The sequence below is a fragment of the Megalobrama amblycephala genome, linkage group LG7 (genome assembly GCF_018812025.1).
Source record: "Megalobrama amblycephala isolate DHTTF-2021 linkage group LG7, ASM1881202v1, whole genome shotgun sequence".
Classification (NCBI taxonomy): Eukaryota; Metazoa; Chordata; class Actinopteri; order Cypriniformes; family Xenocyprididae; genus Megalobrama; species Megalobrama amblycephala.
The window spans coordinates 25,490,383-25,634,561 of record NC_063050.1 but is presented as its reverse complement, the minus strand read 5'-3'; the positions used below and the strand labels follow the sequence as shown (position 1 = coordinate 25,634,561).

At 37.9% G+C, this 144,179-nt stretch overlaps 1 protein-coding gene across 2 annotated transcripts; it reads left to right on the top strand.

Moving 5' to 3' along the window:
- The first annotated feature begins 96,004 nt into the window (after nt 1-96,004).
- Nucleotides 96,005-138,988, top strand: vegfc (vascular endothelial growth factor c). 2 transcript variants are annotated; one of them, XM_048196720.1, is made up of 7 exons: nt 96,005-96,555; nt 108,625-108,782; nt 109,216-109,285; nt 114,077-114,216; nt 128,568-128,671; nt 135,901-136,219; nt 138,467-138,988. In XM_048196720.1, exons 1-7 carry the CDS (start codon nt 96,445-96,447, stop codon nt 138,579-138,581), a joined length of 1,017 nt encoding a protein of 338 aa, XP_048052677.1. In that variant the 5' UTR covers nt 96,005-96,444; the 3' UTR covers nt 138,582-138,988. The 2 variants fall into 2 exon arrangements, with proteins under 2 accessions (XP_048052677.1, XP_048052676.1); XM_048196719.1 differs by having other exon boundaries at nt 96,006-96,555; nt 108,625-108,835; nt 109,095-109,285.
- The last annotated feature ends 5,191 nt before the right edge of the window (nt 138,989-144,179 follow it).

The window sequence follows — 144,179 nt, the reverse complement described above, 5'->3', positions numbered from 1 at the left end:
TAAAAACTCTTTTTCTGAACAGTGTGGGCTGAGAGGAAAAGAAAATGAGCTGAGGAAGTTGTTTACAGTGTATGGGTTGAGTTCAAACTGCTGCAAGTCTGATTTATGCTCGATTACTAAGCATCAGAGGAGAAGCTGAGCATAACGTGTGATGACAAACACCAGAGCAGTGTTTCCCACTCTAGCTGTGTGAGGTGCAAACCACGAAACACATTTAGATTTGTCAAACCCAGTCCATCTGTGTAATCATTAAACCTGTGTAAAGCCATTATGGGTAGCAGGAATAGATATGAACATAACAATGCAAAATGTATGGAACTCCTTAAAGAAACCTGGTCTGACATTTAAAATGATCAAAACATGTGTCAACAAACATTCATGCAAAAAATTATTCGTTATTTACCCTCATGTTGAAAGGAGCAATTCTAAAGACATTTTTCTATGCAATAACAATGAAAGGAACTGAATGTTTCAAGATTCAATAAAGGACTCAAAAGCAGCAAAAAAGTAAAAATGGCCATATGGTAGCTTTGTGTGAGGAATAGACTGAAATGTAGATTATTCACTAATAGGTCAGATGATTGAATAGTCAGAGTTAAACAGAACCTGGGCTGCGTTTCTCAAAAGCATCATAAGCCTAAGTTGATCATAGAGACCATTGGTGCCAATTGTTCTACGATCGACTTAAGCCTGGAACACAACAAGCTGACGCTGACGCTGACGAACTAGTTCATAAAATGAGTAAAAATCTAACCTTTCATTGAAGGAAAAGAATTGAAAGTGGGGGGAAAATCACATTATGAAATAAATGTTTTTTTCTCCAAAACATGTTGGCCATAATTACTGGCACCCCTAGAATGTTTTATGAGTAAAATATCTCTGAAGTATATTCCCAGTCATATTTACATTTTTTTTAGCACACCAGGGTGATCATAAACATGAAATTGTCTAGCCATGACTTCCTGTTCCACAGGAGTATAAACATGAGGAAACACAAAGGCCAAATTCCCTTAATCATTCATCACAATGAGTAAAACCAAAGAATATAGTTCTGATGTGCAGCAAAAGATTGTTGAGCTTCACAAAATAGAAAGTAGCTGTAAAAAAATAGCTAAAGCATTGAAAATCCCCATTTCCACTATCAGGGCAATAATTAAGAATTAACTAATGATGTTACAAATCTGCCTGGAAGATGACATGTGTCTAAATCATCCTAATGCGTGGTGTGGAGGAGAGTTTGAGTGGCCAAAGACTCTCCAAGGATCACAGCTGGAGAATTGCAGAGATTAGTTGAGTCTTGAATCTCAGAAAGCTAAAAAAAAAAAAAAAAAAAAAAAAAAAAAAATTATATATATATATATATATATATATATATATATATATATATATATATATATATATATATATATATATATATATATATATATATCAAACAGCACCTACATCCCCACAAGTTGTTCAGGAGGTTTTCAAGAAAAATCCTCTGCTCTCATCCAGAAACAATCTCCAGTATATTAAGTTGTAAGACATGGCTGGAACTTCAAATGAGACTGGTTTCTATGGTCAGATGAAACTAAAAAAAAAGAGCTTTTTGGCAGCAAACCCACCAGATGGGTTTGGTGCACACGTGGATAAAAAGTACCCCATGCCCACGGTTAAATATACTGCTGGATCTTTAATGTTGTGGGCCTATTTTTCTGCTCGAAGTCCTGGACATCTTGTTCAGATATATGGTATCATGGATTCTACCAAATATCAACAGATAAAAAATCAAAACCTGACCGCTTCTGCTAGAAATCCTATAATGAGCCATGGTTGGATCTTCCATCAGGACAATGATTCAAAACAAACATCAAAACCAACACAAAAATGTGTCACTGAGCACAAAATGAAGCTTCTGCCATGGTCTTCTCAGTTCCCTGACCTGAACCCTATAGAAAATGAGTGGAGTGAACTGAAGAGAAGAAGCACCAACATGGAGCTGGAATCTGAAGGATCTGGAGAGATTCTGCATGAAGGAATGGTCTCTGATCTCTTGTCAGGTATTCTCCAAACTCATCAGGCATTATAGGAGACGACTCAGAACTGTTTTCTTGGCAAAAGGAGGTTGCAAAAACTATTGAATAAAAGTGTGCCAATAATTGTGGCCAACATGTTTTGGATATAAACATTTATTTCATAATGTGACTTTCCCCCCACTTTCAATTCTTTTTCTTCAATGAAAGGTTAGATTTTTGCTAAGTTTATGAATTAAAGATCAAAAGGATAAACAATGCAGATTTATTTTTACAGCCATCTTTGATCATATTTACCAAGGGTGCCAATAATTCTGACCACCACTGTAAGTCTGATGTAGTGGGTTTAGGTATAGTGGTGCAGAGCCAGTGGTTGTTCTGTAGGCAAACATTAGAGCCTTGAATTGGATGCGAGCAGCTATTGGCAGCCAATGCAAACTGATGAAGAGAGGTGTGACATGCACTCTCTTCGGTTCATTAAAAAAAAGGCTTGCTACAGCATTCTGGATCAGTTGTAGAGGCTTGACAGTGCATGCTGGAAGGCCTGCCAAAAGAGCATTACAATAGTCCAGTCTGGATAGAACAAGAGCTTGGAAAATAATTTGTGTGGGATGCTCCGATAGGAAGGGTCTAATCTTCCTAATGTTGTATAAGGCAAATCTGCAGGATTGTAGCGATATGATCTGTGAAGCTTAAACAATTATCCATCACTACTCCAAGGTTCCTGGCTGTCCTGGAAGGAGTTATGGTTGATCACCAAAGTTGAATGGAAAGGTTGTGAAGAAGTGTTGGCACAGACAACAAGGCAGAAATGGCTGTCAGGCAGGCTGCGATGCGACCAGCAACCATCGGATCATTTGGTTGGAATGAGAGGTAGAGTTGTATATCATCAGCATAACAGTGATAGGAAAAACCATGTTCCTGAATGGCAGATTCTAGTGATGACATGTAGATGGAGAAGAGAAGTGGGCCTGAGGTACCCCAGTAGCAAGATGATGCGACTTGGACACCTCACCTCTCCAAGATACCCTGAAAGACCTTCCTGAGAGGTAAGACTTGAATCACTGGAGTGCGGTTCCTGAGATGCCCATCGACATGAGGGTTGACAGGAGGATCTAATGGTTAACTGTGTCAAAAACAAAAAAGCAAAAAAAAAAAAAAAAAAAGATGAGTACTGATGATTTTGAAGTTGCTTGTGCCAGTCTCAGGGCTTCAGTAACTGAGAGCAGGGCAGTCTCAGTTGAGTGGCCACTCTTGAAGCCAGACTGGAGGTTGCTCTGTGTGAGATAAGTAGACAGTTGGTTCAACACAACTCTCTGTTGCAATGAATGGAAAAAAGGTTACCGGTCTATAGTTTTCTAAAAGTGCTGGATTCAAAGTGGGTTTTTTAAGCAAAGGGGGTAATCCTAGCCTGCTTAAAAGCTGTGGGAAATGTACCAGTGTGAAGAGAAGAATTGATAATGTGAGTGAGTGCAGGTACAATTGAGGAGGAGATGGCCTGAAGAAGATGAGTGGGGATAGGGTCAAGCGGACATGGATGAGTTTGGAAACATCTGCCTCAGAGAGCATAGAGAAGGAGAGGAGAATGTGTGTGTTTTCCGTTAAGATGTTATTGTCAGTATGTGGTGTGGAGAATTGGCTGCTGATGGTTGTTATTTTTTGTGTAAAGAATGTGGCAAAGTCATCAGCTGTATGTGGGAGGGAGGGAGGGGAGAAGGGCAAAGAAGAGAAGAGAAGGTTTTGAAAAGTGTGCGGAAATCAGTACAATTGTTAATTTTATTGTGATACTATGTGGTTTTAGTATTGGAGACATTTGTAGAGAAAGAAGAAAGAAGTGACTGATAGAAGCTTAGATCAGTAGGATTTTTAGATTTGCGCCACTTCCTCTCTGCAGCCCTGAGTCTAGACCGATGCTCACAGAGAACATCGGATAGCCAGGGGGCAGAGGGGGTGGCGCGGGCTGGTCTGGATGAAAGGGGGCAGAAGTCATCTAAGCAAGATGTTAGAATAGTGTAAAGAGTGTCAGTAGCATTGTTAGTGTCCAGTGATGAGAACTTATTAGGCGGAGGAAGTGTGGATGAGACCAAAGAGGATAGGTGGGAGGGTGAGAGCGAGCGTAGGTTTCGCCGAAAAGTAACATGTGGTGGAGTGTGTGTTGAGTTAGGGGTCAGGTTCAGATTAAAAGTGATGAGGAAATGGTCCGAGGTGTGTAGTGGAGTAATCAGTGTATTATCGGTGGATCAGCAGCGTGTGTAGATGAGGTCCAATTGGTTACCTGATTTGTGGGTAGCTGTAGTAGACACTCGCTTGAGATCAGATGAGGCAAGCAGAGTGTAGAAGTCGGCAGCCTGAGGTTTGTTTAGATGGATGGTAAAATCTCCAAGTACTAGCAGAGGAGTACCATTCTCAGGGAAGGATGAGACTAACACATCTAACTCCTCCAAGAAGTTACCTAGCTGACCTGGGGGATGATAAAGCACTACAACATGGATTTTAGCAGGGTAGGTGATGGTAATTACATGTGATTCAAAAAAGCTATTGTCACAGAGAGATGGTAAAGGATTGAACTTCCATTCATTGGACATAAGCAGACCAGTACCACCACCACTCCCAATCTGGTATGGGGTGTGAGAAAGTTAAATTAGAGGAGAGGGCTGCCGGTGTGGCAGTGTCCTCTGGTTTGATCCATGTCTCAGTCAGAGCCATGAGAAAGAGACCTGAATGAGTAGCAATAGATGTAATGAAGTCTGCTTTGTTTACAGCAGATTGACAATTCCAGAGACCCACAGAAATAGAAAGTAATGTACTGGATGACATGGGTAAAATACGCAGGTTGTTATGATTGAACTACCTCCAACGTGTCGATTTACGAGTGTTAGTAATAGTGGGAATTTGGAAGCTACACCTCTAACGAATTCTTATGAACAAAGATTTTCTTTTAAATAACAAATTTCAAACTGTTTCTCACATAATGCTGTCTCATGACTTTAAACAACCTAGAGAATATAGTGACTACAGTAGGTGCCTTTGCTTCCTTTTTTGAAATTTCAAAGATTCAGTATCTGATTATTGTAATTGCAAGCAAAAAAAGAGAATAGAATCCAATTACATATTCTCCTGTTGCATAAAAAAATGGAAAGCATACAGGTTTGTAATTGCATGCATTATGTTGTGTAAATGATGACAGAATTTCCAAGACAATGTAATTGAACAAAGTCTTTTTTGTAAGTTTGCATGTGGCTAAAAGGGCAGTTGGTGGCCTTTCAAGTTCAGCCTCCCTTCGATGTTTTTTTTTTCTTCTTTTTTTTCCTGCCCCCATAACAGGCACACATCATGCTATTGGCCCATCTCCCCAGCTCTGATCTGCTCTCTCTTATTAGTCATGGCTCTGACAGTGACCACACGCATGCACACACACACACTAGGGTCCAGAGCAATTAGCAAGGTCAGGCTTCTAACAGAGGGCACGGCCAGAGTAACCAAGCGTGGTGAACAGGAAACGAAAGAGTGGGGGACATCAGGGGGATGCTGGCAAAATGTTGGTATAACACAGCAAAACAGCAGACTGATGGTGACAGGGTGAGAGAAGGAAAAAAGACAGTTACACTAGCCCCTGGGTGGAAGGATACGGCACACCATGCCTCTATAGAGGCACACAGGCAGATGGCCTTTAATTGGAGGGAAATCCCAATTTATTGGCCCAAAGATACCACTGGAAACTGAGCATAAAAACAAAAAGCAGGCAAGGGGCCGTCAAAGGCTCAGACGTGTATGACCGCATGCAAAGGGTCGATGAGAGGCCGTGTGCTGTGCATGCAAACATCTAAATAAAAGTGTAGATGCACATGTAATATTTCCAGAACATCCCTGCATTGTTCCAAATGAAAAAGAGTCCCATTTAGAGCTTCCATATCCTCTCTCGCTCCCGCTCACTTTCACTAAGAGGAATGGGTGACACGAGTAAAATGGAATTCTCCCTTTTCCCCCTATGGCACTAAAGCACAGAGGGTAGGAGGCAGAATGATGGTTTCATAAAATGAACTGTCTGCCCAAATGGAGAGGAAGGATGGCACAAAGTCAAGCTGACACTGACAGTAACTCAATCCACCCCTCACACACACGCAAAAAAGAAAGGGAAAAAAAATACTCTACACTGCTGCTCATTTAGCCCTATTGGGCCCAATCCCCTCAGCATCTATTTTCATTAACGGTGCAGGACCTCGTTTGTGATCGTTGAACGGAACACTCTTAACACTGTTACCCTGCCTGTCTATTTCATGTCTGTTCTCTGTACATGAAAGTGCAGATTGTGATTTAGCAATGTCGCCCGAACAATGCCGGTAACAGACCAGAGAGCCTCAATGCGCATTGGTTACATTGTAAATTTACAGAGCCTGATTTATACTAAAGCTTCCCTCTTACATAATGTATGTAAACGTCAAACATAAAAAACTGACCTAGTATCTATTCTAATAATAGTTCTGCAAACAGACTTCAATGAAAAAAGCCATGCCATATATATATATATATATATATATATATATAAGAGATGCAAAAGAGCCTAAATATAATAGTATGAATATAAATATATGACTGCAATGCACTTGCTTTGACCATTTGGGTTGTTTTTGCATTGTCTGAGGAAAATCTATAAGCAAATCAAAAAGCTGAAACAAGTTGATGGGGGAAAAAAATGTTGCAAATAGGGATGCACAAATTTTAAAATTGTACTCAGTACTGATAAGCCAATAATTATTTCCATGTTATGGCTGATAACCAAATATATACAGTTTATAGCTATACAGTCAAACCAAAAATTATTCAGACGTTTTTGATATTTTTGGTATATTTTTTTTAGTGGGTGCAGGACACTATAGTTCATTTATGTAAGTGAGGATAGCAAAATAAAGTAAACTGTGACATATTATACCCAAAAATTCTTCATACAGTGGACTACCAGTAAAATTGATAAAAATTTGGAACCAAAAATTATTCAGACACTTTGACCTGACCATGTTTTGCTTAAGTGTTATCTGACATAATTAAGATTATTTGTTTCTGACACAGTTTAACTCTTAAAGAGAGTCAGAGTCAGAGATCTTGTCATATTTTATTACCATTTTTTTAAACTAGTGAATAAACTGTATTAATGAATGAAATGTTCAAGTTGTCTGAATAAATTTTGGTTTGACTGTATATATATATATATATATATATATATATATATATATATATATATATATATATATATATATATATATATATATATATATATATATATATATATGAAAATTCGATTTAACATTGTTATTCAAAATCAACTTTAAGAGGCCATTATATAACAGCAAATGTAATAAAAAATGTATTTTTTCAGTATGGCACAGATACATTACACATCCCTCGTTGTGAGACACTTAGATGCAATTTAAAAAAAAAAAAAAACATTTGAACAAAGAAACTGTGTGAGTCAGTCCAAACAAAATTCTCTCCAATATGTCGCTTTTGTCATTAAGCCCAGGATAAAAAACAAGCTTTGCTAGACTAACTAAATAATGCAAAATCAAAGTAAAAACAAAAACTGTATCTCTGTAATCGTATTCTCACACTGATGTATTATAAAAAGGATACAACACTTCACACTCATTTATTCATCTCTTTTTAAGTGAACTTCAGTCTTGCACACTCCACAACTTTTGTGTCACCTCTCTGGTTGAAAAACACAAATCAAACCCTGTACATAATGATTGGGGAGAAAGGGAGCGTGGCAAAACGATTTGCATCCTCACATAATTAGTCATGGGGCATGAGATGGCATCTCTTCCCACCATCCCTCTCGATGGTGGGTCCCGCACCCTGGTAATGGACTGGTGTTCAGTAACACTGTGCTTTTAGTGTGCGGGGGGGGGCGGGGGAGAAAGGAGAGCCGGGGGTCACGTGACCTCACGCGGTGGGAAGCGTGAGCAGTTCAGCGCTGGTGCGCGTTCTCAGCGGGGAAATTTGTCCTAATAAAACGTCAGGCCCCAAGCAGAATGAACTGTAATGACTTTCTGAGTTCACTAATGGTCAATAAATCTTAGATTAGAGAGGCCCGGCACAAAACCCGCGCAAGAATAAGCCAAGCGCTTTCATGGACACACACACAGCCATGTGGCATTGGACGGAATTTGATGGGTTTATTGTCTCAGTTTTCATGCGTTTCTGTTTGATTTGCATAGTACAGACTAAGTCTTTCAAAAGTTGAAGGGTTCAAAACATTAATGTTTTAGAAAAACATTAAAGAAAGACAGCCGCAATTTCATCTTCGGCTTCTGATTAATTTCAGTGGGGTTTCAATAAAGACAGGCCCGCAGAGAATATATGTTTTTCAGATCAAATTTGTAAGATGTCTATAGGCTATCCAAGGGCAAAGCAAAAAAATAGTGCACAAAATCTCACAAAAAGTAGTACAGATGTACCAAAAAAAAGAGAATGAGGCCTCTTTCATTTTTTAACTAAGAAATAAGCAGAATAAAGCTGATAAATGAGTTGGAAGACGACTTGACCCTGCTAACCGAACTCTGTGCAAAGATTGCCTTCCTTACTCTAATGGCTTCACTTATCATTTGGCAGTGGGGAAGATGGGGGGGTCATACTGAACGAATTGCACTGTGGACTGAAGGGGAAATTGGTGTAGACGATGCGAATCAATCATATTATCCATGTACATACAGCGGTCGCTCCTCCCTCCTCCCACAAGCAACAAAGAAATGAGCTAGAGATCACCTCCGATTTGACATTACTGAATGGGGTGTGTTTGGAGAGCGCATTACGAGCGTTTTAAGTTGAAATATTAATATGGATGTTTCCTCTCATCCTGCTTAACTTGATTGTTTTGCTCTCAAAAAATCCAACACACAAAAACGGAAAATCAAATTTGAGACATCAATCAGAAGAATCAATCATTCAGATGTACAAGCTCACATTATTGTAACCTTTGCCTACTTAAGGGACATTTAGGGAGCGGACAGCAACTACTCAATCAAGACACAATAGGACCAAGTTCCCGCCAGGATGAAATACGCTTGGCTCTTGGCTCCCCGAAGAGCAATTCTTCTCACTTTAAACTGTCTGGCTGTGATTTTTGGCACTTCGGCGTCCAAATACGGACAGGGAAGCAGAGAGCCGTCTGATTAATGTCCAATGTACCGTAGTCTACTTGAGGACATTCAGTGCTGCAATATGTTGCCTCCATCCAGGCGTGCCAACTGGCAGCGCAGCACTGAGAGAGACTGGGCATTTGATGGGGATTGGCATACTTATGGGTCACTTGCTAAGAGTGCAACTGGCGCACACGCATGGCCAGAGGGAGAGGGATTCAGTGGCCCTCACAGCCCAGAGACATCTAATATTCAAAATAAATAAATAAATAAATCCCCATGCGCCGCACTGAACAAGTAATACCTGTTTTGAGACAGAGATTAAGGATGCCGGATTTATTTTCAAGCAGGGTAAGTAGGGTAAGACGAGTGTGTATTAACCACTAATATTTAAACGAGTTTAGCATGTATAGTTCTTATAACTGAAAATCAAGTATCTTGTCCTACAGTCATTTTGATAGTTTAGTTTGAATAACTGAAGAATGACAGGTAAATAAAATAACAGAATCCCAGTATAAACTGAAGATATTTTCAATAGACATATACATTCAGATTGAATGATTCTGCTCAGCTTACCTAATATTTAGCTAATTTTTTTATTGGCTTTTTGCAAGTTTAAATTTTGCCTTGTTTGTATTTAAAGGAAACTATGTACACCTGTAACCTTCTAGCCCCGATGAAGGCCTGTTTGCCGAAACACGTTAAATAAAATTGCTGTGTTTGAAATCGCCCCCCATACCCTCATTCACTATTCCCTACATTAGTTCACTAACATAGTCCACTTGAAGGAGTGAATAAAAACGAGTGAGTGAATTCAGACATTGAGGGCTGCTGCTTTTGCATGGTTTGTGCTTACTGTTTAATAATCATTTGATACTTAACAAGCTGACAGCTCCAGTAGTAAGATGAACATATTTATCTTGAACTCTGTCATGTATAAACCTTAAATAAACAATTTAATAATCACTTAAAATGAATTTATACTTGTATGTTATTACGCTGTAGCCACATTGGACCAGCTCGGTTTGAAAAATGGATGGATAAATGATTCAGCTGGGGGCGCCATCTTCTGGCGAGATGAGGGAATTAATTCGGCACGCAACTCTCACAGCGCATTATGGATATTCTATAGCTATTGAGTGTACATCAGTGCATTGTGGGATTGAACGAGTGGACTTGATTTTGTCCACTATGACACCCCTACAAATGGCTGTCCCCTCAAATAGTGCCCTATTTAAGGGTATAGGGTGCGATTTCGGACACAGACAATATCACTCTTTCAGCTTTTGTTTGTTCTGACCCATTGATGTCACAAGTGTTGTTGGAAATGTCCAAAAATAACTTTTGTTTTTTCTTTCCATGCACCTTGTTGATCATGTGAGGTTGCACCAGAGCAATTTCACAACAACAGCTGTCCTATAGGTCATGACAAATTATGTTTAAAATCTAATGGAATCACTGAATAATAACTTAATCAAATAATAAAAAACTCCAGTAACATCACGCCACTTGCGGCCTTCTGTCTCAATTCAAGTCAATTGTTCACTTCAAAATAAAAACATTTTTATAACATATAGACATTAAACATCACAGATCACCATTATCCAGTGCCAAAAAAGACAGATATTTTAGCCTGAAAACTGCTACAATAAAGCTCACAAATGTTGATGTTCAGATAAAAAGCTAAGATTAATAAGAGAAAACACTTCAATAAATGTGTTCAGATGGCGTTCAGGGGTCCACAGTAAAATTCAAGGTGGGAGGTGGGGCATCTCACCCTACATCTGGGACACCCTTCATGGACAACTGCTTCTTTTTGACCCAAAGGTCACTATTCCATTGTTTTGGGGCAAATTAAAAATTTAATTGGATCCAGAGCTGAACGGGTGTAGTGGGCGCAACCCGGCGATTCAAATGTGTTCAGCTAGGCGTCATAATGGTCTCAAGTGCATCTTGAACTTAATTGTGTGTAATTGCACACCAAGTTGTTTGATGCACAGCAAGAGAATGAGCTTTTGGATGAAAATGGCATGGTGCAGTATGCAGCCAAGTGCTGGCAGGGAGTCTCAGGCAGCAGGGACAAAATCTGTGCTTGAATGTGCGGGCATGTGTGTTTTTCGTAAGACTGATCACACACCTCATCTTTAGAGTGGTCCAAAGAATGTGTTGTTTAGCGTGAACAAGCCTTTTCAGTGTCAATTTTAAAAGAATAAATGGATTTCTTGGAACCTGGTCACAACGCCACATTGCAAAGATACCTGGATCAAAGCATGAGGGGACACAAATTAAAGGTCTATTCAATACAAATCCAAGCTGGTTAATGGGATAAACATGGCCGTTCTTTTATCTCTGGCACCAGAACATCTTGCAATGTACAACTAAATCGTGTCAGATAAGGTTGCTGTCGCTTTCTCCTCTGGCCATTCAGGGCACTGGACCGTGCGCTTATCAACATCATAATGTGACAGACACAATAAAAATCAAACAGTATTTATAAAAGTCCATCCACACTGCTCATGCCAGCAGAGGGCAAAACGGCATTACCGCAGACGAGAGAGAGAGAGAGTGAACAAGATATATACAGCATATATATAGAATGTGTAAGTGTGTGTGTGTGTGTGTGTGCACATTCAGGTAATGCTCACTAATGACCCATCGGGGGGCTGTCAGCTTGGACCGGCGGGCACACTGACTGAGTCCACTTGCTCCCCAGGGGGACAGTGCTGAAGCCCTGCACTGCCCTGTGAAGTAGTTGATCATAAATATTTCAGCCCTCTCTCACACTCACTTTCTCTCTCCCTCTCTCTCTGTATCCATCTAATGCACAGAGGAATTTGGCGGCCGTCATGCCCCCCTTGCCGCACCTGTCACACACCCTCTAATTTGGGCTCTCTAGAGAGGCTGCTCCCTTGTGGACAGCTGTCCCCAGGGGAACATCCAGCAGTAGACCCCCAGGAGCTGTAATCACCCACAGCACCTTTAACAGAGGAGGGAGAGGAGGGGATCACTGTGGAAGAACCAACTCTGAGACTATACAGAGTTCAATTTCTAAAGAGTTGCTACAGTCTTGTCAGCATACAGGCAGATCAAATATCTCAATTTCTAAGCCCCTTAATTTCAGTGCAAACAAATCTTAAATAAACAAATCATTACTGAATGCATATGTTGCTTTGCCATTATGGATGTTGTTTTGAACTTATAGTGGAATGCAAAATGTTTCAGCTCCCGATGCCACTGTAGAATTCGGCTGATGTAGATGCTACACACCATGACTACACACACTGTGGGCAAAAGTAATAACAGTAGTGATATTTTTCTCTATAATATTTGGGACATATCTTTCCCACAAGGCTATTGGCGCTGACAGGTTATTGTCTTTTTGTATACTAATAGACACACACATATACATATGTATAACATTTGTTCAAAGACTTCAAAACATTTTTTGAGTTTTTTTTTTTTTGTTTTGTTTTTTTGCAAATATTAGCTTATATTAATCAAATTACTCTATGACCATTCTACAACAGATGGTATGGCACACACAGATATCTGATCTCAGAATCATTGACTCAGTTTGGGATTACATGAAGAGACAAAAGCAACTTCTCCCAAGATGCAGACCTGTGGCAACTTCTCCCCAAAATGCTTGGAACAACCATAGTGCAAAATTACTATGAGTAAGTGTGCCAATGATAAAGGCAAAGGGTGAATAAATATCACACCCAATATCCATTTGAATAACTTAACTGATGAATTAAAAAAATATGACATTATTTTTCGAAACATCCCTAGCTTACTGCATTTTTTTCACAAGTGCCTAAAACTTTCGACAGTGCTGATAATGAAATTATTTACCGAGCCTGGTTTGGAAGAACTAGACTGGCCTGCACCAAACCCAAAACTGATCACCTCTAAACACCTTTGGAATGAAGAGGAACACTGTCTGCGAGCCAGATCCCATTTTGCCAACATCGGTGCCTGACCTCACTGATTCCTGTGTCTGAATGGGAGCAAATCCCCACAGTGATGTTCCAACATCTAGTGGAAAGTTTTTACAGAAGAATGGAAGCTGTCATGCACCTTTTTTTCTGAACAACCAGTGAATGTCGGTGTTATGACTGACTATTTTCGTTTTACTGTTTTCCATGTCTGGTCTCAATAAAACTCACTGTAGAAGCTACATGTATGCATCACAAGCAATAAATACTTGCAGTGCAATAAAAAGTGCTCAGTTTCAATATTTTTTGTTGTTGATTGACAAAAAATTAGTTTTTGAAAGAATTTAAAACAAACAAATGACAATAATATCCATTCTTGCAGCTTAAAAAAAAAAAAAAAAAAAACCTTGAAAGAGATTGTTTCTTTGTCATTTTGTGTTGACATCAAAGCAACAGAACTTAACCGTTTTAATCAATCACTTACACTTAAAATGGCATACTATGGGATGAAATAACGACCAGGACAGTAGCTTTTGTCTAAAGTAAAACATCAACTCATTTTAAAATACACATATAACTTACATATCTGGATAATAACCTGTGGTAACACAAAATTGTTACTTTCTCTTCACTGCTGCTCTTGTGCCCACTGTATTTCTGAAAACATATAACTCAGGAATCAGGAGAGTGATGACAATAAATTTAAATAATTTTCTAGTAGTGTTCAATAAGTGACTTTTCAGTTATGCTTCTATGTAAACTTTTACAAACACAGCCCTTTCAATATACAAACCTGATTCCAAAAAGTTGGGACACTGTACAAATTGTGAATAAAAAAGGAATGCAATAATTTACAAATATATATATATATATATATATATATATATATATTTTATTCACAATAGAATATAGATAACATATCAAATGTTGAAAGTGAGACATTTTGAAATGTCATTCCAAATATTGGCTCATTTTGGATTTCATGAGGGCTACACATTCCAAAAAAGTTGGGACAGGTAGCAATAAGAGGCCGGAAAAGTTAAATGTACATATAAGGAACAGCTGGTGGACCAATTTGCAACTTATTAGGTCAATTGGCAACATGATTGGGTATAAAAAGAGCCTCTCAGAGTGGCAGTGTCTCTCAGAAGCCATACTGGATGCCCATGATCTTCAGGCCCTTAGACGGCACTGCATCACATACAGGAATGCTACTGTAATGGAAATCACAACATGGACTCAGGAATACTTCCAGAAAACATTGTTGGTGAACACAATAAACCGTGCCATTCGCCGTTGCTGGCTAAAACTCTATAGGTCAAAAAAGAAGCCATATCTAAACATGATCCAGAAGCGCAGATGTTTTTTTGTTTTTTTTTGGGCCAAGGTTCATTTAAAATGGACTGTGGCAAAGTGGAAAACTGTTCTGTGGTCAGATGAATCAAAATTTGAAGTTCTTTTTAGAAAACTGGGACGCCATGTCATCCGGATTAAAGAGGACAAGGACAACCCCAGTTGTTATCAGCGCTCAGTTCAGAAGCCTGCATCTCTGATGGTATGGGGTTGCATGAGTGCGTGTGGCATGGGCAGCTTACACATCTGGAAAGGCACCATCAATGCTGAAAGGTATATCCAAGTTCTAGAACAACATATGCTCCCATCCAGACGGCGTCTCTTTCAGGGAAGACCTTGCATTTTCCAACATGACAATGCCAGACCACATACTGCATCAATTACAACATCATGGCTGCGTAGAAGAAGGATCCGGGTACTGAAATGGCCAGCCTGCAGTCCAGATCTTCCACCCATAGAAAACATTTGGCGCATCATAAAGAGGAAGATGCAACAAAGAAGACCTAAGACAGTTGAGCAACTAGAAGCCTGTATTAGACAAGAATGGGACAACATTCCTATTCCTAAACTTGAGCAACTTGTCTCCTCAGTCCCCAGACGTTTGCAGACTGTTATAAAAAGAGGGGATGCCACACAGTGGTAAACATGGCCTTGTCCCAACTTTTTTGCGATGTGTTGATGCCATGAAATTTAAAATCAACTTATTTTTCCCTTAAAATGATACATTTTCTCAGTTTAAACATTTGATATGTCATCTATGTTGTATTCTGAATAAAATATTGAAATTTGAAACTTCCACATAATTGCATTCTGTTTTTATTCACAATTTGTACAGTGAGCCAACTTTTTTGGAATTGGGTTTATATGTTTAAATGGACTTTTAAATCAGAAATGTCATTGATATCCTTCATCAACATTACAACACTGACATAATGCCAATACACACAGGTACACACATACTTAGATATTTAAAAGGGGACATTCCATAAATTATTGTTTTATACTGACTGAGCTAGCTTAAAGGTGCCCTTGAGTGATTTGAAAAAACATTTTAAATTGTTCCCTGATATCTACATAGAGGGTATGTGGCTTTTTTATGGCCGAAAATTGTCCAGATATGGTTTTACAGCTCCATTTATAACCCCACAAATAGCCCCTAGAATGAAAAGGTCTGTTTTTGCCTTATTTGGAAGGCTCATGAATAGTAATATGGTGCTCCGCTCTGATTGGCTGTTTCACTGTTCGGCTCCTTCCAGTAGCTCACACTGATAGCGAACAAATCTTTACTGTACGGCGTGAACGATGGAGAGTTTTGGTATTCAACCTTATATGTTTGAGCCTGTTTCTGACGAAGATGCAGATGTAGAGGAACAACCAATTTTGTTGCGATTGGCCATAGACGTTTCTGAGTGGTAAGTTAGTCTTTATTTTCAGTATGCACCTGCAAAACGTAACTGTTACGTCAATGGAACTAGCATATAGCGTTAACTTTACACTATAACTCATAACGTCAGTATTTGCAACTTTGTTTTTAGCATTGTAAAAAAAAATAATTGTAATAATGTGTCGCTGTATGGTTTTACAATGATAGCTTCTTCACTTTGCAATAACAACTCTAAACAACGAACGAAAATTTGTTTCTAATATATTGACATTACCGATATGATTTTAAATTTGATTTATTTAGCCAACCAAAGTAAAGCATAGAAGACATTCCAAAAAAGCAGTGTCATGTTTACTACTCAGCTGCCGTAGTGTGATTACGATTTAGCTATTAGTAACAAAAACTTACATCGTCTATAAATATCTTTTTCCACAGGTGTACGCATACAAGTCATACAAGTTCTCAAAAATAAAAATATTTGAAAAAAAGTGACTAAATGTCTTGTCAAATGACTATCGTTTCAGTTTGAACGGTGTAGAAAGTTAGCTAGAAGGATCGAGTATCTGTAGCTATCTGTAAGCAAATAAACTAACATAGTTAGCTTCGGTGTAATGTGTTGTTGGTTTAATATAGGTCAAATTATAATTATATCCGACAAAAGAGAATTGGCATATGTATCTACGGTTATGTTATAGATTTATATAACAAAGACAGTAATAAATTTTAACCTCACCGTTAATAGTAGTTACGTAAACTTTGCTATTTGTTACTGTACTAGCATCTTGCATTAGATCTAGACAACACTGGGTACATGGTCGTTAATGTTGTTAGCTCACTAAGAAACTTTACATTTAATCAGAAATAGTTTCTACAGCCAAGATGTGGATAAAAGCACTACTTACTGCTTGCGGGAATATAGTTGGAATTACCCCTTTCTTCAGTGTCAAACGCTGAGCGAAGCCTGCTTGATATTGTCCCAGGTTAGAAAAGCTGTCCGTGGTGAAATGGGCAGAGCAAACTAACAACTTTGAGTTAAATTGTTCCGGTATCCGGTTATAGATAAACATCAGCCATGCCTTTTGACAGTTTTTTTCTGGAGGAAGACTATGAAAAGTTTTCACATCCCCTTCACAGCCTGGAACATAACATTTATTTCCATGATCTGCCATTTTCGCTGTTATCCTCGCTTGGCTTGTTTCTTCACTCTGCTTGCAGAACTTCCGATGATTCCGCTGGGCGGTTCCGCCTGGCCTGGATCATGAGCATATGCAAATATTGGGGGCGGAGTCCCCGACTGTTACGTAACAGTAACAGTGTTATGTTGAGATTCGCCTGTTCTCCGGATGTATTTTAAACAAATGAGGTTTATATAAGAAGGAGGAAACAATGGGGTTTGAAACTCAGTGCATGTCTTTTCCATGTACTGAACTCTTGTTATTCAACTATGCTAAGGAAAATTCAATTTTTGATTCGAGGGCACCTTTAACAAACACATTGTAACCCTAACTCTCAGAGAAAAATTTAACAAAACATGTTTTACTATACTTTGTTTTTGTACCATTTTTACAAATGAGGACGTCCTCAAAAGTCCCTAAAAGGAGGTTCTGTCAGGTTTAGCAAATTTTTGGCCAAAAAAAGTAATCATCTACCATATATGGTTAAACAAAAATCTAAAATGTTATGGTTCGCCCAAAAATTTAAATTATGTCATCTTTATCTCATAACGATCATATCTCTTCACAAGACTTTATGACCTTTTTGGATCTTCTAAGTTTTGGACTTTCAATGGAGGGACAGAAACTATTATCTCAACTTGTGTTTTGAAGATTAATAAAAGTCTTATGGGTTTGCAATGACATTAGGGTGACTAAATGATGACAGTATTTTGATTTTGGGGTGAACTATCCATTTAAGTAGGTATACACCCACACACATACTTATATTCAAAAGGGACAACCACTTGGGAAACTGTCAGACACTCTCTCTCTCTCTCTCTCTCTCTCTCTCTCACACACACACGATTCTTAATTGCAATTTGCCGCTTTAAACTTCAGTGTCCTCAGTGACCTTAATCAGTGTGCAAATGTCATCAAGAACATCCTGTTGGAACATTATTTTTCTGGAAACTTGAGGAGAAGGGAAAAAATATTCCTCTTTAAAGCACACCTGAGACAAAAACAAAGAGTTACAAAAAAGTAACATCTCTGCGGTCTTTAAGGAACAGATGGCATCAGAACCAAAACATGTTGAATTTACTTGGAATTGCTTGGGAAAAGGCACAACAATTCATTTAAGTGAAGGGGGTATATTTATCACAGCATAAAAGCACAGAGGGGTGTTCCCCGAGTATTCTTGGGATGAACTTGAAGATCGCTTAATGGTGAGCAACCTGACAAGAAGGTTTAAAAATACACAGAGAAAGTTTTTACCGAAATACCAAGGGCACTATAAGAACATCTGGGAAGTCACAAGGGCTGACGGCATCTTCTAATTTTATGTTAGAGATGTTTTTTTGACACCTGAAATTGTAGGACAAATGTCTGTAAATGTCAGTGAGATAGTTACTTCAAAAAGCTGGGTGTCTTTCAAAGAAAAAACAAAAAAAGAAACATAAAAAAAAAATTCTTATGCACAAATAATAATTCACCACCAACATAAACCAGTTATACCACCCTAGAGAATATTACCTACATCTTTAAGCATTCTGTCCATGACATATGGCTGAAACTCATATCTACAGGACAGAAGCAAAATGACATTACTTTGAAGGTCATGTTCTTTACTCTCGGGAATTTGACAGGCCAAACATAAGGGTCAAAGGATCAATAGCTTCATTATAGGAATAGTTCAATCAAAACTGAAAATTCAGTCAACATTTCCACACTCATATGATTTTCTTCCTTCCATTAACCACGAAAAAGGACATGCTTTTTTTTTTTTTTTAGAACTGAAAGTTGCTCTTTTCATGTGATGTTTTACATTACTCACATCAAATCTGTCCCAACGTGTTTCAGGTGCCATGTTTAAATAAGATTTGATGTCTACGTTGGAAGGAATGATTTTAAGCAAATAACCACATAAATTCAGTCTGGCTTCAAAAGACTTCTTGTGCTTTTATAGTGCTTTTTGATCTTTCTGCAATTTTTTGGCACCATGACATGAGGCGTGGAACCGATGACAGAATTTCTATTTTTAATTTACAGTGTCAGGGTTTTTTTTTAATCAAAGCAACTATAAACAATATTTCTCAACAAATATTTTGCTTTATTAAAGGTGCTAAAGAGGATGTTTTGTTTTATACATTTTTGCAATATTACTTGAAACTGTCTTTACTAACTGATAAAAGACTATTTATTAGGTGCACTGAAAGTAATAATATTAATATACATCATCTGTGCACGAGGTAGGGCCTTAACGATCGCGTAAACGATTGGCCCTCTGGCTTGTCGATCACTGCCGTGACGTTCCTTGTGAGAGATGAGCGCGGCTGCGCTCTCCAGTAACTTTCCACACTCCACAGGCGCTGCATGCAATGTTTTTGTCAGGAGACAGGAGTAACAACTGCAGATTATGAGTTACCTGCGGTGAGTCCGACATAATGAATCCAAAAAACACGACACAGCGAATGCCGGTGGTAAACACTCGTGTTCCAATACGCGTTTTGGGAGGCGTTCCTTTGAAGTGAGCTGTGAAGGAGGGGGGTTGTTCTTACGCATGCGCTCATTTCAAAAACTCAGTAACAGTCTTTGGATTCTCAGTCGACGAAAAAATCCTCTCTATCACCTTTAAGCCACTGAATGAAAATTAAAATTCCCGGGTAGCTTTTCTATCTCATCAAACTCTGCTTTTCTAACTAAAATGTACAGTTAAAGAAACTTCTTGAAATTTCAATTCTTTTTCATTCTACTTCCTTCCATGAAAAGTAAAATTCTGAACCCTGTTTGCTACCTCAATTCAAATTTTCCAACTGAACTGGAATTTAAAAATAAATTTTCAATTCAATGGTGACTTATGAATGGTGCACAAGCCTAGTTAGCAAAAAAATGTTTGGGGAGGCCACAATAACATCAAAATTGCTTCATTTTCATTGTTCTATATGAGGGCCTCTGTCTCAAAGTTGATATTCAAATACGCATTTTCCAGAGAATCCTCCAAAGAGGCCACTCTGTTTTGAAGACAGTTGTTAGAGAAGTTCTCTCATACTCTGCAGTAAGTCTAGCTTCATCCTTTGAAAGCGTGATTCAATGGCACACCTTAAACAGAGGAAGCTGCTCTTTTACCTGTGCCAGACTCTTTGTTGTGTCCTTGAGGGAGATCATTGTGTTTGTCTACGCTAACCACCTATTAACTTTGAATGAGTCATAATGGGAATATTCATGAGTATAAATAAAGACAATATCCAATTAAAGTTTAGATGGACAGAATAATATGGCATGTTCGTAACTGCTGATGAAACATTTTTTAAAGCTGCTGTCCATAAGTTTTGCCTCTTTGTCGCCATCTCTGTTTGAAACCTGCAATTGCAGTTGCAATTCTTTGTTCTCAAATTGTTAATGTTAACAACATCAGCATTACATGACTATGTGTATTTAGTGTGTATAAATGATACCTGTAGATTTCAATTTCTGTAGCCACTCAGCAGTCTAAAATATTTTGCTTTTGACCTTTCTGGATTACAATCCGCCATCAAAAGAAGTTTAACTATTGCAGCTGCTGTGAGAAAAGGCTATAAATGATCCTCCACATGCCATATAGCCTACTAGCTGGGACTCCTTCTTAATGTATACAGACGTGACATAATGACGCAAAGACGAACGGCTGCATGCTCGAATTTCCCACGGAAAATCACCAGTGCCATTTGAATTAAAAAATATTTTTACAAGCTTACCGTTGTGAATCGGGCTGAGGTAAGAAGGTGGTTTTGAACACTGGCTGTTTATGTACTTGCTCAAAAATTCATTTTGAATCAATTTTATCCCAAAAAAAAAAAAAAAAAAGTTACGGACTGCAGCTTTAAAAGTATTAAAATAAATTCTATAACTAACATTTGTCTACACCACAGTTTAGAAATCAGAAACAGATGTGTATGGTTTCTTAGAAACCATCAGTTTTATTCTTTCTCACCAAGTCTCTCCTGTAATATCCAGCGCTTTCCAAAGCTGCCATTGTAAGAGCTGGCAGGTGTAATCACTCATAATAGACATTGTACCACATTCATACACCTTCATTCAATCAGGCCATATTGTACAGTCATAAATGCATGTACTGCTCACATGGGGAAAGCATGGGCAGATACAACAGGCTGAATGAACTCCCCAGATGGCAGCCCACATTCATGCCCAAAAAGAAATTGTAAGGGAAAAGGAAATAATGTTAATTACCGTAAACAAAATCTGTGTCAGACACACTGATATATTTCAGCCCAAGTCGGCAGGCTTCATGGTTTTGCACGCTAATCTTTTATTCTCGACCCCCTTCCTTCTCTCTGTGATCACTTTACGAGCTCAGCAGAACTGCAGTCACAGCTGCCATCGGTGGCCCTGTTATCTCTTTGTGTTTTGCAAAAAGGAAGATTAGGCATTAAATATCTCCTCCCATCATGCCACTAATTGTTCTTTAACTCGCTTCCTGCTTGGTAAAAGCGCCGAGCCTCATACAGATGATAATGTCACACTGCATGAATTGGGTGTTGATTTGATACACAAATGTAATTGTTGTGTTTAATGAGGGCAGGCGACGCTACGGGGTGAAGACGGTTTATTTAAGTCTTTAAAAATTCTTCCATCTGCAAAAGAAACTGCAAAGTTTAAAAATTGGCTGTAAATTATCATCAAGTCTGGAACATTTTTTTATTTTCCCCACATCGTGTAAGCATGACTCAATCCTTTGTTATCAACATCAATTTTATAGTATTTAAATTACTGATTAGATTAATATGCACTGATTTTAAATGGCTCTCTATCACCATTGTAGCTGTTTTTCTTAAACAATAAGAGCTTGAAAATCATACTGTAACTAATGAAATGGGTGACCAATTGGTTCTATGGTTTCAAACTAATTATGAGTTTATGTCAGCAGGGCTATTCAGGACTAATTATGCCAGACAACTGAGACTTTGCCACAGTTCATTTGCAAAGTTTATGTGAATTATTTTAAAAAGAAAAACAAAGGAGAGGAAATGTGCTATTATCAAATATCCAGACTTACGAATGCACTCTCAATGAGTCCCTCAAGGTAGGGGGCTGCAGTCGAGATAACAGACATACTCCACAAACACTTTCTGAATTATAGTTCATTCAGGGACGAAGCGGGAGCAGTGTGGTGAGACATGGCCAATTATTTCATTACCTCCTGAGAAAGTGCTGGAGATCAATTCTCATGCAAAGACAATAATTATTTCACAATTTTTATAGCTAAATAGGACTTAAAAAGTTTGGTGTGTATTTGTTTATGCTGTGTATTATAATTAACCTTGTAGTTTATGAACTATAACTAAAAATACTGTCATTATGTCCTCACCCTTTGTGTAGTTTGCTGTTATTTTTTTCACAAATGGAGAATTTTAAAGAGTCATTAAACTGTTCTTTCAAAACACTTCATAGAGTCTGTCAGACACCAAAAATGAAAAATGTATAAACCAGATAAAATACTGAAGAACCAGTTCAAAAGTGATGATTCATTCACAAATCAGACTGATCTGGTTCTAGAATTAACAGACTCAATGCCACAGCTGTTCTTGAGTCAACAGCTGGAGAATGATTTAACAATTTAATTTAATTTTGGTATGTTCATAAGGCTTTAGATTTAGCAGATTATACTACAAAGACGGTGCACTCATATTAATATAAATGGGAGAAAATGCAATGCGCAATATTACAGAATAAGTCTTCTAAATAAATGAGCCAATATCCAATTGGTAAAGTCATTGCGTCACTGCAGCAGCCTTTAGAAGCTATGGTTGCTGTAGAAACAGTCATCAGTGTTTTGAGATGCACACTTATGACTGCAAATGCTCTTTGGCTGGTCCAGTTTGAAAAATCCTTTTATTTTATTATTATTATTATTATTTTTTGTCATAATTCGAGTGTTTTGAAACAAAATGTATGAGACAATTGTTGTCAGATTTCATTGGTAATTTCAAATATGAAATTTAACTTTAAAGTTAGCAAATGGCTTTTCAGAATTTGATGCTTTCCCATTCAAAGAGATACTTGCATTACTGAAATAGCTACCCAAGAGGCATTTCAAAGTTGGCTGCCAAATGAAATGACTTGCCATAAAGGGACTTCGCTATACTATTTGCATTAGTTATCCACCTTATTTAGCAGCACAGAAGTAAGCTATTTTCTGTGATTACGTGAGATTTATGCTTCATTAGCCACTGTTGATGAAAAACAAAGTGCAGTAAAGGGTAAAAATATTTGTGCACAAAGTGTTTCTAATTAAGTATGTTATGTACGAAATACCAGTTTGCAATATCAACCAGCATAAAGAACTGTTTTGTGCAGCTAAAAATTACTACAAGTGGATGATACCAGAAGCCAGACATATAAATTTACAAATTGCTGTGCCCGCTTTTACATTAAATATAAGGTGGGTATGGACTGCTCTGATGTGTTTATAGTGTATTTCTGTCATTTTATAGACCATATGGGTTTGAAAATTCATAAGGGTGAATCAATAAAATAATTTTCAGTATATAATAACAGAATTCTGTCCCTCTTTATTTTAGGTGGCCTTGACTACTATGTACTTACATTTAAATTAATCACACAATGCACTTATTGTGTACATGCCTTTTGTTTGAATATGTTATCAAACAGCTAATAATGTGTTGCCTTCTAACAATCAGCATCCTTACAAACACTTTAATGGGTTAGTTCACCCAAAAATGAAAATTCTGTCATTAATTACTCACCCTCGTGTCGTTTTACACCCGTAAGACCTTCGTTGATCTTCAGAACACAAATTAAGATATTTTTGTTGAAATCCGATGACTCAGTGAGGCCTCCATAGCCAGCAATGAAATTTCCTCTCTCAAGATCCATTAATATACTAAAAACATATTTAAATCAGTTCATGTGAGTACAGTGGTTCAATATTAATATTATAAAGCGACGAGAATATTTTTGGAGCGCCAAAAAAAAAAAAAAACACTGCTTCAGGAAGATTCGGAGCATAATGAATCAGCGGTCTGGAACGGCATGAGCGTGAGTAATAAATGACAGAATTTTCATTTTTGGGTGAACTAACCCTTTAACAACTCAGAATGTCAGTGGAGAAAGGCATATAGTTCATCATAACATTGTAATATACATCATACACCCGCCATATTGCTAAATCTACATGATTTTTCATATCAACAGAAAAATATACCGGGATAACCTGGCTTCTCTCGAGACTCCACTGCTAGTTCGCTGTTAATGGTATGCTAAAGCCCACCGGCATGTTGATGTGACTGGTTACAAGGTAGTTTGTGACGTCGCAGACACCAGCAATTTCAAACAGCGGGTTTGAGACTGTCTTTTTTCACTGCAGAAAATACTCAATACTGGTGTTGACATATGAATTTGCACATGGTTTGTCTTAAAGCATACTAACAACACCACATAAACAACATTAAAAACTTGATTTTCACTACAGGGGGTCTTTAAGGCCACCTAATATAAAGTGGAACCCAGAAGTCTTTTAATCACTCTTAATGGAAAATATAAATGAATAACTACTCAGTGAAGAGGATGAGGATAATGATGTTGAAGCATGTGTGGGTGAGACTGAGCTCATATCCAGAAGGGTATGACTTGAGCTTTAGCTATCATTTCTCCTCAGTGGGTGGAGAAAATGGAGGATCAGTCTCCTGACCACACTGCAGTGACCGCTATTAACTCCAGAACGGGGTGAAACCACAACCCGTAGGGATGGAGTGTCTTCAGACTCTTCTCTCTCATGCACACACACACACCTTTCTCACTCTGCACCTGTAATCAAAACCACGTGGCTACTCTTTCAAGAAGGAATCAATACAAAAAGCCCTGTCTCTGGCATTCTTACATAGTCCTCTGCCAATAGCATTATTTATTTACAAAGCAAACATACAGCACGAGGGGAGAATTCACTCAATTTCAGTCGCAAAAACACTGCATGATATTCACTAACTACTCATAATTCAGTTTAACCGGGCAATGGATGCTAAATCACTGAAAAAAAACAACAACAAAAAACGAATATTATGATTCTGGTCAGTAACAGCCTATAAAAAATGTATACTATTTAGTTTAAATAAATTAAAATACTGAAATCAACTGTTTCAAATGCTAATTGTACAATTGTAATTGTATTATTACAATAATAATAATATGATATTAAAATTATAAATGTGTTAAAATATGATAGTTTCCCTACATCTGCTATATGTCGTTAGTCTCGAGTATGTATATTAATTAATAAATAGGATGATCCGCCTGTGTTAATCGAATGTTCTGATAGACTAGTGGCAGTACCCATTTAGGGTGCAAGAGGTTCTCGGTCCTAATCCAACCATATATGATTTTTTTTTTCTCATTAAACTAAAGATGTTCATCAGTGATTGTATATGAAGAGCAGGGACACGTTTATGTGTATTTTCTTTTGTGATTTCAATGTAACGAATAGAGAGTCTCCGCAACTGCGATAGATTGAAGCGCTCATCCGTGTGAACACTGCGCAGTGTGCACGAGCGCCGAGAACTCTGTTGCACGCGCCTCTGATAACAGCGGCAACGAGCACTAAACATGATTTAAAAAACACATTGCAGCGCCAAAATCGCCTATTATTAACACAAATTGATAATCAACTAGATGTGTTTATTTTGTATTAGATATCCGGGAGATGTTTCAAAAAGTGCGCGTCTCTTCGGAGGCGCGCGTCTGACTGTTTCTATAGAAACCGGTGTTACGAGATTTTCGGTTTCTGAAGGCGGAGCTTACATGAATATTAATGAGTTTCGCAGACATGCGCGATTGCACGTGCAACTGAGAATTTTAGTTCACATTGTATCTAAAATTCAGAGGAAATATTTTCAGAGGAAAATTCTGAAAATATTGCTAAAAATATATTGTCTTTTCATGGTTTCCGTTTATATATATTAAAGAAAGATACACTGACAACACAAGGTTTAATTTTTCATTTACTCAATAAAACCAAGCATCCTGAATGAGTTGAAGTAGATTATACTGATTTCATATAACAAATAAATGGGAAAATAAATAAATAACATATTGTTAAAAAATATGCAGCTGCCATTTCAATGATGTATTGCTATGTTCTTCTGTTACCTAACCGTTATGAAGATTTAAAATTAGGTCATCCCTCTGGAAATGAAATAAATAATGTCCAAAATCAGTGGCTAAATAAAGATTTTTGCAACCTTTTGTTATTCTCTGCCATGCCTTGTTTTGACCATGTGTGACTTGTCTACCTGGATATACAATGATGATCAGTGATATAAATTGACAATTTATTTTGATACACAAACATTCATTATTTGACATATATTAAGGTTGATCGGGAAACTTTTTCCCAGTCATCTCAATGGACAAAAGTGTCCCAGTCAACCTGAATTCACTGGTCATTAATGTTCATAAACATGCATGTTCTTCATGGGGTTTTAATTAGGGGCACATTAAATTTTGAAATTGAAATTTTGAAAGAAAAAAAAAAAAATTAAACTATGTCAAAACATATATCACAAATCCTGGAATAAAGATGGCAATATGGCCTTGATTTGCTTTTGATTAATAGATGCTTTGTATAATGTGTGATGGAGTGAACATATGATATTATGTGAGACATTTAATGACATTTTGTTTTTGTACAAAAAGATGGGCATGGACTTGCCAACAACAAACTTTAGCTACTGTAGCAGTCCCTTAATATATGAAAATATGACACATAAGAAAGCTATTCTCAGATCAAAAAATTACATTTTTAGTCAAAGATTGACATTTTTACCTCTCTTTGAATTTTAATGACTTTATTTACTTAAAACTATTTTTATAACAACAAAACGTTATCTTTTTACAGACAGTGGCCCCCAAATAATTTACACAAATGCATTTGCATTAAATTACTATTTGAATGTCTGGAATCACTGTAGTTTTTTGTTTGTTTGTTTGTTTGTTTTGTTTTAAAAAAATGAATTTCACAAAGATGAAGTTTATTCAACAAGGATTAATTAAATAGATTTTTTTTTTTTTTAAAGGGGAAAAAAGACATTTCTAATGTTACAAAATATTTCAATACTGTTCTTCAAACTTTCTGTTCTGTGAATCAACAGGCACTGTATCATGGTTTCCTTGTTTTCAGCACTGATAATAGTAGCATGTTTCTTGAGCAGCAAAACGGCAAATTAGAATGATTTCTGAAGGATCATGTGACACTGAAGACTGGAGGAACAGGAATAAACAGCCATTTAAAATATATTAAAATAGAACACAAATTGCAATATTACTGTTTTGCCTATTTTTGATCAAATAAATGCAACCTTGGTGAGCCTAAACATAAACAATTTTAATCCTTTTGAAGAGCAATAGGCCTACATCATATCAAAATGAACAAGAATTTAAGAACAATACCAGAATAGATATAGCTAAGTCCTCAAAAACATTTATAGGCTACAGGTTTATTTCAGTTGTTACAGGCAGTGATGTACTTAATAATAACAACCAATAAAATACCGAGTTTTAAAACATCGCAAAGGAAGAGCACGAGGAGCAGAACTCATTGTAGACGATAGCTGAAGGTGTTCTGCTGTTACACGAAGTATCTGTCATTGTTACAGACGACTGCACAAATCGTGCATACTAATGAGCACATTATAAACTGTTACGTGTTGAAAACAACTGTAGTTTAGGCATAAGTCAGCCGCGACGCTGAGAATATAATTACCTTTATGGAATAATCCACTAATGTCTTGAGATACAATGTGAACTAAAATTCTCAGTTGCACGTGCAATCGCGCATGTCTGCGAAACTCATTAATATTCATGTAAGCTCCGCCTTCTGAAACCGAAAATCTCAGAAACCGAAAATCTCGTAACACCGGCGGCCGCTGAAGTGACGCGATGACTTTACCAGTCGGCGATTGACTCTTATTTAGAAGGCCCCTTTTCAGCGCTGCGCTCGTTGTCTTTTGACTTCCGGCTTGTATTTCCACAGCTATCTTATGTATTTATGAATGATCTGCTCATTTTAAAATCTTCCCGGTCTACTGACATTTGTTAAGACATCTGCTTTAAACATAACAATGCTCATGATAACTTTCATTAACTCTACAACACGTAAATCCACTTCACCAGCTAATTATTCTTCAACAGCGATGCCATAGAAATATAGGGCTACTGCAAAAACGGAAGTTCAAAGACAATATTCTAAAGATGGCGGCGCGCATGTTTCTCTGGAAAATAAGGTCTATTGCGCGTTACACTTTCTCCCATTCAAAACAATTCGAGTGACACGTCTTGTGTTATTCTATAGTCTTTGGTGCCACTGATGTTGCTGCGTCTGTCTTAGCAAGCAGTCTTTGCAACGTAAACATATGTTGGTTCTCTATTGATTTTGTTCACTGAAGCTTACTGCATTATGCAGAAGAGTACTGAGAGAGATATCAAGTGACCGAGTGTATTACCTGCGTTTAAATTTAGCATTTTCCTTCAGTTTAGTCCTCTGTTCATAGTAAAAATCCACTTGAATGTCCGCTGCGATCTTGTCCTTTTAACATTTAATGGGTTTTCCCGTGTCCTGCTGACACTGACAGCACTAATCAAAGCATTTGTCATTTGCGTCTTGTTCCGTGTTCACAACAAGTTTCAATATAAAAGTCTTTGCGACTGACTGACTCCCTCATAAAGACAATCTTTGCTGCCATCTAATGGCGTAATAAATGTAACTTATGTTGCTGTTCACTGTCAGGGACTATTTTTCCAGTGGAAGGAAGCCTTTTAATGATTTTACTTTATGGAAGTTACATTGATAGTTGCATTGACACATATTTTTTAGCTTTAATATTTGTATTGTGTGGTAACTTTTATAAAAGCAGTATGTCCCGTGAAGCTGTGGTTTACAGTAAATTTATAACAGCACCCCTTAGCTGTTATAAATTCACTGTAAACCACGGCTTCTTAGGGATTATTGCTTTAATTCATCATGAGCTGATGGAAACCATAAAGCTCATATTTGGCACACCAAAATGCTGCATTTTGCCAGTATATCTGACTTGGTTTGTGCCTTAGACAAGTTTGACTGAAAGACTGAAAAGACATCTTTCATGAACATACTGTACTTCCTCAATTCATTCTGTGTATTTGTACAAGATATTCTTCACCACCCTGTGATGCAAAGGTCCATGTCTGGTATCTATGATTGTTTTTCATTTGCTTTTAATGACTATTTGCTCAACGTAACAAGGCTCTAAGCCGTTTCTCACCAACCTTGGGGCTTCACAACGACACGGGCAGATAAAGAGAGAAAAGTCCCACTCTGTTGATATAACGCCAACCTCTGCGTGAGAATGCATATATGAGACACACCTGAGCAGATAGCTGTTTCACAGACTGACAACATGACTCGACCCTGCCGCTGAACCACAGTATCCTGCTGTGAGACAGAGAGTGACTCCAAAATGGATATAGTGATAAAAGAAATCTAAAATGCACAGCATCATTTATCTCACTCGTCTACGTAAGGCATAAAAGGCTTTTAGTGACTCTAATTGGGCTTCTTGTAACCATGACGCTGCCTCATAGAAGGCTGTGATATATTCAGTGCGAGCTTCAGTGAAATTTCTTAAGCTGATCAAAACAGATGTTGCGAATAGATTTAGAGGGTCATATTGCTGCCTCGAGGGAAAAATAAGTGCTGCTGACGTGTGGCAGAACAGCACAGGCACCTATTCAGCACCTCATTCATACCCTGTAATGACCCTGATATGAGTAGCTCAGTCAGACAGAGTTTACAAGGCATTTACTCAGTTTATATTGCTCTTATTGTGTAATGTCTGAGCCAGATCTACTTTGGAGTATTAAGATGTATTCTTCAGCACAAGTCCACCCAAGACTTTTGACATCTGTAACAAATGGTTTAACAAGATCAATTATCCGCACCATGTCTCTTATTGTGTTGTTTTATAACCTGCGTGTCAGAAATCCTATCTGCTTGTTAAGTAATCCAATAGCTGGGCAAAGACATCAGGGCTGCATTATCATGTCTGAGCATCAGGACAAACAGAATTATTCACAGGCTTTGTATGTGATCATGGGCTGTCAGATGCACTTCAGCGAGAGGACAGCTCCTCACAATTTACTGCGCATCTTCGCTGTTGTTCCGATAAGAGGAAATATAAGCAGAGAGAGAATGAAAGAATGAAAGGGGGAAAAAGTAATGTGGAACAGTTGTGTTTGACGAAGCCTGTTGGAAAATCCAGCTAAAATAAATCATCTGATACATGTTTTTGTATCAGATACATGTTATTGTATAAGACCAGCTTATAACCTTCTAAGACTAAATAGAAAACATCTACCACATTCCAAGGCCATAAACAAGTCTTGAAGACTGATCAAACCAATTTTTTTTTAGAGAGGTAGTAATGTAGTAACAGTCCTTTTCATTTAAAGGATTTAAATATTTAAAGGATTTAAAGGGATTTAAGGAAATAAAGAAAAAATATCTAAAAGAACTAGAATTTATTGTAAAGTAATCAATATGTCATATGCTGAAAACCATTCTGTTCATTTTCTTGTCTTATCACATTTAATTATTAATGAATTACATAAATGATAGCTTATATCTTCAATTCAAAATTAAATTGAACAAAAAAGTCAAGTTGTTTGCATCACTGGATATTACTGTCGGTAGTTTAATGTTTCTATTGTAAAACAGTTGTCCAATATTAAATGCTTATCTGCTCACATTTTACCTCTCACTCTTTCATCTTTAAAAGTGATGCAGTGCACTCTAATTCAAGGCTTCTGTATACAGTAAAGATTATTTTATTTGATTTTAATTATTTTGACATTGACATGCGCTGTTAGACTGCTGAGGCAGACCAACCTAAAAAATCTTACTTTTAAAACTTTTTGCTATGTTAGCAATAAGGTACAAGAGGCTGTGCTGTATCGTGAATAACTCTGCTTCGCGTCGTGCCTAACAACACCCTTCAGCCGTGACTTATTCATTATATAGCACTAGCCTCGAGTACCTTATTGCTTTTATAAAACGGTTACCACACAATACCAATATTAAAGCCAAAAATATGTAACAATGCAACTTTCATGAAGTAAACTTTTTCTAAAAGCCTTCCTTCCACTGGAAAAAATAGTCCCTGACTGTGAACAGCAACAGAAGTTACATTATTACGCCATTAGATGGCGGCAAAGACTGTCTTTATGAGTATGTCAGTCAGTAGAGAAGACTTTTACATTGAAAAGACTGAACTGTTGTGAACACGGAACAAGACGCAACAGACAAATGCTTTGACCAGCGCTGTCAGTCGCAGGAAAACCCTTTAACTGTTAAAAGGACAAGATGATACATCGGACATTTAAACAGATTTTTTATTATGAACATAGGAGTGACCTGAAGGAAAATGCTAAATCTGAATGCAGGTAATAAACTCGCTCACTCTATCGTTTTCTCACAACACTCTTCTACATAATACAGTAAGCTTCAATGAACAATATCAATTGAGAACATACAGTTTACGTTGCTAAGAGTGGTTGCTAAGGGTGTTGTGGGTGAAGCGGTCATAGCCGTGTTTTATCGTGAATAAAACACAGCTATTGACCAATCAGAATCAAGGACAGGAACTATCTGTTTTATAACCTGACAACAAACTGAGACATATATATTGGTGTGCAGCATCAAGAAAGGGGAATTTGTCCCCCTCAATGTCTATGGTGGTTACAGCCCTGCCACATTGCAAATGACATTTAGGGAGAACAGAAGTTAAGAACGGAACAAAAAAAAAAATATTTAGAAAAGGAGGAGTGAGAAGTTATGATAAAAAAGAGATAAATAGGAAATAGAGAGACTGGAAATGTGGAAGGACAAGTCAACACAGAGGAGCAGGTGTGCAGAGCCATTGGAGCAATCCTAGAGTTTCTCCTCTCCAAAACAGAAAAAGCTGCACACAGCTGCCAGCACACATGTCTCATTTATACGCATTTTACATGCTCACGTCTCTGCATGTGTGTGTATGGAAGGCAGCAGCACTCCTTGCGTCAAGAGAAAATGTCACCAGCCTGGCAAAGTGGGCTGGAAAGGCAAGGCAATGGTGAATATGATCATTTAGGGATGGCTTGATATTTTTAACCTGCTGGTGGGAAAATGTGCTCATTAAAAAACAAAGACAGAAGGAGAAGGCAAATTGGTCCCATTTATGGCCCCCATTCCCTTCTCTCTTCTTCATTGTCTTGCTTGTGTGTTTTGCTGCATGTGGCGCGGTGAAAATGCAACTGATTGCGCTGAATGTGCTGAGAGGGAAAGTTGCTCCGTGCCCAGCAGGGGCATGTGGATGGCATATGGAAAACAATACTTGCTCGGAGGAAAGAGAAAAGACAGAGAGGTGGAAACAGAATGAGAAAGGGGAAATGATATTGGAGACAAATACATGGTTAAACTTGCCTCTAGGCTGAATACTAGATGGTCACTGTGTCCATGGTAAAGAAAACATCCTGGATGCCACACTTCAAACTACAGTACAGAATGATATGTATGTCAGCAGATGTCATATATGGCATAAATGGCACCTCTACAGCCCAAGATGATGAGATAGGCTCCGGCATCCCTGACCCTACATAGGACAAGCAGACAAGTTTATAAAATTGTTTGATGGATGTCACATCTCATTTCTACTCATCATACTTGTAGTATGACACTACGTATAACACACCCATATATATTTAACTTAATCATGTATTTTATCAAATGTCTCAAATGATTAAACCACTTTTCAATAAACTAAATAGAGGGTGCATTTGATTTTGCTTATTTAATAATTTTACTTCAATAACTTGACTAGAGATGCACAGGTCGACCGTCCATAAATCAGAACCGTTTTTAGTTGCATTATACTATCTATTCCGGACTTGCACACAAACTACATTGGAATAATTTCCCAAAAAGTAATTTGTGTGGAAAAATTACAAAGTCTGTATAAACAGGACATTATCACAGGCCAGTGATGGGACATGCCGAAGACGGACGCAAAGAAGAGAACAGAGACGCACCAGCAGATAAATACTATACCAGGCACAACAAGCTCACTATTCACGACGTACAAAATATAGGAAGAAAAATATAAATACTGAATTGGTGTTGGGGTTTATATAAATGTATCTCTAAAGGCAACTGGCTGTGTTCAAGAAAAGTTTCAATGGCATTTTCTTTTCCTCTTACATAGGCATAATTTGCGGGTGGGACATGTCCCCACCACTTTTTGCCAGGGTCGATATTGTCCCCACCACTCATCTCGCAGCCTGGATGTATCTAATACAAAAGAAACATCTCTAGCTGATTAGAAATTCATTCGTTTGTGTTAAATAATAGGCGATCTGGCACTGGGACGTGTTGTTTTTGAAATCATGTTGAGTGCTCGTTGCTGCTGTTATCAGTGGCGCAACAGTTTTCTCTTGGCTGCTTAGTCTTCACATGGACAGGCGCTTCACTCTTTCACTTAACACTGTTGCGGAGACTCTCTATTCGTTCTGGTGAAATCACAAAACAAAATGCACATAAATGTGTCCCTGCTCTTGATATACAATCACTGATAAACATCTTTGGTTTTGATGATAAGAAAAATAAAACAAATCAAAGGTGCGGATTAGAACCTAGAACCTCTTGCATGCTAAACAAAAATCCTACCACTAGTCCATCAGTACACTCAAATATTAAATGCAGATCTACAGTACACAGCATAAATGAGTACACCCCCTCTGAACAAGTACAAAAGATATATTTTCTTTATGGTCACTAATACAGTTCATGGAAAGATGGCAAGAATAAAATGTATTAAACATATATAATGAAAACTGAGAAATATATGTCATTAATAGCCATTAAATAAGTCAATTAGCCAGTTTTGTTTAAATTAAGGATTGCAGAAATGAGTACACCCTAGACTTAATTCAACAAATGTATAATATTCTAGTACTTAGTATGCCCTCCATAATTTTGAATATATTGCTCTGACCCTTCTCGGCACGGAGTGTACAAGTTCATGACAAACTGTCACATCTGTCCTGTTTAACTCCTGGATGATGAGCTCCTTAAATGCCCTGATCTTTAATGGGGAGTGTTGCTCAACTCATCTCTACAGAATCCCCCACAGGTGCTCAAGAGTGTTAAGACTGAGTGCAATACATGTCCACAGAAGGTTTTTCATCCTCACTGTCATGTTGAAAAAATGCCCAACAATGCAGGGAATGAGGAAAGGGTAACATCTTCTGTTTCAAGTTTGTGTATTAGTGCTATTAGTATTAATTTTACTTAAAGAGAAAAAAAAATTGGCAACCGGTATCAGAATCAGCCAATTTGCTTGTAAAAAAAAATGGAATCGGACTTGAAAATTCATGATCGGTGCATCCCTAAACTTGACCTTTTACCAAAATTACTAGCCACGCAAGTCCAACTACTACTACAACCAACTACTTCTATGTTTGCTGAAATAATGTTTCAAATTATATGCATGCATGAATACAAAGTTCTGTCTTGAAACTCTAGATGATGCGGGCTGATAGGTCCTTAAATCAATTTGGTAGCAATCACATAGTAACATTTTATGTCAGCGTGAAATGTACAGAAAATGCAGACTAAGGATGCTCAGGTCAAAGACCAGTCATATGTTTAGCTTAGATCATTACAAACCAATCACCAGAACAAATCACAGTGATGAAGACATTGATTTTTACTCAACTGTAAGACTTAAATGTGCATGTATCTTTCTATTCATAGAGACTCACTCTGTTGTTGTGACGAGTGACCACCCGGCCGTAAATAAAACTTAATTTCTGCAAAGAGCAACTTGGAAGTCGTGTCAGGTATAATGCTGCGCAGCTAAGGAACAGAAGTACTAAAGATTCTACTCTCAAAAGACCACAGCAGAGACAGTGATTGTGTTGGAAGACTATAGAGTCGCCCTCGGGGTGAGGCTGTAATACTCAGAGTTAGTATTAATGATCCTGTGTTGGACCAGCGTACACCTGAGAAGGATGGTGAGAGTATATAGATGCTAAAGACCTGTGTGCTCATGTGTGATTGAGATAGTGATAGTAGCTTCTTGACGGGACGCCGTCACCTTACTTCGGGAAGGGAATTACCTCGAAGTATTGGAAATGTATTAGAAGTATTCGAGGAGGGAATTACCTCAAGATACTGTAGTATTATATTGCATTATATTCGGGATGGTAATTACCTCGAAGGTACTGTAGTACTGTAGTATTGTATTGTATTATATTCGGGATGGGAATTACCTCGAAGGTACTGTAGTACTGTATTGGTACTGAGTATTATATATATTATATTGACAACTGGAGGTTGTTTGAATTGTCAGTGGTGAAGTCGGATTAGTATTGGGAATTTCCACGACAATAGTTATCTACATAGCACAACTGATTGGCCGCTGATGCTGATGAACCATAATCAATGAGCTGTGGCTCAACATTCAAATACTGGTAGTGATTGCCGTTAGCAGTCTGCAGAGCGATTTCAGGAACCCTCCACCTTCCCCAGCTGCATCTGTATAGATCTGCTACAGGGGTTATTTCATGTATGCTATATGTGCATCAGCAGCATGTCTGTGAATGTGCTGGCAATAGAAAGTCTCGGTACTTGCTCTGCAGCAGCAGCAGCATAGCAGATCTATTCCGCAAAGACCAAATACATCAACATTGCCATATATATTACCACACCAATCTCTCAGAGAGTTTTCATTCATGAATGAATGAACAAACGAATAAAGGACTTCAGACTGGTTGAGCTAATGCTCATTCTTGTTCTGTGAAGGAACCGGTGGTATGCATGTAAGGATACATCTCAAGTTAGCAATGTTTCTCTCATGCACACACACATTTTGTTCCTGAGTGCCATGCACAGCATTTGAAGCTTAATTTGATGAGCAGTGGTATAACTGAGGTGGTATTTTGATGTACCTTTTATCTGACTGGACGCTTTATTACTTCCCTCATTGGACAGTGGGGTGTAATTCTTGGGGGAGATTAAGGAACAAGGGTCAAATGACACATCTTTAATGAGCTTTTCAGCTTAGACATCAAACTAGCCTATCTGTTTCAACACCTCTTCGATTAAGCACTTAATTAGGGGCTGGCATTTCCTACTTAGCCTTTCCATAACATCTGGGTTAAATTTGTCTGATTTGGAGGCTTTCATGCCAGTAATTATTTCAACCTTTCTTAAATGTCACCAAGGCTGAGTTCTGAGATGCCACACTGGGGCCTCTCCTCTAGAACAAGTCCAGTCATTAAATCAGCAGCCACATGGACGTTCCAGAAACATCTGCACTGCTTGACAAGGTCTGGGAATAGTGTTTACTCAACCAGTGTGATGTTCCACGCTCATTATGTTGTCATATAAGATCTCTTATCTCACACAGAGGGGAGTGATTATGGTATCATTGGACGGTTGTTCTGAAAACCTGCAAACACTGATTTCTGAAAGGATTACGCATGTTCTCCAGTGTTCTTTTCTGATCTCAAACACCAAGGTTTACAGAAAAAAAGCATGCCATGCATGCTGAAGAGAAAAACAAATACCTATTAACTAAGTTATGAGCATTCGAAATAAATTTATGGTCAGAAATTAGGAACTGGAGAAGGAGCATGCCTGATATGCTCAATGCTATGTCAACATCCCTGCAAACTCCTCGCTATCGTCAAATCTTAGAAGGTCTAGCATCACAAACTCCAGCCCTATCCAATAACCACACTTCTGTTTAGGTAATTTTGGTGATTTTATGAATTATTGATGGATTTTTCCTTGTAGGAGAAGGAAAGTTGCCCTGGGGTGCACATTATGATACTGTGTATGCCTCCGGGTGGCACAGTTTGATTTGAATATTGGTATAAACGAAAACACTAACCCACTGTTTATGAACAACATCTCTGCAATGATATTAAATCTCATACCAGACAAAAGGAGTTACAAAAGAGTGCCCGACGGTCACCACTACACAAACCACAGTTTATGTCCTTTCAACTTCTGGTAAACAACACACATGAATAAAAAAAACTCTTCTTCTCCAAAGTCTGTCTTTTCATTAATGACATTGCCACAGGCGTGAAGTCGGGAAGGAAAAGTCACACACAATGACCAAGTCAGGCAAAGTCACAGGCGAAGGTGGGGGGTCATTTTAATAAGCTGTCTGCCTGCAGGCAGGGTATGAGACAAACCAAATGCACAAAAAGTTTCCACTCAAGAAGTTTCATTAACATTTATGATTTTTTTTTTTTTTTTTATCCTTTCTGAGAGTATTTCTTATTCGGAAGTGAAGGAGGCAGAAATGGAGTGGCATGTCAGATTTCTAGACTTTGGCTAAAAGGACTTGCACTGACACAAATTTACAAACTGGATATTGCTTTGATTTCAGTGCAGGCAGCTGCATTATTCATGCAACACTCTCTTCAATATGTTTACTGTTCTTTTTTTTTCTTTCCTTTTTTTTCAGCTTGTGGATTTATGTCTTAACCTCCAGCACTTACTTGTGATACATTACATTCATTACAATTACTAATGGAGCCTGGGAGAAGAGCATGGGACACATTTGTAGTCATGGCATATAATGCTGTTGTCATAGTGTGCCGTGGATTGCAGATTTGGATGGAAGCAGTTAGTGGTGGATCTGGTAGGCTAATTGCATTTCTCTTCTAGCAAATCATTGAGAAGGAGCCCTTTCACGCCCTCCTTTTCTGACAGCATGGCATTACCGTGCCGTTAAGCTGAGGATAAACATTAGCACAGGCTCTATGGAAAAAAAGAAAAAGAATGAATATAGATAAAATGCAGTCAGAGCCTCTTTCTGCCTTAAGCTCAGTAATGCACAGGTTAAAAAAAATCATTCTCAACAGCTAGTAGTATGTGCTATCTGGACAAGAATATAGAACAATAATTCATTGAGCAGCACAGAGAGAGAATTATGGTATTTTTCACCTATATTTATATCAGGTCAATATGTGGAAGACCTTGTAACTGCTAAATATTTTTAGCACAGTACTGTATGCCATTGATTTGGTTTTTTATATTAAAAGATTAAAACAGCATTTACTGTATGACAGGTTCTTTAGATTGTAATAAATCTGTAGTAGTTACAGTCATCAATTGTTCTATGCATGAACTGATTATCATTTATATTATTTACAACTATTCAGTGCTGGGTACTTTGCAATAAATAGCTGTTTATGCAACGTCCCCACGGCTTCGGCACAAATTCAGCCAAATAATTATATCACTGCTTGAGTTTGAAGACTTGTTCTCAAAACAATTGTTTCGCTCACTTGCTTTCCAAATATTAATCAATAATACATTTTATACATGTTCTCCAGATCCCAGTAGACTGAACCAACTAAACGATCATTGCAGGGAGCCCCTATTAAGCACTGAGCATTGAACTGTAATCTGGTCTATAGTAAGTGAATACATGCAGTACTACAATAATATATTGACACACTTGATGCTTACATTGCTAAGTGATTAATCAATATTTATGTACAGAGTCATATACATTTTTATTATACTTTATACATTTTAACATGGGAGGTCAAATGAAACATTTAACTAAATTTTAGTTCCATAACTTTAGTTTTGGTTAAAATTGTCTTAATATTTTGATATTTTTCAATTTATCACAAAAATTAGTATGAGATTAAACAATAATTGGTGGACCCCATGCAGCACTGTCACAGACCAACTGTTGAAGACCCCTTAAAATAACTCACAGCATGATTATCTCAACTGATCAGCATTTGTACAGTCTGTCCTCATTTGTACATTCGCAAGCAACCAACAACATTCTGATAATTTGATGTGACAATATGGTGTAATATGCAATTGTAATATGGTATGCATTTAGTCATCCAAGTGAAATGACTAAATGCATATGATAGATATATCAAGCACAGGCCTACAACATCTCACGTTTTTGGTCATTTACGTTAAAAAAAAAATAACTTGAATTAAATATGCATTTTTTAAAAAAAAGCAAAATCATTGTGGCTGGAAGAAACTCTTTCCATATGCAGGGCAATGAAACGGCTAGTCCTTATCAAAGGCAGATACACACACATCCAATCAGCCACATCTCTCCTGCCAGATCTACCAGTAATCATTCAGAATGAAAGAAAGAGCAAGAGAAAGACTCATTCTCGTTTAAACCCAGCCTCATCTCCAAGTCCGTACACTTATTAACACCGTTGGCTGCAGCTTGTCATACATCTCTCTCTCACGTACAGACATGGCAAGCCTGACTGCTCTAACTCCTACTGTGTGAATGACACCTGAATCGCCAAAAAGGTCAAGACTGCCACAACCTCCCTGATCCTGCAGTTAGCAATTCAGTTAGTGATTGGCTTCAAAGTCTCCTCAAGAGCAGGAACAGAATGAGAATTTGTGCACATTTTTAGGACCATATGATTTGCGCACTATGAAAAACATAGACTGAACTGCCCAGTCCAGTCATAAGTTCACTTCATGAGCATTTCACCATTTCATTTGATAAAACTATCGTCAGATACACACAAAAACACTCCAAGGTCTTCACTACAACACGCTAAAATAAAAGTCTGGAAATGATGGCAGAATATTGTACAGTACTCAAAGTAGTAATAATAATAATACAATTTACTTTAAGGAATATCACACATCATAATTTTTTATCCATGTTTTGAAAAAGTGAAAATCTATGTTGTGTTGCACTTTGTTTGCCAAAATTGAAAGAAATTGTTCACATTTTTTTTTTTTATTGCATATTATGCATTCACTTGACTACCACCGTTTTATAAATATATATATATATATATATATATATATATATATATATATATATATATATATATATATATATGTATATATATATATATTAGTATTTGTATTAAAACATAGATTGAAAGTAATTCAAGACATTATTCAATATATATATACATAAATATAATTTTTCACTCTTTGTTGTATTGCAGCCATTTGCTAAAATCATTTAAGTTCATTTTTTTCCCCTCGTTAATGTACACACAGCACCCCATATTGAGAAAAACACAGAATTGTTGACATTTTTGCAGATTTATTAAAAAAGAAAAACTGAAATATCACATGGTCCTAAGTATTCAGACCCTTTGCTCAGTATTTAGTAGAAGCACCCTTTTGATCTAATACAGCCATGAGTCTTTTTGGGAAAGATGCAACAAGTTTTCCACACCTGGATTTGGGGATCCTCTGCCATTCCTCCTTGCAGATCCTCTCCAGTTCTGTCAGGTTGGATGATAAACGTTGGTGGACAGCCATTTTTAGGTCTCTCTAGAGATGCTCAATTGGGTTTAAGTCAGGGCTCTGGCTGGGCCATTCAAGAACAGTCACGGTCAGTTGTTGTGAAGCCACTCCTTCGTTATTTTAGCTGTGTGCTTAGGGTCATTGTCTTGTTGGAAGGTAAACCTTCAGCCCAGTCTGAGGTCCTGAGCACTCTGGAGAAGGTTTTCGTCCAGGATATCCCTGTACTTGGCCGCATTCATCTTTCCCTCAATTGCAACCAGTCATCCTGTCCCTGCAGCTGAAAAACACCCCCACAGCATGATGCTGCCACCACCATGCTTCACTGTTGGGACTGTATTGGACAGGTGATGAGCAGTGCCTGGTTTTCTCCACACATACCGCTTAGAATTAAGGCCAAAATGTTCTATCTTGGTCTCATCAGACCAGAGAATCTTATTTCTCACCATCTTGGAGTCCTTCAGGTGTTTTTTAGCAAACTCCATGCAGGCTTTCATGTGTCTTGCACTGAGGAGAGGCTTCCCTCGGGCCACTCTGCCATAAAGCCCTGACTGGTGGAGGGCTGCAGTGATGGTTGACTTTCTACAACTTTCTCCCATCTCCCGACTGCATCTCTGGAGCTCAGCCACAGTGATCTTTGGGTTCTTCTTTACTTCTCTCACCAAGGCTCTTCTCCCCCAATAGCTCAGTTAGCTCTAGGAAGGGTTCTGGTCATCCCAAACGTCTTCCATTTAAGGATTACGGAGGCCACTGTGCTCTTAGGAACCTTAAGTGCAGCAGAAATTTTTTGTAACCTTGGCCAGATCTGTGCCTTGCCACAATTCTGTCTCTGAGCTCTTCAGGCAGTTCCTTTGACCTCATGATTCTCATTTGCTCTGACATGCACTGTGAGCTGTAAGGTCTTATATAGACAGGTGTGTGGCTTTCCTAATCAAGTCCAATCAGTATAATCAAACACAGCTGGACTCAAATGAAGGTATAGAACCATCTCAAGGATGATCAGAAGAAATGGACAGCACCTGAGTTAAATATATGAGTGTCACAGCAAAGGGTCTGAATACTTAGAACCATGTGATATTTCAGTTTTTCTTTTTTAATAAATCTGCAAAAATGTCAACAATTCTGTGTTTTTCTGTCAATATGGGGTGCTGTGTGTACATTAATGAGGAAAAAAAAAAGAACTTAAATGATTTTAGAAAATGGCTGCAATATAACAAAGAGTGAAAAATTTAAGGGGGTCTGAATACTTTCCATACCCACTGTATATATATATATATATATACATACTGATAGCCAATTATTCAGAATGACAGAATTGGCAAAAATCTCTCCAAACTAATGCTGTAAACTATACAGGGAACCATTTCATTTGGTACATTAATATAGAGGTTAAAATGAACAACAGAGCCTAAACTATTATATTCATCTGCAATTTATTTTCAGATATAATAATTACAAATAAAATAAATTGTATACAAGTGAAGAAATAAAACACATTTCTTAGGATCCTATATTTTTGCTGTCAGTGAAATCAAATTGAGTGAGTCCAGTCAAGTGTGACAGCCAAACTTGAGTTTGGCTACTGTTAAAAAGTATATATATATTACGATTACATAACAATATAGAAACTATGATGATTTAAACAGTGAAATAAATATGAAATATTTAAAAATTTGTTATGTGACAATGATTTATACTTTTTTTTTTTTTTTTTTAATTACTGCTCTCCCACAGTTATGGCATCATTTCTACTAAAAGTTAGTGTACTTGGTTACTATATACAACCATGTCAGTGAAGAGCAGGCTTGAGTGCAAATGAGACAATATGAGTAGAAAGGGCAATAGAACATCTCTGAAAATGGTTTGCTTTTCAAAAAAAAAATCAAAAAAACAAAAACAAAACAAAACAATGGCATTGAGTCTTGAGGCTACATTTAGTCCCTTTATTCAGGTTTACAAGATGCTAACCTTGCCTGGAGCATGCTCTGAGGTATCAAACACAAGGATATCTAAAGTACCCACTTTCTTGTGGAAAAAAAGCAAGATCTGAGATTTTCACCCTGTTAAGATAAAGGGCAGGGGTAACAAGTCAGTAATCGGAAAGTCAAAGGACACCTAGATACAGAGGCCTATACAATTAAACTTTGCCTTTAAACACTATAGCAGAGTCCTGCAGGTACCCGACTGGTGACCCGCCAAATTTTATGTAACGGGTGGAATAGTATTTACATGTCGTGTGCAGTACGGGTGCGGGTCGGACGCGCGGTAGGCACGGGTAGACTGAGGGTCCAATAGCCACTTTCAAAACAGCTGCTTTCAAATGGTCCCGTGCTTATTTTTGTTCATGCGCTGTCTGAAGACCGTTAAAGGCTTCTACAGCAGGATTTGCAGCGCTGAGCATTGTAGCCAATCACGCAGCATCTGAATGAAAGCTATAGTGATTATTAAAGAGAGAGCGCTTTGCTCACTTTATGTATTTAATATTTACAATTTGGGACCCACTTTATATTAAGTGGCCTTAACTACTATGTACTTACATTTAAATTAATCATTTAATACAATGCTCTTATTGTGTACATACATGGTTTTACATTGTACTTATATTTTAAAAACACCTGCATGTAATTACATCTGTAATTAATTTCTGTAATTACATTTATAATTACACTGTTGACCCATCCCTTAACCCTTACCCCTACCCTTAAACCTAACCATACCACCAAAGCTTTCCCTAACCTTACCCGTACCCCACCTCAATAGCTGCAAATGTGTTTTGCAATTCAATATGAACCCAATAAGTACATTGTACTTATTTTTTGATGTAAGTACATAGTAGTTAAGGCCACTTAATATAAAGTGGGACCACAATTTGAATAAAAGTTTTAGAATATTTTTCACACAGCTACAAGAGGACCAGCGGCCAGGTAAACACTGCTTAGTTTTAGGAGAGACAACCGCATTTAAATGCCGAGTGAATCTGATAAAATATTTACTAGCTTTAAGCTTACAGTTAAATAGCCCTACTAAAACATTCTTTGTTCTATTATTTTACTTGTGTTGTTTAATGCAATGATTAATTAGATGCAGCTACATATAATGCCTAACGTTGGTTTTATTGCTTGTGTTGGGCTACATGAGAAAAATATTTTTGTCTACCTGATAAAGGAGATTTAATGTGGGTGCGGGTCGGGTCGGGTGCGGGCTAAAATTAGTGTTTCTGTTGGATATCGGGTCGGGTGTGCTGTTAATAACTGCGGGTACGGGGTGGGTGTGGGTTTATCAAACAGGACCCGTGCAGGACTCTGCGCTATAGTTCATTTTCGAAGGCTGAATGTAACTACTAAACTGGCATTATGCTACAAACAACAAGGTCAATGTATCTAGCAACTACAGTTCCCAAAAGAGAGAAATCATGTTCCCTAGACCTTGATGATGCTATTTTTTAACTTATCAAAGACATTTTCCTTAAATGTAAAGAAAGATTCATTCTTAAAGGTGCCCAAGAACGTTCTTTCACAAGATGTAATATAAGTCTAAGGTGTCTCCTGGATGTGTCTGTGAAGTTTCAGCTCAAAATACCCCATAGATTTTTTTTTATTAATTTTTTTAAAATTAATTTTGGGGCATCATTAACAATGCACTGATTTACACTCGGCGTCGCCCCCTTAAATCGCGTGCTCCCTGCCACACCAGCTGTCAACTATATTACAGCGCCTTTACAAAGTTCACACAGCTAATATAACCCTCAAATGGATCTTTACAAGATGTTCGTCATGCATGCTGTATGCATGCTTCGTATTATGTGAGTAAAGTATTTATTTGGATGTTAAAGTTTTATTCTGTGTGAATTTGAGGCTGTCCTCCGTGGCTAATGGCTAATGCTACACTGTTGGAGAGATTTATAAAGAATGAAGTTGTGTTTATGAATTATACAGACTGCAAGTGTTTAAAAAATGAAAATAGCGACGGCTTGTCTCCGTGAATACAGTAAGAAACGATGGTAACTTTAACCTCATTTAACAGTACATTAGCAACATGTTAACGAAACTTTTAGAAAGACAATTTACAAATATCAGTAAAAATATCATGTTATCATGGATCATGTCAGTTATTATTGCTCCATCTGCCATTTTTCTCTGTTGTTCTTGCTTACCTAGTCTGATGATTCGGCTGTGTGCAGCTCCAGACGTTAATACTGGCTGCCCTTGTGTAATGCCTTTTATAATGTTGGGAACATCATAGGCTGGCATTATGCAAATATTGGGGCGTACACCCCGACTGTTACGTAACAGTCGGTGTTATGTTGAGATTCGCCTGTTCTTCGGAGGTCGTTTAAACAAATGAGATTTATATAAGAAGGAGGAAACAATGGGGTTTGAGACTCACTGTATGTCTTTTCCATGTACTGAACTCTTGTTATTCAACTATGCCAAGGTAAATTCAATTTTTGAATCAAGGGCACCTTTAAAAAAAAAAAAAAAAAAGTCACCTTTCTATGCCTAACCTCACCAGAAAATCCATCTTAAGCTTCTAGCTGTGTCTTGGACCAGGACCACTCCAAGCTACTAGCTGATCTTACCAGCTTAAGGTGCTTGGGCAAGCTGGATTTTGGAACATGCTCAATGAAATGCTTGCACCAGTTAAAAATATAACTAATTACCAGCTTAGAAACCAGCTGCTACCCTTAATGTGTTAGTTCACCCAAAAATGAAAATTCTGTCGTTTTTTACTCACCCTCATGTTGTTCCACACCCGTAAGACCTTCGTTCATCTTCAGAACACTTTTGATAAAATCCGATGGCTCATTGAGGCCTGCATTGCCAGCAAGACAATTAACACTTTCAATGCCCAGAAAGCTACTAAAGGATGATTTCAAAACACTGCTTCATGAAGCTTTATCTTTTGATTCGAATCAGTGGTTCGGTGTCACGGTTCATGAATCCGCTGTCTCATTCTGGTGTCTGTGTGATGGTGTGGGTGTGTCACCTGATTGTTTTGTGTGGGCGTTGCCGCTGATTGTTGATCAGCGGCAGCTGTGAGCAATTACCATCTGCCTATATAACGCCTTGTCTTTCGTCTCTTGTTTGTCAGATCGTTGTGCGGTGTCCGCGTGTTGTTTCCTGTGTTGCTTGTTGTGTGTTTCCCTGGACTGGACTTTGATTCATTGCTTCCTGGTTTTCGTGTTCTCATTGGATTACTCTCTGGACTTCACTCACGGATTACTTCACGGACACTGCTCTTCGGTCACCACTCATCACGGATCTTCACCGCCCATCGACGTCCCTGTGTTACCACTCTCCTGCTGACTGTTATATGTTCTTTGTGTATGTTGAATCTGACTACCTTCGGTGTGAAGCTCTATTAAAGAGATTTAACTTGCATCTGCATCCTCCCTTCATTCCGTGACAGAACGATCTGACCAACATGGATGCAGCGAGTTCAGCAGCTTTAACGGAGTCCATCAACCACAGCATCTCCCGCATGGACCAGCAGCAGGAGAGCATCACTTCCACCGGACGTGCTGTCCAAGCGCTGGTAACACAGGTGTCCGAGCTCTTCCGGGAACTTCAACAAATTCGCGCTCCCACTGCGCCACCCACACCGCCTGTTCCCCCCGTGTCGCTGGAGCGACGCGATCTACCGGAGCCCCGCCTGCCTGTGCCCCAGAGTAACGCCGGTGAGCCAGAGTTTTGCAGAGCTTTTCTGAATAAGTGTTCCTTGCATTTTCTCTGCAGCCTCGTACGTTCGAGCATGAGGAATCCAAGGTGGCGTTCGTATGGGGAACGGCGGTGTGGGAGAATAAAGACCCATGCTGTTCCTCGTTCCAGGCACTCGTCAATGACGTGTTGAGAGACATGGTTGATCAGTTCATTTATGTCTACCTGGATGACATATTGATATTTTCGTCGTCTCTCCAGGAACATGTTCAACACGTCAGACGAGTGCTCCAGCGTCTGCTAGAGAATGGGCTTTTTGTCAAGGCGGAGAAATGCGAATTTCATGCACAGTCTGTTTCCTTTCTAGGGTACATCGTCTCGTCCGAGGGAATTCGCATGGATCCTGACAAGGTTAAGGCTGTGGTGGATTGGCCAAGTCCAGATTCCCGTAAGGCCCTACAACGGTTTCTGGGGTTTGCCAATTTTTACCGGCGTTTTATTCGCAATTTCAGCCAGCTAGCCGCGCCTCTGACCGCCTTGACCTCACCACGAACGACCTTCAGGTGGTCAGATGCAGCTCAGGTTGCATTTGCCAAACTGAAGAGTCGCTTCGTTTCGGCTCCCATTCTTATCGCCCCTGATCCTTCGCGTCAGTTCGTGGTGGAGGTCGATGCGTCAGAGGTGGGGGTAGGAGCAGTTCTTTCCCAGCGGGCGCCCTCGGACGGTAAGATGCATCCCTGCGCGTATTTTTCTCATTGTTTGTCTCCCGCTGAACGCAATTATGACATTGGTAACAGAGAGTTGTTGGCAGTCAAATTAGCGTTGGAAGAATGGCGTCATTGGTTGGAGGGGTCGGGGGTACCCTTCATCGTTTGGACTGATCACAAGAACCTAGAATATATTCGATCGGCTAAAAGACTCAACTCCAGGCAGGCTCGGTGGGCACTTTTTTTCGGACGTTTTGATTTTGCTCTATCGTACCGCCCGGGCTCCAAGAACATCAAGCCCGATTCTTTATCTCGTATTTTTGATCCATCCGAGCGCCCGTCTACTCCCGAGTGTATTCTTCCTGAGACATTAGTAGTCTCCATTCTTACATGGGAGGTCGAATCGAAGGTCCTGGCGGCCTTAGAAGGGGTAATGCCTCCGCCCGGGTGCCCACCGAACCGTTTGTTTTTGTGCCGGAGGAGTTAAGGTCCTGCGTCATCAAGTGGGGGCATTGTTCCAACGTGGCTTGTCATCCAGGGGTTAATCGAACCAGATTTTTGGTTAAGCAACGATTCTGGTGGCCTGCTATGGCTCGGGACATCCGCAGTTTTGTTTTGGCTTGCTCGGTTTGTGCCACTCCAGATGGGTTACTCCAACCGCTGTCTGTCCCTTTGAGACCCTGGTCCCACATCGCTCTAGATTTTGTCACCGCCCTCCCACCCTCCCAGGGGTACACGGTCGTTTTGACCGTAGTGGACCGGTTCTCGAAGGCGACTCATTTCATTCCCTTGACCAAATTGCCCTCTGCCAAGGAGACAGCGGTTACTGTCGTAGACCACATCTTTCGGTTACATGGCCTCCCGGTAGATGTGGTGTCCGACAGGGGTCCCCAGTTTGTGTCCAAATTTTGGCAGGAGTTTTGTAGACTGCTGGGCGCGACGGCTAGTCTTTCCTCTGGATTCCATCCCCAGACCAATGGACAGACCGAGAGAGCCAACCAAGATTTAGAGCGTATGTTGCGATGTTTGGCGTCCAAGAATCCTTCCTCCTGGAGCCAACAACTCTCTATGATTGAGTACGCGCACAATTCGTTACCAGTGTCTTCTACGGGCCTCTCTCCGTTCGAATGCAGTTTAGGTTACCAGCCACCTGTGTTTCCCAGCCTGGAATCCGAAGTCGCGGTCCCCTCTGCTCACGCCTTTGTCCAGAGGTGCCACCGCACTTGGAACAGAGCCCGCGAGACTCTGTTGCAAGTGAGGGCGCGCACCAAGGCTAAGACTGATCGCCACCGGTCAAAGCCTCCCGTATACGTCGTGGGTCAAAAAGTGTGGCTTTCTACCAAGAACTTTCCGCTCCGTTCCGTTGCCAATAAGTTAGCTCCCAAATTCATTGGCCCGTTTCCTGTCACTAAAATTATTAGCCCAGTGGCAGTCCGACTCAAATTGCCTCCGGCGTACAGGAGGATTCATCCCGCCTTCCATGTTTCCTAAATTAAGCCTGTTTTTCACTCACATCTTAATCCGCCTACTCCGGTTCCCCCACCGCCGCGGCTCGTAGACGGGGAACCAACCTATTCGGTTAATCGCATTCTGGACTCGAGGCGGAGGGGACGCGGATTCCAGTACTTGGTGGACTGGGAAGGTTACGGTCCGGAGGAGAGAAGTTGGGTTCCTGCTAGAGACATTCTGGATCACTCCCTTATCGATGATTACAATCGACAGGTAAGGAGTTCTGGGAACGCCGTGAGGCGTTCCTAGGAGAGGGGGTCTGTCACGGTTCATGAATCCGCTGTCTCATTCTGGTGTCTGTGTGATGGTGTGGGTGTGTCACCTGATTGTTTTGTGTGGGCGTTGCCGCTGATTGTTGATCAGCGGCAGCTGTGAGCAATTACCATCTGCCTATATAACGCCTTGTCTTTCGTCTCTTGTTTGTCAGATCGTTGTGCGGTGTCCGCGTGTTGTTTCCTGTGTTGCTTGTTGTGTGTTTCCCTGGACTGGACTTTGATTCATTGCTTCCTGGTTTTCGTGTTCTCATTGGATTACTCTCTGGACTTCACTCACGGATTACTTCACGGACACTGCTCTTCGGTCACCACTCATCACGGATCTTCACTGCCCATCGACGTCCCTGTGTTACCACTCTCCTGCTGACTGTTATATGTTCTTTGTGTATGTTGAATCTGACTACCTTCGGTGTGAAGCTCTATTAAAGAGATTTAACTTGCATCTGCATCCTCCCTTCATTCCGTGACATTCGGAGCTTCTCCCAAAGTCATGTGATTTCAGTAAACGAAGCTTCGTTTCGAAATTTCAGTTGTTCAGATATTGTTGAATAAAGTTGTTATTTGTTTTTTTTTGTGCACAAAAAGTATTCTCGTCGCTTCGTGACATTAAGGTTGAACCACTGTAGTCACATAAACTGTTTTAAATACGTCTTTAGTAGCTTTCTGGGCAATGAAACTGTTAATTGTCTTGCTAGCAATGCACGCCTCACTGAGCTATCTGATTTTATGAAAAATATCTTAATTTGTGTTCTGAAGAAAGGTCTTACGGTGTGGAATGACATGAGGGTGAGTAATTAATGATAATAATAATTAATTTTCAACTTTACAACAAGGAACTTTTTCTCAAAATAATAAAATCATTGCCCCTTTTGATAACTCTTGTACCCACCTAAATAAAAATGTTCTCCAAGAACGGAAGTTGAATCAGGGTTTGATTAAATTCATAACTAGTCTTAACTTCCCTTTACAGGAGCAGGTTCCTAGCCAGAGACTGGCAAAGGCCCACTGTCACACCTAGAGACACAGTAAGAAAAAAAAGAGAGAGAGAGTGAGAAAGGGATAGGGAGGTAGGAAAGTCTTTTATTGTCTCCCCTGTAGCTCATTAGGCTTCTAGCTGTCCTGGAGGAGCAGCCACCGTTGACAGCGAAAATAAAGAGCGGTTTACAGGGCGCACGGAGGGAAAGGGGAAAAAACAGGCCAACCTTGCCGCTCATTATCTGCAATTCACCTTCAGCCTCAACATTTTTTCTTAATTAAAGACGAATTGAAGTGCAGGGGGAAAACAGTCGACAATAAGCTGCAAAGAATCCAAATTACTTTACAGTTGTGAATAGTTGGGTGAATAAAAGGTAAAGAGAAGGGGATAAATAATCCTTCTCACTTACTTGAGATAAGGAGTCACACTCTACTCACTCTATTAGATATCAAATCTAATAAACATTCATGTCACTACAGCAAAAATACAGTATTGATTTTTTTTTAAGAAAGAAAGAAAGGAAAAATTCAGAAACACAAAGCAAAGCAACTTCGCCGCTGCTACCACAAGCAATAAGCTGCAAAAATGTTATTCCATACTACTGAGCACAGCAGAGCCACCGCCCCAGTGTTTGAGACTCAGCCGGTGTTGTCAGGTAAGCGGGCGAGTGCCCAGCAGTTCTAATGCTCTGTAAACGGTGCGCAAGAACCGCATACTCCCCCCTCATCAGACCGACAGGCCGCAAGAGCTTTGAGCCGTGACCTGCAATTGTCCACACAGGAAACCTTCACAAAGCGCACGGCTCTTTCCACGCTTAGGTGGCTGTTAATGCCATGGTGTGGAGTGTCAAAGTGGACGGATGATGACTTCTCCATACCGGCCGTCATGCAGAAGCGTGCCGCTATCAAAGTCTGCAAAAGTACTCCTGCTATTGTTACAAGTCGCAACAAGTTTGGAAACTTTGAAAAGGGGACTCAACTTTCCAATTAATTTGGCAGTTTGGGGTAGAAAAATGTGAAAATAAATAAATAAAAAATAATGTGACAGGATGATGGGTGTAATTGGTCACACTTAAGTGAGCATCCAATAGCTGTGCCAATCAGAACAATTCAGGAACATTCCATTATTATGGAAGCAATCACAACTCATTGGCATGGAGTTCCTTTCATTCCAATAAATGGCTATTCAGGTAGCCTCCGTGCTTCGCCAGTGGGAGCTGATGGCATATATTTTTGCCATTAATGCCTTGGACGTTCACAGCCGCCCTGGCTACAATCAAGAATTTCTGGAGAGAGGTGATGACACGCTGTAATTTAGTGCTCTTTGTTTCAAACAAGAGGCCCCTCGGCCCTTTATAGACAGACAAAATGAGAGCTCCGTCAAAGCTGCCAGCTCGTGTTTCCTTGTCTCCAGTGAAATGAGTTTCAGAGAGGCTTTCATAGAAGTCAGAATGACGAATGTAATTAGGACGGCAGAGAGCGGCAGAAGTTGCGTGTCTCCCGGTGTTATTAAACATTCCCGGATGTGAATGTACAGCCACCTGTGTGTGTATGTGTGTGAGAGAGAGAGAGAAAGAGACATGTGCTCACCTAATTCAAAGTTATACGTGCAATAAATTTATTGCTCCAAATAAGTTAACATATTAGTCCGCCTCGACCCCAGAGGTCCTTTTCTTTGCAGCAGCGGTTCACAAATCTCACAGGACTAGTGAGAAACAAAATTGTCTTTAGCATTTTCACAGCCTGAAGACAGTCTTATAACAAACGCAGGATGTGTCAAGTATATTGCTAATGGTGAGGAGGGGCATTACAAAAAAGAGATAGGGGTGGGGGGCAAATGATGATAAAATAGACACTTTCAAAAGAAGAGAGACGCACAAAGAACAAAGGAAAGAGAAACACTGTGAATGTCTTATAAAGGGCATTTATGATGGATGAGACTATATTTTAAAAGGGCACGCTCATTTCATTGATAATCTTTCATTCTGATCAATATTGCAAAAAAGACAAAATAGGCAAAAAATAGACCAAAGACGTTTTCCATAAACACGCATTTGCCCTTGTGAGCGTTCTTCAAAAACTTCACTGCAATTAACTTTTACGGTGTCGTTTTTAAGCGCAGAGGAACTTGTGAATAAAATATGATGTAAAATTGTATTTGTGAGATGAATAATGAAACAGGAGAACTAACATCAGCCCTGATTTACGGAGGTATCCACGGTGTAACAGCTTCTCTTTGTAATCATATATTTCCATACATCTTGTTGATCTAATGTTTGCCTCACTTTGACCATCTGAACCGGACAGGAAATGAGGGAAGAGACAATGACGTTCTTGTTCTCTGATACTGCTGATTACAAGCAATACCCTTTTACGGAACATTCAATAAACCACAAAATGTTTTTTGGCCTGGTTTTCACCAACTCTGCCTCCCAAACAAGAAGATCTTATTTAGAGAAATGCACTGACAGGTAAAAAATAGAAATATTATTCTTTTTTTTCTGTTATGATTCAGTGGCTGACAAGATGCAAGAGCTATCTCTGCTCTGCTGACATTAGCTTCTGCGTTGGGAAAGGATGTGTCGCCCATCATATATCTCTTTCTGTATTGATGGACACTGTCACTGATATTTGTTGTTTGACATATGGTAAAAAAAAAAAAAAACTTTGACAGAGTACATAATAGAATTTTACAAAGTATGATTTCAAAGTACCCGTTTCCAAAAAACAGCCAACACAGTAAGTCAAAGAGATCTTATTGCATCTTTATGCAACTTCTATTCCAATGTTTAAAAAACAAAATTTAATATTATATATATATATATATATATATATATATATATATATATATATATATATATATATATATAGAAAAAAATTGTCTTGTTTAAGAAATTATATCTAAACATCCTTTAAAAAATATAAATAATCTTAATTCAGAATTATTTTTCATACCCCATTTGCAATTTTTTCTAGGTTTAAAGAAATGTAATAAAATTGTGAGAGTAGTGCTTAAAAAATAAAACAATTCTTAATATCTTATGCAATTTTACTCCAAGTAAATTGATCTTTTTAAGGATGTTAAGAGTTCAAGGATGTTTATCTTAATTGAAAAACAAAGATTAAACAAATGCTAGTGGTTTTTTTTTGTTTTTTTTCAAGTTATAAAATAAATGGGTAAAGCAACACCACACAAATGCAAAACCATTAAAACTACTTTTAAAAGCCAAACAAAGGGTGTGCATGAATTGTAATGCGAGGCACATTTTTTTTATTCCTTGAGTCCACTGATGCTTATCAAACTTTTGAATGTCCTCTCGTGCCCTCTCCTGGAGCCTGGAGGAACAGACTCTCATCTAATCAGCAAACCATATTCCAAACCTGCTCTTATTGCAGAAAAGGTCGTGGGTATTACGACAGGTAAAGAGTGTGTGAGTAAGTCTCTGTGGACGGGTAAAGTTTGCTCTTGTCACCATGATGACAAGAGAGAGGCCTCTCAGCACTTATTAGGAGACTCAGACACATGACCGGATAGAGAAAGGTTACATACACCTCAGCATGTAAACTGCAGGGGGGAGAGGGGGATTGTGGAATTAACACATGGAGGAAAGAGTGTGTACTGTGCACCCACATACAATCAAATGCAAACACTTACGCTCACTAATCCTAACTGTATCACTAGGCCATATGAATGGAACAGCTTACTGCAGGCATGGTTCAAACACTGCAACTTGATTTAAATAATAATTTTTAAAAATTATTTAGGAGTACAATTCCAAAAAGATGGAGCCAGGTTCAAAAGAATCATTTACTTTTAATTTAAAATAAACTAATTTTAGAATTTAAGAAAAATGTAAAAGAAAATAAACATTATGACAAAGTGAAAAATATATATTTAAGACCATCAAAAGACCCCCCCCCCCCCCCACACACACACACACATACCCAAAATTGCTTTTACCGAAGTACAGGATGCTCTTTGGAACATTCTCAAATCATGCTGAAAACATGATCATGTTTTATACAAATTTGTGGAGTTGCTATGTATTATTGATACATTTTTCCAATTTAAAGGGTTAGTTCACCCCCAAAATGACATTTCTGTTATTAATTACTCACAAGATCTTTGATGAAATCCGTTTTTTTTTTATTTTTTTTTTTATCCTCTATAGAAAGCAATGAAATTACCACATTCAAGGTCCTGAAAAGTTGTTAAAATAGTCAACATGACTACAGTGGTTCAACGTTATGAAGCGATGGGAATACTTTTTGTGAGCAAAAACAAAACAAAAATAACAACTTTATTCGACAAATTCATCTCTCCCCTGTCATTCTCCTTTGCTATTTACATTGCAGCACTTCCAGGTTCTACATCAGAACGCCGGCTCAGTATTGAGCCAGCATTCTGACGTCGAACCTGGAAGCGCTGCAGCACAAATAGTGAAGGTCTTATGGGTTTGGAATGACATGAGGGTGAGTACTACTTAATGACAGAAATTTAATTTTTGGATGAATTAACCCTTTAATTTACAGAAATCTATTTGTTAAACATATAAGTTGTGAAAAAAAAAATAGAACAGAAGCATTTTAACACACTGTAAAAAATTATATGATCAATAAGTTATGACAACTTACAGTATGTTTTTTATAAGTTATAGATTCAACTCATTTTTTAAAGTCAGTTTAATGTAATTTAAGTTGAAATGACTTAAACATCCAAATTGATTGTACTTAAAAAATTTAAGTCAGCAACTTTTTTTTTTTTACAGTGCACGTGTAACTCTTTACCAAATTTCATTAAGCTAAAAATCCCATTAGTTTGTACTGGCATATCGCTGCGCCGCTTAGTCGGAATAAGAAAACACGATTTAAAAGACAGCAGCTGCCTGTGTACACCTAGAGAACTAAAAAGAATTTATTCACCATAAAGCAACCTAATCTGTTTTTTACAGGCATAACAATGCCCGCTTTAGTTATTTGATAAACGGGCAACTCAATAAAACGAGATGACCTGCATGCAAATGGCTGTCAATGACACATCACGGTCTCACAATCAGAGTCGCTTTCGTCTCGGCCTGTTGACCCGCAACACAATCAGCAGCTCGCACACATGAGAGATGCTGTGCTTGTTTACCTCCCTGGTGACAAGTCACTTATTTCCGACATGAAGAGCGAGACGCTCCTGTCTGACACCTTATGGGACTGAAGCTGCCCAGGGCCCTCTTGATAAAAAAGGACAAGCAAGTCATTTATAGAAACATCGTTTCATCTCTTCTCCAGTTTCTCACGCCTTTTTTCTTCAAATGAGCTGTCACATAAACCGCCGCTGCATTTGCTCTAACTTTCCCATGCAGCAAAACATCCACAACAAAGAAGAAAAAAAACCATAATAAAACAAAAATAAAACAATGCACCCGAGAATCATTTCAACTTCATCGGTGTCATTCGTGGTCGACGGTGATTTCCAACATACCCAATTAGTCTTACTAAATATAGCCGACAGGCTGTGCGTGTGCGAGCGTGTGTGTGTAGGAGTACTTGAGAGAGTGTGCCATGATGATGGTTACCATTGGGGGAGGTAGTTAGGGAGCGTGTTTGGGAATACACATCTCCTGGACTGCCAACATACTAGAGATTTAGAGCTGGGATAACAAGACAGAGAAGACATGGTCCACGGGCTACAGTCTTCAGCCACTTATTACCACCTACTACAGGCGTCAAAAGGAAGAGTCAAGCAAAAAATGTCTCTTCGTTATCATAATTATCTGCACTTAAATGTAAATTCACAAAGCTATTATTTTAGCAAATAGAGTGAAAGGTATGAAAAAGAAAGGTAAAAGCTAGCATAAAAATAAAGCAACAGCAGGATGTAAATGTCACTGATTCAATATTCTGAAATGCTTTAATAATATTGTGATATCCAAGTACATGCTGTTAGCGTGAACATTTAATCTGCATATTTCATCACCTTCACCTGCCCACACATTTTATTTTACTACACTCAAATCTGTCTGTACAATAAACATACAGTAAAGCACAGGACCACCACTCCCCTCAGAACACAATGAGCTGTCTTTAGAGGCGCCACTCATGCATAATGCATATTACGCCAGACCTTTCCCTCGTAGACGGGAGCATGTGGTGGATTTTATGAGAAGTCTGTAAAAACTAGTAAACTATAGTCTATGGTCAGTTTTTGTCAACAGCCTCATTCTGTTTATTTGGCTTGTTTCACACCCGGTGCCCTTTGCTGTAATGGGATGATGTTTAATGTTTGCGCCAGCAAAGTTCTTATACAGTGACTTGATGCTTTTAGGTTCACCTGCACGAGCCCTATGGGCTTGAACTGTGGGTCACATCATTTTCTGAGGATTCCGGCACAGCTTTTGCAGACACTCTACTGCAGTAACTGGCCTGTTTCACACAACAAGCCTATAGGGTGTTTTGTCCAAGAAGGCAGTGGTACCTCAAAATTCAAAGGAGAAAATCTACAGCACAATAAAACATGATTTGTTTTTGTATCGTAATACTGTTTAACTGTGACATCAGATGACGAAGTTTCAGAGTGAGGCAGCATCTCTTCACTTCCTTGAGCTTGTTCTTATCGGGCTCTTTTTACTAATATATATATATATAAATGTATATATTAACACGCATTTTCTAAGCAATTAAGTTGCTTAAATTAAATGCATACTGAAATTCATCTTAAGATACTAATTATTAAAACCAACTAACATCAAAAATTCTGTTCAAAAAACTATATAAACATTAAATGTACATTCAAAAAAATGCTGTTCACTTTATTTAAACAATTCATTTTGATTTAACACCATTTTATCAGGTTTCTGATTCAAATGTGATTGCTTCATGTTAAATTAATTTGAAACAGTTAATGTTTGACTTAACTTGATGTTTTCATTTTGAAATAACATTTTACTGTTTCACTTTCACTTCCCATCATCAAATGTTGAAATAAAGTGTTTTTTTGTATGCATTTTTAAACAAGGTGAGAAAATGGAGAGACTTTTTATTTAAAAGATTCTGTTATGTTTGTGGTTTTAAGGGTTACCATGAAGTATGGGGCTTGTGATTGGACTTGCTAACAAAAATTCTAATTGCTAATAAAGCAACCATAATGGTAGAGCTCTGGATGAAACCAGTATCACTTCTGAACTGCCAACACCAAACATCACATGTGTAAAGAAAAGTTCATTATAGTTTGTTACGTCACAGGATGCATTAAATGTATGATTATTTGAATGTCAATTTAAATGAAAACCATTTATTTAAGTTAAACTACAACCATTCAATCAAGTTAAATGAACACATCTGATTCTAGTTGTACATGGTTGATTCTATTTGGTTTTACTTGTTTCAATCACATGGAACCACTGTCAAAGAGCTTTGAGTGTAAATGGAGCATACATTTATATAAGTGCATTATTTTATTCCTAATTTAGTTCCTTTACCCTAAAAAAAAAAAAAAATGCAAACATTAAATGTTAATGGGGCATACATTTATATGAGAGTATTTTTTAAATTCCTAATTTAGTTCCTTTACACTAAAAAAAACAAAAAAACATGTAAACATTCAATGTAAAGTATGAAACATTCAATGTGGAGTATTAATTTATATTAGAATATGTTTAAATGAAATGGTTATTTGAAGTGTGCTTTTGTAAAAAGTGAGAGTCAAACTGTCAAGAAATATAACATGGTAATTTAATCTTCATCAAAAGGAATCTGGATTCATCACCCCAGACATATTATTTGAGCGTCTGCTAAATGGATAAATATATATGTAGTTCATTTCAGCATTTATGACTTCATAGAAGTCTATATTGTAACAGGCTGTGTTGATAAATAGGTTTGTAGTGAATTGTAATGTGTTTTCTGCGCTACACATAGGGGGAAAAAAATAGGCTCAGGACTGACATTCTACTATGCCTCTGTAAGCAGTACCTCTAAACTCTTAAAATGTGCACAAAAATAAATTAAACCTGTCTGAATACATTCAAGCAGTGAGCTGTTTTTACGTCTTTTCGAATTTTCAAACAGACTTCTTCCAAAACTTAAAGCAAGTGCCTCTCCAGAGGTGAAACTAGGAGAGCGCTTTCAAAAGCAGAGCTATGATGCAAGTCTCTGGAGCCTGTTTGTTAAATGCCTGAACAGTGGAGAAAAGATGGCTCTCTCCAGCATCGGTCCATCCTGACGGGCGCTGTGGGAGCAGAGAATGGTGCTGCGGTGCGGATCCGCCAGCACTGCCATAAGACTTGTAAAACAGGTCTGATCAGGCCCCACTCTCCATCTCAACTCTCACGGCTTGACTGGCATGACACGGGAGGAGGCTGCTCAAAGGGTAGAACGTGTGTTCTTGTCAGGCCGTTCCGGTTTTCATGCGGGTATTTCCTAGCAATAAGAGGAAGAGGAAGAGCCGTTGATGCCGTGCCCGTCGAGTGAATATTCAATCCGCCTTCATCTTCGGTGAAAGGTTTCATGATTTTGCTAAGCTGCAAACTGACAGGCGTGACCAGATTGATCCGTCACGCATGTAGAAACTCAAGATGCAGAGAGTGCACAAGATCAATTGCAGTGAGGGGGAAAAAAAAAAAAATTAAGAGAGCAAACGTTGAAGCAGCTCAATACATACATTCCTTTATACAGAAGACTGCAGGTGTGTTTGTAGATGTAATGTAGATGAAATGGTTTTTAAAAAAATTATGAAAAGAAAACAACATCATGATACAAAGAACTATATTGCAGTTACAATGCAAAATTAAATGCCTCCTTTAAACATATGACATCCATTCTGACACACAAATATAACTCACTGAATAAGAAGTGAGTATGCACAAAAGCTCTTGAAAATGTCCACCATGGTCAAATCTGACAAATGAACTAATACTAAATGACAGACAAATTACTGCACAAGAGGGACATTTAGCAACTCCCATCACAGCTTGCGCGAATGCAAATTGGCAGGTAAACAAGTGCTATTGGACTCGGCAGATAAGTATTTTTCAATCAACCTCGCCATTTTTTCATGAACAATCAGTTTAGTAAACTGCAAATGCCCTTCATGAATGAAACAAGGTGCTATTTCTCTCTCTCAGTCTGTTATTTTGAATTTAATTATTGTGAGCTGTAAGAATGACAGTACAGGCATAATGGCAATAACTTTAGCAAGGTAACAATATGAACAATTGAAATTGTAAAAAGGCAATAAGCATTTATTGCTGCATGCTGTGTTGCCACCATCAAATTTGCTGAATAAAGTGTTCAAACTACTAGTCTTGTTTCAAACTACAGCTTATTCTTCAAAACACAAAAAGATTTCTGATTGCTGGCCCACTTTCATAATAACTAGATAACATACAGTACAAAAGCTCTAATGCTTATGATGATAATGCGTTGGAACAAAATAATCCTGAATACGTTCGGGCACAGACTATTGATGATTAAACACAAGGCAGCAACGAGCCAACGAGTTAGTGGACAAATCCTTAACCCCGGAAAAACAGGGTGGTAAGCCAACCGTAGCTTTTCGATGGTGCCGCACCAAAGCCCGGTCCTAAGAGTGAGCAGCAGGGCGCTGAGCTCTCCTCCTGCTCTTCTGGCATCAGGGCACACTGGTATATCACGATTCCTGGGTTGCCGCCCACCCGAGATGAGCATTTATCTTTGGACAACATTATTGCCTAATTCAAACAACTGCTGCTATGACAGCACCACCAGTAAGATACATTTGGGGTGAGGAAACCTAATAAAAAATAATGAAAGAAAGAAGAAATTTATTTATTCCGTGTCATCTCTACATTAGCTGTAGATGCATCACACAAAGAAATTCTGGAATAAATACTATAAATCAGACCTGGTCTGTTCTGTTTAATGGGCATGTTGTGCATTAGCTTACATTATGAATCTGTTTGTAAGTGAATTTCTGAATAAACAAGTTCTCATCACATGTATAGCAACAATGACAGCATTGTTACAGATATTAAATTCTGACCAATTTCATAATTTAACTATTTTTTTTTGTTACAGTCATTAATCAATAAATGTAATTATTTTATATTTTATCTAAAACTAAAAATGAAACACTAAAAACTGAAATCAATCATTTTAAATACTAAATGCATATTTAGCAATCAAAATATTGCACATTACATTATAAATGTACATTATTAAAAATATATATATTTCTTTAGATAAATATTAGTGTTTTAAAGGTTAACTTGAACTGAGTGTTAGATCACAGTACTTAGTTTAAATGTAAAAATAGGTAGAAAAATAGGTGAGATGACCAAGCACTATTAAAAATAATAATAATAAACACAGCAACAACACATACACCTTAAATATCATCCAATAAATGACTACTGTCACTACATACATTTTCACATATGCCTTTTTAAAAATTTACAAAAGACTGAGTTGAACAAAAGAATGACTTTATGTGTCCTTTTTGCACGTGCCCAAAAAGTGGAATCTTGAATCTATGAAGCAAACTGAATTAACCAAGCACTGCGTGTGCCCTTCTGTGTTTCCCGCTGTGAAAATTAACTGCAGAATCAAATGGAAGGTTTCTGCGTTCAATTAAAATCAATGTCCCTTTCCTGAAGTTGTGACTTGCTGGCAAAGTGTCTTTGTGTCCATTAGGGTCTGATTAGTGGAGGCGTCTAATAAGCAATCCCTTTCACTTGCTGCAAAAATTATGAAGCAAATGGTGCAGAAGCAGAGGAAAATGAGAAAGTCATAAGCATTCATAAGCATGCACATGCACTATACTAACCCTCAAGACACAAAGCAGTTGCTCTCTTCTCAGAGTAGAGATGACTGTAGAAAAATGGAAAACATTGTCTCATTGTCTCTTAATACAAACTACAGAATTCTGTAGAGTAACATACAAGGGTGGAATTAAAATAAAGTAAAATAAAACTGAGAAAGTAAGCCATGTTAAAGGGTTGTGAAACATCCCTATTCCAGCAGAAGTCTATCACAACTCAATTTTGAAAAATATTCAAGAAATGAGTGTGAAAAGCTGTGAAAAGGTGGGAGGGCAGAGAATGGGAAAAGGGAAGGAGACCAACAACTCACTCACTTCCAGAGCAACAACACATTCAGAGATGGACACCACAGCGTGACAGCGTGGAGACTTTGCTCTATATCACTCATGGCACATGTGTGAACGTGTTTCTGTATTTTATTTTATTATTATTATTATTATTATTTTTTTTTTTTTTCAACTTTATCATAAGAGGCATAATACCAACAACTATCATGGACAAATATTAGATAAATGGCACAAATATCAACAAATTAGTATTTTAACATTTGAGAGCTATTGGCCTCGAAAGGAAGCAAATCTGATGAAAAGGGTTTAATAAAAGGTTGAACGGATGACACATTGATTAAACACAACTTGTAGCATGACAGTTTCATTATCTTCTGTTAATGAATAAACCATTGTGTCCATGATCAGGCATACCGCTGTAACAAAGCCATAAATATATTTTATTTAGTGACTAAATGTGTGTACTATTGCACCAAAACTACGCTGTTTCATGTTTGCAGTGTTAGATAAAAAAGTGGTCAGGATTTGGACTGTGATTCGCACAGTGAATGATGCTTAACTTACAAACGGCTCTCCAGACTTCTGTGAGTGATTTATTTTGTTTTTGAACTCTCCGATGTGTGTGTGTGTGTGTGTGTGTGTGTGTGCTGTATCAGGCAGTGTGGCGTAGCAATTGAAGGAAATTAGGAGACTGTTCCCCATCTCTTGAATAATGTGAGCTGTTAACACTTCAAATGTGTTTTAGGATTTCATGATGCATATTGTCGAGATCAAAGGAAAGTATCAAACACACTAAATTTGTGCAAACTGACTTCAAAATAGGGCTGGATGATATGACCTAAAATCAAAATCTCGATTAATTGGACATGCTTGACTATTAAAGATGGGATATTCAGCACCTTTCAGCAGTTATTTTATCTATGGTTCGTAACATTTCTTACAGATTTCTGCTCGATGTAAATCAGATACAGATAAATTAGCACAGAACCAGTACATTTATTTGAATGCATAAATGAGAGAGTGATAGCGTGTGAATTAGTCATACCGTCTCTCCTTAAATTGTGAAGCTGTTGGTTGTAAGTAGTAACTTCAAAAGTAGAAAAATATATGCTATAACTGTTGGGTTTCTAATATACTTAAGTGATAAATCACAGGACAGTGTTGGCAACAAATTTCTGCACTCCTCTCTGCCACAATCATCAGCGCAGTAGCTCAATATAATGATACACATCTGATGGTCTAAAATAGCTTGATTGCTTACTGGCAAGACTTAAAACACATACAGTTGACAAAGTTTAGAGAAGACGCAAGTGAAAGTGATCTGGCTTCAGGGCTCACACATTGTCAGAGACAGAAAACAGCTTGCGAGCTGTTTTCCATATTGTTGTTCTTGAATGGTGTAAAATCACTTGAATGTTCAAACTTGCAAGCCTTCAATACAACTGACAAACTTTCGTGAGGACACAAGCAAAAGTGATCTCTGTCTGTGTGTTGACTCGACGTTTGAGTTTGCCTCCGTGTTGCTTCCATGCCGCTGACAGGATGGGGCTATGTGACTACACACGTGGCAGTATGTTTTGAAGGGGAAAGTATTAACAGGATTAAAAAAAACAAAAAAACAAAATAACGAAATTATGTCAGTTAGAGGTTCTGAATTTCGGTTTCAATTACTTTTTGATTAATCGTCTAGATCTACTTCAAAATTAATAAATTAATCAATGTAATAGGGTAAATGTACCTATTAAGCCCACTAAAATCTAAGTTTAGGTGTTTTTCATAGATATTTAAATGTTTTTTTTTTTTAAATGTAAGATTAATCTCTTATTTGAAAATGCATTCATTAGTTGATGTACATTTTAGAATACAACCATTTAAGCCCACATCATGATTGATTCACAAAATATAAAAATCTGTTAATTTTAAAGAAGTAAAACATCAATATATTTATTCAGTGAGAGGGAAGTATTTAAAAAAATCCCTTTGACTAATGTTTGATTAGAGCCCTGTGTGGAATGGGTGATAGTGGCTGGGGGTCCAGGCCGGTGGTCTGGAGACTTAGGTCGGCTTGACTCTGGAGTTGTAGCTGGAGTCAAGCTGGAAGTTTGACCGGGTGTATCCCGGGAGCCAAGCCGAGTTGGGGCTCCATACTCTGGGCTTACGGGGGCCTCCTAGTGGGCCCCACATGCCAGGTTTGGCTCCAGAGTTAGGCCAGGTTATACATAAGGAACTTTAGGACAAAACGGGCTCTATCTCAATTGAATTAATGTGTGTCATTTGTGGGCCTATCTAAATATAGTTTTAAATTAAGGTAGTAAGTAAGGTAAGGTAAAGTAAAAGGTTAGTAAGGTAAAAGCACACAAAGAAATGTTATCATTAAAGACTTTCACTCAGAAAATTGGTCAAAGTTTGTAATTAGAGTGGGCTTAAATGGTACCACAGGGAGTAATGATGAAAAAAGACAATGTTTTCCTTTAAAAATTTAAAGGTGCCTTAGATTATGTTTTTAAAAGATGTAATATAAGTCTAAGGTGTCCCCTGAATGTGTCTGTGAAGTTTCAGCTCAAAATACCCCATTGATTTTTTTTTATTAATTATTTTAACTGCCTATTTTGGGGCATCATTATAAACACGCCGATTTTATGCTGCGGCCCCTTTAAATCCCGTGCTCTCCGCCCACAGAGCTCGCACTTGCCTTAAACAGTGCCTTAACAAAGTTTACACAGCTAATATAACCCTCAAAATGGATCTTTACAAAGTGTTCGTCATGCATGCGGCATGCATGCGTCGGATTATGTGAGTATTGTATACGGTTATATTGTTTACTTCTGATTCTGAATGAGTTTGATAGTGCTCCGTGGCTAACGGGTAATGCTACACTGTTGGAGAGATTTATAAAGAATGAAGTTGTGTTTATGAATTATACAGACTGCAAGTGTTTAAAACTGAAAATAGCGACGGCTCTCTTGTCTCCGTGAATACAGTAATAACCGATGGTAAATTTAACCACATTTAACAGTACATTAGCAACATGCTAATGAAACATTTAGAAAGACAGTTTACAAATATCACTAAAAATATCATGTTATCATGGATCATGTTGCTTCATCTGCCATTTTTCGCTATTGTTCTTGCTTGCTTACCTAGTCTGATGATTTGGTTGTGCACATCCAGACGTTAATACTGGCTGCCCTTGTGTAATGCCTTTTATAATGTTGGAAACGTGGGCTGGCATATGCAAATATTGGGGGCGTACACCCTGACTGTTACGTAACAGTCGGTGTTATGTTGAGATTCGCCTGTTCTTCGGAGGTCTTTTAAACAAATGAGATTTATATAAGAAGGAGGAAACAATGGAGTTTGAGACTCATTTCCATGTACTGAACTCTTGTTATTTAACTATGCCAAGATAAATTCAATTTTTCATTCGAGGGCACCTTTAAGATATGTTTACAAAGACATGCATGGAGCTTAAATGTAATGTGGACCAAGCATCATAGTAATTTTCATTGGGTCCACATTGAGAAATGTTGATTTTTTTTTATTCATGTTTAGCTTGTGTTGGCTATAGTTTGCATGCGTTTTGTGGCGCTGTACCATTTAAGCCCATCTTAAAAATAGTTATTTTATGAAAATAATGTGTTCTACAAAACAATTTATGATGTGTTTATTTGTAAATTAGTGTAAAATGAATCACAAAACATTTATTGTTTGTAGTTCACATGCTTAATTCTTTGGTAGTCTATCTTTCATAATTATTCATAATGTGAAAGAAAACAATTATTAATTATTAAAACTATTACTAAGTATAACAGCAGCAACATCATGTGTGCGCTTTTTTCATAAACAGTGGATTTTATGATTTAAGTTTATTTAAATGATGTAAGTGATTTAAAATTGCCCACATTTTCCATCACCTTCTAACTTCTGCATCAAACTCAATAAATGGAACTATACTGGCAAATATAAATGTATTGTTGTAATAGCCATATACTGTACATGCAATTGAGTCAACAAAATTACAACCTACTTACACCAGGAGATGGCAGCATAGATTATGCTTTTAGAGCCCCATGAACAAACAGAACTCCCAGACCAATGCTGACCCACCACTGCTTTCACTATGAACACGTCTGATCTAAGCAATCATACATCCTGTCTTATCTCCAGACCACACGTGGATGCTTCACACCATGTAACTCTGACTTTAATACAATCACTAATCTTTCCTGGTTTATTCAAGAAATTGAACCTCTTAACCTCCCTCAAATACACACTGGTCACTTTTCTCAATCTAGAATATTACCGTTGATAGACTTTAATGAGTTAATAACAGATGGTTCCCTTCAGGAGCTGAGAACATATGGGCAAAGGTTCTCTTTATCCTTTTTTTTCATGACTTACTATGATACTACAATTCTTAACAGATTGAAACAATGTAAACAGAACTGAAGTGGCTGTTATAGCAGACAGGATAACAACTTAAGTTAAAAAGGCTTTCCTTTTTTAGCCTAATGTTTTTGTTTGTGTCATGACATCTGCCTTCTCATGTCAGTTATTTCCTAATGTTTAAACTAATTAAAGGGTCATTTAAAAAAAAAAAAAAAAAAAAAAAAACAAAGTACCATTTATCTTTTAAATTTCCAAATGGCTAAGCAGTGACAGTCCTGGCTCACATGGTGCACTAAAAGAGCTCAAACATCAGCTTCAATGAAAGAGGCAAGCAAACCATAAAACTGGCACTGAATGATAGAGAAATGTACATCTGTGGCTTAAACAGCTAAGACTAGTCTTACATCTGTCTAGCCTGTCTACCTCTTACTAGTCTGTCTTTAAGATTGTTAATAACTTTTTTTAAAACTCAGTTGCATAAAAACATAGATTGGCCTAATTTGATACCGAAAAGTAAGACTTACTGTCCAATGACTAACTGCTAGTGTACGGTGTTCATATTAGGACTTCCTCACACCTCGGTCATACAACGAAAAGGCGTCATGCCTCAGACTAAAAGGCTTCAGTCATCGGACAAAACGGCATCGCGCCTCAGACTGAAAGGCTTCAGGTCTCAGGAAAAACGACGTCAAGTGTCAGGTCTCGTACAATTAGGCATCAAACTAAACAGCCTCAGACCAAAAGGCTTCAGACGAAAAGGCATCAGACTAAAAGGCATCATTTTTTTTTTTTTTTTTTTGTATACCCTAACTTTCTATTGGCTTTTATCCCATCATATGTTGTCCTTCAGTTGTCTTTTTCTTTACTGTTACTATTCCCAAATTAATTTAAGGTGTGTATGCGTACATGTTAATTATGTAGAATCTATCTGTTGATGGTATTCATGTAGGCTATTTATGTAATCCTTTGGCGAATAAGAAAAGAAAGCAATGGGCTGAATGAAAATGTAAATGTGACTCTTCCAACCAGATAGCGGTATTCTGTTTTTATTGTAATTTTTTTTGCATTCCATTTTTATTTTTATGTATTTGTTTCCTTTTTATGTAAAGCACTTTGAATTACCATTGTGTATGAAATGTGCTAAATAAATAAAATTGCCTTGTCTCGCCTTGCCTAATCGATTCTCTGACAGTAGATGGCGCTGGAACAGCAGAAATAAAGCCGTTTCCTTGGTAACCTATGTACACAAAGCAGCTGTACTTATAACAACGCATTCAAATAGCTCGAAATATTCTTTTACATCTTATAAAAACGAACCATGGTTTTACTACAAATAAAACAAAATGGTTATTGTAGTTAACCATGGTAACCACAAATTAACCATGGTTTTGCTATACTATAGTTTAAGGTATTTGTAGTAAAATTATTGTTATACAAATAGCCTATCAATCCAAAAAAAAAAAAAAAAAAAAAAAAAATCATAGTTAACACACTTTTAACCATAGTTAATTTTCGTATGTGTTCACGATAGTTTGCAATGCAAGCTAGTTGCAATGTGTTATTTTGCTAACTTTTTATAGCCTACATGCAAATAAAACTAGTGAATAATACAAATTTACAAAATAATCTCAGTGGGATATGTTTTATACAACTCAGTGTAACATTTAACTGAAAACTGCGTGCACGTGACATCATATTGAGGCGGGGCAATTCGCTTCTTTCTAAGTCCGTTTCGTCTGATGCCTTTGAGTTTGATGCCTTTTAGTCTGAGGCCGTTTTGTCTGATGGCTTTTGGTCTGAGGCTGTTTAGTTCGATGCCTAATTGTACGAGACCTGGCACCTGACGTTGTTTTTCCTGAGACCTGAAGCCTTTCAGTCTGAGGCACGATGCCGTTTTGTCCGATGACTGAAGCCTTTTAGTCTGAGGCATGACGCCTTTTCGTTGTATGACCGAGGTGTGAGGAAGTCCTAATATGAACACTGTACTAGTGGGTCATACTAGATCTTAAAGGATTAGTTCACTTTCAAATTAACATTTCCTGATAATTTACTCACCCCCATGTCATCCAAGATGTTCATGTCTTTCTTTCTTCAATCGAAAAGAAATTAAGGTTTTTGATGAAAACATTCCAGGATTTTTCTCCATATAGTAGACTTCAATGGCCTCCAAACGGTTGAAGGTCAAAATTACAGTTTCATTGCAGCTTCAAAGCATTCTACGTGATCCCAGATGAGAAATAAGGGTCTTATCTAGAGAAACCATCGCTCATTTTTTTTTTTTTTTAAATTAACATTTTATACATTTTAACCATAAATGCTCATTTTGAACTAGCTCTTCTTCTTCTTCTTTATTAGAATTCCAGCAGTGTAGACACTGCTAAGTGTATTACTGCCTTCCACAGGTCAAAGTTTGAACTAAATTGTCATATACAATATGCTAGTGCAAGTATATAACAATTAGTTCAAACTTTGACCTGTGGAGGGCAGTAATACACTTAACAGTGTCTACACTGCTGGAATTCAAATAGAGAAGAAGAAGAAGAGCGCTAGTTCAAGATGAGCATTTATGGTTAAAACGAGCAATGGTTTCTCTAGATAAGACCCTTATTCCTCGTCTGGGATCGTGTAGAACGCTTTGAAGCATTTTGGAATAAACAAAATACCATAAGTGGAACTCAAGCTAAAAATTAAAAAAAAAAAATAAATGTGAAATATGTTACAGCTTAAAGTTGTAGTTAAATGTGGCTTAACAATTAAAAAAAGCTAAACACATTGACAGATGCTCATAAAAAAATCCTGGTTACATCAAAGCTCTGACAAAAGATTTCATTACGTTCTTGTAAGCAAAATAGCTTGCACTTTTTAATTTTTGCATACAAAAATCTGATTTCTCCATTTCAGCTATCATTGCCCTGAGGTGGCTGTCAAGTTTTGCTTACATTATTTGACAGATATGAAAAGCTGCCAAAAGCTGTGTGCGCAACCATAGTTACTTTAAGCATAACAAAGTAATTCAAACCACATTCATTGAATGATAGTTCAAGAGGATCAAATAGCTAGCATCTTATTTACTGGTTGAAAACGTCCATGAAGCTGCATACCTTAAATAGCCATTCCTTCTTTTCTCACATAGGTCTGGAAAGCATCTTTAAGTGACAGCATCTGATTAATGCTATGTAGTACAGCTGTATTAACCTCTCTACTTGTATTCAGGATTTACAGACGATTCATTCATCACCTGGCAAATTAGTACCTAGCGGCTGTTATCTTTCAGGGAGGTCTGCATGCCACTGCTTTCCATCGCCATCAAATTGACTAAAGCCGGGTTCACACTGTACGATTCGGCTGTAAGAGATAAAAATTGCGAATCCTAAAAGATTCCTCGGCCGAAATCCTAGAATCCAAGGCCAAAACAGGAAGTCTTTGATTGTTAGTTTGACATGTTCACTGAGTGCCAATTAATGACCTTTGTGATAAAATTTGACAAAATTCTGGCAGTGTCAGAAAATTTGACACACAGTCCTGCAGTGTGACTTCTCCTACAATGACCATTAAATCAAAAACCAATAGAATTGCCATGATCAAAATGAACACCAGAGATTGTTTTGTTTGCTAGCCACCATTTCTATCCCACATATAAATGTGTCACGGATTGATGATGTAAAACTTGGACGAGTCTTCTTGCGTGTTTAAGTTTTTAACGCATCTTGACTGTGTACAGTATGACATTAATAACAACTGATATACCACAGTGTTACATGGCTTACAGAGAAGATCATGTTTGTACAGCCTGACAAGCAACAGTCACAAAGGACTATTATAAATTGTATTTGCACCCAGCTTAAGGCCTGACAGTTCAGCCTAAGGGTACGTTTACATGACAATGATCTACTAAAAACAAAAAAACATTTTTTCTTTGCGTTTTCCGCATACAGACGACTACTTTGTCAAAACAATACTTATTCACACGGATCCGCAAAAACAATTAAAGACCCCCTGTGGTGAAAATCAAGTTTTTAATGTTGTTTATGTCTATGTAGTGTTTTTAATATGCTTTAAGACAAACCATGTGCAAATTCATAAGTCAGCACCATTGCTGAGTATTTTATGTTTGAAACTGCAGTAAGCCAAAGACAGTTTAAAACCCGTGGTTTGAAATTGGTGGTGTTTGTGATGTCACAGACTACCTTGTAACTAATCACAACAGGCTTTAGCATATCATTAACTATGACTGCTCTGAAGCAGGAAAGTCTCGAGAGAAGCCAGGTTATCCTGGTAAATTTTCAGTTGATATGAAAAATTGTGTAGATTATGCTATATAGCGAGTCTATTACGATGTATTACGATGCCTTTCTCCACTGATGTTCTGAGTTGTTCAAAGCGTTTGTAAGGATACTGAGTGTTAGAAGGCAGCTGTCTGACTCTGTCTGAGATAAAGAACAGGAACGGTGTGTGTAACATTAGCAACACATTATTAGCTGTTTGATAACGTAGTCAAGCAAAAGGCTAATCATATTAATTCATATTAATCAATGACAGAACCGTCGCAAGGGCTGTGCCAAGTGTGCTCGCGCCAAAGTAAAGTGACTGCTGACTTGAAGTAAAGCCAATAAAGTTCATGTTTTTGTCCTTCGAAATATTTTAATACTATAAAACATAGCTAAAACAATTTTGCTCTGAGCGTGTGCGTGTGACCGTGATTCATGTGCATATGTCAGTCAGTGTGGAATCGCACACCAAGTTCTGAGAGAGCTATTCAGTCCATTATAAATTCTGATTTTGGCCACCTCTGGAATGGATCAAACCATAGATATTAGCCTACTGATAAGTTCAAGAAAATACTCTGGAAATCCGCGCTCATTCAAGGATGTGCATTTATTTCATGTAGCCTACAGAGAAGGCACGGGCGCCTGCACGATTTTTCACCTGTTTTTTTAAATCTGAAAACTCCAAAAAGCAACGAAATTGTCAAACATCCATTTAGCACGTTCACAGAGGAAAACAGCTGCTTGTTCTCTCGATACTGTCGATACTAATGAGAAATCGCTTCAGGTGATTCAGTGAGAGAGCAGTCCAAACAAATGCAAGTGGATTCAGACCGTTTTGCAAAGGCGTTTTACCAATTCATAATTTAAAACACAATTTAAGTGTCAGAAAATATGAGCAGTTCAGTTGCACAGCTGTTAAACTGAATATACGAAGCAAAGCAAGCTTTTTTCTTAAATATCCACAACACAAACAACAAATTGCTCATTACTACAGCAACAGTAGACTCTCTGAGCTGGCATTAGTGAGTGGAGGCGGGGCTAATTTGCATATTCATTGATCCGTATATATTAAATGAGACAAGGGTGAAGACATTCAAGCTATTTTAAGGCATGAAGAAATTTTTTTCACTTGAATTTTTTTTTTTAAATATGTCATTTTGGTGATCAAAGACGAGTTTTAAGTGATAAAATAATTGACTACAGGGGTACTTGAAAAACGCTGTATCATGCATGACATGCCAGTAATTGGCAATTTCACTTTGTAAAGAAACACTATGTGCCTATGGAATGAACACGTAATACGCATGAGCATGATCACCGCTTTCACAAATTCACGTTTTTGTAGTTTACACCAAGATAAGAACGTACGCTTTGAAGCCTGTTTTCAAAAGTTTGCATTTTCAGGCCCCCAAAACAGTGTTGTTGTGTAAATGAACAGCCAAAGCACATAAAAAGTTTTTCCATTTTTAGTTGAAAACCATATCATGTAAATGGCCCCTTAACTGGGGTTTTTAAAGTCTCATGCTGTGGACCTCCCCTCTGACAAAACTTACAAGACATTACCCCCATTATTGCAAAAAAAGTAAAGTCTATTTGGATATTTCTTTTCATTTTCCCTTTAGAAATGAATAGCTCACTATGGCAACTATGACATATCTTTTATTTGTTTATTATTTCATAGACTATAACATATTTAATTTATATTTTTCTTACATTTTACATTATGCCTATTGATGAGCCAAAACATTATAACCAATCACAGGTGAAGCGAATATCATTGCATCACATTTTAAGGACTGGGTAGATTAGATGGTAAAGAAAAAATCAGATAGATGGTAAAGAAGAAATCAGATCTTATCATCAACGTGTTGGATGCAGGAGAAATGGTCAAGAATAATGATCTGAGCTACTTTAACAAGGTGCCAAATTGTTATGGTAAGGGGACTGGGTCAGAGTATCTCTGAAACAGCAAGGCTTGGTGCGAGGACAGACAAACCACAAACCGGTGACAGGGTGTTGGATGCCCAAAACTCATCGATGCACAAGGGCAACGAAGGATATCCCATCTGGTCCGAGCCTACAGAAGGTCTACTGTGGCATAAGTCACAGAAAATTTTAATGGTTGTTATGGGAGAAATGTGTCATAACACACAGTGCATCATACTCTGTGTGGTGCCACATAGCCACAGACCAATCAGAGTGCCTATGAGGATCCCTGTCTACCATCGAAAGTGCAGAATACAATGGGCACTAAGGCATCGGAAGTGGACTTTGGAGCAGTGGAGGAAGGTAGCCTGGTCCGATGAGTCCCATTTACTTTTACATCACATGGATGGCCATGCACGTGTGTGCCATTTAGCTCGGGAAGTGATGGCACCAGGAGTGCGATGCATCCTACAGGACCTGAAGGATCTGCTGCCAACGTCCTGGTGCCAGATACCAGAGATACCACAGAACACCTTAAGGGGTCTTGTAGAGTCTGTGCCAGAATATCATAACTACCACAAGAAAAACAAATAAGTGTGTATTTACTACAATATACTTGCTCCAGAAAGTGTAATGCTGCTTTTCCACAGCTTCTTTAATCAGATCCAAGGAGAAGCATTTTTGGCACTAGAAACTCAAAATGTCATTTTTAATGGCATTTTTAATGATCATGTGGGTTCTTTAAATAAATGCCATTTGATATGGCTTAACAAATCCTGCCCGCACACTCAAGATCAGTCAGACAAGCAAAAACTGGCCTTAAAACATTAAGCATAATTTTAAACTCTTCTCTCTGGATACTGTCCAGGAAGTGCTTCTGATGATTTGAGAAATTCATGCAGGAGGTTTCCCAGAGGAACTCAATGTGCACTCCCGGGCTCAGTGGCATGGTCACACACACACACACACACACACACACACACACACACACACACACACACACACACACACACAAAATTCTCACCATAGACCTATGGCCAGTGCCATTTAGCTCTAAATCAATACAATTTCCACTGTTATGTGTTGTCTGTGGAAGATAGACAAAGTTTTTGTTGGCACCGCTGAACAGGATTTAATGTATGGGAATTGTCATGGTGGTAGCCTAGCTTACAGTAAGTAGACTGCCCGCAGTTAATTTGTCAATGTGTGCGAGCAAATACCAGTCCCTAATAGTCCTTTAGGGGACTCTGCCGATATAATTATGAGTAATTATGAATAATTCCTTAATGATTATGGGATCGTTCACAGTTTTCTTGTTTTTTCCCATCAAAGAACATGTGAAATGCAATTAATATCATGGAAGAAAAACAATCCATTAAAAAACTCAGAGAGGACATAAAAGCCCTGAAAAAAACACATTAATCCTCTCACAGATTCCATTCTCAGTTCTCAGCGGGTCAGAGCGTTGTCCCCAGAAACAACAGTGACAGAGACCAGGGCTTTTGAGGCTGCTATCAGTGAGATATCCTCTAATGTGGACCTCACAACCCCATACTGAGACATGTCAACAGCAGAGCACTTTATTTAACTTCTGTGGGAAGTGGGAGTCAAGGATGTCTTTTCAGAGATCATTAAGCAGTGGACTGCTATTCATCATTAACCCTCATGTTCTGCTTTTATGTTTAGATACCAATAGGCTGGCATTTTTTAGAAATGTTCCTTCTGTTTAAGGTAAATTTGACCACAAATAAAATTTAAAAAAGCCTGTAATAATTATTAAATTTACTTCATATGAAGGGTACTCCAAACATAAGAAATGTAATAATTAAAAAAAATTATATATATATATATATATATATATATATATATATATATATATATATATATATATATATATATATATATATATATATTTCTTTTTTCATAATCATAAGAATTTAGTGAGGTTTATACTTAAAAGGGGGGAGAAAAAATTTGCCAATGTGGTAAGGAGAAAAACAACTTAATTCAAGATAACAACATTAACATTTATCTTGCACATAATCTTGAAACAATTTTGCTTCATAAGTAAATGCATCGTTCTATGGATGTCAATATATTTTTATAACAAAAAATACTGACAAAAAATACTGATTTAATGTTTTATTTAACTCTGTACTTTTGCAGAGTAACAATAAGAAGACATAAAAATAAGAATGATAAAAAAAGAGATGTTCCCTGCATCCCCATGCACAGATGCCTCGAAAACACATATATAATGGTAGTGAACAATTTATTGTATACTTGACATATGGAATGTCATTGTTCATTTTCCAGTTCACAAATGGCTAGCATAAAAACATATTTAACTGCGGTTTATCATGGGCAATTGCACTTTAGATGTAAGTGAGGGTTACTATCCATCATACACCGACATCATTATGCATGACACACTGTCTGGCATTTGACCCAAGTAGTAACCACAAAGAGGCACCAGTGACTCGTGACCGGCCTCCATATGTGGGATGCCGACATCACCACCTATGCCCATCTTTCATTCATACTCATAACTCACGCAGTACAGAATTCATCCTAAAGGCCCTTTTTTGCTGCCTGCACTCAATTTCAAAATACACTTTTGAGGCTTCTGAGAGTTCTGTTCTCTCAGATCCAATCAATTTTCAAACTATGAGATACAGACATGATATTGCAGGTCATTTACAAAAACAGAAATTTTCAGCAGCAGGTTTTGAATTAAAATGGTAATATTAGGTTGCACTGCAAACACTGATGTCTTGATGGATCTATTTAGACTAAATATGTCAATTAAAAAGTATTTATAATGTCTGGATAGATAGATGACCCATATGACCTACAAATAATGTTAAACACTATATTATAATTATGAACAGAATCAGCTGCATAACCTATATAGGAAAAAGTGTAATCAGCCCAGTAACTACATCCATCTTTAAAAGGTCAGTTAAGAATTTTCAGAGCGCATTAGTCCTTATGATTGAGGGGGGAAAAAAAACAACAGCTTTATATTTGAGGAGCCAAACAACTGACATTTTTCTTGAGAAACAATCAGGTCCAAAGAAAGTCATGGTAGGTCATGAGAGTGGTATGACTCCCCAAAGGGTCCTTGAGGAAGCCTCTCCAAATGACTTGTGAGAAATGGCATTCCTGCCCTTTTTTCTACTAGACAGTACCCCAGTGCAAAAAAAAAAAAAAAAAAAAAGGAAAAAAAAGAAAAAGTTGAATTTCACAATAGAGCAAGAGGGTCTAGAGTTCTGTGTGGGCCAGATCACAACTAAAAAGCTTAACCAATATATTGAGATGTATGTATTACAGCTTAAAGCCAGGGTACCCAAACTCAGTCCAGGAGGGCCACTGTCCTGCAGAGTTTAGCTCCAACTTGCCTCAACACACCTGTCTGGAAGTGTCTAGAATGCCATGTGAGACCTTGATTACTTTGTTCAGGTGTGTTTAATTGGGGTTGGAGCTAAACTCTGCAAGACAGTGGCTGTGTCCGAAAACTGGAAAATGCTGCCTTCGGAGGACACATTTCAAGGTAGGACGGCATCAAGGCATGTCTGAATCCAATGTTAGCTTCACTTCCTGTCTCCCGAGATACCTTCATCTGATTGATTTTTGAAGGCAGCATGGATGTATCCTTCACTATCCCACAATTCTTTGCTTTCCATTCTGTGACAATAGTGCTAGAAAAATAAAGATGGCATCTGAAATGCGTTTGCTATTCAATTTGTGTGTAAATGTATGTTTTTGACCAACATTTTCCACTTTTGATGTCATTTCTAGTGAGAAATTACTATTGTAGTAATTAAATATTAGTTTAGTTCTCACCAAAGCTTGCGCTATTGATACGCTGCCCCAGAAGTCTGTCTGAAATCAGTTTTGTGAAGTGCCTTCATGCACAAACACTGCCTTACAAGTCATTGCCTGATAGGGCAGCAAGGCAACAAGTCAGCTGCTTAGGTTTCCCCAGTCTTAAAGCATCAAAACACCAAGTAAGTACTAGAATTAAAGGATTAGTTCACTTTCAAATGAACATTACCCCAAGCTTTACTCACCATCAAGCCATCCTAGATGTGTATATGACTTTCTTCTTTCTGAGATATATTAAATTGGAGCTTTTTGAAATGCGTTTTAAACTTTCTTCGTAATTTGAATACGGAAGGCGGTCTGGCGGAAGCTAGATATTTTACTTCATAACTTGTTAAATATGGATTTTTTTTTTACGCAAATGCATCGTTTCACTTCACGAGGCCTTTATTAACATAGACATCTTCACCGAGAGCTTTCACAGATACACAGGGGAGCGTTTGAAAGCAGGCATCTATCAGCGGATCCCTAATATATCTACTGATAGATGACTGCATGCTTTCAAACGCTGCTGTGTGTATCTGTGTAAGCGCTCAGTTAAGAAGAGCATCAAAGGTGTCTATTTACAACATTTTTGAAGGGTTGTTTATTGTAGCCAATCTGTTGAACACATGAACACAATGGCCAATCAGAGGAGGTTAAGTCACATTTTTTCGTCACATTTTTAAAATTTCAGTATCAACTTGATACCGAACTCATTACTTTTGACAATACTGCAAAGTACTTTTTCTTATCTCATCTTAATATTGTGACAACATATACACTATATTGCCAAAAGTTTTGGGACGCCTGCCTTTACCTGCACATGAAACTTTAATAACATCCCATTCTTAATCCGTAGGGTTTAATATGGAGTTGGCCCACTGTTTGCAGCTAATACAGCTTCAGCTCTTCTGGGAAGGCTTTCCACAATGTTTAGGAGCGTGTTTATGGGAATTTTTGACCATTCTTCTAGAAACGCATTTGTGAGCATATGTTGGACAAGAACAAGCCTGGCTCGCAGTCTCCGCTCTAATTCATCCTAAAGGTGTTCTATCGGGTTGAGGTCAGGACTCTGTGCAGGCCAGTCAAGTTCCTCCACACCAAACTCACTCATCCATGTCTTTATGGGCCTTGCTTTGTGCACTGGTGCGCAGTTATGTTGGAACAGGAACTGTTCCCCAAACTGTTCCCACAAAGTGGGGAGCATGAAATTGTCCAAAATGTCTTGGTATGCTGAAGCATTAAGAGTTCCTTTCACTGGAACTAAGGGGCCAAGCCCAACCCCTGGAAAACAACCCCACACCATAATCCCTGTTCCACCAAACTTTACACTTGGCACAATGCAGTCAGGCAAGTGCCGTTCTCCTGGCAACCACCAAACCCAGACTCGTCCATCGGATTGCCAGACAGTGAACATTGCCAGTGAACACGTGTCCACTGCTCTAGAGTCCAGTGGTGGCGTGCTTTACACCACTGCATCCGACGCTTTGCATTGCACTTGGTGATGTAAGGCTTGGATGTAGTGGCTCGGCCATGGAAACCCATTCCATGAAGCTCTCTGCGCACTGTTCTTGAGTTAATCTGAAGGCCACATGAAGTTTGGAGGTCTCTATTGACTCTGTAGAAAGCTGCCGACTTCTGCGCATTGTGCGCCTCAGCATGCACTGACCCCGCTCTGTGATTTTACGAGGCCTACCACTTCGTGGCTGAGTTGCTGTTGTTCCCAATTGCTTCACTTTATGATACCACTAACAGTTGACCGTGGAATATTTAGTAGTGAGGAAATTTCATGAATTCACTTATTGCACAGTTGGCAACCTATCACGGTACCACGCTTGAATTCACTGAGCTCCTGAGAGCAACCCATTCTTTCACAGTCTGCATGCCTAGGTGCTTGATTTTATACACCTGTGGCCATGGAAGTGATTGGAACACCTGAATTCAATTATTTAGAGGGGCGTCCCGATATTTTTGGCTATATAGTATAAATGCATTACCATTGGTAATATTAGTGGCACATAAATTACACACTTCAGTGACAGCACAGTAAAAGAGCCTACATAAAATGTTTTATTATTATCTTTGTCAGTTATACCATTGCAAATTCCTAGGTTCATGATGATTGTTTTATGATCTAATGTTCACCACAGATATTCCACATTGAGATTTAAAATCTCAAATCAGGCTAAGATAGGCAGCAATGAAGAATGTTGCAGAAACAACAAAACACACAAATTCTGAATATGGGACCTAAAGGAAGTCTGGTCATCATTTAAAAATCCTAGGCATTTAGGGGTGGAAACTACTTTAGTTTGTTGACCTTGAGTAGCAACAATGCTTTCATGAAACCCTGATTTGAGTTAGAGGAAAAAATTGTTGTTTGTTCTGTATTCAAAACAAGTTTTGGATGACCAAGCAGACCTTGCACTCAATTAATATAGCTTTTCGTAAATAACTAAAGCTCACTTTAACACTGTTACAAACTGCACCCTGTAAGAGATGTGTTTTGTGGACATGGTTTATAATGCAAGACAGGACTCTCCCTGGCCAATATCCACAGAGCTGATTTATTTGGACTTCATGCAAAAATGTAAGGATAAGAGTGTAAGTTCTCTGCTGGGGGTCTGGCTTGTGTTAGAAAAAAAGAGGTGCATTGGGTCTATTGAGGCTGCTGTTGCCATGGAGAGCACTAGCACAGTTTGTCAAATCTGAAAAGAAATCTATGATAGAGATCCTGAAGGATGGGCTGCTAGTCAGTATTCTGAACTGAGCTATGTGAACAGCCAAAATTTGACAAATCTGATATTGTAATATTCCAACCTGTGCCTGACGTCCAAAGAATTTATAATAATGTTTCTCAGAAACTATAAAAACATATTTTATTATTACCTCATTTTTGTTTTGTTTTGTTTTTATGAAATAATAATCAGAATCATTTCTAATGTCATTAAAAGTTATTCAATTCTATCATGTGAATAGAAATTGCCAAATAATTATGAATGCCAAATTCAAAGCCAAAAAATTTGTCAGTGGAAGTTTACAAAATGGCTTAAATTAAAGGGATAGTATACCCAAAAATGAAAATTCTGTCATCATTTGCTCACCCTCAAGTTGTTCCAAAACTGTATGAATTTCTTTCTTCTGATGAACACAAAAGAAGTTATTTTGAAGATATAGATAACTGAACATTTGATGGGCCCCATTAGCTTCCATAGTATGGAGGGGGAAAAAAATACTATAGAAGTCAATGGGGTCCATCAACTGTTGGGTACCGACTATCTTCTTTTGTGTTCATCAGAAGAAAGAAATTCGTACAGGTTTGGAACAACTTGAGGGTAAGTAAATGATGACATAATTTTCATTTTTTCACAACACAGCCTTTCACAACTAGAATTTTGCAGGAACATAACAGAAGTTTACAGAAACTGATGCTCAAATAATGCATTTTATTCCATAGCACCATCTGGTGGGGCCCGTCCCCAAATACTAAGTTGATTCCAGAAAAGAATGTGCATTAACAAAAGCTACAGTGTGTTGCATACAGCACAACAGAGATCCACAGAGAGACATGACATGGATTATGTCCTAGCCACAAATAATTATTTCATTCAATTCACAGATCACTCAAACAAAAAGAAAACAATAAAAGTGAGCAATAAAACCCTCTATCAAGAGGCATTATGTTGCTTGTAAATAGAATGAAGATACTACAGCTGTGGAACATGCCGTGCCTCGGAGGAAAAATAAAATATTCCTCCTGGAACATATGTTCATCAGTTTGTTTATAAACAGCTGTGTCTCATGAACTGTGCCCATGCACAATGACACCAAAGACCAAACAGAAAAAAAAAAAAAAAAAAAAAAAACGTCATAGTGTTTTTAGGAGGCAATCTGAAATGAACTGTTTTCAGCTGTGCTACATATGTTTTTGTTTACTTCAATTACGCATCAACTTCTAGACCTTTGTCAGTGAACAGTCCTTATGCTTACCTATCTTATAAATATTAAAAAAAACATTAACTATAGCATTTATGGGAAAATGCATTCATCTGAACAAGAACTCGTCCACTTATGCTTAAATTAATGCAGATTTGGGCATTTTGGTGACATCCCCGTGAAAGTAGAAAAACTCATCGTCTGTTAATTTTTTAATAATGAAAAAAAAAAATGCTTTTATCGTTCTGTTAATTTTATGCGTTGCAACTAGGTATAAACATTTAAATAATAAAAATGGCTCTTGCAAAATCACAAAATAATTAAAGAAATAAAAAGTGGTGCTTTGCAGAAGCAACATAAAAAAGAATAGTTCACGCAAAAAGAAAATCATGTAATTGACTCACCCTAGCTGTCGCTTTGATGTTTCATCAGTGAGATGTGGGACGAAAGTAAGATGACAAGCTCCAAAAAATAATCCATACAAGTCGATCGCTACATTCTTCTGAAATTATTCAAAATTTTCTGTCAAAAACAGACTGAAATGTAATCGTTATATTGTTATATAATATAATAATCATTATATAATACATTGACCCCGTTTGAATTTGGCGCACACAGGAGCATGTTGTTTGTTTACAGAAATTATGTGGTAAGATTGCTAATTTAAGTGGTCAACAGTTCACGTCTTTGTCTTTGACTTTTTCCTATAGCTCCATTAACAGTTCCCCTTCCGGACCAAACAGAAAAAACAAAAAAACAAAAACAAAAACGTCATAGTGTTTTTAGGAGGCAATCTGAAATGAACTGTTTTCAGCTGTGCTACATATGTTTTTGTTTACTTCAATTAATACAATACGCATAAACTTCTAGACCATGGTCTTTGTCAGTGAATAGTCCTTTTCCAGATTGTCTTTGACTTTTTCCTATAGCTCCATTAACAGTTCCCCTTCCGGACCAAACAGAACGAAAAAAAAAAAAAAAAAAAACGTCATAGTGTTTTTAGGAGGCAATCTGAAATGAACTGTTTTCAGCTGTGCTACATATGTTTTTGTTTACTTCAATGAATACAATACGCATCAACTTCTAAAAATGCCACTCCCTTTCTCTTTCCTTGCTTCTTGGACGACTGAACGGACCTCCTTGCTGCAGGCCTCAGCCTACAACCCAGCCATGTGCTCATCTATAAGTTGTTTCATCCAACGCAGAAGATACTGGCAACAACTTCGGACTGAACCATCAAAATCTCTCCTCAGCCTGCAGATCCGATGCTCCTCAGCCTAAAGGCATCTTGCAAGTATCATACATTTGAACACTAAACAGCAATTTAGTATTGATGTGTAAAACTTACCTTTGTCAGCAAAGGTGTTTTATTACTGAGAAAACTGATGATTCTTTTCCAGATTGTCTTTGACTTTTTCCTATAGCTCCATTAACAGTTCCCCTTCCGGTTCAACTCGATCATTACTCATTCTTACCTATGTATGTGTGTGACCTTTGTGTATGTTATGTGTTTGTTAGTTTAGCTATGTGTTTGTGAGTTAGTTAATAAAGGATTGTGCACAATACATGTTTGGTTCTGACTCCGTCTGCTAATAAATTGCCTCTTAAATGATTTAGATCCTGACTACGTGCAGGTTACTTGATTGTGACATTAATCTTAATGTAGCTACATCCAGTTATTCCGATTAACTGATTTACATATTCATAATTAATCATAATTCATAATCATAAGTAGTTATGAATAATTATTAATATTTCCCCATTGAGTTAATTTCGATACAACTTTGACAATGAAGGGTAGTTCTGGGTCAGGATGGACCAAGATTGTGGCAGTGCAAAAGGCATCCTTGAGATGATGGAAGGCTTCTGTAACAGATGGACCCCAGGACAAAGACTTGGGCCAGTTCTTGAGCAGTGATGTGAGAGAAGAGGCAATCTTGCTGTAGTTGGCAATGAATCAACGACAGAAGTTTGGTTGGGATTGGCCAATTGTGGATGGCTTTCACCTTCCCCTGGTCCATTTCAGTCCCTTGTTTGTTGATGAGATATCCCAGGAATGAGATGGTGGACTTATGGAACTCACATTTTTCCAATTTAAGGTATAAATGGTACTTTCTCAGTTTTTGTGGGACCTGTGTAACGTGCTGGTGGTGGTCAGCCATGGTCTGGGAGTAGATTAAGATGCTGTCAGTATACACAATGACAAATCAATGGAGGTACTCCCGGAACACCACATTCATAAAGTGAAGAGTGAGTTGAACAGGTCATATGGCATATCCAGATATTTATAGTGGCCCGCAGGAGTGATGAATGCCATCTTCCATTCCTCACTCTCACATATCCGGATGAGGTTTTAGGCACTGCGCAGGTCCAACTTGGAGAAAATGCGAAATTGCAGGGCTGATGGGACCAGGGGAAGTGGATATCGATACTTCACCGTCCGGGAGTTCAATGTTCAATAATCGATACATGGCCTCAAGCCTTCATGCTTCTTAGCTAGAAAGAAGCTGGATGCAGCAGGGGAAGTCAATGGATGAAGCTCTGAGTGAGTGTTTCCTCAATATATTCCTATATAGACTTTTGCTCCTGGATGGACAGACAATAATTCCTTCCTTTAGGTAGAACCACCCCAGGCAGCAGATCAATGGCGCAGTTCCATGGCCAGTGTGGTGGAAGTTGTGTGGCAATCTGCTTGCTAAAGACATCCTGGAACACCCAATATTCATGGGGAACTTCAACCTCCTGATGGGATTTTGGGCTCTCGATGGATGAGGAGTTCACATTGATGGACATTTGGGTCTGTGGAAAGATAACTAGAGCTGGCACATTATGAAGGCACTTCTGAAAACATCAGTCACTCCATTGTATGATGTCCCCATTGGCCCAGGAAATGATGGGTTGATGTTGTTCCATCCACAGGTTTCCCAGTATGACCTCTGCTGAGACATCCTATTTGCAGAGTGATGGTCGGAGTGCAATGGGTGATGATATCTCTGCCCAACAGTTTTCCAAGAATGGTATTGATGTTTAGTGGGTGCAAGCAGGGGATTTCTCTGAGGTTGAGACATTTGAGGCAGTGGCTGGAGATGAAGTTCCCCACGAAACCGGAATCGATGAGGACCTCCGCTAAAACAGTAATGAGTTGTACTGAGGGTGATCTTGGGATGATTCAGATGAGAAATCTCAGGATTAATGGTTACAGTACCCATCGCTGGGCAAGGGAGTCATACCGGGCACTCTGATGTGAGATGACATCAGCTCCACAGTAGAGACATAGATGTTGACTAATGCATCTTTGACATTCTATACGAGTGAGGTGATATGAATCCACTTGCATGGGCTCGTGAGCTGGTGCTGGAGGGGAAGCAGCTGATGTTGCGGCTGGAGGATGCAGCATTCAAGTCAACTGCACTGAGACATTGAGCAATCCATACAGATCAGGAAATGAAACTCTACAGTCCAACGTTATCGTCGTACCATTTGAGCATGAATGGATGGTGATAACCCTTGACCATAAGCGGTGAACAAAGCAGTGTCATCCCAGCTGCAAGCTGCAGTGAGAGTCCTAAAATGCAGGACATAATCAGGTATAGTGGAGCGTCCTTGCTGGAGGTTGTAAAGTTGATAGTGCACTGACAGTGCATTGGCAGCTTGAACGAACACTTCCTTAATGCGAGTAGTGAAAGAGCCCAGTGATTGTGTAACAGGTGCATCTGATTCCCATAATGTTCTTGCCCACTGTAGAGCATTGCCAGACTGGAGAGAAATTATATATGCGATTTTGGACTGCTCTGTTGGAATTCACTGTGGCTGCATCTAAAAAAAAAAAAAAAAAGAACACTGCAGTAGGAATCCGCTGCAGTCCTCTGCTGTGCCAGAGAACGTCGCTGGATGGGTCATGGGACTCGCAGAACCATCCAGCGTCGAAGGTGCATTGATAAGTGGTAAGATTGATTGCTATAATGTTTGAACAAATTCTGCAAAGAGATTAGAAGATGGATTAGCTGTAGAGTCACTCTCCATAATGTTCATGAGACTCAGAGAATACAGTTCAAAGGGATTTATTTTAAGGAATTCATAATCAGCAACAGGTAAGACACTTGCTTGAATGGAATTCTTGTGCAGGTGTTTTGCAGGTTGAGCAAGCCACAGGAGAAGATAAAGAGATCAACACAGTCCAAGAAGGTAAGTATTTGGGTAGCAATGCAACATATCATTGACGAGACCAGACAGTGAGTGCTAGTGGAGTGCTGGTTTATATGGAGTCTATGATAAGTGCTTGCATGTGTGTGTGATTAGAATTCAAGCGATTGAGATCGTGTGGGTGGAGTGATGGGATCTGGTGTTGTGGTGTTGGCTGATTCTGTGACAGTAACATCAAAATTGGTTCAATGGCACATTTCTGAGAAAAAAAAAAAAAAACTTGACAAGCGAATCTACTGTTTATGTATTTATCATATTTGTGGGATTTTTTTCTAAACTTTTGAGAAGGAATATTAATAATTTCAGACTAAATAAAAGCAAAAAATGATTCTGCCTTAAAACGTCTGTTTTCACTATAAAGGTATCTGCTTATAACAGTGGTTATTTGCACATGAGTGTTTTAGTACTCAATTCACGAGGAATTATGCAAAAACGGCCACAAAATCTGAGCTGAACACAAATGCTGTTAAGGTCCATTTTAATACTGACCAAAACATAGCCCAAAAAATGTCTGTTTCAATGCCTTTTTAAAAGATGCAATTCCAGAATTCTATTAAAATAATACATTCCATCAAACATATCCACAATTTTTTATTAAAATCTCAGAGCAAAACCACCAGAGGATTCCAGACAATCCTGGCATCTGAAGGGTCAAGACATATAGCAGACATATAGTCATGAAAAAGCTGACTTTGTATTTGTGTCTCATTGTGTTTTAAATGGTCTGTGACTACAGGAACATTAAATCTCAACCCTCCCCCTTGCCTCATCCCCCCTACTTTACTGGAGTAATATAGCCTCTCTACATGAGGCAATATAAAACTCAAATATAGCAGTATCATGCAAAACTCAAATCAAAAGGAATGTTCAGCCTTGTTGGAGCAAAAGCACCACTGAATCTTATGCCAAAAAATATACCTACTTTATGTAAAATGATGCCGGCTCTGTTAAGTACTAGGATTGACTTTACTGCTGAGTGTTTTCCAAGAACTAAAGGAAATTTGCTACAAGGATCAAACCTATCAGCTAAATGCTTTTTAATCCACCTTTTTAATCCATCTCACTTCCCAATATTCTAGCCCATATCATCACCCGCTAGCTCCTTGCTGCGTCGCAGTCTTGTTGGAACGTGTTGGCCACTCACCAACCATCCAGAAATCAATCTATCTAGACCATACATTTTGTAGTGCAGCATTCATCAGTGAAACTATATAAAAATTAGTCTTCTATTTCTACACCCACTGTAAACGTTTCTCTTTGTGAGCTTTGATGGTTATGGAGATAGAGGTGGTTAAAACAACTGCTAGCCTGCATGGAAAGGCTCTTGAGACTTCAAAGACACCAGCAGCTTCAGTTACCTATTTTCTGCTCAACAGTGCCTTTCTTATAGCTGTCCTTTTAATACAATTAATGTTTTTTTACAGAAACTTTCCTTATTAAGCCTTTATCTGAGCGAGCACTCACAAATCTTATAACAGTTCAATGATCTCCATTCAGTTTTCACACAATATTAGTTGTTTTCATGCCTTTTGCATAACATTGCACCATGTCATGCTTTTCATCTTCAGAAAGATCTTTCCTCCTCCCCATATTGCATGAGAACTGTGACTTGCTTAATAATGTGGAACAACCTCTTTAAGCAGGGTTTCCATTTACCTAAATAGACCTGGCAAACTATTTAACAGCCCTGTCTGAGACTGATATCTAAAAAGATATGGAGAAATAAAACAAACAAACACTTTCTTTGAAAAACTAAAATCTGAATGTTTTGTACTGAAATTCCTACTGATATGTCGCTTGCATAATAATTTGGAAAACAGTGTATATATGTAACGTGACAGTAGATCCTTCTGAAATTAAATCTGCTGATCAAAATACCTGTGGCTAAAATTGCACGTCTACAAATGCCAAACTTAAAACTTTTGTATTGAACATAAATTTATTTGTATTTACCAATTTTAGAGCTGGAACTTGAGGAAAGTATGCATTGATGATTGACTGTCGATGAGGACTTGCTCAACAGAATAAGAAGTCTCTGTGTGTATTAACCCGAGTCTACCTGAGGCCTGAATTTTCCATTCAGTGGCTTCCCGTAAAATCCAGGCCTTGACAGCTTTTCTGTGCAGCATGCTGACATTGCATCACTACCAATTTATGAGAATTAAAATCTGAAAACCTTTACACAAGTGTACCTCCTTGCTGTCACCAGGAAGTGATGATAAATCACTCAACTCTCCCAAAACACCGGAGCAAAGTTAGCAAACAGTCTCTCTTCAGAGGACGTTTATATTAAAAACATACACCGCTCCTGCAAGACCTCTGTTGTAAGTTTACACATGTCTGAGAACAGTGTCACACTATACAGTAGGCTTATATGTGATCATTGTGAAAGTTAGGATTTGTAGAGAGAAATAGATCTAACATTAACTTTTACAAGGATCTGAGAGGATTCCAAGTTGTAGCTTTATTTACAGTAAGGACAGTAATGTGGATAACTGTGAAATAGAGAACAGAAAGAACAGAACAGAACAGAAAGTGGCATACAGTGGGTACGGAAAGTATTCAGACCCCCTTAAATTTTTCACTCTTTGTTATATTGCAGCCATTTGCTAAAATCATTTAAGTTCATTTTTTTCCTCATTAATGTACACACAGCACTCCATATTGACAGAAAAACACAGAATTGTTGACATTTTTGCAGATTTATTAAAAAAGAAAAACTGAAATATCACATGGTCCTAAGTATTCAGACCCTTTGCTCAGTATTTAGTAGAAGCACCCTTTTGATCTAATACAGCCATGAGCCTTTTTGGGAAAGATGCAACCAGTTTTTCACACCTGGATTTGGGGATCCTCTGCCATTCATCCTTGCAGATCCTCTCCAGTTCTGTCAGGTTGGTTTAGGTCTCTCCAGAGATGCTCAATTGAGTTTAAGTCAGGGCTCTGGCTGGGCCATTCAAGAACAGTCACGGAGTTGTTGTGAAGCCATTCCTTTCTTATTTTAGCTGTGTGCTTAGGGTCATTGTCTTGTTGGAAGGTAAACCTTCGGCCCAGTCTGAGGTCCTGAGCACTCTGGATATGGTTTTCGTCCAGGAAATCCCTGTACTTGGCCACATTCATCTTTCCCTCGATTGCAACCAGTTGTCCTGTCCCTGCAGCTGAAAAACACCCCCACAGCATGATGCTACCACCACCATGCTTCACTGTTGGGACTGTATTGGACAGGTGATGAGCAGTGCCTGGTTTTCTCCACACATACCGCTTAGAATTAAGGCCAAAAATTTCTATCTTGGTCTCATCAGACCAGAGAATCTTATTTCTCACCATCTTGGCAAACTCCATGCGGGCTTTCATGTGTCTTGCACTGAGGAGAGGCTTCCGTCGGGCCACTCTGCCATAAAGCCCCGACTGATGGAGGGCTGCAGTGATGGTTGACTTTCAACAACTTTCTCCCATCTCCCGACTGCATCTCTGGAGCTCAGCCACAGTGATCTTTAGGTTCTTCTTTACCTCTCTCACCAAGGCTCTTCTCCCCCGATAGCTCAGTTTGGCCGGACGGCCAGCTCTAGGAAGGGTTCTGGTCGTCCCAAACGTCTTCCATTTAAGGATTATGGAGGCCACTGTGCTCTTAGGAACCTTAAGTGCAGCAGAAATTTTTTTGTAACCTTGGCCAGATCTGTGCCTTGCCACAATTCTGTCTATGAGCTCTTCAGGCAGTTCCTTTGACCTCATGATTCTCATTTGCTCTGACATGCACTGTGAGCTGTAAGGTCTTATATAGACAGGTGTGTGGCTTTCCTAATCAAGTCCAATCAGTATAATCAAACACAGCTGGACTCAAATGAAGGTATAGAACCATCTCAAGGATGATCAGAAGAAATGGACAGCACCTGAGTTAAATATATGAGTGTCACAGCAAAGGGTCTGAATACTTAGGACCATGTGATATTTCAGTTTTTCCTTTTTAATAAATCTGCAAAAATGTTAACAATTCTGTGTTTTTCTGTCAACATGGGGTGCTGTGTGTACATTAATGAGGAAAAAAATGAACTTAAATGATTTTAGCAAATGGCTGCAATATAACAAAGAGTGAAAAATTTAAGGGGGTCTAAATACTTTCTGTACCCACTGTATGTCTGCAAGTAAAAAAGCTAATTTTTTCCCATTTAAAGACGTATTGCAGAAGCAAATTTCTATTGATCATAATGAATTTTAAATTGTGAATTTTGACAGTAGCTACAATTTAGTTTGTACACGTTAAAGTACCATTAAAGTAAAATAGATCCTACACAGCTAATGTACATCCAATGCTCTTCTTTACATTGCATTATCACAAAAAAATGTCTTTGTCTGGAAGTGAAAAATAGAGAGAAAATGTGTAGTAAGTCCATTTTATTCCAACCAAAATCATTTAAAGCACATCATGTTGTGATTTACAAACTCATAAGTAGGAACTTCTCAAGAGGTCTTGAACTCAGCATGATTCTGATATAGCTATTTGTTTCATGTACACTCATGGTGTCACTCATGCAGACCCTTTGTAGAATAACATAAATCCTGCAAAATCTAAATAGACAACCATGAAACATATGGTATGCTACACAGTAAATAAAAACCCGCCAGAAAAGATGATTTCATTGGTTTGGAATAATAATAGTGGCTCAGCACTGAACGTCTAGTTGACTGTCTCCTACGCAACAGAATCAGATCCAACATAAAACCTATAATCCTATTTCACGCATCACACACATATATTGACACAGTCTAAAATAAAATGAAAACACAAAGCATACTTTACTATACTTAATATTGTATTTTGATGCTTTATATCTCCCTAAAAGACAAAACTGCCCAAGTGGGGTATTCCTGTAGTTTACCAAACCAAGGTAATGAGGTCATGTTATCATTGAGTGCTATCACAGTTATTAAGAGCGCAACATCTGTTTTGACAGGTAGTAATTTTGTTTGACTTTCATATGTCTTTGTATGCATTTCAGAGATTAGAATTCTTTAGATTTCATTAAGTTCATTAGGAGGTCAAATGATGGATCTACCCAGGCTGAGTTGATAAATACAAGCCAGAGGTTTTGTCAGACCAAGTACCAGCATAATACCATCACTGTTTTCGAATAACATCATAAAATGTCATAAGCAGTCATAAAACCCACACAGATATGAACATGATTGATTTAATAGTTGAAAATACGGCCTTGTAATCATTATGCTCTGCTCTCACAAAATACAAAAGTGACAGTTTGATGAAGGATGAACACTTTATTCCAGACTAACAGCAGATATATGAGTAAAGAGAAGACAAATTGAGGCTGAGTGGGCCTCAAGCCTCTAGTTGCTCACTGTTTAGTCTTTGTGTGGTTCACATGCAGATTTACACGCCTGAATTTGGCTATTACTTACATGCGCCAATCTAAGGCTTGTTATTTGACAAAGACTTATCTGTGTTAATGTGAAATAAGCAAGCTCTTCGAAGTCTGAAAAGCTTGCTTCTCGGATAACTAAGCAGGTTGAGACATCAGTCTGTGCACTCCTGAGGACAAGAAAAAAAAGCCCATTTTCTCCTATTAGAGACTGAGGCAAGAATTCCTCATTACTTAACCAAAGCCTTGAAAGACACTGGGTTTGTTTTTCCCTGCGGATTAGTCCGACAGAACCTGGCAAATGTTCATGGGAAACATACCTCCTCTCTCTCTTTCTCTCTTTCTCTCTTTCTCTCTCTCTCTCTCTCTCTCTCTCTCTCTCTCTCTCTCTCTCTCTCTCTCACTCTAATTCCTAATTCTGATTCAAAGTGATCTGATCTCAGCCTTTTGAAGAGTAACAGTTGGTTTTTGTTGTTTGACTGGCAGGTGCTATATATTCAGTTCCCATATGATAATATTTAGTCCATGAAGCCTCAATACTGCAAATGTGTTGCTACCACTCCCACAACATGGATTTTAAGTTCTTAAAACTCATACACCCTCTATGAACATCTTATATACCCACCCCCTGATCTGGGAACAAACCCACTTATTTTACACATTTGGCTCATGAGGCTTTGGATCATGAGAAAACACACATGGGTTGGAAGTTATATTAGTTGTACTGGGTGACCTTCAGACCAACTGTGGTTTATTAGTATACATTTCGATGTACATCATGACCCCACAGTAATATGCCAGGCATATCTGTAGAAAAAAGCGAGGTCCTAAAAGACTTCGCTTCAAGAAAACTGAGGCCAAAATCATCTAGTCTGTCATCAGTTTTACTGGCATTTCTGTCCTGTACGATTTTTTTTCTGTTTCAAATAGTTTTCTTTGGCAGCACTGCATTTGATTTCATAAAATATTCCCCTCATATTTCTACACTGCGGTTACACAACTTTTATATGAAGTGAAGGGGAAGAAAATTATTTGAAAAAAAATGAATCTCTCTATCAGTTACTTCTGTTATCTTCTTAGACCTATTGTAACTTTGTTTCTAAACTGCTGAAACTCTGTTAGTTCTCTATAAAGTCAATTATGGAGACAATTGTTCACTTCAAGTGTCATTTGTCGGGAAAGACATTAGAGAACTATACTCATTGTGTAAACGTCAAACTCCAAATGCCAGTAAGACTCTTGTGACTTCACTAAACTTTGTAATCTCTATCTGACCATGTATAAGTCTTCATGTGACTAAGGATATGAATATGTTATCAAATTACACACTCACCACTATTTTTGCCCAAAAGTCTTATCCCTCTGACGTCCTGTCAAACTTGTTTCCTGTGAGTCATATTTAAAAGAAGAGAACATTCTCTAGAAACATATTGTCAAAGACTGTTATCCTTAATGCAAATAGACATTTCATCCACAGTCCTCTAAAGATCACATGATTAAACTGAGCTCTTAACAATTACTTTTGAAATAATAATAGTAATAATAATAATAATATATATACAAGAGAAATGAGCATGCATGGGCCAAGCTGTAAAAGAACAAGTTTAAGATGAGGTCATGAATAATTACCATGGGAACCCCTTCTGCTACATAAGAACTAGTAAGGCTTACTTGATTATATCCTTAAGAAAACAGATTAAATCTCAATATATGTTAACACTGAGAGAAATGGCCCACTGTATATGACCAGTGAAGCTTAAAGGGCCAGTTTGGACAAATCTGTCTGTTAGACAGATTACAGATTATCTTTTGTGAAAATCTGAGGCGTCATTTCTCCACACTCAGTGCGATCTATGTGAATGTTAGTATATAAACATTTAGGCAAACCTGAGATACCACATTTTTAAGTTGTTCAAATTTGTGAGATAAAATGTAGGCTATCAGACTTTGTCAAACATCTCCTTGCACCCATTATCATTCAGAACAAGAAGTAAACAAAGGTGGGAGACAGTGATCTCACTTGTGGCCATGAATTATACTAGCCTATTTTTAAAGCACATCTCAAGTCATCATGAAGAATGTGAGAAAAACCGATTTAGTACATTTAGTACTAAATTCATTTACTCTGTACCAAGAATTACAATTTGTTTGTGACTTTGCAATTTGTTTGTAGCAGGATTGGCAATATTTATACAGCCGGTCAGGCTGACGGAGATGTGTGCTCAGTAATTGCTTTGTTTAGTGAAGCGGGAGCCATGTTAATCCTCATTCAGAGTTTAACGTAAACTTCTCAAGAAGACTTATTTCCATACGAATGCAAGCAGGCCAGAGGTGGAAGGTCTCTCTCTCTCTTTCTTTCTATCTTAGCCCTCCCCATTCTCTCACTCTTTAGCGTCTCTCAAATGCCAGTGTTTGTGTGTCAGTATGTGTGTGAGCAAGAATGTTTTTACATGTGTAAAAGATCGATTTTAAGAGGTCACTTCACTGGTCCCTTACTTTGAAAACCTTCTCAGTGAGGGTAATTTGCTAGGCAAATATGTCAATGAGCTGAGGGTCAAATGCCTCTAGCGCCCGTGACAGTCTAACCAGTGGTTTGCACGCTTTTTCTAACAGGACTAGCAGAAGTTGGGGTTTTCATTTTCAGCATTTTATTTTTATTCTAGAACTGAATGTTTTGACCGTAAAATTACATTAAGTGTATGTTGTTGAAGTCAGGATTGTAGAACGTACTCTTTCAAGATACTCCACAGGAAAGGTAAGATAACAGGTGTCTTGGCTGATTTACTATTTCATGTCTCAAAGCAAGTGTTGATCACCATATCTATTCATTTTATTAGGTAGTTTGATGTTGTTTTACAGTTTAAATTATGTTATTACATGTGTAGTAACATATGTATTATGTATGTATGTAGAACCAACAAACTATACAACTATATATATACATTTCAGTAATGGCAAGGCCACACATTTTCAGCATATTTACTCCAGTCTTCAGTGTCACATGATCCTTCAGAAATCATTCTAATATGCTGATTTGGTGCACAATAAACCTTTCGGTAACACTTTACATTAAGGTTATCTTTGTAAAGGGTTTATAAAGGTGTTTGTTAATGAGTAATAAGTCATTTACAAATGCATTATAAATTATTAATAATGCAGTTATAACTGCATGAATAAGAAGGGCGACTTTAATGCAATACCTGCCAAATAGTGAGCCGTTTTTAACTCACTTGTTTTTAACTCACTCATTGGAATATTACAACTATAAATGCTTAATAAATGTATTTATTAACACGTATTTAACTCAAAACTGGTTTATTTCATGATGCAGCAAAAATTTACTATCATAATTAGACTGAAGGGTGTTGTATTTGTGGCAGGTTTTGCATTAAAGTCACCCTTTTTATTCATGCAGTTATAACTGCATTATTAATGATTTATAATGCATTTGTAAATGACTTATTACTCATTAACAAACACCTTTTGTATAGGGAACCTTAATGTAAAGTGTTACCAACATTTCTTATTATTATCAACATTGAAAACAGTTCTTTTTAATCTTTTTAAAGTTACTTTTAATCAATTTAATTAATTCTTGCTGAATAAAAGTTAAGTATTAATTTCTTTCAAAACAATCTTACTGACCAAAACATTTCAATGGATTTATACTGTATAAAGTCACTAATCACATCAATAATAAATAGAAATTTGCTTTCAAATATGTTAATATTATTAGTGATATGAACATGGTTTCTGCTGTGGGTAGTTGTTTCTTGTTTAAGGCTACTGTCACACATACTAGACCACACACAACATGCTCTTGCATGGCCATTTTCCTTATTTGTCAGTTAATTAATTGTGTCAGCTGTCAACCGTGAAACAAAGAAGCTTTAAAACAACTCCTTATCTCAGTCACAGCACGTTTCCCTTCTTAATCACTGAAACACGGGCCCTCCATTTGGTTTTCAATTCTATGGGGTAGTTTTTGACATGGAAATATCTGTTTAAAAATAGTCCTTCTGCATTATTTATATAGGTGAAGATTTGAATTTTTTCAATCATTTTAATTTTTGTATACATTAAACACAGAATGTAGGAGTATGAACGTTCCTATTTATAGACCTTAAGTGTCAAAATACAATATAATTTATTACAAACAAACCAATGAGGATGCCAAGGAATGCTGGAGAGTGCAAGATTAGGCCTACCCCCCATGACCTCACCATCTTATCCTCATTGATCTACCCTACCCAAAACAGCCGTTGTTTGAAACGTAAGGGCCACCGCAAATTCCAGCATTAACAGGGTCCAGCGCTTCCAAAAGCAGCAGCTCCAGTCACAGGACTCCCACACCCATTGTTTCCCAGTTCCGGCAGGAGCAATTCCCAGTGTGTGGGAACAAGCTGTGCACACATGAGCAGACAAGCAAAAGTGTTAGACAGTGCTGGGTCACTGTGCCATGAGGAACCTCATAAATTCCTATGGTGGTGCCTTCCTTTTCAGGCCACAGACTAACTCAAGTGCTTATAGTTGATGGCATAGAATGCAGTCAGTGGACCTGTGTTTAGACCAGGTGTAATACAGAACTGTATCATACTATAATAGTATTTTAATGAACAATATAAAAGTGTTTCTCAAGGGAACCATAAACTACAGGAATAAATTTATTTCATACATGTTAGTTTGAAGCCAATATATGCTAGTACTCTTCTAAACATTGACATAATTCTCTTTCACATTTAAATATACAATTATCTTCTCATACACAGACTTCTCAAGAATGGAAATGTCCCTCCCTTAATTCCACCTGCAACTGATTAGAAAGCACAACATGTTTCATGGTCGTGATGTAACTAAAGCATTTTGGTTAATCATTTCTTTCTTTCTTTCTTTCTTTCTTTCTTTCTTTCTTTCTTTCTTTCTTTCTTTCTTTCTTTCTTTCTTTCTTTCTTTCTTTCAGTTTAATCAGTTTAATGTGCATTTAAAAAGCACAGAAAAAAAGAAACAAATAATGTCAGACCAGACCAAAATCCTCAGATCAGCTTTAATTTGTAAAAATCAGTAACTTCTCATAATGAAGGCATTAAACAAATCATACACAAAGCTGCTTTCATTTGAAAAGAGTTCTGGAGAACAGAGCACAGAGAGTTTAAATAAGGACACAGATTCCAGATTACTTGGTAATGTGAGGGCCAAATGAGGGAAAAATATAAAAGGATGTAAATGGTCATGTAGAACAAAAGAATGGAACTTATAGTCAGCTTCTGAAACTCTTTGAGACTAAAGCTAAGTATGTCAAAAGTCCCACTGAGGAAATCAAATGCCTTCTAAATAAGATTATATCAGTTGTGGCTAAACATTTAAAGCAACACCAGACGTCTGGCTGACAATGTTATAACTTCTCCTATGAAGTAATGTGTTTAGTAACGTCAAAGCAAAAGTAACTCCTGTTAATCCTTATAAAACCAGTCTGAACTTTGACCTTTTAGAATTAGACCAATCAAAGCATTCAGTGAAGCAGAATGAGCAAAGAGAAGTCAAATAAGTAGGCAAAGTTACTGGCCACTGCCAAGTATGACAAGCCTTTTGTTTGCTTCAAATTTGCAATAAGTTCTGCAAGTAACTTGAATTGATTTGGAAATACTACATATTCTGTTTGTGGAATTGTACGGCTTTAACGATAACAACAACCATATTCGTATTGTCACCACTAATTTGGTACGATCATTTATCTTTATAATTTTTTACTTAATAGAAAACAAAGGCAAAACTTTTCTCTCGATTGCCCTGGGAAAACAATTTACCAGCAATTTAAATGTGCATTGTTGTGTATTTTCATAATGAAGTATTCAATAGTGTCATGACTAATTAGGTTATCATTTACAAACCCTTAGCCCCTGAGCCTATTCAAACTAGACCTTTAGTGTTAACACTGAATGCGTTTGACAGTGCATGTTTAGCCTTCTACTTAAAGTAGTATTTGAGAAGATCACAAAATTAAATGCAACCATTTGACAGCAGTGAATGGAACACAATGACTCAAGTGGGACTTGCATTCCACAGCATTAGAAGAGCACTCAGTGAACTTGAGGACTAAGACCCCCTATGAAGAAAAACCCTCCAACAGAATTAAAACTTCCCCAAAGAAGCTCGCTGTGAGTAGGGTGAATTCAGGTAAATTGTTCCACTTTTTGACAGTCACCACAATTTACCCAGCCTCAATCAAGGTAGCCCAGTTAACCAGAATTCACCCTATATGTGTTTTATTATTAATAATACTATGTAGTGTCTGGTTTACAATGTTTATACTACTCTTACTTTACTGTTTTTGATACAGTATTGTGCAAATGTCTTAGGCATGTTAGTATTTTCACCCCACAAAAAAGGTTTTAAGACCTTAAAGAAAAAGGTTATAAGTTATTTTCTTTTGCTGTAGTGTGTCGGTACTATAAAATATCAGTTCACATTTCCAAACATTCATTTTGCCATTAATTTTAATAATCCAGTGAGATTTTTGAATGCACAAGGAGTCTGACAACAGCTGGTGCTCCACACGGAAATCTGATCTCACCACCATCAAATCTGTCTATGGTTACATGAAGAAACAAATGAAACTGAGACAGACTAAATCCAGAAGAACTGTGGCTGTATCGCTTGAAGAAACCATCCTGAAAAGCTAACTGAAAAATGATGCCCGAGTGTACCTGGACAAAAGCTGTTTTAAATGCAAAGGGTGGTCACACCAAATATTGATTTGATTTAGTTAATAGAAGTTATTTGATAAATAAAATCTATTTATGACAGTATTTTTGAAAGCCCCCTCACTTTTAGTGCCTAAAAGGGTTCCTTCAAGTGTCTTGGAGACACGACCACAGTTCTTCTGGATTTAATTTGTCTCAGTTTTATCTGTTTCTTCATGTAATCACAGACAGATTCAATGATGGTGAGATCAGATTTTTGTGTGGAACAACGGCTGTTGTTAGACTCCTTGTGTATTGAAAAATCTCATTGGAATATTACAATTAATGGCAAAATGAATGTTTGGATATGTAAACTGATATTTCCTACTGACACACTACAGCAAAAGATATAAATAACTGGCTTAAAACCATTACCATTACCTAAGACTTTTGCACAGTACTGTACATTTTTAAAAGTAGTTTATGCTGAAACTTTTAATTGTCAAAGTAGTACTAAATTTATATAGACCTACTTTTTTATACATTCGAATTTAGGTTTGTATCTTAATACAGTATATAGGCTAGTAAGTAGTCCCATGAACTACTTGTATCTTGCTTTTGAGTCCATTTTTGAAGCCATGTTCATTGTAATAATAGGCCTATAAAAAAAAAAGCCCGACGTGCATATTCTTCAAAAAATATGAGGATAAGTAAATGAATGGGTAAGTAAAACAGTGTTCATGCTGGAACGAACTATTCCTTTAAGCACTGCCCTTTCACCTTACATAAAAAAAACGGCAACTGAAGAGGTTCATTCAGTGCGCTCGTGCGTGAATTGCTCACAATGTGTTTGACGTGCTGTAGTCGACACCTGAGAAAAGCGCGCGTGCCGTGACTCATATTCCTCTCTTGATGTCTAGGAATGTGTCTAACAGCGACCGGAGAGGCAGGCTGGGGAAAAACGTAGAGGGGGAGGAGAAGGAGTCAAAGTAACAGCGTGAAATTGCATAAAACATGCCACAGAGCGCTCAGCGCACTTCCACACTGATCTCTCCGCACGGAGTGGATGTTCACAGGCGCTTGTGAAGGGACGAGCTCAAAGTGCATTCCATGGACCAGTCTCGAAGTGTCTTCTTAAAATGTTGGATGTATACATGGGTATTATTTTAGTTTAAGGACAGAGTTTTCTAGAAACCTGAAAAAGAGGAACTTTTAACAGACTCTGCTCAGGCTTCAGAGATTGTTTTTCTTTTCTAAAATGCACTTATTTGGAATTTCTGTCTTCTGTCTCGCATTGTTTTATGCAAACCTTGCTTTGGAGTCAAGTCACGACTACTATGATTATGACCAAGATCAAGGAGATGCTATGGTAAGCACCGGCAAGCTCATTTTCAAGTTTTAACTTTTAAAAGTAGAGAAATTGCTTTAATGCATCATTTATTAGCTATGGTTTGTTGCCCTAAAGTCAGCATGAAGAAAACTCAAACAAAATATCTCTTCAGTTATTTTAAAACTTAGTTGTACTGCTTGGAGCTTTGAGATGCAGCATATCAACAGCCAACATCACTGGCACTGGAGACTATGCTTGTACTTAGTCTAGATTTTAGATAGAATTCCGATTCATTTTATAAGGTCTTTTTTTGCAAGAACACATGAATGGAACTTGCATAATCCAAAAAGGTATTTAAATCCCTAAAGCTTGGACAGATCTTTAAAAGCCACTATTTTAACCATTTAGGGTGTGATGTTGCATTCAACCAACCATGGTGATTACCTTTGACCTTCCTTGTGATTATATATCACTGTTCTCTTTTTATTTCTTTGTGTTTTTGCTTTTATTTATTGCAATATAAGTTCAACAAGTTGTTGAAAAAGTACAGTACCGCTGAAGTATTTACCATTTTCATCTATTTATCATATGGATGTTATTTTGAGAACTTCATTTACACATCTATGGTTTATAATGGGAATATTTGAGAGCACGATTATACTGCCATAAGAAGTTGGAGCAGGTGTCATTGGGTCAGCAGCTTTAGAAGTAGTCTCTCTATCTCTGTCATCTCCCCACTAAGAAAGAGAGAAGAGAGAAAGTTTCTTTGATCATGTATATGATCATAAATCTACTCAATGGGTGTAATTAATTTGATTATCTTGTCTTACCTCAGGAGCTTAAAAGAGACCTGTCTGAAAACAAGAGGGATGTCTGTTAATTCTTTGGCTCACACACCCAACCACATTGTTTTAAATGACACTGCTATTATGATTACTTTGACACAACATTCTCTCTTTTTGTATACAGCAGCAGAAGAATTTTACTATGTGCAGTGTATAAATGATACCATATGCTACGCGCAGCAATGTGGAGATCTTGACAAGGTCTTGAAATGCTTCCCGTTGGTAATGTGCGACATGGGCCATACACTAATCACGATTGCCTAAAATTAGACTTGCTTTGTTTTCACTGGTCTCTCTCTTAAAATCCTTTGGGTTGCTGTGAAATTTGATGGTTATTAAGATTAATTTAGCTGGAATTCACAGAGAGAAGAAAAAGTCAATCGTAAGTGCGACAGCAACAACATAAAAAGTTGTTGAATTTCTAATGGTTTATTTTCAGTCCACTTGGGGGATATTTGTCTTGTACTTATGCCATGGAATTGAATAATTGTTCCATAATTGCACATGTGGCTGTATGCTATATTAATGTATGGGATGGGTGACTCAATAATTCATTGGGCATCAGTCAGCGCTCGGCTAATATACTGACCTTATTTCTCTCCCTTGGACTTTTCCGTCATGGCCATCTCTCATCTGTTTGGCAAAGCTGTCCTGTAAATCACGAGTAATTGTGATTGTAATTGTAAATCACACAGATTGTGCATGTAGAGAGAGTTAATGTCTAGTAAGACTATCTTTCTGAAGGGGTCACCTGGGAAATGTGGGTGCTTGGTGAGTACACATGAGGTGCGGGGACCCACTGATTTGTAGTCTTAAAGGCTCAGCTGCAGTCTTGACCTCATTCATTGGGACTGACGAATGGTTTTGTCATGTGGCTTTACAAAAACATCGTTTTAACTGGGATGTTGACTGCTTTGGGAACGTCTATTTTGTATCATTAGCCGCTATGTTGCAAGTCTCTTGAGACACTCTGGTTTAAGTAAGCATTTCAGCCACTATGAGCGTGTCTTATGGCTAGTGATGAATGCCTGAGAATAAACCACCCATGATAAAGCACCTCCAGCTAGGAGGAAAAGAGTTTTTTTCCCTCTTTTAAACCATGCTTGTTTATTTCTGCCCTTTGGTGATAACCAAGGGATTCCCCAGGGACGTCTTCTCCAGTGTGAGTGTGTGGTCATGTGTACTTCCCAGGTAGGAAAGTTAGCACAGGTGGAACAGATTACTCACATCTGCGTCTCTTATCTTCTCCACTCTAACAGCCAATCCACCTGCCAGATCTGCTCATCCTTTAACTTCAGATTTAGCACAACCACCTTTCAACACTTTCACAACTTTAGAGGGAGAGAGGGAGGGGAGGCGGGGGGAGTCAGACGTTGTGATGACATAAGCACGTCTTTGGGGAGGTCAGCAGTTCAACCATTCTTTGAATTAGGCAACTTCTGCAAATAGGGTGTTTCAGTAGCCGTTACTTCTAAGAACAATTATTTTCATAATTGTCCAATGCTGTAGTAAAGTACTGACGTGTTTGAAAGGCTTTAAAGTGTTTTTTTTTTACCTTCTTAATTCAAGAAGGTATCATACCTTCTTGAATTAAAAAAATGGAGTAGGTGATTTGAAGTGATGTTTAGTTCAGTGATGTTTGTGGTCATAATTCTTGGTTCTCTTTGGAGAAGGCTGCAGTGGCAACAGTTACTGTAAATATATATAAAAGGGTTATTATAGTTTGTGTTTTGGTTTTCAATGTCAGTTTAGTTTTATTATTATTATTATTATTATTATTATTATTTTAATTTTTATTGTATTTTATTTTGTTTCAATATTAGTTAGACTTTTCATCTCTTAAACAGCACCACAAACTGTTCCTGAAAATCTGACAAGTGAACTTTGCTTATTTTATGTGGCCACTTGTCTAATTGGTTTGAGTCGGCTTGAGAGATTTTTTTTTAATGTTTATTGAAAATATGAAAGTCTTTTTCTCTGTAATTTTATTGCAAGTATATTCGTTTAGTTTTCAGTCTTTTGACAACCTTCTTTTAATGTTGTCTTTGACTTTGGGTTTTTGTAATAGTTTTCGTTAATGATAATCTTGGTATAGAGCCAATCAAAAATTTCTCTCTTCATACAGTCATTCACTGTCAAGGACACACACATACACACACAAATGCTTTTTGGTTTGGACATCTGTAAAAATCTCTCTCTTTAATCTGTAGTAATTGCATGTTCAATTTGAGTAGCTGGATCTGTCTCTTTCTTTTTGCGCTGTCTATAAACTGGCTGTAGATCTCAGTCCCCTTCAGCAGAGGAATTCAGCCCTGACTGTGGCCCAGCAGTGTGTCTGAAGCAGCTGGGGCACTGAGATTTTTTTTGTTTTGCACTTTTTTTCAGATCTGAGCAATTTCCTCTGCAAGGAGAAGCACTGGAATGTGTGTTAAAGCAGAAAATTCCAGATCACTAAAAATGAGTAAACTTTTTTTGTTTTTACCTGCCTCCTTCTGGGAACCTTATCATTGACATTATAGCCAGTGTGTGGGAGTGTAAACTGTTAGTATTAAGTAGTATGGAGACAAGCATGGAGACTAGACCCTTGGTAGTAGACTGTAAGGCAATATTTCCCAACTTTTGTCTTATGTACCCCCAGAGCCCCATCAGTAAGACTTAAGTACTCCTTCATTGACACTAAATAAAAAATGTTTCCTTTTACTCATTATACAGAATATAATTTAACATTATCATTTAATGTTGTAAAATTAGTCACCATTACTGTAACGAGGCGGGACTCAAGGTAAGATCCATCTGCAGGCTTTATTAAACAGAGTTCGTAGTAAAACAGGCAATGGTCAAACAGTGGCAAACAGGTATGGCAGAGAGCAGGCAGAATCGTAGTCGATGAACAGGCAATGAATCAGGGCAGGCAGATATCGTTCACAAAACCAGGAAACAATAAACAATCCAAAAGGTTCAAAGGGCAGGCGGCAGAGATACGAACATGGGGAACAGACAGGATCAGAAACAGGCAGACAGGGTAAATAACGCTCAGAATTGTACACTTGGTGAAACAAGACCTCGCAGTGTGTGTGAGTGAGAGTCCTTTATAGTCCAGTTAAAGAGCTTCAGGAGTATGTGGCAATAGGTGATTGGTGGAGTGAGTGCAGGTGATAGGCAAGGAGGATGCTGGGAAGTGTAGTCCGGAACTGACAGAATTCGTGACAGAACGTCCCCCTCCCGGAAGGCGCGTCCTCGCGCCGTGGATGGCACAACTGGGGAGGGGGGGTGGGTGCCCCGGAGAGCTACTGGCAGGTGATACTGGATGTGCAGACGGGTATGGAGGTCTCCAGGGCAGGTCCAGGAACTCTATACACCACAGCGGGTCAGGAGTCTCTGGCGGCCACAGCGGGTCAGGAGCCTCGGGCGGCCATTGCAGTTCGGGAGCCCTGGGACGCCATTGCAGTTCGGGAGCCCTGGGATGCCAAGGCGGGTCAGGAGCGTCAGGCAGCCATGGCAGTTCGGGAGCCCTGGGACGCCAAGGTGGGTCAGGAACGTCAGGCGGCCAATGCAGTTCGGAAGCCCCACCCACAAGTTCCCCACCCACAGGTATATGCCCCCCCCCAAATTTTCTTGGGGAGTTCGATGGTGGCAGTAGTGGGCTCGTGGGTTGCAGTGAGGTCTGTAGCGGGCTCGTGGGCAAGGAGCTTAGGTGGGAGGTCTGGAGCTGACTCGGGTTCTGGTGCGGAGTCTGGAGCTGACTCTGGCTCGGGTGCGGAGTCTGGAGCTGACTCTGGCTCGGGTGCGAAGTCTGGAGCTGACTCGGGCTCGGGTGCGGAGTCTGGAGCTGACTCGGGCTCGGGTGCGGAGTCTGGAGCTGACTCGGGCTCGGGTGCGGAGTCTGGAGCTGACTCGGGCTCGGGTGCGGAGTCTGGAGCTGACTCGGGCTCGGGTGCGGAGTCTGGAGCAGACTCGGGCTCTGGTGCGGAGTCTGGAGCTGACTGGGGCTCTGGTGCGGAGTCTGGAGCTGACTCGGGCTCTGGTGCGGAGTCTGGAGCTGACTCGGGCTCTGGTGTGGAGTCTGGAGCTGACTCGGGCTCTGGTGCGGAGTCTGGAGCGGGCTCGACGAAGACTGGAGCGGGCTCGGGTGCAGAGTCTGGAGCGGGCTCGGCGAAGACTGGAGCGGCCTCGGCAAAGAGTGGATATGCAATCATTTGTACAGATCTTAATGAGAAGTCAGCACTTGAAGTGTTGCAAAGACTTAAAGATTAACAAAGACTTACAGAGACTTACAAAGGAAATGAAAATCTTTCTAAACCACTGGAATCACTGCTCTAAAGGATAAAACTCGTTTTGTGCAGTGACTTGTTCATTTAGTCAGAGTGAGACAGCAAAAGAAACAGGTATTGCACATGTACGCTAAGGCCAGAATGATGATCTTAAAGTTCCCCTATTAAGCCGGGAACACAACAAAAGATTGCATTGCTGTGGTATTGTTGAAAAAATGAATTTTCACCGGCGTCTGCGCGCACAATAAGTGGGCGGGCAATATGCTATTGTTTCGTTGTGACGTCACAATGAAACGGCTTGGGATTAATTTTACAAACGACTTGTTTAATTGATTCAGAATCGACTCTTACTTTTGAGAGACAATAACTTTATATATGGGTCACTTTCAGATTTAAAACTTTGCAGGATGTTTTCATTCACTTAGAGCTATGTTACACACTACATGAAAGGTAACTTTCAAAAATCCATAATAGGGGCTCTTTAAGAAATGTACAATGCTGTGTAACATCTACTGCTTTTTTAATTTTCATTATGGTGTCAGTTCATACATGTATACTGCTCTGGAGACCTGGAAACCGGCACTAAAAAGTCTGTTCTGAAACCAATATATCAGGCAACTTAATGAGTGGACAAGTGTTATCAATTCTGGAAATGGAGTCAAGAGAGTAGTCCATTAGTCTACAGATTATTAATGTAGTTTTGTTATACATGAAGCAAATGCATGAAGTCCTTATTATTTGGCAATGTTTTTCATTTACTCACCCTCCTGGAATTCGAAAAATGTGTTGTATATTTTGTGGAACACAAAAGAAGATATTTTAGTTAAAAGCCTAAGCTGCTCTTTTCCATTCAGTGAAAGGAGCAGAGACAGTGTAGCACGGAAAAGAGCAGTTTAGAAAGTTAATCTACTTAATTGCTTAGCCTATGTATTTCATACAGAAAAGAAAGTCATACAGGTTTGGAACGACATTAGGGTGAGTAAATGATGATAGAGTTTTCAGTTTTTAGACAAACTAATCTTTTAAAGCTTTCTTAAGACTTAAGAAGAGATGTGCAATCCACATGCCAAGACCTATGAATACTCACAGTGGTTGCTGCTTAAACCTTACTAATGTCGCTCTTGACAGTTTCTGTCCTGGCAGGATATTTGCTTCATTTAATGCTTTAAAGTATGCCAAAACAAGAACCCCTCCTACCCCCACTGTATCTAGCTTTTTTCAAATATATCTACAGGGAGTTTCATTGGGAATTCATGTAGAGCACTATTATGTTTTGGAGAGCTCAAGAATTGGGTTACAGAACATTAGATCTAATATCCCTGTGGTCTTATTGAGTAGTGGGCAACCCTCCAGGCTAATAGCTTTATTGCACCACAGAAACCTTAACCAAGTACGCGTCAGAAGTGCACAGTAATTGCATCCTGACACACGCCCGCCTCTACACGTGAAAAGGATCAGAACAAGAAAGCAAATCTTTCTAAAAAAGGAAGAGAGGTTTTTATGGGACTCTAGATTATTACCTAAAGTCAGCATGAAATCAAAATGGTACATTCCTGTTCTTATTGTGCATGATTCATCACTGCATGTTGCTTCAAATTTTCCAAAAACAAATTGTTTGCCTTCATAATCTTTTATCAAAATACAATGACTTTCTCTGTCCCTGAAACGACTTTCCATTTTGGCTGAGATTCAAAGCCAAATGAATGTGGAAACTGATATCAATTCAATCAAAAACATTTATTTTTTATTTTTTTAGTTCAAGTGTTGGCGTAGTTAGCAATAGCGCAAAACAAAGTGTAAACACTGTAATGCAACCCAAGGCAATGTGGAGCTTATTAGCTGTTTATACTGCAAATTGGACTTGGAAAGCATTGTTTTTGTATGTACTGATTCAGACATAGACAGCGCTCTCTGTTGTTACGTGCTCTGTGTTGTATCCAATGCTGCTCGGTCATTTTAATGGATCTAGCAGATACTAGACTATAAAGACTGGAAAAATGATTTCCATGCGGATGGTCTGGTCTCAAGAGCGCATGCATGTGTGCATTAGCGTGTGTACTAAATCCAGTGGTTGTTTTAGAATCATACGAGACGCCGTAATATAGAATTCATGAGCTTCGTAGTGGAGTCCTCTACCTTGGGGAGCATCTCAATTGCTTTAGGAAAACGTGACAGATTAGAATTGTTTGTCTGAAATGTGGGAAGCTTGGATGTTGAAGAGGGTCTCAGTTACTCTTCAGACTTGTGGCCAGACTTATTCTCCAAGGAATTAGTTCTCCCCTAGGTCAAATGCTCAAAGCTTGCAGTCAGTTCTAGGGTTTCTAGGAGATCATTAGGGGGTTAATGATATCTCAGATCCTCATCTTTTCCTCCTGAGTGTTGGCAAACGTAGACCCAGACATGCCCCCAGCAGACTTCAACGACATCATTCAAGTTCAGTGAGCACAGCAACATTTTCAAGCCTGCTCTCTGGAGTCCAATATTGAGGGTGAAAGGTATGTCTGAAACAGATACAACATGTGTTCTTGTGCATATGCACCACTGCTATAATGTCCATGATGGGGGCCATGTTCCACCTGAGTTCAGTGAGCATGTGTGATGCTTTGTGATGATGTCTTTAATACTCCCCAGTGACAGCATTTGTTTTTTCCCACTGTGTTGAAAGTAGAAATTAGTACAATAATGGCTTTGATGATTGCCTTTTATTTACTTGAAAATATAACCTATTGTAAGTGTGCAGAAACAATTTGGTTAATCACTGTTATTAATATCTTGTACTGTCTGGTCCTCTCTTCACAGTTGCATAACTGTCCAGCATAGATAATAAACCCCAAGCAACTGCTTCAGAAGCCTTTGTAGCATTAAAATGGCTCAAAATGTGAACACTTAAATACTGAAGTAGTGAAGGCTGACGTTTTGATTACGTTTTAGTGTAGAAGCATGGGGTGACTGTAATGGAAATGGAACTGTATAAACCTGGCCTAAATATGAAGCATTTTGACTCAGGCTAAAGGAATTCATTCGATGAGGGTGCCTTCCAGAAACCTCATCCAAAATTGCTCCGGATGCTGGTATCAGCTAAGAGGATAAACTCTAACCTCATTGCCAAAAAAGGATCTAGTTCTTTTTGCCATTGTGTCAGTTTTGTGGTTTGCTTCAGGAAACTCTAAGCCATCAAGAGATTGCGTGTTGCTTCAGGGTGTGTGAAATGAGCCTTCTGTCTAATGATGCACATTTTATAATTGCCATCAAACTGTTGACTCACATTTGAACTTTAAAATAATGGTAGTCATGATGGCGTCAACGTCATTATTGGGATCCCGTGCATGTGTGGCATCCGATTCTGACTTTGTTAAACTCAACATGGCATCCTGTCCTAAGTGATAAAATTTGTGGTTTGTGGTTTATTCAATGAGACATACTTTCTAGCATGGTAACATTTTTTTTTTATTGGTTAACAGCGCAATGTACCTCATGTCTGGCCACAGATGTTGAATGCATCTATCATCAGCTCATCATTTCATTACATCTCATGAATCACTGCTCTTCGGGGCCAAATGCATTCTCTTATTGAGGCCATTCTCCCTTCAAGTTGATTAATCAGATGTACTTATTTTCTTTCCTTAAAATGTCAAACCTTTTTTTATTTAAAGGGATAGTTCTTCTTAAAATAAAAATTAAGTGCCTAATGCAGTATGCTGTTCTTTGGTGTTGTTGAATGTATTATTTAATGAAAATCCTGACCTTGGCCTGACCGGCGCACGTTCGTGACGCACTATTAGTACTACAGTTTACTTCGACTTGCCCAGAAAAAGTACAAAAGTTGTGAGAAATCAAGATTAATGAAAAATAAAAAGTCGCTGCAAGTTATTGTATGCAATGTGAATTTGATCTTTATATGAAATTAAATGTGCATTTAACATGATATTTGACATTGAGTCTGACAGGTTAATGTGGATAAAATATAATTTAGTAAATATTAATAATATTAATAGTTTTTTTTTTTTTTTTTTTTTATTATGCATTGAAATCAATGTTTGTTTTTTTGTAATATTCCAATAAAGTAATGTTACTTAATACTATTAATTCAATCACAAGAGTGAAACAATGAATGCATTTATGGGTCAAGTTCTCTCAGACTTCATGGTTCCCATTTGTATCATTCTCCCATCTGTGTCTTTTTTTAGTTGCCACTAAAACATAAAAATAGGGCATTGTATCAGCATCTTTACAGTTACCAAACCTGAAGTTTGAGCCTGACTCACGTGTGAATGTGTCTGTATTCTGTGCACCACACATCATTTTCTCAGTCTCCATTGTTTCTGGTAGGAAACAGACCAGTGTGTTATCTCAGGAATCACTGTAAACAAAGGCATGGAAGAGGCCACATACAATAGTCTTGTTCATACTCTTTTTGTGGTATTTGAGTTTCCTGAATAAACAGAAGGGAGTCAATGCAGAAGCGGTCATTTCCTACAAGGATTATATTTTTCCTTTTTCCACGATTAGAGCTATTTTCCTTGGTGTGCAGTACAACTGAATGTTTGCAGGTAACAATGTGGGTTTAGAATCTTGTTCAGCTACTATGTCAAAGGTTTTATGATATCATTTGTAACTATGCAATCTTGAAGTCATATTTCACATAAATGGTTACATTTTTATTGCTGGGGGTGAGATTCTGGCACAATGAAGTGTCCTGTATCATGAAAAATGGCCTTCAAGTTTATACTTTCAAATAATTGTCAAATTGTAAAGCTCTTGTTTGTTCTGAGGATCTGCTTTGAAAGTGAGATAAGTAGGGACGCCTAGAAAAGCATTGCTTGTATTATATGGCCCAAAAAACGTATTTTATGTAATTAATAAATTTTACAGCAAAATGCAAGAGTTGGAGAAAGTTTATTTCCTACCAACTGAGATAATAAATCATCTGCTGTAAACTTGGTGATTTGCCTAATGAGATTTCGATAACAAAGAAAGATTTATTCACTAGTCAAATGTGGCTGGGCCAATACCAAAGACTGGCCTTTGTAAAGAGGAAAAGGGAATTCTGTTGAGGCTCATTTTTTTTTTCTCATTTTTTTTAACACCTCTACAAGTGGAGAGGGTGCTTTTTTTATCGACAGCCATGATCAGCTATGTGGGTAAACTGGGCATGTTTCCTGGAATGTCCCAGACAGCAGTATCACTTTCCATCAGGGATTTCAGGCTGTTTCAGACGCTGTTGGTGTTTTCACACTTCTTGCAAACTCTCATTCCTCTGCGGATTGCGGGAAGGTCAAGACTTTGGGGGTTTGATTGCGTATGCTGGGGTGTCTCTTGCTGCAGACAGACATGGCTCCGTTTTAACAGGCAACCCTTCAGCTAACTGAGTAAGCAATACTGTCAGTTGGCTGGGTCAAGACCATTGAGTTCTGACCATTCCATTCATGAAGGCATGATTTGCATGTCTCAGTTTCACATATTTTGACATGAGAAACCTTTACCTACAGTATATCTGTTGACTGATTTGTGTAACTGTTCATTTTAAAACCCCATATGATGAGTAAATAGTGATTTGTAGTGTCAGCATGATTAAATACAACATACAATGCTACTGGCATACAGTTAGCCATTCTAACTTTCTAGACATAAGAACGTGATAAAACAATGGAAAAGTTAATCACTTGTGTTTATGATCACTGATTAGATCTCCAAATACTGATTCAGTCTCTTCTAAGCCAATGAGCAATTGAAACATCAACAAAAATTAACATAAATCAATTGATATTTCTCCTAGTCACTCTGGGATTTATACAATATGGCATGCTTCATTGTTGCAGTAGGAAGGCAATGTTCTGTCCAGCGCATTGACCAAACCCTCTTCAGTATATGTAGCTCTGGTTTAACTCTCTTCTGTAAAATGTATTCCGGTATCTCTCTTAAAGTGATAGTCTACCCGAAAATGAAAATTCTGTTATCATTTACTCCTATTGTTTCAAACCTGGATGACTTTCTTTCTTCTGCGGAATGCAAAAGAAGATATTTTGAAGAAAGTAAACGGTTTCGGTTATCATTGACTTCCACTGTATTTTTTGTCCATACAATTGAACTTAATGAGAATATGTTTAGTCACCAACATTCTTCAAAATATCTTTTTATATTCCGCAGAACAAAGAAAGTCACACAGGTTTGGAATGACGTGAGGGTGAGTAAATGATGACAGAATTGTCATTTTAAGGAACTATCCCTGGAAAGGATTAGTTCACTTCAGAATCACTTCAGCTCTACACGATCCCAGATGAGGAATAAGGGTCTTATCTAGCAAAACAATCGGTCATTTTTTGCCTTGCACTAGCTCTGTGATGTGCCACGCATTATGTAATCACGTTGGAAAGGTCACGTGATACGTAGGCAGAAGTACCATGTTAGGGCGAAAAACTCCATCTCATTTTCTCCTCCAACTTCAAAATCATCCAACATCGTTGTTTTACTTTTTTTTTGTAAAGGCCGTTTGACCATTTCAACGTGGTTATGTAATGCCTGGCGCATTGCAAAGCTAGTGCAAGACGAGCATTTGTGGTTAAAAAAGTATATAAATTTTATTTTTTTTAGAAAATGGCCGATCGTTTTGCTAGACAAAACCCTTATTCCTCGGCTGGGATCGTGTAGAGCCCTTTGAAGCTGCATTTAAACTTCAACCCATTGGTAGCCGTTGAAGTCCACTATATGGAGAAAAATCCTGGAATGTTTTCCTCAAAAACCATAATTTCTTTTTGACTGAAGAAAGAAAGACATAAAGTGAGTAAATTATCAGGAAATTTTAATTCTGAAGTGAACTAATCCTTTAAGGGAAAATTAAAAAAAAAAAATGTTCAGGTATGTGGTATTGTGTCTTTCCCTAAGAAAAAGTTCAATGACAAAATAAATATAAAGTATGTTACTGAGGAATTCTCTGTAGCGTAAGCTGACAGGCTTCTTTTCCCCAGTTTTATTCCGTTTCTCTGTCTTATCAGGAACATTCAGAGCCAGACCTGGTGGAGCAGTTACGTTCAGCGGGTAGCGTGGATGAACTTATGAGGATAGTTTACCCCAGCTACTGGAGCATGCTGAAGTGTCGTTCCAAGGCCGGATCACGCTTGCCTCACAGAGAATACGGCTCCACAGAAACAAGGTCGGAGGAGGCCTCCTTTGCGGCTGCTTTCATCAATCTTGAAATTATTAAAAGTGAGTGACTATTAATTTAAGACCAGCACAGATTGTGCTGGCAGTGTTTTTTTTTTTTTTTTCTTCTTTTTGGTCATTATTGTCTTAGAGCCAAGAATTTTTTATGCTTTTTGACAGTCCTGACACAAAGTTTCTTTAGGATGCCAAAAATGTGTCAGACCCTGATCTGCAGTAACTGCAGTGCTTACAAATCCATGCATTTCACTGCTGGCCTTTTTTTAATGTGCCTCTTCTTCCTGTCTCGCTGCGCTTCCTCCAGGTATTGAGACAGAGTGGAGAAAGACCCTGTGCATGCCACGCCAAGTTTGTTTAGATGTGGGGAAAGAGTTTGGGGCAGCTACAAACACCTTCTATAAACCACCCTGCGTGTCTGTCTACAGATGTGGGGGCTGCTGTAACAGTGAGGAGCATCAGTGCGTGAACATCAGCACTTCATACATCAGCAAGACGGTGAGTGATTCTTTCAGCATGTGCCTATGTCCATAAATATGTTTGTGTGAAGGAGGATTGAACCAATGATTAGCAGTATTGACCTTAAAGTGTAACTTCACCGATTTTCAACCTGCTTTGTATTGTTACAATGTCGGTAGTATATGTAAATGAACAAAGTTTACTCATTCCCTGTGTTACCTGGTCTGAGAAATTCACATTTAATTCACATTTAATTGTCATCCGATGGACTTTTGACAGCTCCAGGACTTATGTGAAAACTACAGATTATACTTCCGCATTTTTGTATCACTGCCCATGAGCAATCAATCGGATCGACAGATCCGATTAACAAAACGGTTATAACTGTATCATACTTTGTCTACTCTTTACTCTTTAAGCAGCATTATGGTAAAAAAGTAACACTATGGCAGCAGCTTTCTTACCTGTATGTGACAGCGTTTTGCTTCAGGGGGCGGAACTGACAGGATGGCAGTTTCTTTCAGTTTTCCCCTCTATTTGGCATAAAACACTGTGTTTGTGGTCATCCATTCTGAAATGTTGACTACAAACACGGATGTTTTTCAGATTTTCCACTGCAGTGTTCTCTCCGTACTTATGATTCTCTACAGCCTTTAACCACTGCCTACAACAAGCTGGATCCTTCCCTGGAAACCAAAAGTAACTCAATCCCGCTAAACGTCTACTCTTTGAATTGCGCCCGGAAATAATACAAAATATATCTAAAAGTTTGCTAAGAAGTATTTCCTACTAAAGCCAGGTGGTATTTGACTCTGGAAAGGGCATCCATATCAGACTGGTGAGAGTGGCCTTGGATGGCAACATGCCCAGTGCATTATGGGTGTTGAAGTTTTCCTACCTATTTGGCAAAAGGGCAGACAACAGCCTTTTTCCTATTTTTTTTCTCTAGCATTGATTTCAATTTATTTTGTCTTTCTATATTTAGCCAAGATTTATTGAAAGTCTATTTTGCCAGACGTGAAGTACTCCTTTAATAGTTTGGGAATGCAGGAATAATGACTTCAAAATGAACAATAAATTCTGTTGAATGATAAATATTCATTAGATAGGATATATATAGTTACTTTATGGAAACTAAAAATATACTGTAAATGAAGTGCAGAGTTATTTTTAAAAACGGGATTTTCATTTAAATTTAACACACTACCAGTTTATTTCTGAATACAGATGCAGATTATTTTTTCATTGCATCAAATGCACATATGCAGGCAACTGCTTTGCTGCATACCCTTAACTAACATCTTATATTTAAATCCATTTCTCCCTCAATATATTAAAATTGTAAACTTTAATAATCTTCAATCAAAATGTTCATTACTGCTTTGAATAAAAGTGTCTGCTTTTGTTTTAAAGCCTAGTCCCCAGTGCAGAGAGAACTAATCTGTTAAGCTTTGATTTAGAGAGTTGTGGACAAGGCAGGGGTTTGGTTGGGAGTTCATGGCTGTGAATTATTTGCAAGAAGGCCTCCTTTAATTGCCCACTTATTTTGGGTGGGCTGACCTTAGCAGGCAATGGGTTCTCCTCTTGTGATTTAAACCATGACGCCCTCCCACCAGTTGAGCATCTGAGCAGGTCAAGGTCTCCATGTCCACGCTACTGCACTAAGAGACGTAACACTCCCATTCTGGGCACAAAGCCTGAAAAACAGATGCAATGTGAAGATGTTTCAAAATTTTTTAGTAAGATTTGGATTATGAAATTACAAGCTCTAGGTTTCATTGACGAAATGATTGGGTCAAGAGTAAAATACGCATGAGATGAACATGATTGTATTTTGAATGAATGGTATTAGTATTGATACGATATTGACATTAGCACAATATAATGGAATGACAACAAGACTTCAAGAGTGAAATATCAAGTTTATATCTGTGATGTAACTGTGACAAGGGAAACTGTTAGCTTGTCACCTAACAAAAAAAAAAAAAAAACATTAAATGGACTTTTGGTTTCGTCTGACCCTTGTCTCACCTGCACATATGTAATACTCAGGTCTAGCAGACTGTTAATACTGCAGTAAAGTCATTTTATCATCAAGACTGGTGGGCTGACAGATTTACAGAGTGATCAAGTGAAGCATTTAGGATCACTTGTCCTGGTAAAGGCAGTGAACAACAAAATATTGGAGTTCTGCAAACATCAAAGAGAGAGGGTATTTCACAAGCTTTTGACCCTATTCCATTTAGCCAGTTCAGTCTTCTGTATGCTGATGAGAGCTGGGCTGTTAGTCATTCCATTGTTCTTGATTAACATTAGGTGTTAATGGCCCTTTTAAGAAAGTAAAAATAGTTTTCTTATACTTACATTGTGCCTTTTGTATTGTCTGTGTATTCTGGATTGATGTCTGATACAGTATATTTTCACAAATTTTGAATGCTAAAGCAGTTATCTTTAGATGTCCTGTAATTATGCAATTAGAAAGTGGCTATATGATGCTTCTGTGTACATAAGAGACAGAAGAAGATGAGTCCATGGAAGAAAAGAGTCAGAAAAGAATCTTAGCCGAGTGAAGTGAACCAGCCAGTGGGTTCGGGGATGAGACTGGAATATCCCATAAATCCCTTCCTCATCAGACATAATTCATTTATGTGTGCCTTGAGAGTGATTTGTTAATCCAACAGGAGCTAAAATGGGAGGTTTAACATTCCAGAATGTTTGGAAGCTTGTTTGTTTGTTTATCCTACTAAAAGAATTTTCTGCCTTGGTTCATGAAGGTTTCTATAGCAGCCATATTTATGTCAAAGAGACCGCACTGAGTATAAATAAGAGTTTAGTAAATAGACAAGACAATACATACTAAAAATGAAATTTATGTCATCTATGACTCAGCCTCATATTGTTCCAGGCCTGTGTGACTTTCTTTCTATGTTCTTTTCTGTGCAATTACAATTGTCTACTGAAGCTTTCAAACTTCAGAAAAAAAGACCATAAAAGGTCAACATAAAAGTATCCTAAAAGTGGTGAGTTACCACTTGCAGCTCACTGTAGGTAAAGTTTATAAGGTTATCGTAATTCACTGATGCTATTGTATAGGATCAGAACACTTATAGCACACAAGTTATATGGTGCTTCAAAGCAACAAGCCTATTCTTCAGAAATTCTCCTCTTATGTTCCACAGAAGAAAGAAAGTCATATGCATTTGGAGCAACATAAGGGTGAGTAAATGAGGACAGAATTTTCATTTCTGGGCCAACTGCCCCGTTAAGGAATTCACTGAATCGTGTAGATTAATCAGACCCAATGATGCTTTTAGGCAAATTTATTTTTTGAAAGCACAGCTTCTCTAATAAGAAAAAGCATACCTTCTCTCCAGTTTCCAGTTATAAAAAACATTCTCATTAAAAAAAAAAAAAAAAACTCATTGTCATTTATGATATATACAGGTGCATCTCAATAAATTAGAATGTCGTGGAAAAGTTCATTTATTTCAGTAATTCAACTCAAATTGTGGAACTCGTGTATTAAATATATTCAGTGCACACAGACTGAAGTACTTTAAGTCTTTGGTTCTTTTAATTGTGATGATTTTGGCTCACATTTAACAAAAAACCCACCAATTCACTATCTTAATAAATAAGAATACTTCATAAGATTAATACAAAAAGGATATTTTAAACAGAAATGTCAGACTTCTGAAAAGTATGTTAATTTCTATGCACTCAATACTTGGTTGGGCCTCCTTTTGCATGAATTACTGCATCAATGTGGCGTGGCATGGAGGCGATCAGACTGTGGCACTGCTCAGGTGTAATGGAAGCCCAGGTTGCTTTGATAGCGGCCTTCAGGTCATCTGCATTGTTGGGTCTGGTGTCTCTCATCTTCCTCTTGACAATACCCCATAGACAATCTTCTCAAGCCTGCGGCCATTCCTTTCACTTGTACGCCTTTTCCTACCACACTTTTTCCTTCCAGTCAACTTTCCATGAATATCCTTTGGCACAGCACTCTGCGAACAGCTCTTTCAGCAGTGACCCTCTGTGGCTTACCCTCATTGTAGAGGGTCTTGATGATCAACTGTCAAGTCAGTAGACTTCCCCATGACTGCTGTTGGGATTATTGACCTAAACCCAGTATTTATACACTGAGAATGGTCATTTAATAGAACATGAAATTAAATATTCTAATAATTTGAGAGACTGATTTTTTTATTTTGATGAGCAGAAAGCTGTAATCATCAAAATGAAAACAAAAAAGTCTGGAAATATTTTACTTTGTCTAATAAATCTAAAATATATTTAAGTTTCACTTTTTAAATTAAATTGCAGAAAAAAAACTACTTTTTCATGATATTGTAATTTATTGAGATGCATCTGTATTTTATGACATAAAAATAAAACTATATGTACTTGGCTATTTTAGCAGCACATTCCCGTTACTACCCCTTATGATTGCACATTCAACATAAATTCCTTGGAATGTTTCCTCATAGCTGGAGGAAGTTTTGATTTATTGGTCGATTTGCCTACCTTGCAAATTATTTTGCACGAGTTCCCCATTTCCCATTTCCCCTTACCAGTTTGTTTGATCAGACTGTAGTTGTGGTTGTGTCTGTACACTGATTTCACAGAAAGGCTGTGCAATCACAGTTGCACAACTCCTTTAGACATAAATCCATTCATTAATCTTGATTTAGATATAATTGACTGCCCACAATTCATTTTGACATCTAGCAAACTTGAAACTCATGCGGTTTCACTTCTTATGTCAGTTAGTCTGCATTAGTCTGATTTTATTGAAAATGTGACCTTTATTCTATTTTTATTCTGCAGTTGTTTGAAATCACAGTTCCTATCAAGCAAGGGACCAAGCCAGTTACCATAAGCTTCGCCAACCACACTTCCTGCAGCTGTTTGTCAAAACTGGATGTGTACCGACAGCGGCACTCAATCATACGAAGGGCCCTACCAGAGTAAGTGTTCACACTCCTTCAAATCTCCCTAAGCACTGTTTTAGAAGTGTGTACACCCAAATGTTTTATGTCAAGAGTTTAGCATGCTATATACTTTCATTTTTTAGTATTCCCTCATTTCTCTGCTGTTTTGAATTTTTGAGGGGTTAGAAAAAAATGTCAGTGTTAGACTGGCGGGGCACAACGCCATAACAGCTTAAGGCTGTCTACACTGAACGTGACAAATCATCGTTCCAAATCCATTTGTACTTTTGTCGGAAGTAGCACAAGCGAATGGAGTTAAGTTAGAACTAGAACAGGGAATCAGTTTATTCCATGTATAGACAGTATTACTGATTATAATGGGTATAAGAGTGGCATTTTGAGTATCAATATGAAACTGTAGAGATTTCCTTTGAAGGTTGGGAGCATTTTAGCTACTTTCCATTGTCTAGTCAGTCACCTAAATAGGCAACTCTTAAACATCATAGACCTCATAAGTGATCCATTTGGAGCCCTCTAGGTAGCAATGCTGCATACCACATAAGAGACTAGACAAATTAGAATGTTGGGTAACACTTTATTTTAAAGTGTCCTTGTTACACATAGTTACTATAGTAATAACTATAAATGATGCATAAATACATGTAACTAACCCCAAACCAAACCCTAATCTAACCCTATTCCTAATGTAAGTGCATGTACAGTGGCATGAAAAAGTATGTGAACCCCTTGCAGAATCTGTGAAAATGTGAATTATTTTAATAAAATAAGAGGGATAATAAAAAAATGCATGTTATTTTTTGTTTAGTACTGTCCTGAGTAAGATATTTTACGTAAAAGATGTTTGCATTTAGTTCACAAGACAAAACAATAGCTGGATTTATTAAAATAACCCCATTCATAAGTATGTGAACCATTGATTCTCAATACTGTGTGTGGTTACCTGATGATCCACGACTGTTTTTTTGTTTTGTAATGGTTGTTCATGAGTCTCTTGTTTGTCCTGAGCAGTTAAACTGAGCTCTGTTCTTCAGAAAAATCCTCCATGTCCTGCAGATTCATCAATTTTCAAGCATTTTTGCATATTTGAACCCTTTCCAGCAGTGACTGTAGGATTTTGAGATCTGTGTTTTCACACTGAGGACAACTGAGGGACTCAAACTCAACTATTAAAAAAGGTTCAAACATTCACTGATGCTCCAGAAGGAAACACGATGCATTAAGAGCCGAGGGGTGAAAACTTTTGAACAGGATGAAGATGTCACAATTTTTCTTATTATATTTAAATATCGTTGTTTTTCATTTAGTACTGCCCTTCGGAACCAACAGAAGATACTTGCATGTTTCCCAGCAGAAAAATTAAGTACAATTTACCTTGATATTTGAATTCAAAAGTTTTCACCCCTCGGCTCTTAATGCATCGTGTTTCCTTCTGGAGCATCAGTGAATGTTTGAACCTTTTTTAATAGTTGAGTTTGAGTCCCTCAGTTGTCCTCAGTATGAAAACACAGATCTCAAAATCCTACAGTCACTGCTGGAAAGGGTTCAAATATGCAAAAATGCTTGAAAATTGATGAATCTGCAGGACATGGAGGATTTTTCTGAAGAACAGAGCTCAGTTTAACTGCTCAGGACAAACAAGAGACTCATGAACAACCATCACCAAACAAAAAAACAGTTGTAGATCATCAGGTAACCACACACAGTATTGAGAATCAATGGTTCACAAACTTTTGAATGGGGCCATTTTAATAAATTCAGCTATTGTTTTGTCTTGTGAACTAAATGCAAACATCTTTTATGTAAAATATCTTACTCAGGACAGTACTAAACAAAAAATAACATGCATTTTTTATTATCCCTCTTATTTTATTAAAATAATTCTCATTTTCACAGATTCTGCAAGGGGTTCACATACTTTTTCATGCCACTGTAGTTGATATTACTCAGTACTTAAATGTATATAATTACACTGAAACAAGTAAACCTTAAAATAAAGTTGCTTTTGGAGAATGCTGCTAAAGGTGCGGTCACATTTCCCATTATTCATCAAATTTTCAAAAATTTGTTGATTTTGCAACTGCTTCAAGCTGGTTATGTGGTTTCCCAGTGTTGACCAACAGAAAGCTGCTTGATTTTAAAAAGACTTCTGTGTGAGCTGAGCATCATACATCACTACACTATCGACATACACACTGGTCCTAATTTGCACTAATGTGACTTCACCTTAAGCCTATATGAGCTAATAATCTAATTAATATCAACACAAACACAGTAGCACATACAAATATTGACCTTTTTAATCCCTCTGAACTTTTTTATTAACACTTATTTATAATTAATATAATTATTTGAATTTAAAAAGTTTGTTTACAATAATATTATGATAGGGTAACTTATGAAGATGAAGTATCACTCCAAGACATTCAAGATATTGACTTTATATTGTATACCAAATGTGCTTTGGCCTTGCGTAGCATCTCATCAGCGGATATGTGGCTGCGCTAATGTGTGTATTTTGGATGTAACTGCACACCCAATGACGTACAGTAGCTCATCAAATTGATTTTCATATTGGCGGTATGGTGTGGCCACCCATTGTTAAGGCTGACAGAGAACTTCCTGTTCATCTGTTGTTGCAGGAATTTCGTCAGGAAAATCCCTGTAGAGAATCTTAATGAACTTACCGTGCAGTGTACAGACTTGATTAACTAATCAGCACCGACATGTGAGCTACAAAGCAGATACATGTATATTATTTTGTTCCCTAATGACAAAATGTATTTTATTTGTAACAGGTGTTCAAATAATAATAATAATAATAATAAAAAGTTAAATTAATTTTAAGCTGGTGGTACCTAATTGTTAATGCTGGTTGCACGCAATTTGTGGGTTTGATTCCAGGTATTTTTGACTTAGTAAAGACCATGAATCCCAACTTGCAGTTCTGACCAAAGGTTTATCACTGCTTTTAATATATTATAAGTTGCTTTGGATCAAAGCATTGTCTAAACGATAAGGAAACGGTTAATAGAACTTGCATTTTATGCTTTATGCAATGCATATGGATGAAAAACTAGATTCAGATTTAACCATTTTAGGGTTACTAATTAGGTTGTAATGACCCCCCTTGACTCATACCACATGTACATTAAAAGGCTTACAATAGTTTTGCAGGGCTGAGAGAGTATTTATTACAAACTCAAACCAATATTGCCCATTATGGATCACACTGTGTCATCTTAAGCATATCGAAATGCTTAATGTGATACACAGAGCAACACTGATGGCTTTGAGTTTTAGCCATCAGAGATAAAGAGAGAGACAGAAAGTTATACGCCTAAACATATTTTTTTCTCTAGTCTCAAACCCAATTTCTTTTTCTCTGATACCTTCACCTCTTCCCTTGCCATCATAGTGAAGGATAGAGAAGTCATTCTAATGAGAGTAGGGTGGAGCGGAGACACACAGCGAGAACCGTGAACTGAGAAAGATGATGAATCAACTCTGAAACTTTCTTCAAATTTCCTACCACATCAGTTTGAAAGTTCAGCTGAGCTGAAGTTTTCTGTAATGCAAAGCTTAGCATATTCAGCATTTTTATATTATGCAGTACTTATTCATTATTTAATGTACATTCAGTTCAGAATTTCATGAAACTCATATATTTACATACAGTATACTGTATATTCATAACTGAAAGTGTATAAACTGATCATTTAGGCATTATATACAAATCTGTTTTAAATCTGATTATCTGATTGAATATTTAGTAAATATGTCTTATGATATCAGTTATCAGTGGCATACATTTTCTTGACTAAAATGGGCTAAGAGAGCTCCCTAGATGTTGGGAAACCCAGTTTTGGATCATGAAATGCGAGTTCCAATTACACACTACTAAACTTTTTGCCAATGACTTAAAGGGTTAGTTCACCAAAAAATGAAAATAATAAAATAAAAAAACTCATCTTTCATCTGAAAGGAGAAAGTCATATACACCTAGGATGGCTTGAGGGTGAGCAAATCATGTGGTAATTTTCATTTTTTGGGTGAACTATCCCTTTAATGCTGTTGTACAAAAGCAATAACACACTGTAGTTTGTGCTAAATCGTGGTTATTGGCATGGCTGTGCTATGGTCATGTTTTTGCATGCCAGTAACCATAATGTAGCTCGACCTCTAGTGTGTTTTTGCATAAACATTACAGGTGTTGATCTCATAAAACATCCTGGAAATGAGTTGCAAAATACTGTCTTAAATAGAATGGGAACCCTGAGTCTGTTTTCTATCAGTCATTTTTTTTTTTTTAGAATGAAGCACAGCCCCTGTTTTCAACCCTGCGTTGTTCCCTCGCATACTTTGTGTAAATGTTTATCATTTTATCCCCTCACAGAATGAAGGATTAGCCCAATCTCCTGTTCGTGACAGAAGTCAACATGCTAAACAGTGACTCACTGGCATGTGTACGCAGAGGAAAGGAGAGAAAAGAGTGAAAAAGACTTGTTAGTAATGTACGCTTTGTGTGCAAAAACAGCTCCTGCTCTTTCCGTGTGGAGGAAACGTATCGATCCCACATGTGTGGCATTGGAAGCCAGTACGTTACGCCATTGCTCAGAGATCTGTTTGCAAACAGGAGAAGAAAGCATCACAGAGATGTTGGCTGTTTTGGGAAAGGCAGAGAGAGTGACATTCTTTGAAAATCAGCCTTTACACATACAGTGCGGTGCTGCCATTGAACGTTTAATGACTTTGTTTTTCAGAACACTCCGTCAGATGTGTCTCTCAAACGAGAACGGCATTATGTCAGTAATGAAACTAGATGAACTAGTCAACAACTTTTACTTGTCTTTTAATGCTGGTTAGTAATTTGCATTGTATATTTGGTGCTGCATAGTGTATTCAAGACAAAAATGAGCATTTCCTGCACTGTTATACCAGTTGAGCTAAAGTAACTTCATTATAACTAACGAACATCATGCACTGTAAAACTCAATAAGTTCAAAACATTTGAGGAAACTTATTACCTCGAAACATTTAAGTAAACTAACTGATTTTTTAAGTTAGTAGAACTTAACATTTTTGTGACAAGTGGGGTGAGGCCGAGAGCCGTGGAAGCGGAGCAAGGACAGTGTGGTGCACAGGTGTCTCTCATTAACAATCACGTCACCGGCATCCCTTCACTCCCACAGTTCTCAGCCTCGCCCAACTCATCATAATGTCAATTAGATGCAGTATATTTACATAAACATCACATTCAGATCTTGGATAAAGGTTAGATAGCAAGTAACATATGCTATTATAACAATCAAAAAGACTGTCATTATATACTTGCATGTATATAATCAAACAACATACAGTATATGTGTTCTTAAAAGTTTTGCAGCCCATCCTCAACCTAACCACAGGCTCTGCTCTTCACCACAGTGGTACAAAACCCTACAAAACTAACATAACAGAACCCCCTGTAAATCCCTTAATAATAACTTATTTCTCCCTATGTTAATTTTTAACATATGTTTTCCTTATACAGCCTGACGCAAAGCATGCTGATAATTAAAAATCTGCTGCAACTCAATCATATTAAGTTAAGCTTACTCAAATCTAATTTTGAGTTCATGCAACTTTTTCATATTAAATTCAATGAACTTTCATTATTATTTGAGTGAAATGAACTCATTTCATTTAATTAATTACACTGTTCGGTTTTGCAGTGTGGTGTCTACAGATGTCTTGAGAATTTCAAGCATTTTGCTTCACAACAAACTGCTTCCATAAATCAAAGTGTTAAAAGGGATAGTTCACCTAAAATTGAAAATCCTTTCACGTACTCAACCTCATGTGGTTTCAAACCCATGAGACACTTGTTCATCTTCAAAATACAAATGAAGTTCAATGAATCCTGAGATATTTCTGTCCTCCTTTGAAAGTCAATTTCACCAAAACGTTGATGCTTCAAAATGTTCACAAAGACATAGTAAAAGTAATCCATGAATCGAGCAGTTTAATCTAAGTCTTCTGGAGAGACACAATCACTTTATAAAATGAAAAGATTTAAAGGTGCCCTCGAATGAAAAATTGAATTTATCTTGGCATAGTCAAATAACAAGAGTTCAGTACATGGAAATGACATACATTGAGTCTCAAACTCCATTGTTTCCTCCTCCTTATATAAATCTCATTTGTTTAAAAGACCTCCGAAGAACAGGCGAATCTCAACATAACACCGACTGTCACGTAACAGTCAGGGTGTACGCCCCCAATATTTGCATATGCCAGCCCATGTTCCCAACATTATGAAAGGCATTACACAAGGGCAGGCATTAACATCTGGAGCAGCACAGCCGAATCATCAGACTAGGTAAGCAAGCAAGAACAATAGCAAAAAATGGCAGATGGAGCAATAATAACTGACATGATCCATGATAACATGATATTTTTAGTGATATTTGTGAACTGTCTTTCTAAATGTTTCGTTACCATGTTGCTAATGTACTGTTAAATGTGGTTAAAGTTACCATCGTTTCTTACTGTATTCACGGAGACAAGAGCCGTCGCTATTTTCATTATTGAACACTTGCAGTCTGTATAATTCATAAACACAACTTCATTCTTTATAAATCTCTCCAACAGTGTAGCATTAGCCGTTAGCCATGGAGCATAGCCTCAAACTCATTCAGAATCAAATGTAAACAATATAACAGTATACAATACTCACATAATCTGACGCATGCATGACGAACACTTTGTAAAGATCCATTTGATGGTTATATTAGCTGTGTAAACTTTGTTTATGCACTGTTTAAGGCAAGCGCGAGCTCCATGGGCGGAGAGCACGAGAAGTAAAGGGGCAGCAGCATTAATCGGCTCATATTTAATGATGTCCCAAAATAGGCAGTTAAAAAAATTAATAAAAAAAAATCTATGGGGTATTTTGAGCTGAAACTTCACAGACACATTCAGGGGACACCTTAGACTTATATTACATCTTGTAAAAAAACGTTCGAGGGCACCTTTAATTTAGGCTTTTATTCACATTAATCAACACTGATCAATGCACATCAAACATGGATAGGAAGCTCAACCATGCTTGACTTGCAAGAACAAACACTACTAATTCTCGCACATCAACCAAGGATGTTTGATCTTCCGTTCACCATATCTAATGTGCTCTGCATGAGGTGGACGAAAATATCGAGAGTTTGGAGTGGCATGAGGGTGACTAATGAAATGACAGGATTAAAATTTTTGGGTGAACTAAACCTTTAATTGTTTATCTAAAATGTTTGCATGTCAAATCAAACCATGTAAATGATAAAAAGCAACTCATGAGTCCCTCAGTGAAGAACTGGAGAAAAGAACTGTTTATTGTTATGTGTTTCAGCGCTGTTTTTTCTTAAGCCATCCCCTGTCAAAGTGATTTGCTGTAGGGGAGTGAAAAGGAAAGAGGCATCATCCCCCCACAAGGTCCTGCACAGCCAGGCCTTGCTTAAGAAAAAGCAGATGTGTTCCTAGGGCGACCTGCACTGTGGAAGTGTGTTATATGTTGTTTTGGTTTCCTGGACACACTGAGGCTTCATCTCCTCATTCCTCTCGTGCTTTCACGCAAGTGGGGACAGCCTAACATCTGCGCATGTGAGGATGTCACTTTTTAGAGACTGAGTGTTCAGCTTTACCTTCAGCTGACGTCATTTGCACACAGTCTGTCTTATACACTGTTTTTAATTATTTATAGCTGTAAAGGTCAACACCCATGTTGTGGACTTGCTTTGGTCTGTGTTTCATAGTGTGCTTTCTGAATTCTTCTTGAATAAGAGAAGTTTTTATTTAATCTGACTCCAAGGCCAGATTAATTCAAGATCACTCCAGGTCAATTTTGAATGCTTTTAGCTTGATTCTAATCTTACATTTGGAAAAATCCTGCCCAAGCTTGTGCCATCTGATAAAGACAAGGGCAGTCTGTGCCACCAGGAGGGATAACGCAGGGTGGTCCGCTTAAAGCACCCGGCTTTGGACCTCAAGGTGTTAACAAAGTCTCACCGTTCCCGCTGTTTGTTGTGAAGGAGAAAAACATACACGTTTAACCTCAGATGTGTGGTCTAGAGTGTAACATAGCATAAAACGCTATTGGTGTTATCAACGCTTGTGCAATGAAATGGCAGAGGGCTGGTAGTGATTATCAGCAGTTGGCTCGTTGTTGCGTTTCACTTTCTCTCACTCTGTATTGTTTGGGAGGTGATGACTCACTATGTTAGGAAGGTAGAGACTCTCCATGAGGAGAAACATTCAGACATCGCATCTCAGACTGTTACCTAATGACTTTTGACCCCCAGATGCTCTTTACATGCCAATATGTCTGTGTATATGTGTTTTTCATCAAGATTTTACTATTGTTTTTCCAGTCTTTCTCGTAAACTGCTTGGTTCTTATTTAACAACTTCTCTAGAAATAACTTAACACACAAAGAATGAATGAATACGTAGTTGTGGTTTATACATAGTCAGTTTGGAGGGAACTGCAACACACCATCCAATTATTCAATTATTCTGTTAATGTGTATAGTATACAACTTCAATCCCTGTAGTCTTCTATACCTTCTATACTGCTTTGTAGAAAAGCTCTTGCAATGTAAACCACTCCATCGATTACAAAGGAATTTTAGTTTTAACACAGTGTAACCTGACTCAACTGTAGGCTGTTTACAGTTGCAAAGCAAGCAATGCCGCATATTAGCCCATTAATTTAGATGCAACAACGTATTTCACTCACGTTAATACTGTTTTCTATTAACTGCACACCACTTACTGCTATACTGTTGTAAATATCTCTTGATTACACCACTGATTTCAATCTCTTGCACAGTTTGTATTACTGGAATGTTTAGCAGTCCATTATTGTAGGTATGATAAGTAGTGTTTTGAGCATTGAGAAACAGAATGAAGAGGTTGTGAAATACGTGTTTGTTTGAACAGCCGACCTTGATTTTGGCATCTTAATGTGATTCAAAGGGCAGGCTGACTATCCCTTGTAGCACAGTTTGCATTAACATATGGAAAATGGATATTTATAACCTCTTTAGCCTTTTAAATGTAAATCAGTTGAGCTGCAGACCTTTTCATACAGCCCCCAGCAAAGAAAGAATCAGCTCTGTGTAACAAACAACATATGGGCTTTACTGACCAGGCACTTGAATTACTGTAGAGGTGGGAATGTGGATTTGTCTCAATACGGCCTAGGGACATGTACGACAGTGTTTTCATATTAGAAACATGCTCTCTAAGTTATCCTAGCCTATATATTATCTTCCTGACACCTTGCTAGACTAAATGGACTCGTCTGTTTTGCGTTACGCAAGGTGCAAGTGCACCACCTCGCGTGGACCATATCATAAGTCCTTTTTATCTCCCCCTCTGTTCTCAGGAATGTGTTGTCTTATGCCACTGAGCATATGGTAATTGGATACACATTGAGAACCATGTACATGTGTAGTTTAGCACTGAACCATTTCGGGGCTAGTCGGCAATTTGCTTTATTTCACGGTTCTGATATTCAGCAACCTGTTTCTCTTTTTCTAAGTAAACAACTCACAACGCTAATCATGCCGACATCTGTTTGAATAGTGTGCATGGTATGTTTGAAGTTTAGAATGCGTACTGGGCTAATATGTAATGGTGTTATGATGTGTTGTGTCATAAAGCTTGTTGTTCTGTCACAATAGGCAATATTAACACTTGTGTCAGTTACATCTACTGTTGCTTTTGTTGCCATAAACAAGCATATTCAATGCTTACTCCAGTTTTCATTATATGCCTTCAGGCAGATGGCAATATTCTGATATTCTGGAGTATTTGACTCCAATTCATTTAGTTGTTTGCAGTCAAAACAACAAACAAACTTAGTTTTTTAGACACCAGGTCCAAACCACATTTTTGAAATCTTTGCATGTTGCCAATGTTGTCTCTTACATCTTGTAGGATGGTCACGAGGCTAGTTTTCTGTTTTCCGTTCTCTGTTCCCTTTCCACATGCATGCACTGTATATTAGTAATTAATGAATTATTGGATATTTAAATGTACATGCTCATTTCCCTTATTTTTACATTTTCAATATTTTATATCATCTAATTCTTATTTAATTTCGTAATTTTATAGCACTGTTAAATATTTTGCAAATTTCAAAATGAATATCCATTTTTTTCATACTGTATATTTTTAGAGCTGTGATGCTTTAATTCATTTTTAAAGGCACAATATGTAAGATTTTTCGATTAAAATATCTAAAAAACCATTAGAACAATATTAGGCCTATATATTTTGTTGACTTGTGTACTTACATTACCCCAAATGTTTCCAAAAATGTTTAAATCCAGAGAAATTAGCTATTTTAACCAGGACATGGACTGTTTTATTGCGTCTCCTGTCAATGATGTCATATCAGCGTTAACCTCAATTTTCAGTTTTACTTCCATAGAAACACCAAAAGCGCTTTAATATATTATGCATTTTATTATACAGGTGAGCAACTGGTTGGATACGTTTATCGTCAGAAAAAATAATCATTGTTATATTGCTCAACATGGTTTGTCTTATAGTTTGAATCTGTCGTTTTCTTGATTTACCGCGAGTATAACATTTTTGTACATGCCTCAGAAACAATGCTATTTTGTTAAGTGGCTAACATAGCCACAGTAACAGTAATACAGCATTTTCCCCATCATATATTTTAAAATGAATTGCATGCCATTTAGGCAACTCCCACGATTCCACGTTCATTCACGGCGTCATCGTTCCACGCCTTTGTTTTGAATAAGCGACCTCTAGCGGCGAAAATTACATATTGTGCCTTTAACATTTAAGATAATCAATATATAGTGTTTTATTCTTAATTTATGCCAACAAAATAGTGTAGAATTTTAATATTGGCCATATATTGTTATCAGCCATAATATGAAAATCAGTTTATCAGTATTAGCCAGAAATGTCATAGTGGTGCAACCCCAAATAATAGTTATTTTCTGTGTTGATGCTTAACAACTGAGACATATACACTGCATATTGACTAAAAACCAACAGATCAGATTTCATCATTTTCAAAATTAAAAGTGTGGACAGTCAGTCCTAAAGATCAGATCTGAAAACCAAATCAGACTTGTGTGCAGGGTGAATAAACCCTTTTTGACATACAGTTCTACATGGGTAATATATCACCCATGCTGTCTAGATGGAAAAGCAGTGATTTCTTGGACAGCCAGACAGGAGGGATGATCTATGCATGAGAATGGTCCTTCTCTGGACCTGATCCAGCCTTGGGTCATACTAACTGGTCCTGACCTCTCACCTTTTAGCCAAGGGAGGTTAATGATAGTGGACCTGTAACTGGAGCTGTTACATCCGAGTCAGTTCTTAGCAGGGTGTAACATTAAACACACAAACACACACACTCACTTGCATACAGACACATATCTTCTAGTGCAAAGGTTGAGGGCAGACCGTGAAGTCTCGTGTCTCTCTGATCTACAGAGGAAACCCACATCTGAGCCTGGTTTTTCGCTGGATAAATCTGAGACCAAATCTGCCTGGGGACCTGACATTACGCCTGAGCCACTTAAACTCACAAAAACAGAGAGAAGAGAGAGAGCGGTTTAGGGAAGAAGAGGGAGAGAGGGAGGTGACAAAGTAATAAATAGAGTGGGCTTGAAAATACAGAACAGAATGGCCCCAAACTGATCGTTCACATCCACTTTTTTTTTTTTCTTTTTTTTTTTTCTCAGAAAAATGTGTGCTCTCTGAGGACTGGTTCATGATTGGTATTTCCTCAGGTTAGACTTGGAGAGAGGAGGGTCTATAGGTCTAAATTTGACTTTGTGAATGGCTAAGTTCAATGTTAACGTGCAATATAGCTACATTTGGTTTTGTACACAATTCAATTATCCACCTCCTCTCAAAATACGGACAGTTTCAGTAATATTAGTCAGGAGTTTATTTGTCTTTAACAATTTGGGATATTGATGATGATTTTAAACTGAATGATGATTTTATCTCTTCTCACTAGTGTTACATTTGCTGTATCACTGTTATATTTAATCACATATTCCACTGAATGTAACCTTAACCTTTGTGTGCTTTTATCTTAATTCTATCCAACTCAATGAATTTAATAATTTAATTGACTTTTTAATTTAATAAAAAAAAAAAAAAAAAGACAACTGACACATCAAAGATGTCTGAGGCAAAAAGCTTTAGGCTAAATGTTTTCTTAATATGTAGGGACAAACCAAAACAAGTGTGAGTTATCATTGCTGTCCCCTATTCCGAAAATGTTCACCGACTAGATTTTGAGTATGACAAAAAGCCATTTTAAACACACCATTCTTTGTTTGTAGTTTTTCAAGAATTTTGACCATCTTCTCTTCATAGTGAGCCATTGCATTCATTTTTAGGGGATGGAGTCTTTCTAGGGGTCAAGAAAAACATTGCTCTTGACCTTGCAGTTTCATTGGACTGTATATGAATTGTGGCAGTTTTACTACAAAGTATTACCTTTGCTTCAGTTTCTGAGATGAATCGATATGCTAATAATAAATAAAAAATATTGCATGCTAGAATCTCTGTTTTATGGCTTGACTCCCAACTTGATAGTCAAATAATCTACAGATGGAGTTGTAATTAAAAAATAAATCTCTTTAGGCCCCACAGTGTGGAAGTTTATAGATGCCTTTCAGCTGTGGATAAATGTATTGCAGATGTTAATAACCATATGCATATACACTGATTAGTTTTCATGCAAATGGCAAAGATGCCTTGAAATTTGAAGAGGCTTTAGAAATGACCTCTTCACACAGTTTAATAGAAAAGGACTCTCCTCGATGGGTTGCTCCATATCATTTTTCTTGCCTGCAGGCAATTTCAAATCCCAGACGATTTGCAGTCCACACTTAATGGAAAAGCAAAGCAACTCTTCACACCAATGTTGACCCACTCTTAGCGTAACACTCTTTCCAATTTTGTAGATTCATATCACTTCAAAAAAGAGAAGCCAGAGTAAAGTTTATCTTGGGTGAAGCCTATGATTTCACTGCCCAGTAGCTGCAGCCTGGACTTAAAATCTGAGGCCACGATAAGATAGATGGATAATGGAGCAGACAAGAAGATGGGCTTGTGCGAGTCTGTGACTTTAGTTTGAATCCTCCTAATAGGCAGTATTTATTTATTTATTACAAAATGCATTAACTCTAAAGTTTGTTCAATTTGGGGAAAAAAGTGTTTAAAAAGAAAAAGCTTGATGTAAAATGTTTTTTTAAGAAATGTCAAAAGAAAGTCACATACTCCATATTCTTTTTGCAGTTAAAAAATTAAGAAATCACACTGAATTGCAGAAATGATCTGCAATACTTAGTGTATTGCACAAGACTGAAAGAATTACAATAGCTATATTTGGAGCTGAGTATCGGAAAGTATCCTATTGCTGGCAAATCCCACTTCTACATGCAGTAGATCCTGGCACATCTGGCAAAAATGTGAGATGAAGTAAAAGACATCATGTGAGAGTCATTCACCCATGTCTTGTTATTGATATTGCACTGGGTTGTATGAAAACTTCCTGTTGGAAATAGTGTTGGTTTGTGTTTCCGTTGCCTGATAGCAATTTCATGTAGCTGGAAATCAGAATTGAGTATTCAGACAGACCATTGTATAAGTTTATTTATTACTTATGAACATATTATATATTTCATTTTGAAGGAAAACAAATATATTTAGTGTTCTGTATTGCAGTATTGTGGCATCTGAATAAGCAATTTGAAAGAATCTGACCAGTTCTGTTCATGATTTAAAGGATTATACTTCATTCAACATGACCTCCATGCCAACTACACCATGTGCTACTGGTTAGCAGGACAGCAAGGGACTCTGATAGCATCACCCCCTTCTTCCTTCTGTCAGAGTTACTGTATGCCAAACCAAGAATATAATTCTTGATATCTTTATATATATATATATATATATATATATATATATATATATATATATATATATATATATATATATATATATATATATATATATATGTAGACAGTGAGGTCATCTTCCATGTCCTCTTTGAAAGTAGGTCTTTTTTATTATTGAATCAATGAACGCAAACATTTGCAGCAAGGTTAAGACACACACCCAGTGATCAAAAGAGATGTGTCTATGAAATATCAGTTTCTGAGTTATAATGGTTAAGTCAACTTCTTCATTTTTTTGTATATTTATGTGAGTTAGCACATGTTGAATTGAAACTGTTTGCCTTTTATTGTGGATTTATTTATTTATTTTTCGGAATCCCACGCTACCGTCTGTCTCCTTGCTAATCACTTATTTCCTCCACAGATGTCATGTGGCAAATAAAACATGCCCAAAAAATCACAGCTGGAGTAATCGCTTATGCAGATGTGTGCCGCTGCCTGACACCCTTCTTTCAAAACCACATTCTGGTAAGTGCTAATGCAAATGTTTACAGCCTTATAATGAATGCTGTGTTTTGCATATGTGTCTAAATGTGACTGTATGAAAGGGAAACAAAAAAAAGGAGGGACCCAAAAAGAGACAGAACTGATGACAGAATTTTTGTTGACTTTATGCCACGGAGCACCCTTTCACCCTCAGCAGCCACTTTATTAGATACACCTGTTCAACTGCTTGTTAGCGCAAATATCTAATCAGCCAATCACATGGCAGTTTGGCATGTAGACATGGTCAAGATGATCTGCTGAAGTTCAAAGTGAGCATCAGAATAGGCAAGAAAGGAGAATTAAATGACTTTGTATATTGCATATTTGTTGTTGCCACATGGGATGGAATGAGTATTTCAGAAACTGCTAATATGCTGAGAACCATCTCTAGGGTTTACAGATAGTGGTCCGAAAAAGAGAAAATATCCAGCGATTGGCAGTTCTTTGAGTGAAAATCCCTTGTTGATGCCAGAGATCAGAGGAAAATGGCCAGACTAGTTTGAGCTGACAGAAAGGCAACAGTAACTCAAATAACCACTTGTTACAACCGAAGTATGCAGAAGAGCACCTCTGAATGTTGAACCATGAAGCAGATGGGCTACAGCAGCAGAAGACCACACCGGGTGCCAGTCCTGTCAGCTAAAGAAGAGGAAACTGACCCTACAATTCACATAGGCTCACCAAAAGAATAGAAGATTGGAAAAACGATGCCTGGTCTGAGTCTTAATTTCTGCTGTAACATTCAGATAGGGTCAGAATTTGGTGAAAACAACATAGCATGGATCCATCCTGCCTTGGATCAACGGTTCCAGCTGTTGGTGGTGTAATGGTGTGGAGGATATTTTCTTGGCACACTTTGGGCCCCTTAGTACCAATTTAAACACCACAACCTACCTAAGTGTTGCTGACCATGTCCATCCCTTTATGACCACAGTGTACCCATCTTATGATGGCTACTTCCAGCAGGATAACGCACCATGTCACAAAGCTCAAATCATCTCAAAGTGTTTTTTTGAACATGACAATGAGTTCACTATACTCAAATTGCCTCCACAGTCACTAGATCTCAATCCAATCCATTCCTTTTGGATGTGGTGGAACGGGAGATTTGCATCATGGATGTGCAGCCAACAAGTCTGCAGCAAATGCGTGATACTATCATGTCAATATGGACCAAAATCTCTAAATCTCTGAATCTATGCCACAAAGAATTCTGTAACGAAGTTTCTCAGAATTGCGAGATACAAACTCGCATTTGCGAGAAAAAAAAGTCAGAATTGCAAGTTATAAACTCAGGAAATTGCAGGAAATAAACTCGCAATTCTGACTTTTTTTCTCGCAATTGCGAGACTGATTACTTTTCTCAGAATTGTGAGACATAAACTTGCAATTGCAAGTCCAATTCTGAGGGAAAAATACTTTTTTTCTCTCAGAATTGCGAGTTTATTTCTCACAATTCTGACTTTATAACTCACAATTGTGACTTTGTAACTTGCAGTTGCATGTTATTAAGTCAGAATTGCAATTATATAAAAAGAAAAAAGTCAGAATTGCGAGTTTATATCTCTCAATTCTGATTTTATAACATGCAATTGCGACTTTATATCACACTATTTTTACTTTATAACCCACAATTGTGAGTTTATATCATGCAGTTCTGAGAAAAAGTCCGAATTGTGAGATATAAACTCACAATTGTGAGCCCAATTCTGAGGGAAAAAAATACTTTTTTCTCACAGAATTGCAAGTTTATTTCTCACAATTCTGACTTTATAACAAGCAATTGCGACTTTATAACACACGAGATATAAACTCACAATTGAGAGAAATAAACTCATAACTGTGAGTTATAATTTAGAATTGCGAGTTATACCCCCAGTTTCACAGACAAGGCTTAAGCTAGTCCTAGACTAAAATGCATGTTTGAGCTGTTTTAACTGAAAGTAACTTGTACTGACATATCTTAAAATACGTCAGTGACATTGTTTTGTCTCTAGATGCACACCAGTAATGTTTTTTTTTTCTAGGGTACGTTTATAAAAGTTACTTAAATATCCTAATTGAACTAAGGCCTAATCCTGACTTAGGCTAAACCCTGTCTGTGAAACCGGGCCCTAAACTCACATTTGAGAGTTATAAAGTCAGAATTGTGAGTTATAAACTCACAATTGCAGGATATAAACTCGCAATTCTGACTTTTTTTTTCTTGCAATTGGGAGTTTATATCTCGCAATTCTGACTTCTTTCTCAGAATTGTGAGACATAAACACAATTGCAAGTTATAAAGTCCAGTTCTCAGGGGGAAAAAATGCTTTTTTTCTCAGAATTGCGATTGTGTGTTATAAAGTCAGAATCAACTCGCAATTCTGAGAAAACAAGCAGTTGCAACTTTATATCATGCAATTTTAACTTTATAACCCACAATTGCGAGAGAATTTATTTTGGGTAAATCCCAGGTATACCAGTCCCCTTCAGTTTTCGGCAATCTTTACAAAAAAAATGTATATATCTAATGCAAACCAGCTCATTTATCACATTTCTTTGGACTTTTATGCAGTAACTTAATTAATGTATATATTCATTCATTCATTTATTCAAAAAAAAAAAAAAAAAAAAAATTAAAAACAACAACAAATGAATATATATTTATTAATATGTAATGTATTTATTTATTAATTTAAAAAAAATACATAAACAAAAGTACAAACGAATGAACGGGTGGTAGTTGTGCCAGTGCCATTATGGAATATAGGAAATAGTTTGTCATGAAAGCAGATCACAATCACAGAATAAACCTCTAAATTGTTCCCAGAAAAGCAAAACTCAGCAATCAACCTTGACTACGTGTCAACAAAACAAGGCCTACAAAAACACGGTTGAGTTTCTATAGAAGGGAAAACTGCCATAATAGGTGCTTGACTTTGTAGCAATCATTTAAACCAAACAAAAACATCCCCAGCAAAGTGTGCTCAGTTAAAATGGAAACATTTCTCAATCTCACACAAACCAGAGTACTAGTTCAAGTGGAGCATGATGTAATTCAGGTTCAATGCAATGGTAGTGACATACTTGTCTTCTATACGCTTCGTAAATGTGACAGGTCAAACCTGAGGTGGATATAGCAGTCGGTCGGTTTATGCACACAGCATAAGAATGCATAAGCTATGCAGTCAGAATACCCTAAGGCTAATATGTAGTCTCGAGTCTTAAGAGGAGCAGATAACAGTTTCCAAAATAGACATATATTGCATGTGAGAGTGCAAACCGCTGCACACATATTAAATTTGAAAAGACAGGTTGATTTGGTGTATGTCGCTATAGCACGCTGGCCAATTTTGTTGACTGTCATACTGATGTGGAATAACAGATTTGCATTCAGCTCCACTATAGCGGTTAGGGAGTGAACCACAGGTGAAATGTATCTTTGCTAAAGCAGACACACTAAGAGGAATGTGTCGGGATTATTATTCTTTTTGCTTGCTTCATGGAAATGTCCCACATCACCTTTTACTTGGCTCAGTCCTTGACAGAAAAGCTTTATAGTACACCCTGCAAGCACATTATCTTGCAGATCAGATTACTTTAACTACTAGCTAAGCACTGCGGATTTATCTCTTTCCAGTTTTGTAACTTCATATGTTTGAACATATAAATGCTCACTTCAAAGGTAGCAAGATCTTCCTCATCTGCAGTGGCATGTTACATAAGAGGAACTGATGCTATACTGATATAAAGTGTAGAGGTCAATTTGTCTCCAGTAATCTCTCTCTCTCTCTCTCTCTTCCATCTCCTCCCCAAGTCTGTTGTGTATGTCCTTTGAGGCACATAAACATAGCTGAAATGCTTTGAGAGCAGTTATGTGGCTTGACCATGACAGAGCACCATTGCAAAAACACTGATTGCTGTCAGAGCGTGCAACTTTGGCTGGATTTTGTTTGATGCTTATGAAGCAGCCTTTTGCAGAAAACAATATTTTTTCTTTCATATGAAACCACTATAAAAACATTTTCAACAAATGTTTTAAAAATATAGTTTCTTTCTTTCTTTCTTTCTTTCTTTCTTTCTTTCTTTCTTTCTTTCTTTCTTTCTTTCTTTCTTTCTTTCTTTCTTTCTTTCTTTCTTTCTTTCTTTCTTTCTTTCTTTCTTTCTTTCTTTCTTTCTTTCTCACCCAGACATTTACGACTTTTTGCCCCCCCAAAAATGCATTTTTATTCAGAAACAAAAAATTTCATTATATACAAGAGGTTCGAACAGGTAGCAATTAATTACTATGATGAATTTCAGTTTTTTGTTGTATTTTTAAATGCATTTTTAGGTGAATGCATCTGAGCTGCTCAAGTCCAATAAACCAAATTATATATCCAACCTCATTTAGCCGCCTAATAATACCCTAAAAGTGTTTCGAAACAGCTGTGTAAACCCAACACCTGCATAAATGTGCTCTCCATGTTATTTTAACCAATATGGATGCTGACTCGAATCTCAAGTATGGTAAATGAGGTAAACCCCATATCTCTCAATGGGAATACATTCTCTGAAATCATATATGCGAGTTGAATCCACAGTGACATATTTGGAAAAAAACAAAAAAAAAAACCCTCTATGTTGTGAGTTTTAAAAATGTGGTCACTGCAACAAAACCAGACCAGTATGGTACCTTTCCAGTGAAAACCAAATAGTTTTTATTTACCGTAACTGAGCAGTTCCCCAAGAGAAATGTCTTGAAACTGCAACAGCAAACCACACTACAAAAATACCATTGACATGCCATACATTTGACAACTCAAAATCATTCTGGTTTAAATGACATATCATTTTGTCCATTTTGCAAGATTCCCTGCGCATGTGGAGCAACAACATGCTAACAATAAGTTTATTAGGCAGTTTATAAACTCTTTGAACATAGGTTGATTCTTTATAATGTGGCCATTCTGTGTTTAATCATTAGCAAACACAAACACTAGTGACTCTCTCGTCAGTCAAGTTTTAGGCCATTTTGTATACTCCAAAAGAAAGAAAGGAATATACTGTAGCAGAGCTGAATTAGCCACCGAATTTGTTTTCTTCGAGTTGTAAAGAAAAACATCTGTTTAGGCCTTTTGGGGTAGCATAAGGAATGCTGGGTAGAAACACTGTATTGCTAAACAGTTTATCATGTCTGACAAATGTGCATGCTGGACATTGTTCTTTACTTGCGTAACGCTCTGGGAATTGGCCAGGCATTCCATAAAATTGACCAAAGATTTCCTCACAAATGTAAAAATGAGTTGTAATGTAAAATAAGAAATACCTAGTTCTGTCATAAAACTCTAGATGGCGCAGACTGATGGGTCCTTAACACAACTGATGATATTTACAACCTAAATTACATGGCACAAGCTGATTGGTTCATGTTGCATCTGCAGCAACATCAAAGTATACTCCTTTGGCTGTGAGTGGGGAAAGAAGCATTTGGTCTTCTAGTGGAATTTTCAAGCATCTTAAGTCACTGGTACATGCGCTGTTGTATGTGCACCGTCCATGCAGTCACAGAAATTCAGCTGCACGTGAACCGGTGTGTAGACATCCGTGGACCCTTTTAATGGCAAAAATTACATCACATGGACAGTGCACAGAGCGTCGCAGAATGTGGACGACCGAAGGATACTTTAGGCTTGAGTCAGGCCTCCACAGACAGCGAGCGCCATGAGCGAGTTCCAAATCCACTTGAACAAAACTCACTCTTCAGAGAATCAAAGCTAGTCCACAGTCTAGTAATCGTTGGCAACCTCTTTGTTATTCTTGACTGTTCCAATGAACATTGCATCGTGTGAAAGAAAATTTGCTTGCTTGTGCCAACTGAAAACACACATGAGAAACGCCATGAGAGAGTAGAGACCCTCAGACATTGCAGTTGGCTACTGAACATTGAACGGGACATTAGTGTGGATTTGGATAAAACAGTTAATCGCTTTGATGCCGTACCTGGTGTATAGCAGATGGGCACGCAGGGCATATAAATTATTATTATTATTATTATTATTATTATTATTATTATTAGACTACTTTTATTATTAAATTAAATTAATATTACAATTCAATAATATTACAGTAATTTCATAGCTCTCCCCCTCATAACCGATTTTGAATCAATTCATGAAAATATGGAATTTTTATTTTTTTTTTTCCCACTATGGGCCACAAGAGAAATATTAAAAAAATAAATTGGATTCATCTCTCATCATCTCTAATGCTGCGTTCACACAGCGAATTTGACGCCCCAGACGCGTCTAGTTGGACGCTTGAACATTTTGAAGTCAGACGCGCGTAAAATTCGCTCAATTCGCGTGTCTAAACAAAGTGTGTTCAGACGCGAATTCGCATCATGGGAGGGGCTTTCATCTCTTTCTGCACAGATCCTCTGAATAAACACATAATCTCGTCAGTTGGAAACCTGTAGCGGCAATTTAACTGGGTTATGCCGGCCGACTTTTGCTAGCTAGAAGGTGGGCTAGTATCAACGGCTATAATCATGCAAAAAGTTTTAGAACTAACCAGATTGTCCGATTTCTTCGCTTATTCTCTTCCAGGCAAGGTCCTTTTTATTCCTGTCTCGATAAAAAATATAATGACACATCATAGAGCTCAGGGTGGCCACACACAGCGGCATCTTTGTTCTGGTTTCCACCACTGATCACATCATAAGTTCAGATTTTTCAACTTGGGCGTTTGGGCATCAGATGCTCAATTAGCGCGTCAGCCGCGTGAACGCTCAATTCGCGCCGCGCCATTCGCGCGTCAACGGCCGATTTGCGCCACGCTAGACGCTTGATTCGCGCCGCAGGACACCTAGACGCGCGTTTACATTGACTTAACATGTAAATCAGACGCCTCAGACGCCCCAGACGCGTTCGGTGTGAATGCAGCATAAGAGAATATCCATCATTAATGCAGCGTCAGATGGCGAAAGCTTGGTCAGTTTTTGCTTTCAGTTTTTGTAGTGAACAATTGACTGGCGTTTGAGACTTCTTTACCGGCAGAACTCTTGAGTCAAATGTCTCGAGAGTCAAATGTCACCCATGACAACAGCAATAATCAACAGCAACAGCAGCAGTGTAGTCTATTCCACCAAGACCAAATACATTAACATTGTCATATCCATTACCATGCTAAAAATCTTCAGAGAGTTGTCATGACAGAACTTCTTTTATTTCTCTTCTCTCCATCTGCAGATATTGAGCAGGACTTTTGCGGCCCCGACAAAGAGCTGGATGAGGAGACCTGTCAGTGTGTATGCCGAAAAGAGCTGAGAACAGCAGGCTGTGGACCACTCCGCTATCTGGACAAGAATACCTGTCAGTGTGCATGTAAAGCACAGCCCTCCTCTTGTGGGCCTCAGCAGAGCTTCAACAAGGACACCTGCCAGTGCACCTGTGCCAAGGTGTGTCCTAGGAGTCAGCCTCTAAACCGCACCAAATGCGTATGTGAATGCACAGAGTCTCCTAACAAGTGCTTCTTAAAAGGGAGGCGGTTCCAACCAGCCACATGCAGGTGAGGGAAGTTTTCTGTTATTTATCAAATGTAAAATGATTGCCTTTTCCAATACTGACAGAGTCGTCATACTAGGGCTGGGCGATATATTGCATGCGATTCTCACGCGCATTTCGTCAGTAAAGCCGGTTCCCTGATTACCGCTAAATCGCCATCACCTGCTTTCAAATGGAGCGCCATTTAACAGACAGAGCCGTAGTTCACTGATAAGCCACGCAAATATCGCGTTCATTATTGAAGGCGATTCATCTGCGATATGAACGTGATATTGCGTGGCTTATCAGTGAACTACGGCTCTGTCTGTTAAATGGCGCTCCATTTGAAAGCAGGTGATGGCGATTTAGCGGTAATCAGGGAACCGGCTTTACTGACGAAATGCGCGTGAGAATCGCATGCAATATATCGCCCAGCCCTACGTCATACTAATCAGCAATTGGGGAGACAGAAAGTCTGACTCCAGACTCGCACCATTGGTTGAGCCCATCTTGCTGTGTTGCTGGTTCTCCCTAAAGGCCCAGATAAACTTGTGAAGTTCTTTTCCGTTCTTGGCTTAAGGGTAAAAAGATGTTTGAAAAACCCTTGCAGCAATATACTGTCATCTAATACCCCGACGCCACCTATATGTAAAAATATGCTGTGCACTTTCCTCTACACAACAAAGCAGTTAAGAGAGCATCTGATTATGTGCATATGTTTGCACAAGCTCTGCAATTCGGCAGCCACATCACGTTTATTTACATACCACTTAATACAGTAAATTATTTTAAAGCAAGAAGCTTTACAGCATTATACATGAAAAATCAGCTTTCAATTAGAATTACAACTTCAATTTCTACTATAAAGCATGTTTTTAACTTGTGCCTGACCTCGATGGACTGAACAGCAGAAATGAACCGTAGAATATTTCCACTTCAAAGAAGGCAGAGAATCAGAGCCACAACCACCTAATACGTAATCACCTAGGACTAATGGTAGTTCAAAGGTGTTTACCAACTGGAGCAAACTTTTCTGTAAAGTTCGCTTTGGCAAGCTGTTTTGAATTCCAGAAACAAACTTTGTTTTGGCCTGATTTTATTCGAAATTACATCACACCAGTTCTTTCTTCAATTACGCTTGAAGTAAAAGCATTTGTGTTTGTCCATACTTATGTGACATCCATGATTAACTAAAGTTTAGTCAGCATGTGTAAAGATAAAATATTAAATGTTGTTATCGCTTTTTGCAAAGTGGAATAGCAAAAATATTGATGTATTTAATGTATGTACAGCAAATACTTTGACGAATTAAGGGAATTAAGGCCTTTCATCACAATAGTCATTCCTGCATGAAACTGCCACACTTTTCTATATGAATTATGATGGCAGGGTAGTTTTTTTTTTTTTTTTTTTTCTTTAGTTTTAATACTCAGTTTGATATTTAAATAAAATATTTAAATAATTTCACATCATTATTTTTGATAAAATCTGCAAAAATAAATTAAGTGATTTAACAGTGTTATATATATATATAATATTTAGAAAGCAGGGGGGAAAAGGGAAAATAATTGTGTGTCACTAAGCCAGTTCCAAGATAAATACCTAAACGTTTAGTATAATGTGATTTTTCATGCTCTTTCCATCTGACCTGTGTAACTGAGACAAAACATTTCTATTAATTGTAGTTTCCCGACCCCAAGGCCCTGTACCATTACCTGTACCATTTAAGTTGATTTATGCTGTATATGTGAGAGCAGGAAACAAATGTTCATTGTTGGGGGCCTAAAGGTTATCGGGTAGCACTTTACAATAAGGTCACATTTATTAACATACATTAATGCATTGTTGGCTAATAAGCAATATTTTTTCTGCTTTTATTAAGCTTTGTTAATACTATTTAAAAAAAAAAAATACAGTTGTTCATTGTTTGTTCATGTTAGTACACAGTGCATTATTATTACAAAAAATGTATTATTAAATGTTAAAATTAACATTAACTAAGATTATCACATTATGTAGAAGTATTGTTCATAGAAACCTTTTTGTAAAGTGTTACCGTTTGTGGAAATGTTTTAGGAATGTTTGTTATTCCATATTGTTTTACAATGCAGTTTATTTTTATGTTTAGCTTTCTGCCTTTATTTTGTAAAAGATTTATAGTATAGTTTCTTCAATTTCTGTTTTTGATTTTTATTATTTGAATACTGCTGCACTTACATGATACAGTGATGATATAAGAAAGTAATACCAATTTTTCCTCTCTTATTGCTAGTTGTGTCCGGCCGCCATGTAACGCAGACTCCAGGAAAAGGAGATGTAAGGATAATGAGTATTTCAGTGAGGAACTGTGTCACTGTATACCCACATACTGGGGGAGACTGGACTAAATACTACCAACAGTGCAGGTAGCGCTGAACGCTTATGGACACGCTGGCATTTGAAGCAGTGCTAATGTTCGGCTGCTGCTTATCTGACTCACATGTGCTAGTCATGTGGACTAAGTGGGAGACAAGAAATGTCCACATTCAACCCCACATATCAAGTATGGGGTGAGGTATTAAGGACTGAGAGAGATTTCCTAAGGCTGGAGCCATGTTTTTTCATTGTTTTAATTGAATTGTCTATTCTTTATTTGTCAGATAATGATTATATAATTTATTGCCATGAAATGTTTTGAATCTCCCTTGTTCATAGCATTCATTTCAAATCTCTGCAAAGGAAAAAAAACCCCACTGTGATCAATATTTTTGTATCATGTTAAGTCCCGTAAAATAAAGTATAAAGTTGTATTATATATTGTTAACTTATTTATAAGCTAGACTATCTTATTGAAATAATACTGCACATGATTCAAATGTATTCAGTTTTGACTACCAAATATATGCACCTATCATTCCAGATAAACTCTATCAAACTGACAGTGCAAGGCGGCAAAGAAATTCTCGTTGACAATCTAAAACCATCACGCAAGTCACCTACCATATCGAAGACTCTGAACAGGGAAATACAGCATGATATGTACAGTAAAAACACCTGGATATGAACTATTAACAACTGAAAACTGGTGCTACATGTATGCAGTTCTATAAGAGTTACATGAGTGACAATGTACACTTGGATGAACGGATTCCACTTACGTCACATCCAACCCGCCTCCTTAAGTAAAAGCAGTATAAAGTGAACAAGTGGTGTGTGGAACAACTTCTAAGTTTGGAGATCAGTGGTCTTTTAGGACTTTTAACCTCAATGGATTTGTAAATAGGAGCAATGTGATTGGCCCAACTCCACTTGATATCGGCCCACTGTTTCAGCCTGACACTGTAAATATAATAAATCACCTCTGCTTCCATCCCAGTCCTCGCGTCTGTGTCTGCCAAAAGTTGTGCGTGTGATTTTTCACTGTTTCTCATTCCATAGAAACCCCCTGTAGATCCGTAATGGAACCATAATCTTCAGCCATCAGATGGGAAGGATCAGAAACAAGCTCTGGAGCAAAATCCAGCACGTCTTTTGTCTTCTGGCATATTCGTACAGCAGGTGGCCTCTTTCCCATGTGTTTTAAACTCAGCACATGCAAAGACGTTGTCTGAATGCACACACGTTCCTGATTCTATTCTGCAGGGCTCTTCAGATCTAGTCATGTCCTTTTGCATCAACACCATCCTTCTCTAATACTACCATGGACTTTATGCTGTAAAATTGTGCACCATTTATCTGAAACAAGGCTTTCCCTGTAACCTGGTTTGCAACAGATTGTACCGTAGCCATCTGCATCCGCTGCACAATCCCAGGAGAGACCTGATAAAAATAACATCTGTGGACTCACAGTGAATCACCATGAAATAACTAGAAACAGCCATCCGGTCAGTGGATATGAGTATTTGAGAATGGGGGAAGCCATGTCTAGCCTGATTTTTTTTTTTTTTTTTTTTTTTTTTTTTTCCCCTCTACCTTGGCTTGCTTACCTAGTTCGTAGTGGTGAATGAAGATGAGGTTTACATTTCAACACGTAGCCGACATTGGGTTTTCGTCTGGTGCTTGTATATTCCAGTGAACTAGAAACGAAAACAAGTACAGACATGTAAATAAATGAGTGGTTTGTTCTGTTAATTTAAAGGACTAGAGTTTCAGACGTCCCAGCTAGCATGTTTATACAATGTAAACAAAAATAAGCAATGACCGAGACGCAACACAACAATGAATTTATGGAGAAATGCGGAGTAACGTAAATTTGATTATGCATAGAAGAACTTGTGGTAGCCAGAACATGTCAATAAGCAGAAATATGTTACGCGGCTGAAGTAATATCTGTCCCTGTGTGTGGTCCTGGGAACCTCAGCTAGAGGTCATCAAATAAATCCTCAAGTCCATAAAAACTATAATTTCTGCCTGTATTTTTCACCTGAATGGGCTCCAGTATCATGCACCTGGCATTGGTTAGGTATCTGCTGCATTGCTAGGCTTTTCATTGCAGTTGAAATTACTCTCTCCGTTATGTGCTGTTCTATCACAAACTGGATGCTATGTAACTTAAGTCACCTGTGCATGATTTTAATACGGATTCAGATGTACAAAATTAAGTTGCAATTGGTTAGGGGGTTATTATTACCTTCATGTACATTATCCACACATCACACCAACAGGTCTGCATTATATGCATGTACCTTTAGGGGAAATGCAGGAGTGTTTGTTTTCATAGCTGATTGTGGAATCTGTTTGTGGCATTGCATTACTAAGGTGCTGGCAATCAAGTCCTGTCCTCAGGCATTTGTCTGAACTTCCATTCTGTCTGTTTTTTCTTCCAAACACTCACACAGCTCCGGTTGTCAAGTTATGTTCAGTATACTTTAATTTGAAAAATAAAATAAACAATAATTTTAAGTTTTATTGTAAAAAGTCATGTTTATATTCTGATAATGTGGATGTTGTATGAGAAGAGAAAAGTTTTCTTTTACTTTGCACTATTACAAGAATATATTGTATATTTTATCATTTATGAACATATAGTCTATTAATTTCAAATGCCTTGCACTTGTAAACTACTTGCTTCTACCAAAAACATATTTATAATATTTATATTAAATAACAGTAAATTGTGAATAATTACATGCAGCTAACCCTAAACCAAACCCTAATCCTAACCCTATTGTAACTACATGTAGTTACTTAATGACTTTTCAACAATATCTAGTGATGGGCGATTTCAAAACACTGCTTTGAAACACATCATAAGTGTTTCGAAATTTCAATATTTCATGTGACTTTGGCAGTTTGATACATGATCCGAACCAGTCATTCGAAACAAAAGATTTGTAAAGCTTCGAAGCAGTGTTTTGTAATCAGCCATCACTAGATATTGTTGAAAAGTCATTTTTTTTTTTTTTTTGGTCCCACTTTATATTAAGTGCCCTTAACTATTATGTACTTACATCAAAAAATAAGTACAATGTACTTATTGGGTTCATATTGAATTGAAAACACATTTGCTGCTATTGAGGTGGGATATGGGTAAGGTTAGGGAAAGCTTTGGTGGTATGGGTAGGTTTAAAGGTAGGGGTAAGGGTTAAGGGATGGGTCAACAGTGTAATTATAAATGTAATTACAGAAATTAATTACAGATGTAATTATATGCAGGTGTTTTAAAAATATAAGTACAATGTAAAAACATGTATGTACACAATAAGTGCATTGTATCAAATTATTAATTTAAATGTAAGTACACAGTAGTTAAGGCCACTTAATATAAAGTGGGTCCTTCTGGATATTGAAAGGATCAGTGACATTGTTGACAATACAGGCCTCACTGAGCCATCGGATTTCATCAAAAATATCTTAATGTGTGTTCCGAAGATGAACGAAGCTTCACTGATGAATGGTAATAAATTACATAATTTTCACTTTTGGGTGGGCTAACCCTTTAAATGTATAATTACAGTTTAACAAAGACATCTTAAAATTGTGTAACCATTTATTTTAAGGTTACATAGTTACATTTTACTTACTCAAATGTGTAGGTATCAAAAATGTCTACAACTTAAAATAACCTTTAGTAAACATTTTTTATATGTTCTTATTAGAAAATGTTGTATACAGAAAAAAAAACAAAAAAACATATGCAAATATGGTTATAAAAAGGAAAACCTACAATTAACATTCCTGGAATGTTAGTCACTTGTTGTATTCCTCATTTGTAAATCTGCTAAATCAAATGTAAATGTACAAGTGTTCCAAAAATTGGAACAATGTACTATAATTAGAAGAACGTTCTGTATTTGCTGGGTATGTTCTTCAAATGATTGAGACATGGAATGACTCCCTCTCAGTGTCCCTGACAGACCCAAGAGCAAATACGCAGAGGCAGAATGTGGAATGACTGACTGATTGGCCCAGAAAACAGACCCCATTTATTTCTCTTCTCTCAGAGGCCATAAATCACGGATATTTCAGACTGAGTTCCTGAGAGGTCACAGATTTTGGCCTCTTTGCTGCTTTTATGGATCCGGCAGCACTGGGAGTCATGGTTGTCCTGCTGTCACTCAAAGTTTCATGTTAGTAAGTTTAGTCATATGAAGCAGTCCATGTTACAGTACAATAAGGCTGGTCAACCTGACCTACAGGATGCAAATCCCTCCATAGCACCTCACCCTCTTCCTGCCTAGCTAGTCGAGCCAGAGCGCCCCTCCTACATTTTCCTCCTGGCCTGAAACCACCAAACCGCCACAATAAACACACAAGTGTAAGAAGGTAAACACCTCCTGACCACTCCTCCGCTGAGAGATTAAGACTTCCTCTAAATTACACCCACTGCTGGAGTAGCTCGCGAAGGAAAAAGGAGGACGTCGCCTTATTTCCCACGTATCCGCCTTTCAGCAAATCAATCAGTCACAGGCCTGCTCCAACACACGGTATCCCACAAAGGTCTCAGGATGATGGCTGGGGCCTGTGTCAGAAGAGGTCTAAATGATCATCTCTTGAAAATGATAGCAGCTTCAGGGTGCTGAAAAATGAGCTGTCTGCACTAAACAGCAGCCAACTTCATCTCTTCAGCGAGTTGGTCCGGCATGAATTCCACCGAGGCCTTGCTGTCAAGAGAGGCCAGAATAAGCATCAGTGTGCCCTGATGGGCCTGTTTTTTTTAGCGTGTGGGAAAAGGAAACCATTAAGTGATTATGAAAAATTAATCGAAAGGGCAAGAAAGAGAGGATGTGGATATTGGCAAGTTGGGAGGGTGTTTTCCTTTCAACAATTAAAGCCACCCTATGTACGTCTGTGAAGAAAAAGCCAGGGGTCAAAAGACGCCCTGCTATAATAGACATAGACTTCTCAGAATCCATCTATCTGTCTCGGAACTTTCTCTATAGTACGTGTCATTTAAACTTAAACATGACATTCCTTCTTTGTGTAGAGCCTTAAATAGTTATAATTTATCAAGATAAGCTTTCAAAGCGGATGCCATTTCAAGCCATTAGGTCTTGTGATACTTTGGAAAATATGGCTCAGAATAAACAACTGTGCATTAGGATCCAGCAGATATATTAAGCTTTTAGCAGATATGGATTTTTTTTAAATTCACGTTCATGTCTTCGTTCATGTCAAGGAGACTTATCACAATTCACATTGGTGGTCTAAACCAATTCAATCATCAGATTACAGTCAAAATGGTTTTGGACAGAAATATCAGTGACCAGTTCAACCTGCAACAAGATCTACAATACGATATTTTGATAATCAGAGGTAATGTAAATTTCAAATTGATCTAATTTCACACTTTGATAGCTGAAGCCTCGATTTGGTGTTGTCTTATTTTTACAGTCATGCTGTTTATTTCCTTGGCTGCATTAGGATGTTTTAGTTTGATCAGTTTTTAATTTTACAACATTTGCTCTCCCATGGATAAAGACTGAGTTCAATTTGAGAAAATAAATTCTTCTTTTTCCCCCACTATGAACCATTCACTGAGAATAGCTCACTTACTAATGGTTATT

Coding starts and splice junctions, on each gene's coding strand:
- vegfc (XM_048196719.1), top strand. CDS start 96,445: ATGCACTTATTTGGAATTTCTGTCTTCTGTCTCGCATTGTTTTATGCA. Junction 114,217..128,567: donor ATACGAAGGGCCCTACCAGA/GTAAGTGTTCAC, acceptor TTTCCTCCACAG/ATGTCATGTGGCAAATAAAA. Junction 128,672..135,900: donor TCTTTCAAAACCACATTCTG/GTAAGTGCTAAT, acceptor CTCCATCTGCAG/ATATTGAGCAGGACTTTTGC.